Raw genomic sequence first — 144,179 nt, forward strand, 5'->3', positions numbered from 1 at the left:
TCACTCATTTGAATTACCCTTTGTACAAATTCCTTGTATGTGTGTAAACCACGACTTGAACATGTCGTTCACCTTTCGTGGATTCGCTCTTTTGCAGATTTTTTTTTAACAATTTTGCACGGGGTTTTTAACGGCGCATTGTTTTGTGTTGTATGAGAGTTATCTATCGTGCTCTGTTGTGTGTCTTATTGCATTTACTACTGCTACCAGTAGAGGGTGGTATATACTCATGTGAGAGTAGAAGACCTGTCCAGACAAAGATAGAGCTATAACAGTCCAGATTGGCTAAAGGAGAACCCGCCCATTGTGTTCTGCGTTCTGATTGGCTGTAGGCCATTGTCAATCAATCTTCCTGCAGGACTGCCTGTTTCCTCGAGCGCCTGGAATACTGAAAATGAGTCTTCGGATCATGGAGGGCGACGATGAGGAATATGTTTCAACAAGGATACAAAACCGCTACAGCCTAATGGTGCCAGGACAGGCCAAGATCAGAGGAGTGAATACACGTGACTCACTTAATTTCTTGTGTCCAATCTCTAAAGTTGATCATTAAAATTCAAACAATTTGAACTATGAGACGGTTTAAACAAGCGAGATATGTAAGAATGTGTTCATGGCTGTCCGAGAAAAGTGTATAAAGTGTATGGTGAGGGGTTTTACAGCCTTAAAACATATATGATTGTACAAAAATAGTAGTTGGCTGCTTCGCGGATTTCACTTATTGTGGGCTATTTTGGAAACCTATCCCCCGCTATAAACGAGGCAACACTTGTAAACATTGAAAAACAAAGCAGGCTATAATGAACATTGTTAATAATACAGAACATTTTAGCCTTACTGTCTGCCATGACAGACAAGTGCTTCTCAACCATGCTTCCTTTCCTTAACTGGCTCATTTTGTCGACGACCTGACTGACTCACCCCCTCATTTACCGCTCTCCGAAGCACGGGGCCTGATGCTATTAGCATATAAGTGCAGCGCCGCTGCAGGTCTGTTCCTATCGTTCATGTTAAGCGAGCGAGTCGTTCAAAAGATCCGATTCGTTCGTGAACGTCCCACACTAGCATAATACGGAAGTGGATGCCGATCGGCACTCGTTTTAACTCCTTGGTTTACACTCATGCTAGTAAGAGATTTATGCGCTGAATCTCGCTTCAGATTTTAAGTCAAAGTCAACATAGTGACAAAACTTGAACGGAACCGACCAAAGTAATCATGGAAAACTTACCTACCGCTTGCAGTTCATCCAAGACTTGGTTTTATTCACAGCTCCTCCACACGGAAAGTTGTGTGCTGCAGTCAAATGCGTCCCAGCGGAAACGGCGGTTAGGCTGAAGTAATGTTCTGCACCACAGAGCCGCATTAGTCAAAATTGCCCCACAGCGGTGTGGGTGGCTCCGTAGCCCCGCCACTGAACAGCTGTATCAAGATTTGAAAGCAATTTGTTAGCAAAATGGCCATTTGATAAAAAACGTCACCAAGCCCTGTTTTCAGGTTTTTATTGTTTGTTATTCTTATACATTTTGTACATAATATACTCATTTATACAAGAATTCACATATTGACAAGTCCAATGTGCTAATAGAAGAGAGGGTGACTATGCAACATGCTGTGCAGAGGTGGCGAACACTAAAAAAAATCCTTAACTTAATGTTTGACCCAAAAATTGATAGAATCTAACACTGGTTTCCACTTTCTCCAGCAAAAATAATCAAGATTCGATTTAGAACCAAAAAAAAATAGTGATGGAAAACCGGCCAGACTTCAGCAAAAAAAGAAAAACAAACAAACACAAAAGCCTTTCAAAAGATCAAGTATTCACACCTGTAAAAGGAAGTCACAGCAAGCAAAAACCTTAAATAAAACATCAAAGAAGATATCACAGGCGTCCTCTGATGAAGAAAAAGCTCCGATATGACCTTGATATGTTGTGATAAGAAACAAGTAACACCTGAATCTCTGCTACTTGGGTTTGTTCGCATCCTCGATGTGGCAGTTGAAGGCAGGCGTGTCCAAAGGTTCACCACAGCCGCACGTAACACTGAAGAATCTTTGATACATTTTGTACACTAAAGATGATAAAAAGCAACCCAGTGTCGGTCTATACCTGTGCTCACCAACCTTTTTGAGCCCAAGATCCCTGGTCTCGGCCGTGGAACTGCACAAGATCCCCCCCCAAACCAGGATGTATTTATTTTGTAGAATGGTTTACTTTTATTTTGTAGAAAGTAAATGCGTGCCTATTGGTCGCTCTCCAGGAGGGGAGGGCACTGATGTAATAATACTTTTTCCCCCTAACTTTCTCATGATCGACCGGCAAAGTGCTGAAGATCGACAGGTTGTTGACCCCTGGTCTATCCAGTGGAACACGTTTAAGTCGACGCCCCTCGGACTGGCTGGACATGGACGTTACTGGTTGTTGGCGTAACCAAAACCAGCTAGCTTGCCCATTTCCTTGTGATAAAAGGAGATTAGCAAGGTTTTCCTCCATTTGTGCATATTTTTATTTTAACTGGACAGCAGTTAAGTTGCTGTTGTTGTACGCCGCTGCTTACAACACAACACGTCGACGTCGACTTAAGCGGGAGAACATGGTGGACTGGGGCTTGATGGCCTGGTTGACATAGAGGGGTTGTCAACATAAAGGGGTTTCACTGCATAGCAAAGCTAAATGAATAAAGCATAATTAACAATATATGTCATGAATAAAGAACTTATTTTTGCAATACGCCGAGGGCCAATAGAAAACTGGTTTAAGGCCTTCACATATCAGATGCTGTCTTTCGATGACAGCAGAGAGGCTGTGTTTGACTGTACATTCATGTGGAACGCCAAACAGATGTTATGTCATGTCTGTCTTTGATCTGAAAAGACATTTCTTAAAGTCTTCAAAATTCTGGAAAGAAAAAAAAAAGTCCCTGAAAGCTGTCGGCAGGAAGCTGAAAAGCTGGGAGGTTGAAAGTGTTTACTGGTGTCCAATCATGTGGCTTACACTCGCGAGTGGGGGGGGTGGGGTGCGGAGCCAAAAAGGATATCACAAGTGCTGCCAGTCGATGGCGACCAGCGTCTGATTGGCCTCTTGAGCGTGACCGATGACCTCGGCGATGCCGTGCTGACGCCACAGGCGCTCGATCTTCCTGTAGCGCTCCGCACATAGATGCAGGGGATTGCCCCGCCTGCAAACGGCACACAAATACACGACATGAACACGATCCGTGACGACAATCATCACGTGCTTAAACACTGACTTGAGACCCTGATCCGTCTCTCCGTAGTCATCCAGGTATGGAGGAGGGAAAGCAGGGAAAGTAATTATTATGTTAACTTACTTTTTTTTAACTTGTAAAAAAAAATATGTACTGTAAAAGAATTTGGATTTAGTTTGGTAGTGGCGTTAAGAGGTTTCATAACCTGCAATTCTCTACCAAACCGCTAGAGGGCAGTGGTTTCCTGCGAGTGCGTAACAGCATCACTTTTTTATGCGTGGTAATGATGGATACCACTGATTTCCTTACTGAGTAGAATACTGGCCGGTATGATCGTAGACATAAACGCCGGATCGAGTGGGTTTGTCCACTGCTGCGATACGTCAACGTCGCCGCCATATTGGATGAGTCACATCACACATGGAAACAGTTAGGCACCAAACACAGTGTATTTGTTTCCCAAGTATATTACTGCGTGTGTAAATGTACAAACGAGAGGCATTAACTTAAATTTCTTTGTAGAAAGGCGCTTTATGAAAGTAAATACATTTACTTGTATTCATTTCCAGGGCAGCCTTGGCACATCCAATATGGCGGCGGCGTTGACGTACGGCTCAGCGCTCGATGCGGCGTCTATAGGTCTATGGGTATGATACTTTACACAAATACGGTACACTTAATGTGTCTGGTAAATTTATAAACGTAGGGTGCTTCAAATCATAACATAGCTTATAGCACAAAGAATACAATACATCAAGATAATTATAGTATATCAGTAGAGTGAGGTATCTAAATTTTCTCCCAGTGATTATTTACAAGATAAAACGAGTTAAGACCAGGCTGACTTCTGAAAACTTAATAAATATAAAAATGAGTCAAATGAGCCCGTTTTTGAACGGCTTTTTGAAAGGAACGGCTCATCAAGATCCGGGTCCCCGGATGCAGTAGCAGCTGCAGCTGCAGTAGCAGACAGTATAGCCAAGCTAACATACACCAACAGAAAAAAACAAATCATATAAAACATGTTAAAATGCTGTTTTAAACAACAGAAAAAATGACAAAACCATGAAAATAAATTAGGAACTTGTACAAGAATTAAGTATTTTATAATCAATTTTAGTTTTGGCCACACCCACCACCCGCCACCCCGTAGCGCCGCCACCGCTTTCGCGCCGTCTATTAGAGCAATTAATAGCTGGGCAGTGTGCCGAGGACATGTTTTCCATGCACAGTTTCTGGATTTTGCTCACCATCATGGCGGCCGAACCCGTGCTGGTCATCATATAGAGATGGGATTTATGGCCCTTTGAGGGGACCCGGATCTTGATGAGCCGTTCCTTTCAAAAAGTCGTTCAAAAACTGGCTCATTTGACTCATTTTTATATTTATTAAGTTTTCAGAAATCAGCCTGGTCTTAACTCGTTTTATCTTGTAAATAATCACTGGGAGAAAATTTAGATACCTCACCGACATGAATTTTGATTATTCTGAAATATTGATTAAAACCTTATTTGACGTGTGGATTAAATTTTAAAGTCTGATCTGGATTCATTGTAAATATGCCACAAGGTGGCGCCACAGCACTGTGCTTTGACGGTGAGTCACTCATTTGAATTACCCTTTGTACAAATTCCTTGTATGTGTGTAAACCACGACTTGAACATGTCGTTCACCTTTCGTGGATTCGCTCTTTTGCAGATTTTTTTTTAACAATTTTGCACGGGGTTTTTAACGGCGCATTGTTTTGTGTTGTATGAGAGTTATCTATCGTGCTCTGTTGTGTGTCTTATTGCATTTACTACTGCTACCAGTAGAGGGTGGTATATACTCATGTGAGAGTAGAAGACCTGTCCAGACAAAGATAGAGCTATAACAGTCCAGATTGGCTAAAGGAGAACCCGCCCATTGTGTTCTGCGTTCTGATTGGCTGTAGGCCATTGTCAATCAATCTTCCTGCAGGACTGCCTGTTTCCTCGAGCGCCTGGAATACTGAAAATGAGTCTTCGGATCATGGAGGGCGACGATGAGGAATATGTTTCAACAAGGATACAAAACCGCTACAGCCTAATGGTGCCAGGACAGGCCAAGATCAGAGGAGTGAATACACGTGACTCACTTAATTTCTTGTGTCCAATCTCTAAAGTTGATCATTAAAATTCAAACAATTTGAACTATGAGACGGTTTAAACAAGCGAGATATGTAAGAATGTGTTCATGGCTGTCCGAGAAAAGTGTATAAAGTGTATGGTGAGGGGTTTTACAGCCTTAAAACATATATGATTGTACAAAAATAGTAGTTGGCTGCTTCGCGGATTTCACTTATTGTGGGCTATTTTGGAAACCTATCCCCCGCTATAAACGAGGCAACACTTGTAAACATTGAAAAACAAAGCAGGCTATAATGAACATTGTTAATAATACAGAACATTTTAGCCTTACTGTCTGCCATGACAGACAAGTGCTTCTCAACCATGCTTCCTTTCCTTAACTGGCTCATTTTGTCGACGACCTGACTGACTCACCCCCTCATTTACCGCTCTCCGAAGCACGGGGCCTGATGCTATTAGCATATAAGTGCAGCGCCGCTGCAGGTCTGTTCCTATCGTTCATGTTAAGCGAGCGAGTCGTTCAAAAGATCCGATTCGTTCGTGAACGTCCCACACTAGCATAATACGGAAGTGGATGCCGATCGGCACTCGTTTTAACTCCTTGGTTTACACTCATGCTAGTAAGAGATTTATGCGCTGAATCTCGCTTCAGATTTTAAGTCAAAGTCAACATAGTGACAAAACTTGAACGGAACCGACCAAAGTAATCATGGAAAACTTACCTACCGCTTGCAGTTCATCCAAGACTTGGTTTTATTCACAGCTCCTCCACACGGAAAGTTGTGTGCTGCAGTCAAATGCGTCCCAGCGGAAACGGCGGTTAGGCTGAAGTAATGTTCTGCACCACAGAGCCGCATTAGTCAAAATTGCCCCACAGCGGTGTGGGTGGCTCCGTAGCCCCGCCACTGAACAGCTGTATCAAGATTTGAAAGCAATTTGTTAGCAAAATGGCCATTTGATAAAAAACGTCACCAAGCCCTGTTTTCAGGTTTTTATTGTTTGTTATTCTTATACATTTTGTACATAATATACTCATTTATACAAGAATTCACATATTGACAAGTCCAATGTGCTAATAGAAGAGAGGGTGACTATGCAACATGCTGTGCAGAGGTGGCGAACACTAAAAAAAATCCTTAACTTAATGTTTGACCCAAAAATTGATAGAATCTAACACTGGTTTCCACTTTCTCCAGCAAAAATAATCAAGATTCGATTTAGAACCAAAAAAAAATAGTGATGGAAAACCGGCCAGACTTCAGCAAAAAAAGAAAAACAAACAAACACAAAAGCCTTTCAAAAGATCAAGTATTCACACCTGTAAAAGGAAGTCACAGCAAGCAAAAACCTTAAATAAAACATCAAAGAAGATATCACAGGCGTCCTCTGATGAAGAAAAAGCTCCGATATGACCTTGATATGTTGTGATAAGAAACAAGTAACACCTGAATCTCTGCTACTTGGGTTTGTTCGCATCCTCGATGTGGCAGTTGAAGGCAGGCGTGTCCAAAGGTTCACCACAGCCGCACGTAACACTGAAGAATCTTTGATACATTTTGTACACTAAAGATGATAAAAAGCAACCCAGTGTCGGTCTATACCTGTGCTCACCAACCTTTTTGAGCCCAAGATCCCTGGTCTCGGCCGTGGAACTGCACAAGATCCCCCCCCAAACCAGGATGTATTTATTTTGTAGAATGGTTTACTTTTATTTTGTAGAAAGTAAATGCGTGCCTATTGGTCGCTCTCCAGGAGGGGAGGGCACTGATGTAATAATACTTTTTCCCCCTAACTTTCTCATGATCGACCGGCAAAGTGCTGAAGATCGACAGGTTGTTGACCCCTGGTCTATCCAGTGGAACACGTTTAAGTCGACGCCCCTCGGACTGGCTGGACATGGACGTTACTGGTTGTTGGCGTAACCAAAACCAGCTAGCTTGCCCATTTCCTTGTGATAAAAGGAGATTAGCAAGGTTTTCCTCCATTTGTGCATATTTTTATTTTAACTGGACAGCAGTTAAGTTGCTGTTGTTGTACGCCGCTGCTTACAACACAACACGTCGACGTCGACTTAAGCGGGAGAACATGGTGGACTGGGGCTTGATGGCCTGGTTGACATAGAGGGGTTGTCAACATAAAGGGGTTTCACTGCATAGCAAAGCTAAATGAATAAAGCATAATTAACAATATATGTCATGAATAAAGAACTTATTTTTGCAATACGCCGAGGGCCAATAGAAAACTGGTTTAAGGCCTTCACATATCAGATGCTGTCTTTCGATGACAGCAGAGAGGCTGTGTTTGACTGTACATTCATGTGGAACGCCAAACAGATGTTATGTCATGTCTGTCTTTGATCTGAAAAGACATTTCTTAAAGTCTTCAAAATTCTGGAAAGAAAAAAAAAAGTCCCTGAAAGCTGTCGGCAGGAAGCTGAAAAGCTGGGAGGTTGAAAGTGTTTACTGGTGTCCAATCATGTGGCTTACACTCGCGAGTGGGGGGGGTGGGGTGCGGAGCCAAAAAGGATATCACAAGTGCTGCCAGTCGATGGCGACCAGCGTCTGATTGGCCTCTTGAGCGTGACCGATGACCTCGGCGATGCCGTGCTGACGCCACAGGCGCTCGATCTTCCTGTAGCGCTCCGCACATAGATGCAGGGGATTGCCCCGCCTGCAAACGGCACACAAATACACAACATGAACACAATCCGTGACGACAATCATCACGTGCTTAAACACTGACTTGAGACCCTGATCCGTCTCTCCGTAGTCATCCAGGTATGGAGGAGGGTAGAAGCAGCCCTTTGTTTTACCTGCCACAAACAGCACCTGGCTCTCTCTCACTCTGAAAACACACACACACACACACACACACACACACACACACAGTCATTACAAAGGGAAACAGATGCAGTAAATAGACTTGACTTTATAACCAGTGTATTCATTAGTATACTTATGTAACCCATAAGAACCCAGAGCCAAACTAAAATGATGGAAGATGGATTTTTTGTGCTTAATAGCACAAAAGTACTTTGAATTAAACAAAATGACATTTATTCATTCAAAAAAAGTGACTTGTCACATACGCACAGAAACTTGCATATGTGCAGTAAGTTGCACCCGTACGTCAGTGAAACTCGAGTCTTTGTGTCAGTGAAACTTGAGTCTTTGTCGAGCTCAGTGAGTCAGTGAAAATCGAGTCTTCGTGTCAGTGAAACTCGAGTCTTTGTGTCAGTGAAACTCGAGTCTCCGTCGAGCTTCGTGAGTCAGTGAAACTCAAGTCTTCATCGAGCTCAGTGAGTCAGTGAAAATCGAGTCTTCGCGTCAGTAAAACTCGAGCCTTCATCTTCATCAAGAACCGATGAGTCAGTGAAACTCAAGTTTTTGTTGAGCCCCGCAAGTCAGTGAAAATGTAATGCTATTTGTTTTTCATGTGTTGGATATAAAACAAAGACGAGCACAATATAACCAAGAGTCTTCAACTGAGGTTGCAACAACAAGACACCCGAACGAAACCTGATTCATCTTCATCTTATTCGCAACGCACACTAAAATTGGAAAAAAGAAACACTGAATAAAAAAACTAAACCTGGAAAAAAAAAAATCAACAATCCGGAGCAGCCTTCACAATAAAAGTGATATTTTCCTGGCTTGTTTTCTATAAATTCATTGAAGAAATATAATAAGAACAGTCGAGTGTCACCCATATTTGACAACCTATTAAAATGAAAACTAAAATTGTTAAATGGCTTTTAAAAAATCAGCTAGCTCACCTATTTTGAGGAAGCCATATCCTGGGGTGACAACCACTCCATAATGTTACGTCACTTAGGGATTTAAGGTCAAGTCAAGTACAAAGATGTACAGGAAACATTTTAGGACATTCCAAGTGTTGCTGACATGCGTGGGTTCTTAGGGGTTCATGTTCATATCAATAAAAAAGTTGTGTCATCAAAACATCTTGAAGGAACAACAAAAGTCCAAAATAAATGTCAGTACATGGAAGCAACCAGCAGAGGGCGTGTTACTTTTCTGCCAAGTGAATCAAAACAAGGCAAATGTTTGGCTTGAGATGAACCAAAAGTAATAAACTGTATTGTACACATAAAAAATATTACACAATATTACTTGTGTAATATTGCTTTTATGTCGTTGGCCAAAGTCACAAAGTGAAAGTGCGAGCCATGGCTGGTTCCGGTTCAGGGATGTGACGCGAGTAAGCCAGTCTGAGGGGTGTCCACATTGAAGTGTTCCACTGTAATATCATATTTTCACCATTTTAGGTTACTACTGAATTTGCAAGTGGTTCCATGCGGTTATCAAAGTTGAATCACACACCTAAACACGTGAACATTACCAAGTACCAAGTACCAGTAGTGTCATCCGTTATGAGGTGTGTGGTACCTGAGGAAGAGCCCGACGCCAGCGCCACACGTAAAGGTGTGGGCGGTGCAGGCACCGACGTCCTCGCCGTCCACCTCAGTCTGACAGCAGTAACTCTGAGAACACAGCATGGAACCGCAGACTAGACACAGAGTGGGAGCGCGCGACTTGTCTCCACCTGACCGGGGACACCTGCACAGGTAGGACGGCAAAAAATAAAATACACACAACACACAGTAAATGTGTGGATGAATCATTCACCACATGTTACTGACACTTAAATGCCTAAAAAATGTGTGTGTACTGACGTAAAGCTGGATGCCTGGTTAATAAGGACGCTGTAATCTTCGGGCAGGTCAATCAATCGGTTTGATTCTCTGGGAAACCTGACTATGACGCCGCTCCCCTGCAGTGTCTGTCTGACGGCTGGATGAGCACACCAACTGCAATAAACACAGAAAATACATTTTTTTCATTTCATTTGTTAGGCTAGTGCAGTGGTCACCAACCTTTTTGAGACCAATATCCCTGCTTTCAGTCGCGAACCTGCGCAAGATCTCCCCCCCAAACAAGTGGGATATACTGTATGTATATTTTTAAACCCTTCCCTCACCCACCCCCCATCTCCCCTGGTAGGGTGGGCGGCTGTTCATCTCAAGCTCGGGTCCTCTACCAGAGGCCTGGGAGCTTGAGGGTCCTGCGTAGTATCTTAGCTGTTCCTAGGACTGCTCTCTTCTGGACGGAGATGTCTGATGTTTCTCCAGGTATCTGCTGGAGCCACTTCTCCAGTGTGGGGGACACGGCCCCCAGCGCTCCTATGACCACGGCAACCACTGTTGCGTTCACCTTCCAGGCCCCCGGTATTTCTCTAGTTTCTCGTGTTCCTTTGTCCTGATATTGTCATCATTGGGGATGGCTACATCCACCACAATGGCTGTCCTCTGCTGCTTATCCATGACCAAGATGTCCGGTTGGTTGGCCACAACCATCTTATCGGTCTGTATTCGGAAGTCCCACAGGATCTTAGCCCTCTCATTTTCCACCACCTTGGGAGGTGTTTCCCATTGCGATCTCGGGGTCTCCAATACATATTCTGCACAGATGTTTCTGTACTCTATACCGGCTACTTGGTTATGGCGTTCCATGTATTCTTTTCCTGCCAGTATCTTACACCCTGCTATTAGGTGCTGGACTGTTTCAGGGGCCTCTTTGCACAGCCTGCACCTGGCTGGCTGCCTGGTATGGTAGATCTGGGCCTCTATTGCTCTGGTGCTCAAGGCCTACTCCTGTGCTGCCATGATTAGCGCCTCTGTGCTGTCCTTCAGTCCAGCCCTCTCTAGCCATTGGTAGGACTTGTTCATATCCGCCACTTCAGCTATCTGTTGGTGGTACATCCCATGATGGTTCCTCCTACTCCTTCTTTTCCAGTTTTCACTGCCTGAGACATTCACTAAGTGCTTCATCTCTTGGGGCCATCTTCCTGATGTATTCGTGGAGCTTGGATGTTTCTGATGCTCATAGTGGTCCTGATGCTCACTCATCCTCCGCCTCCCTCTTTGCGCTTAGCGTATAGCCTCTGGATACTCGATTTGGGGTGGAACCCCTCCGTGCATGGTGAGCAGCTTCCATGTTTTAACATCTGTGGTCTGAACTTCCTCCTTTGGCCAGCTTATTATTAGCAGGGTATCTGATCACTGGCAGGGCATAGCTGTTAATTGCCCAGATCTTGTTCTTGCCACTGAGCTGACTTCTCAGGACTTGCCTTACATGTTGAAGATACTTGACCATTGCAGCTTTCCTAGTGGCCTCCTCATGGTTACCATTTGCCTGTGGTATTCCAAGGTACTTGTAGCTCTCCTCAACATCTACTATTCTGCCCTGTGGGAGTGCAACGGCCTCTGTATGGACGACCTTCCCCCTCTTTGTTACCATTCGGCCACATTTCTCCAGCCCGAATGACATTCCAATGTCCCCGCTGTAGATCCTGGTGGTGTGGATCAGTGAGTCAATATCTCGCTCGCTCTTAGCATACAGCTTGATGTCATCCATGTAGAGGAGGTGACTGATGGTGGCCCCATTCTTAAGTTGGTATCCATTGCCAGTCTTGTTGATTAATTGGCTGAGGGGGTTCAGGCCTATGCAGAACAGCAGCGGGGACAGAGCATCTCCTTGGTATATGCCACATTTGATGGAGACTTGCGCAATTGGCTCGAAGTTGGCCTCAAGGGTGGTCTGCCACAGCCTCATTGAGTTTGCAACAAAGGCTTTTAGAGTGGTGTTGACCTTGTACAGCTTCAGGCATTCCAGGATCCATGTGTGTGGCAATGAGTCATAGGCTTTCTGGTAATCAATCCAGGCAGTGCACAAGTTTGTCTGTCTGGTTTTACAGGCTCGGGTGACAGTTCTGTCAATCAGTAGTTGGTGTTTGGCTCCACTGGTGTTTCTACCAATGCCGTTTTGGGGACTGAGCTCCTTGCTGGGGCTTGTGGGTTGCTGCCTAGAGGTGTACGGGTGTGTTTAGTGGACAAAATGTGTGCCTGTTGGTCGCTCTCCGGGATTGTGAGGGCACTAATGTGATAATACATTTTTTCAAATGTTCTTGTGATCGACCAACAAAGTTCCAAAGGTCGACTAGTAGCTCACAATCAACGGGTTGGCAACCCCTGAGAGAGTGGATTGGATTATAACCTAGCAGTCTGAATTTGTTGCAATTCACATATTTATGGTATAAAAAGTTTATTATGTTTCTCCAAATATAGGGTGTTTTTTTACACAGAGAACACTTTTCATTCACAATAAGTCGTTAATAATTTATAAATATGTGATAATTGCGGTTAAGATGTACAGCATGCATGCGCCATTGTTAAAAAGGCCACAATTTTACATGTTTATGTCTTTATGTGTCACTTGGCACTTTATTCGGCAGTACTTGAACGTGCCATAGTCGTGTGTTGTGGCTCGGATTCCAGCTGTTCATCGATCATCTTACGGTATCATTCAGTTGTAGTGGATACTTATACATCTTATCATTTTAACTACGTTTAATAAGAGTGTGAGGCTTATTTAGTGCTTTAAACCTGGATTGTGCATTTAGCATTTACATTGTTAGCTTCTGCTGCTAGTGAACCATGGCAATTGAATCATTTTTATTGCAAACGTTGATCTTGAAAAAAAATTGGAGTGGATCTTAAATTGGGTGGAGCAAAACGTGTGTTAAAAAAAAGACAATTTTATGGCTCTATCAATTACTCAGGGATGTTCGCCATTCGCGGGTTAGTTGTTTTAGAGCAGCGATGTCCAGGGGCTATTTGCGGCCTGCAGTATAAAGTACAGGTCGTAGGAGCGGTCGTCTCCCAACCTGAAGGTTGTGGGTTCAATCCTCTGTCCTCCCGTGATCGTGTCGAAGTGTCCTTGGGCAAGATACTGAACCCCCAGTTGCTCCTGATGCTGCGTCATAAGTAGGTAAATGTGCTAACAGTGTCAAAGCGCTTTGAGTGCCTTGAAGGTGGAAGTGAGAGACCATTTACCATAATGCAAATCTAACATGTATGGGTTTTTTTGTTTTATTTTTTTGGTATATCTGGACCTACATTGGACTGGTTGCAGCATGTTTAGTAATATTAAGTAAATGTGAAGACTGTCAAAGCCTTCATATTTTCCGTATGCCCTGGATGGAATGCATGTATAGTGCCCTGTTTGAGAGGAGCATACAGATATTAACTGTTACCTGTGTATGAGCGGCTCCAGCAAGGGTTGTTGGCTCTGATAGAGCTGCAGCAGGTTGGAGGGCAGACTGAGGTAGCTACACAGCGCCTCCCATTGACCAGGTCCTGTACCTGCACAATTACAATTTATCAATTCAAATCCTTTAACAGTCAAACACCAGACTTTTTTTTTTATTTGTTATTCAATAGAGGCATAATGACTAAGAGTGGAAGCAAATATTCTTTGACGCTTTGGCGAGCTTTTGGTAGCTCCCAAGCTACTAGTTGGAGAATCGTGGCTTGCTCATCAATAACTTAGGTGTCTCATGCTAATGCTAATGTTGTTGTGGTTCCTTATTACGTGTGAAGACAGTAAAACAACGTACACCCAGTGATATATGACCTGAGGAGAGTTTAACTTATGAGAGGTGTCTTGATTCCAAATACTGCTGTCGCTTTTTGTACCACAACGTTTCTCCTCAGCTGTTGTTATTTGAAGCGGCATTCTTATTTCCTAATGACTCGTGCACATGCTTGTCGTGCTGGCCATGTGTCGTATTTTCATGAGACGTTTCTTACATGCTGCAAAGTCCTTATGCAGCTTTGTCTCACCTACCCATAGTATGAAAGCCAAAGTGAAACCACACATTTGATTTTACTACTATCTAGCACGACGCACCTCCTGTATGGCATGAAAGACCTTTATGGCGCCTATCTTTTAATAATCATTTTTTTAAAACTATACATGGTGAGAATGTATCAATAATCCATGATAATGTAAAACACCACGATAGTTCATTATAACAGTATTTCATCACACCCCGAAATTCAACGCACATTTGAAGTGTTAAGGCCAGTAAGAACACTGGGACGTAATGAGTTGGTTGATGTAAGTAGGACCGACTTAAGTGGGTCCCACTGTATTATGTTACTACTGTCATTACCCTGTAGGTCAGCTGGTGGTGCTGTAGAGTTCAGGTAATGAAAGAAGAGAGCGGCAGCTCGGAGGAACGGCAAGACGCCAGCTTTAACACAACGCCACAGTTGCCAGGACGCTACGTCAGGTAAAAGGCTAAAAACACACACAGACTAATGGTTAGAGTTGTAGACGTACACTCCTGATCAAAATTTTAAGACCAGTTGAAAATTTGCAAGAATTTACATCTTGCACTGTTGGATATTAATGAGGTTCTAAGTAGAGATTCAAATTGCAAAACGAAGAAATGGAAATGAGACAAAAAGATTTTTGAGTATGCAATTTATTGCAAGCAACCATTAAACTAAAATAGCCTGTTGATCAGCTGATCAAAAGTTTATAAAAGTCAAAGACAGCTAAGACAGTCATTTGAAACTTCTTTAAAAAAAGGGTTACGGAAAAAGTCAAGTGGGAGATGCAAAAAAATGGCACCGGCCCTGAGCTGGAGGATCCGATTGGCTGTTCGCCAAGAAACGGGATGATCCTCGGTCCAAATGACAGTTGCTACTGGTGCCGAGTGCAGTCCAATAACCATCAGACAGCATCTGCGAGAGAAGGCTTTTAAGAAAAAAGGTCTTCAAAGGCCTTGTGCCCTTCAATGCCACAAAATTGCCTGTTTGGAATTTGCACGAGAGCACCAAACATGGTACATTGAAAGATGGAGGAAAGCTTTATTCTCTGATGAGAAAATATGCAACCTTGACAATCCTGGTGGCTTCCAACGTTACTGACATGACATCCCACCTGAGATGTTTTCCACACGGCACAGTGGAGGAGGCGGCATCATGATCTAGGGTACTTTTTCCTTCAATGGAACAATTGAGCTTCTGGTTGTGCAGGGGCGTCAAAACGGCAGCTATGTGGAGATGTTGCAGGGGGCATCCCTCATGCTTTAAGGCCTTCATCTGTGTGGTAATGACTGGCTTTTTCAACAGGACAACACTGCAGCTCACAATGCCTGCCTGACAAAAGACTTCCTCCAAATGAATAGCTGCACTATTCAGACCGTACTGCATTTTTCCCTGATCTAAATCCAATTGAGAACATTTGGGATTTGGATGGCACGGGAAGTTTACAAAAATGGACATCTGTTCCAACGACAGTGAATGCCCCCCGTGAAGCAATGTTCACCACCTGGAGCAACATTCCCGCTCTCCTCCTAGAAACACTGGCATCAAGCATGCCCAAACCAATTTTTGAGGTGATTAATAAGAATGGCTACAGCTACTCATTACTGAGTCCTATTTTGGACATTTCATTTATAGGGCGGGTTCTGGGGTTTTTTGAGCTATGGTCTTTTGATCAGCTGATGAGTAGCCTATTTCACTTTAATGCATGTTTGCAATAAATTGCTTACTCAAAAAATGTTTTGTCTTACTTTCCTGCCTGTCCTGTATTCATGTTTGCTTCGATGTCAGGGGTTATATGGACTGACCCGTCGAGGTGTTTCCTCAGTGTGTTGTAGAGCTGGCAGGTAAGCTCCTCCTCCTCAGATCTCCCACTGTCCTGTTCCATACATACCTCTTCTACCGACACAGCAAGGGAAAAGGTAACAGGTAAAAAGGTTACCTGACAGGTAGGTTTCTAAACACACATAAAGATACTTGTGATTTGAGTGAGGTACCCGTGGTCGAGGTGAGCAGGACCTGAACCAGGTGAGCAACAGTGATGAGGTGAAGTAGGTGGACGTGAGCTGAGTCGATCACATTCCGTCCTGATTGGTCTAGACTGTGTACAGAGGTGTAGGACAACACGGAGTAAACCTGGAAAAAAGTAAAAAGACTCATGAGTGAATTCTGATAGAAAAAAATGGATACAGACTCTTTTTACCGCTGAGCATGTCCACTTTTTGGAACCCACAATTGGTGCCCAGGTTTCTTCATATATTTTATTTCCACTATATAGTTTTCTATATTTGTTTGTAGGACAACATTGAGGAAATGACCACGTCTATACAATATAAAGTAGTCAGTGTACAGTTTGTATAACAGTGTATATTTCTTCTCCTCTCAAAATATCACACCGCACGCACATTAATGTTAAAGCAGCTGGCAACAAAAGTGAGTACACCCCTGGATAGGGTTTAGGTCTAGAGACTTGCATGACCAATCCATCACCTTTACTTCTTGACAAGACAGTAACAGTCTGGGAGATGTGTTGTTATGTTGGAATACGGCACAGAAATCTGTCCTGTTAAATTGCTGTATGGTCTTGGCCACCGTGTAATTCAGCTTCAGTGTGTGAGCAATGTTTATTTATTTTTGTGTTTTACTTATTTTTGAAAAGGGGAAGGGGAGGAGAAAGAGAAAAGAGAAAAAAAGGGGGAAGGGAAAAGAAAAAAGAAAAAAACTCTTTCTTTATTCATATTTAACTTATATATTCATTTTTTTTTCTCTTACTGTCATCTATTATGTATTATTATCCTGATTACCACAGAAAACATGACATGGAATGCAGGAAGTGAATAACAAGTGTTGTAATAGATGTGGAATAGACGGAGGGGTAGGATTAAATAAGCTTTGCTTCTTCCTACTCCTTTTGGACATGGGGAACTGTCAAAGAATGATTCATGAGATGTATTCCATTGTAACCTTCATGTTCAAATAAACTAAACCAAACCAAACCAAAATATTTTAGGACAAACAAAGAGAAAGGAGAATAGAAAAAATATACAATAAGAAATTTTAAAAAATGTAAAAAAAAAAAGTAAACCAAAAGGCGGGCCGCACGGTGGTCGAGTGGTTAGCATGTTGGTGTTGGCCACACAGTCAAGAGATCAGGAAGACCTGGGTTTGAATCTCCACTTGGGCATCTGTGTGTGGAGTTTGCATGTTCTCCCAGTGCGTGCCTGGGTTTTCTCCGGTACTCCAAAAAACATGCATGTTAGGTTAATTGGTGACTCTAAATTGTCCATATGTATGAATGTGAGCGTGAATGGTTGTTTGTCTATATGTGCCCTGAGATTGGCTGGTGACTCGTCCTGGGTGTAACACGCCTCTCACCCAAAGTCAGCTGGGATAGACTCCAGCATACCCCTGTGACCCTAATGAGGATAAGCGGTATAGAAAATGAATGGATGGGGGTAAACCAAAGGGGATATGCACAGAGTCAGGTCACAGATCACAGGTCACATCTTACCTGACATCGTCACTGTCCACAGATTGTATATACCTGTAATTGTCCCATCGTTTGTAATATTTTCCCCTTTGTATTGCTGTAAACAAAGTCATAAGCTCCATTGTTCTTATGTTTAATAACTTGTACCAAAAGAGCTAAAGAGGGGATGTCTATTTTAAGCCAATGTTTAGTGATAGCTTTTTTAGCAGCAACAAGGATGATCCTAGTAAATATATATCACACTGACATATTCCCTCTGGGGGTATACCAAGGAACAAAGTAAAGAAAGACATTTCTAATCGAAAACCTAACACTGAATATATTACCTTTATTCCTACTTGACTTCTTCCAAAAGTCAACAATACCCGGGCATGACCAAAATATATGGACGGATAGATGCACACTCCCTCCAACAGATAATAAGTAGTAGCAAAAACTTTTGATTTCCACACTGGTGTACTAAAGAAACGGACCAGACTTTTCCAACAAAAATCTCTCCATGTACCCAGTTAGTAGTGCAATTTTGAGATTTCCATTCCTCCAGCCAAAGATCTTTATCCCATTTTTCTACATGTAGATACGTTTGTGTATCAGTTGAACCTAAAGTCTGATAAATTTTCCCTACAATATTTTTACTACTGGATCCTTTATAAATATCAACAAAGATCTGAACTAAATTAGAAACATTTTAAGTCAGACCACTTTGTATTTCCTTTGTAAAATAGTGGCGGAGTTGAAGACACCTGAGGAAATCATCTTTACCGAGTCCAAATTTACTCGAGAGCTTTTGAAAACTGTCCAACTGACCTTTGAAAATAATACTAATAAATGCTGTTATACCCATTGTTTAAATGTTGGATCATGTTGGTTGGACGTTTGGATCACATAGAGGCCAGCACAGAACCTTAATTTGTCTTTGAAGCTAGAGTATATTTACAACTTCACGCCATACTCTGATGGAGGTACACAAGCAGAGGTTTCCAAGCTGTAAAATTGATTTGGCACAATGTCTACGGCCACACAATGTGCACAGCCAAGTACTGACTGTAATGGTATGTAAGGGTGTTAGCAATGTTCTTATAGCCTCTGCCTTCTTTATGTAGAGCAACAATTATTTTTTTCACATCCTCAGAGAGGATGAAAAGTATGAGAGAGTGTGAGCGATAATACCAAATTTAACACACCTGCTATCCATTCACACGTGAGACCTTGGAACACCTTGTAATGAATCACATGACACTGGAGAGGGAAAATCGCTAATTGGGCCCAATTTGGACAATTTCACTTAGGAGGGTATCTACTTTTGTTACCAGCGGTTGAGACATAATGGGTGTGCGTTCCGTTATTGAGGGGATAGTAAATTTACATTCTTATACAAGCTGTACACTGACTACTTTACGGTGTATCAAAGTGTCATTTATTCAGTGTTGTCTCATGAAAATAGAATATTTGCAGAAATGTCAGGGATGTACTCACTTGTGTGAGCTAATGTACATACAGGTCCTACATCTTATAGTAAGTGCTGCCGAATGTTACAGGATGGCTTGACAAGGCCAGGACCCATTAAATTCTCATTAGGAATCATGATTGACTCATAGCTGATGGTGTCTCTTGCTGAGGCAGAAACCTCAGGCTCCCTCCCACGCATTGCAAGACGGTCAATGGTAGGCGAGAGGGGGATATATATCTTTTCTAAATATATCATTAAAATGCTAATGGAATATAAAGTGGCTTAATGGCGTATGTAAAGTGGATCTAACTCACCAGAACGTGGAACATGTCAATATCCAGGATGCTTGGAGTGTTTTCTACTTGCGGGCATGGAACCAGAGCTTCAGAAGAGACAGAAACAAATGCATACAAAAAGATTATTCTATTTCGAATCAATTGGTTCTTTAATGTATATTTTACACGCAACAAAATGCTTAACAACTTGATGTTAATTTGCATTGTGTATCCCCTACCATTCTATTAGGGGGCACCCTGCCATTCCCAAGGAAGGTCAAATTTTATTTTATTTTCTATATAACACCAGATTACAACAAAAGTAATAAAAAATATATTTAAAATACCTATAAAACACGTTGGTTCATTAAGTTATTTTATTAAACAACCAACATTGTGCCCCCCACTCCCTAGCACTGTACACCGAGGGGAAACATTGATTTATAATGTGTATTTGCCAAAAAAAACAGGCAGATATGTGCACCTGCGAACAATCTGATGAAGTGTGTGTGGACTGTTTGCGGTGAAGCTGATCTCCAGCAAGCTGAACTGAACCTGGTGATGGAGCTCAAGCAGTCGTCCTGTAACACACAATCACAGCATGGACATATATGACTCATAACATTGACAGATAGTGGTGCCAAGACAACAGACGCCGTACATCGTATCAAATTTTTCAATGTTGTTGTACCAACATGGGGTCTCTAAAAAGGTCCAGTTGTAAAACTTGATTTCAAAGAACAAAAACATTCTAGTAGATGACCATGAGACATTGGTTAATAGTGCATGCATCATAAAAGGCAACTGCACAACAGAACAATCAGGCTCTAACAATACCTATGGGTGTCTTAGAATAGTCTACTATTCAATTCAGAGAAGTCTGATTTGACTATCCATCGTGCCATCCAATCGTATTGTAGCAAGAGGTGTACACAATTGTGTAGTTCTGAGCGGCTGTTCAAGGTTTGGGCTTTAGTTGGCAGTGACGTTCTGCATACTGGGTTAGGATTTATTTAGGAAATAAGTCCATAGAAGGAGAGAACTGGGAAACAACAGCTTTTCATGCAGTGTTTTAGCATCTACCTGCAAGATTATGGCACTAATTTCAAGATTTATTTCAAATAAATGGCTGACTCTTTGACAGCCATCCTGTTGTTGTCGTTCAACCACCCATCATGTGATCAAGACTGTACCATTCTGACAACATGGGGGTAGCCTACGGCTGCTGCTGAGCATGCATTTTTTTTACATAGAATATCCTTTTTTGTTACAAATAGCCCATTTTGATACAAAAACAGTAATTTGTGTAATAAAGAATATAAAGAAAACCATCAACAGTCAACATCAGACTTATTGGCTCATAATGCTACTAAATGTTATCCAAAGTGTGGAAGCATTTTGAAAATGTTAAAGATGACCCCAAGAAAGTGAAGTACAACTTGTGTCAGCAGCTTCTTACATATCACACGACAACAACCAACCTGGTGTATCATTTAAAACAGGTAAGACTGGTTCACCAGCTTCATTTTATATCCCCAATGTGGATTTTTTTCTAATATATCAGACTGATAAAGGCATACTGTAAATTAGAAAAATCATCAGTATGACCGAAAGTTTGTGATGGGAGTAAATTGACTCATCTAATGTGCATATTATGACGTCACCAGGCTCAGAATTTGGCAGATCCCTGTTTCCATGATACCGGCTCATCAACAGGCTCATCAAAATGCCTGATCGACTTGTGATACTCTTCCTCATCTCTCAAACAAACCCAACTATCGTCATCGTCATTTACAGCGGGATCTTGAACACCACTGCTGCCTCAACTGCTATTATTACTGCTATTATTACAAAAATAGATATAAAGTATCTATCAGCCCGCGGATCTTAATGCTCATGCCGCTATTGTCACATTTTTTACATTACTGCAACACCCCCCCTCAGATTTAAGTTACAAATGTCCGCCATCTCCTGGTGTAAGTATTAACTGCATGAGGCACCATATTTGCAGAAATGGCTAAATTCAGCAATGTTGCTTGTCGCAATTTTGTGACTTTGGCGCTAAAAGAGTTAAGGTACTGCTGTTGCATACCTACCATGCTTGTTTAACTGAGTGCTTTAGCCTTTTTCTTTGAGGTGGAAAAAGTCACAATTGAGACCTTTTTATTTATAATTATCCCCTTTAGCTGTGCTCTGTTGACTATGGACAAAATCTAACAAGCCTGATTTGACTATGAAAATACTAGCCCTAATAACGATAGCCGCGCCTATGGTGTAATAACTTTTTTTTTTACCTTCTCCTTTTCTATGAAGTGACTTACCTTAAATTAAAACAACTCTGGTGTTTTGTGAATATGTGAAGGTGACAAATTGATTTCGGGTCTATTCAAATCTACATTAAAAACGCACCAGTTTAAGATTTCCTCCTTTCCTCCTTACTACTACAAACTAACTATGTACACTGTCCTTTATTATACAGTACATTAGCAGTATTGAACAGCCAAGTCAGAGTCAGATGTTAAAAAATAGACTTATGCAGGACTCTACATTAATCTACATGTCCATTCAAGGATGTCAGGTGGTCAGTGGTGGGCCATAAAAAATAAAAACATTGAGAGTGAAATAATTTTAAAGCGATTACTTTACCTGTCTGCAGGGTAAACCTCCAAATAAAGGCTTCTCTTCATCCATTAGGAGGCGCTCTGTAAGTTTACATGTCAATTAGACATTTATGAAAAATGTGTCAATGACCACTGGTCTAGGTGGGTGTGTATGGATACCTATTGCTTGGATGGTGTAGGCACAAGTGGACCAACTCAGCACAGGGACTCTGTGGTCTTGTTCATTAGGATTCACCTTCAGTCCCACCTTGTAGGTTGACATGCTGAATGTGGTTATCATCTCAATGATACTGCTGGAAAATGGGTTTCTAAGCGAGATAATGAGTGACATCAGTGATGACCGTCACATAAACTTTTATGAGTTTTTCCCCAAAAGGTTTATGAATCTTTAGACAAGATTATTGCTGACTCACAGTGGAGTGAAATCAAGTCTGAATCCTTCAGGAATGAGAGGCTCCCCACCTTCTATGCACATGTAAGCACAGACATGAGAAATAACATAACACCCACAACACAAACACAGTCAAGCAGTCTTTATATGACTCTAAATGACTGAGGGGGTTGACTGACCACCTGATGCTTTTCTATGGGAGTGGTGCAGTGCTGCAACCTGCTGATTGGTTGTCTTCAGCCACACGTCCAGACTTGGGTGATCAACACTGAGAGAGAAACAAATGATCATATTGTTCTATCATTTTTGATGACAGCTGATGCTTATTTAATGTGTATTCACTGTTCAACAGTTCACGACTGTTCCCCAGAGCACAAACTGTATTTGTCTTGATTCTCACATTTCTGGAAAAAATGTGCATCACAATTTTCTTGCTAAGAACTGAGACCGAATTGGTCTTTAACTATTTTTCTGCAAACAAATGTGCACCTAGATATTATTATTAGTTGTCATCGACAGTTATGCACATTAAATGATGTCATCCACAAAAATTAACTAAAAAGAACAAAAGTGACACTGTCGTTTCTCAAGGTGGCCACGCGACTACGTATTACTCTGCCTATGTATTCTTCCACCACACACACATAAGTAGTTGTCTTTTTTGGATCAATTTATGGGAGTGGGTTCATAACCACAAAATGTCATAACATGGAATGCCACAAAATGAGGACCACCTATATAATTAACCGGACAACAAAAACAAAATGCAACTGATGTCTGGGGTTGTACCTGTGGTCAGGTGTTTGTGCATGTGGTAGCAGGGGGATGACAGTGTTGCTAAGACACTCGCACAGTGGACACAGGAACTCTCCATTCTCCACATCATAGCTGGTGTGACCTCGCAAACGCTGCTGCCGCCTCTGCTCCTTGAGCTGCACCGCTTCAAAGTACCTGAATGCAAAGATTGGCTGTTGGCGTTCATAAAATGACTGCAATGTTCTGTAGTGATGTGTCAGTCGCGAACGAATCGGCTCTAAGAGCCTTTGAGATGAACGACAGAAGCTGGCTCACGTCATTGGGAGCCAATTGAGAGCAGATTACTTTTTTTTTGTCTTTTTTTCTGTCCATAAAGATGTGTGGCTGCATCTCTGTGTCCACACTGAGGGGTTAAACACACACAGCACACGGAGGTGGAGTTTTTGAATGGCAATTTTTAATCTTTTCTTTTTAATTAATGCTTTGTTGATGTTGTGTTGTTTCATTGTAGTAGTTTTGCATGCCAAAAAATTTGCATGCAGAGATTTGACCTTGTTTATAGAGATAATATATATTTTTTTGTAGCTGTTCGTTGAGGATTAACATAAATCAATTTAAATAAACAACATTTGGTATAATGTATTTTTTACATTAGTAATTCATTTTACACAATACACATAACTTGGTAATAAATTAAATTAAGACAACAACAAAAATCTGAGGAGTCACTTAGGGAACTGAAAGAGATAGCTCTTTAACCTCTCTAAAAAGAGCCGGAATTTCCATGGTTAATGTTCTGCCCCAATTAACAATGTTGAACACACTCCAGAAGCAACATGTGGTGGACAAGAATGCCAAACAGTGTAGAGATTAGTTTTACTAATCATGTGTGACTCACCTCTGCCAGCAGGTGGCATGCATGATGTGTCCACAGCTAGCAGTATGAATACCCATTGACAGGTCAGGATGCATGAACAGAGGGTCATGTTGCTCTGAAACACGATATCCATACATTCACCAATCAGCAATCCTAAAAAATGATGGGATACTCTCCTGCCTGTCTCAGTGAAAGGGTGAATAAAGCGCACCCGTGTTGGACGAAGAGCAGCAGCGTTTTTTGGACAAAACGGTTGATTTCTGGACGAACGCTGCCAACACCATGGCCTTGCCGTGACACTTGACCTCCTGTTCCTCCTGACACAGTATACAGGTCACCAGCTGACGGCGTTCAGCTCCTCTCCCAACCCTTGTGGGACCGACGCAGACCTGAGATGTACAGGACGCCTCCGAACTGGACGAACTGGGAATAAAGGGGATTATATTCAAATTTGGTCAAATGTTACTTTAAGAACTGCCTTATTTAGTCAAACTGTTTGCTATATCTTACGGCCCCCAAAATATGACGACAGACCTGTGCTCCGCATCTGCGGATGTGGACGCCTCGAGCTCCGCTAGAGTTTGCTGGAAAAGTTCTTTGTTCTCGTTGATGAAATGCTTCTGCATCTCAGACATCTGAGCCATTATCTTTTCCCTCCGCAGCCGAGCCATCTCTGCCTTCCTCTTCCTCTCTGCTTTGTCTTTGTCCCGTATCATCTGCAGGCGGAAAATAAATCCACCCAATAATTAATGAGTCATTTCACCTAAGGTCAGCATGAAAATTAGGACGGTGTACAGTATTTGAGATTCACCTCCTCCAGCCCATGTCCATGGCTGATGGTAACGGCGGAGATGGAGGATGTACGTTCTCTAATTGTTTTGATGTTTGATACCATCTGCAAACATTCACATCAACACTTTAAAACACACAACAACCCACAGAAAAGGAAACAACTTTGGCAGACAAAGACACTTCAAGTTTACTGAGAGTCAAATAAAATGGTGTTAAACATATAACTATATATAACTAAAGGTTTCTCATGCAAAATTCATACAAAACTGTATAAACTGTTACCACTGTAAAATCTGTAAGTGTTGAAGCAATGTCTTTAAATTGTATCATTAAATGACATACAAATAGATGCAGAAGACTCTTAGCTTTATGGTGTCTCACTGACTCATGTTTATTTGCTATTCGTGGCTGGTCTCAGGCCCTAAACTCTGCAAATAGCAGGGATCTACTGAAGTAGTAAAGAAATTTCAAGGGGGTCACTTTGACACCTATACCTCAAAACTGATTTCTCTTTAAATGCGTTTAATAGCTTAGCATACTTCGCCAACACACTGAATTGTGTTTGCTTTGTGTTCGATTGTAAACTTCAAGTTATCGCTGCACTTCATGTCACACACAGGATGACCTCATCAGAGTTTCAGAATCATAATATGAAGCAAAGAATAGAAGTGATGGGACAAGCAAACAGGCCATGAAACAAATGCTCAATGTGAGCGCAGGCCAGCAGGGGAAGGAAAGGGAGGGGGAACCGCAGCCAAGTCCAGCACGGTACGAATGGCTCAGTGTGAGTACACACACTGTACCTTTAGAATCCAGGTGATCATGTCTTTGTGGACCTCTAGATGAGGAGCATTCTGAAGACTTTCGAGTAAAGCAAGAACACTTCCTGAAGTACTTGGAGCTTCACCTGGACCTAACAATAAGTACACATACTCTCACATTGTTGTACTGCTATTCGAATAGGGAAATGTCATAATGTTGGAGTTATGGGGTATGATGTACTGACGTGTGATTTTGGAAGTGTAGTTGAAGGTGATGTCATCCTCGCCATTGTTGTTTTCCAGCTCTTGCTGCTCCTCCAGCAGAGCCATGCCTACCAGATGGAGTACCTACATAAAGTCCACGACAAAATTGATTATCTTTGGTTTCACTTGTTCACTTGTATTTATAACTTGAGGTCTCCACATGGGTCAGGATTGGTAGAGCTAAAGTGTGTCTCACCCTCTGCAGCATGGACTCTGTCCAGCCTCCCCCCTTAGGTTCCATCGCCCACTGCAGCACAGCACCCTCCACACCCAAAAGCACATCACACTGCAGCAAGTTCACGAGACTAGCAAACAGGGGACAAAGAGGAGGGGGAACTGGTGGAGGAAGGGCTGAGGAATAAACACACACACCATCTTTAGAAGAAAGAAAAAAAATGAAAACTGTATACACAGTAAAAATGGACAAAATGTTTAATGTCTTTTGAAAGGTTTTATCGTATTGAGGTAGTAAATCAATGTGTCAGCACATTTTTTTTATGTTACTCTTGATCTGATTTGTATTCTATTAGGAGTGTAACAGTACAGGTATTCGTAATAAGATTTTTCAATCCAGAAATTTTGGTACGGTACAATTCTTGTCCCTTGCCGTCAGGTAAACGAATACAGTGCAGCCTAGTCTTTAATGAGCAGGAGTCAACAGTAACCAAAAGAAGCCAGAGCCTGGAAACCCTCTTCCGTTAAAGTTTTCCTGCTTGGCCTTGCTGGTGAAATACGTAAATGGACAAAGATAAATGGATTAGACAAAGCAGTGCACTGCCATTGTTCAGTAGAGATGGGAAACGGGGCTACAAGCTGCTGCACTTCAGCCAAAAAGGATTTTTCATTTACTAAAACCAATATATTCCACTGTTCAAACTCTTACTCTTGCACTTGTCTGCATTGTTGCATTTTCACATTTTGCGGCCCGCGATTTGTCTTCAAAGATTACTGTAATACGGCCAGCGACAAGCTAATGTTACTCGTTGGATGCACACATAAGTCTACACTGAACTAAGAGTGCCTATCCGAGCTGAATGCAGCAAAATATAAACTGTGAAATTATTTATTTATTTGATTCACCCTATTACTGTATCAAGATATTATTGTTATTGTGAGCCATGTATCGCGTGTCGTATCGTGAGGTACCCCGAGATTCCCAGCCCTACTCCCAATACTTGATGCGGCCCAGCCTCACTCAGACTCTACTTCCAGCAGCCCCCAGGTAAATTGTGTTTGAGACCACTGCCATACCCAAAATAAACCAAACTGTGTCTAAAACCGAGGTATGTACAGAACCATAATTGTAGTGTACCGTTACACCCCTACATTCTATTCCTTCCAATCACATACAGCTGATGTTGTGCTCTGTGAGACAAATCAAGGATCTTGTCACTGGCATGTTCACCTGTGTCATCTCCGTTCTGTCTCCTCAGCTTTCTCTGAGCCTCCTCTGCCTGCACATACATCATAGCGTTGTGTCATCAAAGTGTGCGTGCGTGTGTGTTGGTGGTGTATACTTGAGTACCTTAGATTGGTCGGCTCTGCTGTAGTGATAAAAGTACAGGTTGAAGTGCTTGTTCCACTCAGGACGCAGCTCGTAAAGTCCACGACCTGTCACGCCTGGCTTCCTGTAAATTGAGGTGGACTTAAAATACTCATCATCGTCATCATCATCATCATTATCATTGCCTGTTACCCCTCAGGGACTTACAAATTTTACAGGTTCACTATCACGGTTTTTCAAAAATATATGAATAAATCATGCTATATTTAAGCAAATGCTACATATTTTTTGCATTTGCAAGAATTAAAATGGTTAGTTCAACTAAAATACAGTGGTCCCTCGTTCATCGCGGGGGTTAGGTTCTAAAAACAACCTGCATGAGGCAGTATCTGCGAAGTAGTCAGCTTTAGTTTTTACAATTATTATATATGTTTTAACGATGTAAAACCCCCCACCATACACTTTTCTCAGACAGGCATTAACATTTTCTCACAGTTCTCTCTTATTTAAACACTCTCATTTGAAATGGCTTTGTTTGAATTTTAATGATCAACCTACGAGGTTGGACACACAAGAAATTATTAATAGTGACTCATTTCAGTGCCTCTTCGTCCTGCCGCTGCTCCGCTGTAGTGTATTTGCATCCTTGTTAAAACTTATTGCTACTGTCGTCCTTATGCTATTTTCCTCCTCCTTTATGTAACAAACCAAAGATTCATTTATTCATTAATGGCGCCTGACACCCGTGTAACTTCTACCTCCCTTCAGCATGTCCAAAAGTCAAACTTTTCGTGCCATGGTTAGCATCTCCCTCTGCCGTTGTCGATGCAGAACGCTTCGTCGACATTGTGGGTTTTGTCGGGGGAAAACTTGCCAACATACGGCACTTCAGAGGCACACTGCTAGCAAGCGAACCCAACAGGAGACATGGCACTGAGTTTGGTTGACAATAGTCTATAGTCCCTTAGCCAATCAGGATGCAGAACACAATGCACAGGTTCTCCCTTTGCCAATCAGGACGTAGAACACAATGCACGTTCATACACTGTTAAAAAAAAAAAAAAAAAAAAGATGCTAAATTGCACCAAAAAAAAATCAGCGTAACAACGAGAACACGAAAGGTGAACCGCAATGTAGCGAGGGACAACTGTACACAAATATGGCATTCAAAACACGCACTCAAATGTTGACGGAATGCAGTATTCTACATTGGTCGCTAGTTGTCAGTACTGTTACTGTAATGTTCGGTGAGACACATTTATTGCAAGTTTGAATCATCTCACAACAGGCACAATAATCCCTAATAATAACACGGCATACTTTTGCGGCCATTACCCACACAAAGCTGAAACTCAACGACATCACTTCCTGTCCGCCTCTTTTTCAGGTCCTCAAGGGAACATATTTATAGTAACACACCTGAGCACGAGTCTTATTTATTTCTTAAATGGCGTATTTACTTATTTTGTCTGCTGTAGTGGGTATTACGAATGTCAAGGTGACTATAGGAAATTATTTCTTGCCTAGAGGGCTCTATTAATGTTAAAAAATGTATTTAGAAGGTCGTAAAGCAGTTTTCTATGCTCTAATTACAAAAATATTCAATTTTTATCACGGTCAGGTCTGGAACAAATGAACTGGTTTTCTTAGTGTGTGTCCAATCCATCTCCAGTCTCTCTGTATGATGGTTTGATCAGTTGGATGCTGATAGTTTCAAGCCAATGGATCATCAGCAGCTGTCTAAGGCAAAAATTCATGGTTTGAATTTTTTATGTGGCAACACTCATTACACGTTGCTATTGAACCATCAGATTTCGGCTCTTGTAGAGATCCAAATAAATAGCAAAAAATAAGTATGGACATTTATAAAACAAAGTCAAAGAAATTGCAGTAAAACAACAGAAGAGAAGTGATGGGGCAAACAAACAGGTCAGTGGAGGGCCAGGAGAGGGACGGGACCTAGTATGACTTGCCTTTAGTTGTTCTGATCCTATCTTGTTTCTAATGCCTAAGATTTGTGTTGTATATTTACATTTCCTTTGCTACATATGTAGTCTTGTCACTTTTGAACATTGTTCTTGCATTCCATGTTCCTAAGGCAGTCAAAATAATGAGCATTGGCTGAAACGCTTCCTAAATTGTCGCTTTCACAATGCAGCTTCATAAGTTCTTCTGCTGAAAGAGCATCCTCCTCTACCAGGGATGTTCTCAAGTTTTAGTGTTGACTTTTATATATATATATATATATATATATATATATATATATATATATATATATATATTTTTTTTTTTTTTTTTTTTTTTTTTTTACACAGTGTGGGGCAGCTGACCCGATGCCCAAGCCTCCTTAAGTGGCCTCTTACAACATGCATGGTCGGGAACAGAGGTCTGATTCTGTGTTCGCTTAGCAATCGCCCCGGGAACCTCACAGGAACCTTCCTTTGAAACACTGCTATGTATTTAATCTCCACTCACTTGAATGAAGCAACACTGTCGATGACACGCTCTAGACCAGTCTCCTTGTTCCCCTGAGAAGAAAGAGCCAGAAATAAAACAGTCAGACTCTCATAAATATGGTGGTATGTAGTGTGTAGGTTGAACAAAAATATGAATACAGCCTTTGTCAATGTTAACAAACTCAAATTACTTGTACTGCAGCGTTTATTTAAAAGAGAACAACCAGATGTGACGTCACATGCGAGCCACCAATAACAACCAGTCGTTCTTATATACAACTGGAAATCGGTTGTCATCATTCATTTAAAAGAGCCGTTCAAAAGACTTGGCTCGACTCAAACGTCACATCTCTAAGTCACACTCAAACGCAACAATGGTGTGCTGCAGAAGTTAAAGCTGTCATTTTTAGGATGTACGTGCAGGCACTACTACTTCAATGTCAATGATTGATGTAAAAGGAGAGAATGTGAAGTGTACATTAAGTGTTTGTCCACATCTGTTGTGAGTAACTCTAAACTCATCAAACATATCTCAACATCAACACAAAGCATTACAATTGTTCAGCAGATTAGTCGTTTTTCTCCTTCAATAATAATTACTTTTCTTGATAACTAATTACAGTTATAAAAGGAGTAACTGTTATTAATTCAATTGCATTTTGGGGAAGTAAATTAGTAGCTAAAACTAATTTTCTTTTAAAAGTAATTTTCCTAACATTGATTCAGAATTCATTCATTCATTCATTTTATTCTGGGGGTCGGATAGCAAGTTGTGGCTCCCAGGCTGTCACTTGACATTCGCTGACCTATTAGGTTAATGCTGCCTCGTGGAGCCGTGGTGGTCTGGGTGGATGTAACTTATAGGAAAACTTCACTTTTTTTTTGGAATTTTGCCCATCATCCACAATCCTTATGTGAGACATGAAGACACATGTCTTTCTCTTTTCTGTGCATTCTAAATATATAAAAACCGATAAAAAGAGACAGCTCATTACTGCATGTAATGGAACACACCTATACCGCCAACAAAGGCCGCTATTAAAACACCTCCAAAAACCTCTAATAAGGTTTTATGGTTTATATACATACTCTATATATACAGAGCCATGTCAAAAAATTTGAATATTGTTTAAAAGTTCATTTTCTTCCGTAATATAATTCAAATATTACCATCATATATTCTAGGTTCATTGTGCATGCACTGAACTATTCAAAACCTTTTTTGTCTTAATTTAGATTTTTATGGCATACAGCTCAAGAAAACCCCAAAATCCATGTATCATAATATTAGAATATTCTGACAGTGCTCAGTTACTCAATCTCAAAGTACTCCGTTGGCTAATTTAAAAATCAGCTAATCAACTCAAAACACCTGTTAAGGTTCCCTGAGCCTATAAAAACTAGTCAGCCTGGTTCAGATCACAAAACCACAACCATGGGGAAGGCTTCTAACCTGACTGATAAGGAGAAGACCTCTATTCACATGCTCTATCAGGAGGGCAACAAACAAAAATAAATTTCAGAAAGAGTTGGCTGTTCACAAAGTGCTGTTTCAAAGCACATAAGAGGAAAGCATGTTGGAAGATCAAAATGTGGGAGGAAATGCTACACAAGCACGTCCGGAAGCTTAAGAAAATTCTGACGCAGAGCCACTTCAAACATTGGACTGAGCTCACAAAGCAGTGGAATGAGGCTGGAGTGGGGACCTCAAGGAAAACAGACGTATCCTATGGACTACAGAAGCCGGATCCCCAGGGTCAAGCCACTCCTGACCCCAAAACAAAAAAGAAATGTCTGACCTGGGCTTTGCATAAAAAGAATTGGACTGTTGGCCAGTGGTCCAAGGTCCGGTTCTCTGACAAAAGCAAATGTCTCTCATTTGGAAATCAAGGTCCTAGGGTCTGGAGGAAGACTGGAGAGGGACAGGACAGAAGCTGCCTAAAGTCTAGCGTGAAATTTCCTCAGTCTGTGATGGTTTGGGGTGCCATGTCATCTGCCGCTGTTGGTCCACTCTGTTTTATCAAGTGCAGAGTCAGTGCAGCTGTCTACCAGGAGATCCTGCAGCACTGCATGCTTCCATCTGCTGAAAACCTTTTAGAAGATGCTGACTTCATATTTCCAACATGACTTGGAACCTGCCCACAGTGCCAAAAGCACTAGTAACTGGTTTACTGACAACGATATTACTGTGCTGGACTGGCCTGCAAACTCACCTGACCTGAACCCCATAGAGAATCTGTGCGGTATTGTGAAGAGGAAGATGAGTAATATCAGAATCAACAACAGAGATGAGCTGAAGGCCCCTATCGAAGCATGCTGGGCCTCCGTAACACCTCAACAGTGCAACGGGCTGATTGCCTCCATGCCAGACCGAATTAAACCAGTGATTCGTGCAAAAGGAGCCGTAACAAAGTATTGAATACAGGAATTAAACATCATTTTCAGTAGATTGAAATTTCTGTATCATGAATCCCATTTTTTTATTGTTTTGATGAAATATTCAAATTTTTTGACACATAGATTTTTGGTTTTCATGAGCTAAATGCTATAAACATCAAGATTTAAAAAATAAAAGGCTTGAAAAAATTCAGTTCATGTGTAATAAATCTAGGACATATGAAGGTTTTTTTTTTTAATGATATTATGGAAGACAATTAAATTTTACACAATATTCAAATTTTTTGACATGGCTCTGTACATACTACAGGCACATACATGATAGCATGTAAAAATTACAGTATTTTGTCTTATTTTGGTCCTTTTAAGCATTACCGGAAATTCCTTCCTGGTCGTGTTAATTTCACATGGCAAAATGGAAACAAACACCTACACATAGCATTAACTTTTCTAAAACAAAAACATAGCAGCAGTAGCAGCAACTCCAATATGTAGCGTTATAGTAGTGGTCTGAGGCGTTGTGGGCGCAGTGCTGACATGCTGCAGGTGAGTGTGTGGTGCCAGTAACGTAGTTCGATCGGCGTAATAATGTTAATAATAATAATGTCGCTGTAGCTTGGTTAAAATGCATGTCATATTATAAAGCTATGTAAATGGCGCGTTGTTAGTGCTTTGCATAGTTTTTTTCAGAAGGCTTTATTGGTGGAATAAGTGTTTCCCATTACGTGCATTCTTAGCTAAGTCTTTTTAGCTGTTTTTATATCTTTAGAATGCACAGAAAAGAGAAAGACGTGGTGATGTCTCACACAAGGATTGTGGATGAAGGACAAAATGTTTAAAAAAAGTGCAATTTTCCTTAAACTTTCCATGCTGAAGTGACTGTTGTTGACATTCTAAGTTAGACTGCAAGCTAGTTGAGATTGAATTAATTTTATTTATGTTGGTTGCAGCCAAAATGTGCACTCCATTTTTCCTCAACTGCTTCAATCTATAAATTCCAGTGTTTCCCCTGCCATTGTATTCAGGGCTCTGAGATTATGAATAAATGTATCGTTATAACCACTTTTTAGCTTCACTCTACTGGCTGCCCATACATTTTAGGATTCATTTTAAATGATCTTATTTGTTTTTAAATCCCTCAATGGCCTAGCCCCGCCCCACCTCTCTGAGCTGCTACATCCCAATACGCTGCCCTGATCACTCAGGTCAGCTGATCAGTTGGTCCTCCATCCATCTATTTTCTATGCCGCTTATCCTCATTATGATCGCAGGGCATCAGCTGTTCCTGACTGTACCAAATATAAAACGTACATAAGCGGAATGTAAGTTGAATAATTGGAACATGGAATAAACAGGCCTCTTCCCTTTCGGTTTTTAAATCCTTGCTAAAACTTCTTTTCTTTGGCTTTTGACACTATTTGAGTTGATGTTTTTTTTTTATGTATTTTTTTAATCCATTTTTATGATCGTTTATGCTGGCTGTTGAGTTATATATATATATATTTAAATATATATATATATATATATATATATATATTTAAATCTTTTTTATAATCTTATTTTAGATGTTTTTAGATATACTGTACCTTGTCACCATCTGTGCTTTTATGATTTATATTATCCTGGACAGCACTTTGGTCCACTGCAGGTGTTTTTAAAGTGCTTTACAAATTAAGTTGGATCTTATTTCTGTCAAGGAGCGATCATATTACTGTCTTTATATGACTCGACTATGCTGCATGTGTCCGTGTTAGCAAAAAGTGATATGACAAACACCAGTCATGATCAAAAGTGAAAGTGAGTCTTACATTCTCCGGCAGAGCTTTCACCAGCTCACTATGAGCCATCGGCCTGATTGACAACTGGTGGATGATTTCCCTTCTGACCTCGTCAAATGGCTCCACTTGGCCAACGCCGGCCACGTAACGTTCACCTGACCAACAAAAATGCAAACACGCAACACCACAGGTGTAGCATGTGTAACAGCAAAAGGTTAAGCGGTGAACAGAAAACTTTGTTACTATTCTAAGATGAAAGAAAAACAATGAAAAATGCACCAATCAAGATGATGATTAAGTGTAGCATCTCCTCAATCAGGGTATTGTTCTGCTGGACCAGATCCTGAAAAAAACAACGACAAGTGGGAAGGTAATCAGCAGACATAAAGCTATATATTTCACATTAAGGGTCTCCAACCTTTTTTCTTCTGAGAGCTACGTACTTTTACAAAATAAAAATGGCAGAGAGTCCCCAACTTACGAACATCCGACTAGCGAACATTCGGAGATACGAACAAAGCCGACTGGTCTATATTTTATTTTATTTTCCCTTCTAGTCGCTCCATCAGTATTTATACTGCTTCATGCTTGACCAGTAGAGGGCACTGTGACACTGCTAATGGGCCAACAGAGAGGCAGGCGGTGGGGAGAGAGTGTAAAGGAGAAATGGAAAGCTACATTGTAGCTGTACTATACAACCCGGACAGAGCGTGTGATTAAAGTTTATGAAGAATTAATAGGCCTGCTTAATTCTATACCACCCACAGAACACTACCTCTTCTAGAAGAGTCTAACGACGACGACGATTTGTCCTTTTTTTTTTTTCCAATATCTCCGCCTCCATCACTACCAACAACATATGCTCGACCACTCTTCAAAAGTAAATAACATTTTTCATTTCGTATTATTATATCATTTTCATTATTGTTTTTTTCATTTAATATTACTACTGCATCCAAACTCATACTTACATACATACACATATACTGTATATGTATACACGTACATGTAGTACCTATATAATTGGTAATATTACCTTTTCCCCTACTTAAGAACAATTCGACTTAAGAACAGTCGTCTGGAACCAATTGTGTTCGTTAGTTGGTGACTTAGTGTACTCATTTATGCTACATTTATTTTCATAGCTTATTTCAACCAGTTATAAAATCACTAGGTTTTGAAGCAAATATACAGTATGACCCTTTTGATAGCTAATCAAAATCTTGGAGACCCCTGCTACACTCCATGTACTTTGGTGTGAAAAAGTGTTCGTCCTCTTCCTGATTTCTTTTTTTTTTTTTGCATGTTCGTCACACTTAAATGTTTCAGGTCATTAAACAAATTTAAATATTAGTCAAAGACAACACAACTGAACACAAAATGCAGTTTTTAAATTAAACTTTTTATTATTAAGGGAGGGAAAAAATCCAAACCTACATGGCCCTGTGTGCCATGTGATTGCCCCTTAAAGTTAATAACTGGTCAGGCCACCCTTAGCATCAACAACTGCACTCAAGCGTTTGCAACAACTTGCAGTGAGTCTCTTACAGCGCTGTGGAGGAATTTTGTCACACTCATTTTTGCAGAATTGTTGTAATTCAGCCACATTGGAGGGTTTTCAAACATAAACCGCCTTTTTAAGGTCATGCCACAGCATCTCAATATGCTCCGGACTTTGACTGGGCCATTCCAAAGTCTTCATTTAGTTTTTCTTCAGCCATTCAGAGGTGGACTTGCTGGTGTGTTTTGGATCATTGTCTTGCTCTAGAACCCAAGTTCATTTCAACTTGAGGTCACAAACACATGGCCAGACATTTTCCTTCAGAATTTTTTGGGGCACAGCAGAATTCATGGTTCCATTTATCACAGCAAGTCTTCCAGGTCCTGAAGCAGCAAAACAGCTCCTGATCATCACACTACTACCACCATATTTTACTGTTTATATGATGTTCTTTCTCTGAAATGCGGCATTACTTTTACACCAGATGTAATGGGACACACACCTGTCTCGTCAGGCTACAGAGTATTTTACCAAAGGTCTTAGGGCTCATCAAGATGTTTTCTGGCAAAATTGAGACAAACATTAATGTTCTTTTTGTTCGGCAGTTGTTTTCGTCTTCGAACTCTGCCATGCCGGCCGTTTTTGCTTAGTGTCTTTCTTATAGTGGAGTCATAAACACTGACCTTGACTGAGGCAAGTGGGGCCTGCAATCTTTGGATGTTGTTGTGGGGTCTTTTGTGACCTCTCGGATGAGTCCTCACTGCGCTCTTGGGGTAATTTTGGTTGGCCGTCCACTCCTGCAAAGGTTCACCACTGTTCCATGTTTTCGCCATTTGACGATAATGGCTCTCACTGTGGCCATCTTGAGTTGGAAAGCTTTAGAAATGGCTTTATAACCTATTCCAGTTGAATTCAGGTGCGATGTTAAGTTATGTTTTAACAGTTAAGTTGTTTTAACAGGGGGGCAATTACTTTTTCCACAAAGGGCCATGTAGGTTTGGATTTTTTTTCTCCCTTAACAATAAAAACTTTCATTTAAAAACTGCATTTTGTGTTGTCATTGGCTAATATTTACATTTGTTTTATGATCTGAAACATTAAAGTGTGACAAACATGCAAAAAAACAAATCAATCAAACACTTTTTCACACCACTGTACAATATAAACGACATTAGAGTCTCAACCAACCTTATTGGTCTCTCTGTATCTTTTTCTGCAGTCTGCAGAGCTGAAAATGTGGAAAAGTTCAAAACGACTGAGCACAATCATCAGGAAGTGGTTTGGATCCATCATGGAAGCTCCAGCCTGTGAAAACAAGACAGCAACAAAGACACAAGGAAGCCAAACGACAGAATTCTGTGTCAGTGGAGTCAGTATACTGCAAAAAAATCTAAGCAAGATTAAATATCTAATATCAAAGTCACAAGAGCTTCTTTTGACAAAAAAAAAAAAAAATCTTACCAGGCACTTTTATCTTCAATTACTTTGCTTGTCTTAGGCTGGCCAATTATTTTGCTTATTTTAAGAATATAGTTGTCCCTCACGCTCACACTCTATCGCAGTTTCCTATACTTCATTACGTAATGAATGATCACTGTTTCATGGTTGACTATGCCCTATTATTAGTCAATAAATATGCATATTTAAGCAAATGTTACGTGTATTGGCCTTAAGTATTTTCAAATATAGAAATGAAATGAACTGAAATACAAATATACTCGTCCCTCGCTACATCACAGTTCGAACATCACTCCCTCACTCTATCGCGTTTTTTTTTAAATGTATTAATTAAAAAATGATCGCTGTTTCATGGTTGACTACGGACTATTATCACTCCAAACAATGCATATTTAATCAAATGTTATGTATTCTTGGCCTAAATTAAGCATTTTTAAGCATCTAAATGAACTAAAATACAAATACGGTTCAAGGCAATACGAGATGTTAATGAACTGTAGTCTACACTGGCCACTAGGTGTCACTACTAACACACACCAGACTTGATCGCCAGTGACAGGCTTTTATTGTTTTATAATAATTTATCTCACAAACGGCACAATAACAACACATAATAATAATAACAGTTATCATCCTCATAATAACACAGGCAACTGTTGTGGCTGTATTCCAGCTAAAACTCAACTCTATATCCCTGATGTCACTTCCCGTCCACATCCAGAAGACATTTATTGAAAAACACGCCAGCACGAGTCTTATTTATGTTTTAAATGGATTATTTTCTTTGATTATATGTACTATCGTGGGTAACATGAGTGTTAAGGGTGACTATAAGGGTGTTATTTCATGTCTAGTGGGCTCCAATACTGGTACATATCGTATTTAGAAAGTCATAAACAAGTTTTCTATGCTCACTACAAAATCCTATGTTGTGTATAAATTCACTTATCACGGTCAGGTCTGGAACCAATTAGCAGCGATAAACAAGGGATTATTGTACAGTGTAAGACATTAAAAGACATGGATTAGAATGCAGTAATCTACACTGTTCACTAGGTGTCACTTGTAACACAAGCACCAGACTTAATCGCTGGAACGACAGGCTTTTATCGCAGGTATGAATTATCTCACAACAGGCACAACAACAATAATAATAATAATCATCATAATAACAACACAGGCTACTGTTGTGGCTGTAATCAAGCTAAAATGTAACTCTGAACCCCCGACCTCACTTCCTGTCCACACATCATTTATTGCCACACACACGAACGTGAGTTAAATTTATGTCTTAAACGGCTTACTTTCTCTGATTATACCTACTATATTGGGTAATACAAATGTAAAGGTGACTATAAGGCTCTAACAGTGTTAAAAACCATATGGACAAGATTGTGAAATCGTATACAGGTTTTCCATGCTCTAACTACAAAAATATTTGATTTATAAATCACGACTCCTACTTATAATGGTCAGGTCTGGAACCAATTAGCTGCTTTGTAGTCATATGACATCAGTCAGCTGACATTAAGTTCCCCTCCTGAATCGCCGTTGCTCCCCGTGGTATTTTGCATAATAATTAAAATTTCTTGTATATCTGTAATGATTGATAGCAAATATTAACTTGTACATAAACTCTGTGTCTAATGAGCGCTGTGTAGCTTTTGTGACTGACATATTACTCAGGTTATTTACACAACTATTAATTATGTGTAATTATAAGCCCATGTATTCATATTACTCCAGAAATAGGCATCAAATTAAATTCAGGTTTGTGTCAAATGTTTACAACCTATAAATTATTTCAAACAAATAAAAGGCAAAAAAACGAAAGACTACCCACCCAAATGTTTATTTTCTAATAATTACCTATCTGCCAGGGGCCCTTGGAATTGTCTAACGGTGCCCTTGACCAATACCACTAAACATAAATACGGTATCCGCCGATCTCACTCATGGATGGTCGGTATCTGAGTCAGCAGCATCTCTAGAATTATTGAATGATATCAACTACTTTGATTACCTGTAAACTTTGAAACTGTGAATGTGAACTACTAATCACTGTTTCACACAGGGCCATGTGGGTTTGAATTTGTTTTCTCCCTTAATAATAAAAAGTTTTATTTAAAAAATGCATTTTGTGTTCAGTTGTGTTGTCATTGACTAATATTTAAATGAGTTTGATGGTCTGAAACATCTGAGTGTCATAAACATACACAAAGATAAGAAACCAGGAAGGAGGCAAACATTTTTTCACACCACTATATAAGGGTGTACTGACGAAAGTATCCTATTTGGAACAGCTCTCAATTTTAGATTGTACATCTTGCTTAGATTTACATTTTTTGCAGTGTATACTTTCATTTGTACCTGCAGCATGATGATGTCTTTGTCGAACATCTCCACTCTGCACTTGACATTGTGGTAATAATAAATCTGAAACATAAACAGACGTATGGGTTCCAGTTTTAGGCCAGTGATGGACTCACTACAGCTTCCCCTCTGACTGTGCTCAAGACTGAATATCAGCTCACTTGGTTTATTAAGGAGAAACCATTCCTTCTCCACATCCCAGCAAGCACCTGGGCACAGAGCACCAAGCATCGCAAGGGGAGTTCAATCAGGAGGGGTGGGCTGAGTTCCCCCTGAAGGCAGACACAGACCAACACGGATTAAGACTGGAAGTGGTCAAGATGATCATTAAAAAAAATGCATCAATTGTGTGGGTGGTTAAAAGGTGTAATTGGAGTTCGCCCAAACATCTAGCACATTTGCCATTATCTAAAATTGTCGTTTTTTTGTTTTTTTTTAAGTTTTACAAAATATGCATTTTCCTCTCACAGACCAATCTATGACAAACAAGCCCTAAAGATATGTGACACAGTAACAGGGCTGCACAAAAAACTGAAAAAATAAATCTCAATCTCGATTCACACTCACATGTGATCTAATTTCTAAAGGACAACATTTTTTAATTTTATTTAACAAGGTGTATCACAAACACACACTGCCAATGTACTCAAGCAAATTTTGGACCGCCACAAATAGATGAGGCGTTACCTATTCACCCTCGCTCATCACAATATAGTGGGACTCTGAGAATGTAGCTTGTCGTTCCAACTCCGTACATTAGATGGCATCATAATTCTACGTCTTAACACATTTTATACGCACCTGGTGTGCCACAGAATAAGAAGACATACTTGTAGCAGGGGGGATTTGTGTTGCCAACTAGCGAGTACTATATTCAGACCTCTCTAGAGTCTGCTTTACAAAAAAGCAACTAGCAACAAATCTACAAATTTGTTGTCTTAGGTCTTATTCTATTGAGAAATTGAATTTTAAGCAACAGAATCGTGATTCACGTTTTTTTCCATAATCATGTGATCCTACCCACCAATGGAAGCTGTTCAGGGAGGCGAGAGGCAACTTCTGTCCTGCTAAGGAGAACATGAAGACCTAGGGGAGGACATCAGATTGACATGTGTCGAATCAATGACATGAAACCAAGCCATGCATGGAACACCATGCTCTGTCCCAAAAACTCTGACTCCATACTGGCTGCAGTGTTCGTATAATTTTCAATTAAAACAAGTATGCATGCAGAAAAATAATACTCACTATTTAATAAGGCTAGTTCTAAAAGAATCACTATGAAGTAGTGCTTTTTTCCATTAATTCCTAAGTTACCTATGTGACTTGTGTGTGTTTACCTGCAAGCAGTCTGCAGACAGGGAGGTGGATGGACACTTTGTCCTGAGACACTTGGTACCGGAAAGTCTCCACACAGTGCCCAGCCAGATTCAAGCTGATTGGCTGTTCACCATCTGGAAGGCCACTGTGACACTGGCTGACGGCACCCAAACACTTCCTGTAGGCCTCAATCAGCACACGCTCCTAAAACGATGATGAAAGAAATTAAACATTAACTCTGTTACTGTAAAACAGCACTGGCCAAAAGCTTTTGGGGACCACAAGCTGAATGTGAGACACCTTCATTGTCAGAGCTTCCGTTAGCCGACAAATACCAGATTTTGTCCATTTAAGTATCGTGATAACATGATTAATGAGGCACACTTAAATAAAAAACGATAAGCATCAGATATTATATATTATGAATGAAATATTTAGTTGTCAATCTGTTTATATTATCTTCTCAGAAAGTGGTAATAAGTACATACTCCTGAAAATTACTCTGCACTCAGCCATTACTCGGCAGGGGTCACCAACGTGGTGTCCGCAGGCACCAGGTAGCCCCCCACGACCACATGATATGCCCGCAAGCCTGCTTTTCTTTCAGGTTTTCAGTTAATAATGACAGAACATAGAAAGAAATGCATTCTGAAATACAAAATGTGAGTTGTGGACACCAGCATTTTGTTAATGGTCTGGTAAAACAAGCATATTCACTTTGTTTGAGCTTTGTTTGAGCTCTGAAAATAAATGTTACAAAAATGAGTAGCTCTTGGCCATTTTCATTTTGTAAAAGTAGCTCTCACAAGGAAAAACGTTGGTGACCCCTGCTGTAAGGTAACTGTTTTGCCTACAGCCAAGCATGGTGGTCTGGGGATGCATGACTGGGGAGCTGCAGTTCATTGGGCAAAACATGAATTCCAACACATACTGTGACATTCTGAAGCACGGCATGATTCCTTCCCTTGGGAAAGTGGGATTTTATCATTTTGCTATCACGTATTTATAAATGATTACATCTTAGAGAACAAGAGGTGTTTTCTGTGGAAAAAAATGCCTATTTTCTGAAGGGAACAAAAAAAATATAATATATACATAAATGCTAAATGGCCAATTTGCGGGGACCCACAGTACTCACTTATGTTGCCAACTTGACACGTAATGACTGTGTGTGGAGTTATTTTTAGAGGACAGTAAATCTATTCTGCCTTCTAAGATGTAAACTGATAGGCGATCTCCACTTTTGTGCGAGACTGTACAAGTCAGAGATGTGCGGTCAAGGGAGGCATGATGAAAAATACAAAAACGAATAACGAATAATAAAAAATATTAATATTTGTCCGTCAAACTGTATTATAAATGTATTTTCTGTGATTCCAACCGTTAGGATTTTCTTAAATAAAAATTGCTAAATTTGCTGATTTTCGAAATAGCGAAGAAACCTAAAGTGAGTCCACCGTGAGCGTGGCTACTCGGCTCAGTGCGCAAGCCCCACTAGCTTGTGGTTGTCACCATGTTGCCAGTAACATTTATAATACACCATGACTTTCTACAGCATGTGTAATATCTGTAATATAAGTGTGACATCATTATTCTTGCTAATCAGACAATAAAATATACAGAAATGTCATACAAGATGCACTTGCAGGTGGTTGTCACTGACGTCCTTCCACAGAAGAAAAGCCAGTGTTTTTGTTTGTTTTTTAGCTAGTGCAGAAAATAAAATGCATTCAATATATTTTTTATGCTCTGCTGAATGAATGAATGCATTTGACTGCCAAGATGGAGGATTATATACCCAAACTCACAAGGAGGTGACCAAGTACTGATAAAAATAAAAAGGTAACAACACAACTGTTTCCAGTTTATTTTTTTTTTAAATTGTCAAAGAAGTATCTGAAAACATTTTGAAAAGGTTTTTAACCGATGTGGTTATCCTCTTAATGTACTAATGTAAAAAAAAAAACTCCAAAGGAATCAGTGCCTCACCAGCCATGAACCTCATCTCACGTCACTAGTACACGGCTGTCATTGAACAGTGACAATATGTAATGTGTGTGTCTCACATCAGTGGAGCACCACTCCTGGATCATTGAAATGATGTGAGTCAGTTTCATCTGCAGGGTGAATGCTGCCTCCCACTCAGGTTCCATCTCTATGTGCTGCCCCACTTGTCGAACTACAGGGTCCATGCCCTGAAAGACAATAGGGCTTAGTACAGTCTTAATAAGGTCAAGTGTCATGTTGGGTCTGCAAAAGCATAGCACCTTATTACCTGCATACACTTAAGGAGCTCCAGAAAAGCATCCAGACCATCCAGAAACTTCTCTCTGAGCTCATCACTCCATTCGGAGGGTCGACTGATTAAGACATACCTGGACACACAAAACAGTTTAACTGGTACCAATCAATCAATCAATCAATCTTGGAGGTGGCTAGTGTTTGTCTCATGTTTGAGCACTGGAACCAGTTTAAGTCGACAGCCCCTCCCAGCCACCCTTCTTCATTTGTTTTTATTAGGGCTGTCAAATATGACAATTTTTAATTAATCCGTTTTCAAATTAATTCATCACGATTAATCACCATTCGCAGCTATGCCTGAAATAATTTTTAATGAACAGAAAGATCAACGACAGGAGATGAAATGTACATATTAACAGGTCCAAACAAACTGAAAATGCAAATCAAGCTAAAAGATAGCACAAATTTGCAAATCGATTGGCCACTCATCTCTTTAATAGGAACATAACATTTGAATCAAACTTTAACCATGTTATTCAGAGCAACTGCCGTTAACGCAGTATTTTTGACAGCCCTAGTTTTTATTGATTATGACATAACCACAAATCTGCTTTTGCAAAAACACACCAACGATAATGATGAAGTTAACAATACTACATGTCAAAATGTATGTTTGTACAAATTGTATGACAATTCTAAACGCTTTATGGCTTTACAGCAAAGCGGCTTACACTTTTTAGTAATAAGAACAACATGGTGGACCAGGACTTGATGAGTTAGTCAACTTAGATGCGGTTGACTTAAAACAGGTTCCATTGTAGCATCATTTTTTAGTAGTCAAGAAGCAGACAAACAGTGATGAAATATTAGCATACAGTTAATGACAAAGCAGTTACTTGAGGTCTCCAATGAGGCTCTGGACTCGTCCAAATTTGAAGGCCTGCTGGGCAGTGTAGCGGTCAAACTGAAAGCGTCCCTGCAGATCTCTGTGACGGAGGTGATCTACAAATGTCCTGATGATGGTAGTTATCAGGTTCTCTTTCACCATTAGCATTCGCGCCTGGAACACACCACATACTCTGCAAGATCAACATGTGCAACCACTGCTCTGTTGCACTTTTGCAACTCTATATTTTTTCCAGTTTGACGAGTAGATTAGCTTTTTAGTTTAATTTCTTGTTTACTGTGAAAGGGAATCACTGGTGCATCAGGTGGTTGACACCTGAGAGCACATAGTCTCCACATTAACACAACACAACATTAACATAACACAAAGTGTTCTCAAATTTGGCCGGGGGGGCGGGTCAGAAGCAGATGGATGGATACCGTAAGTGTTGCACCAGGTTGTAATGACAGACCAACAAAACAACTGAACAAAAAGGCGGAAAGCGGAAGTGCTATCCGGACAGTTGTGGTGCACCTAAGTGTAAGACACTACCAAAATGGCTGAGCGTAAACTCGTCAGGGAGCACTTTGGCTTTCACGTAGTTGAAGGTAAAAATTTGCTGGACAAGAGCCAGAAAATATGCAAGCTTTGTCATACAAGCTTAAATATTTTGGGAACACAACAAATATGAGAAACCAGGAGGAAACCAGGAGATTTTTTTTTGTCGGTTACTCGGAATATGCTGAAGTTTGTTAATTTTATACTGTACATGTTGCTACTGGTGCACTTTACTTTTCCTGCTGGTTCTGTGCAATGAGAAATATGTTGGTAGATCTAACCTTCCAATTATTAAAAGATAATGGAAGTAAATTCATCTGTTTCAGTCTATTTTAATTGTGGATCGTTACAAATATGCTTGTTTTGGTGAGTAAAAAGAAATTATATATAGAAAAAAATTATGCATGAAAAAACTGACTTGATCACAAAAAAAGATGCACTGAGATGAATTGATAATCGTTTCATCATCGCATCGCAGGCCTCTGATTCGTAATCGCATCGAATAGAGATTCCCACCCCTAATTTGAACTATGAACTATAAAACATAGAACATCAAATGTATGTGAACTTTGGCCCAGTGTTCCATTTTTAATTTTTTTTTGCTTTTTTTTTTTTTTAAAGGTTAAAGGTAAAAGGTGTTACTTAACGAGGTTGAGAAGATGTCCTCCCTCCTTGAACCAGCTGTGTATCAACCCACTCAACAATGTTTGCAGTCAAATACAAAAACATGGCAAAACACGAAATCCAACGGTAAGACGAAGACGTGGGGACTTCTCCAGCCACCAGGATAAAGCAGGTGGGACATAAAGTGAAGATGACCAAAATAATGTGTGAAGATTAACCAGAAAACTCACCATGGTTGGAACAGTGAAAAGCTGCACAGACAATGAGGTCACTGACACCACTCTCTCATGGTCATCCTCCATAAAATCAGTCTGGAGGCGTCTGTAGTTCTAAAAAGAGACAACTGATTTTAAAACAGCGACACAGCAAACACGGAACAAACTGTAGAATATAGTTTTCCAACGACTAAAGTCAAAGAAATCCTTTTCACATTGACATACTATATTACTATATTACCTTGGCAAACTGGATAGCAAAGATCTTTTTGTATTTAAGGTCCATTAGGAGGCTGTTCATTAGCAGCTGGTGGTAGATGTTCCTTGCTCCTTTATAGGGGGTGAAAAAACAACATATATCAAAACTGTTCTTGGGAAAGACAAAGCAATCAACCGTGGGACCCCAGCAGGTGACTCCCAGTTGATTTGTGTCTAAATGCAATCTGAGAAATAGAGTTAACTGTCAAAAATAAACCTTTCCACATCTTGGAGTCGTTGAGCATCAAACGGTCAACAAGTGATGAATTTTCTCCTTCTGGACCTTCCTCAAGTCCCACCTGACAGAGGATCCTTCTCAACCCATCTGAAACACACACACTCATACTTTGTTTTTCTAATACAATGGTACATTGGTTTTTGGTAGTAATCCGTTCCAAAAGGTCTGACGAAAAACAAATCGTATGAAAACTGAAATCATTTTCCCCAGGATAAATATGTAAATCCACTTCTGACAACCAAAAATATAAAACACAAAACACATTTTTATAGAGAATAATTATAGTTTTACACGCAGAAACATTTAACATCATTTTTACCTTATTGAAGACTCTTGTTGGCGAACACTGCAATGAGTAGGGGGAGAAGGGGAGAGGACAGAAGAGCCATGCCGACGCTGTTTGATTCTAGTCCGTTACAAACGTAACAGTTAGAGCTGTATAGTTGCTTACTTGAACTTTCTGGTAAACTTCAGTAGCAGGTACAATCATCATTATACACACCGGCCCGGCTGACTTACTGTACTGTATGTGTCCGTCTGCAAAATGTGTTAACTAGGAACCTTCATATTACTATCCTATCATAGCAGTTGTACCATCGTACTTTGCTACGAGTATTTTTTTTTATTCAATAATGTTTCTCACCATCTTCATCACTGTTCTGGCACTTGCAACTTTCTTTGGCCCGTTGGTGGGTTATTTTGCAAAAGTAACTCGATAAAAGCACAAACTGTCTGAAAGCCTATTCGCCTATCACTCAAAAATAGGAACCTCATCAGCACAGGGCACAAAGGAGACAGATACAATGTTGTTCATCATTCTGTGTGCGCTTGATGAACAAATAAACCACCCCCACACAAACATACCGTAATAATGATGATTAAAGGATTTCCTGGCTGTAATCTGTCTGTAGTGTCCCAACTCTAAAAGAACCACTATAGTCTTCACAGAGACCAGCATTACCAACACACTGATGCTTTGTTTGGGTACTCGATTATGCAAATGAAAATTATACGCAGGAAAACGGACTACTTTGTTCGGCACACTGTAACAAAGAGTGTACAAAAACAGAGACATATTTTGGCAATAACTTTTGTCAAAAACCAAATCCTGCTAAAACCAAATCCTGCTAAAACCAGGGCGTACAAAAACCAAGGTACCACGGTTACGTAAAAGCACAGGCATCGGTCAAATCGATACATACCTGAGTACTGGATGATTTGTCCCAACCAGCTGAGAGCTTTCAGTGCGAAACACTGGTGAGCGACAACAGATGAGTGCATCACCTGAACTCTGAGAGGCTTTGACTGGCGGCTGGTGTTCCTCTGTGGAGTTGGCAAATATGCAAAACTTAAACATCAATGGGTCCGTTGTCAAGTTAAGTGTTTAGATGAAAAATGTTTAAACTTACTACTATAACAGTCTTTGCTTGTTCACAAAAAAGAAAATCTCCATATCGAACTGACTTTCTGCCCTGTAAATCAAAATAAAGTACATTTTGGCATTAATTGTGCAATCTCAGTGGACATTGCCATTACTGTACTAATGGCACTAGTACACTCCACATAAATCACAGATACTGTCTTTTTAACTACATATAAAACAGGACAGCACGCAAAAAGTCTGAATTGTGAGCATGCTATAAAGAGCCCCAACATTTTAGTATACGATCTGCATGAAAGATCAAAATTAAAAGATAGAAAACACCAATTTACTTTGACACAATTCCATTTCTTCACCAATGTACAACCTTTCAAGTCTTTCTTGTATTAGCACATTTTATACATTTCTTTTTGCATTTTGTTGATCTACTTTCATTCTGGTTAAAATCCACCAAGGCAAAATCTGAATATAGTCCCAGCATCCCAGCGAGACCAACCGTGAATGGCGAAAAAACACAAGTAATTGAGAAGCCCATAAAAATCTACACTAACACAAACCAACAGGAGCTTGTCAGACCAAATTCCTTCCTCACTCACGGTGCGACCAAAACAATATTATTGTAAACTAACATATCCCACAAGGCAAGACTGGTATTTTCCTGTTGGGCAAGTGTACGTGTGGCCTTTTCTGCATGCTTTACGGGTTATAAATTTGTATGTAAATTAGTGTGTAAGCGTCTATTTCGATACCTGCATAGTCTGCGTAGCACAGTTACATTGTGTGTTCCACGCTACTTGTGTTAGTTTTGGTTGCACCATGAGTGAGGTAGACATTTGGATTTATATACTTGTTGGTTTGTGAAGTGTGAGTAAGAATGTTGATATCAAGCTGACTCACTGCATATAAAGAACACCTCCTCAAGTTTGCCTCTAATTTCTGAGCAACTCAAACTTTCCCCATTTACACCATTTACACCAATAAATGACCTAATTATGGAGATTATAAGCACAAATTTGCAGGTTTATGCAAGAAATATCCATTAATATATACACTTGTGATAATTTTATCAGTGGTTATTTTTATTGCTACATTTTACTAAAAAAAACATTGCAATTCAGCATTCCGACCTGCAAACTCAAAATTTTTGGTAAGAAGAAAAAAATTTAAAAGCGTGTGTAAGCATACTTGGCCGATTCTCATTCATGTACCACTGTCAAAATGTATGTTCATGTCTTTATGCTTCACTAATGTTTTTTGTCAAGCACTGAGATTTCACACTTTGCTCGGCCATCCTTGAACGCACCATAGTTGCTGTGAGACGCAAAGCTTATATGTAACTTCCACATTGTGACTTTGATTCCATATGTTCTATCAATCATCTCACATTATCATTTATTAGTGGTGAGTACCTATACTGTACATCTCCTAGTATGCGCCTATTAAGTGTGTGGGGCATATTCAAAAGAAAAGGAGTGGGTTCTGGAGTTGAATCTAATCTGATATCCAAACACGCAGGACAACAACGTCAAGCTAGTAGGAGGAGGCAAGCGGTGTGTCAAACATAGTAAATGTTTTGGTTGCATCAATTACTCGCTCTTTTTCACCATTCGCTGGTGGTCCTGGAAAGTAGCCTCCGTGAAAAGTGGGGATCATTGATAAAAACACAATTGAGAAAGTGCCATACTGTCATTAAAGTTGTCAAAATATAGTGAATAGTGTACTGTGAGTTGATATTTTCGCCACTACTTGGAAGTAGCAGTTCTCCACTGTAATTAAAAGTGGGTTTAAAGCAATCCTCAGGTGTGTGTGCGTGTCATCAGCCAACAAGCTCTGAGGTTAACGAAAGGAATACTGACATCTCTGTCCACAGTGGTGGCAAAACTGACGGCTTCTTTCTGGCTGCAGTTGACAGCCTTCTGCAGGGTGTAGATCACCTGTTCATAGGTGTGGACTTCGTCATTGAATAGCATGCAGTAGTAATTGTCTCCTCTTTCACTGGACACAGACAAAGACAGACAATACAAAAGGTAGAGGATAAAGTAAAACACAAAGTAAAACACTGAACACATACACATTAACAACATATCCTGGAGTGCCCCACACACACACACACCCACACACACACACACACACACACACACACACACACACACACACACACACACACACTGAAACCGATTTCAGGCTAAACAATCATGTTTGTATAAGATGTGTCCTCCTTTGAGATAAATATGATTCTTGATGATTAGGGTTAGGTAAGTAGTAATTATGGTAAAAGTAAATAACACAGTTAACGTGCACATTTACGTATGTGTGTACATACGGTGGCTCCAGGCCTTCAGGTAGTTGATCCTCTTGAGTCCACGTCAGCATATCCACAGCATACTTCAAGATGATTGAAAAAATGCTACAGCTGCGAGCAACCAAGTCAACCGGTAGCTGGGCTACAGGGTCCTGAATGGAACAAACATTTGTTAAATACTGCAAAACTATAGATCAAGGCCTGAAAAATGTGTCACAATGATACACAGTGGGAGGAGTAATAACATCAATTACATTGCATCATCAATTACAATACATCATTGGACAATTTTAACCCAGTATTTCAGAAACGGGTGTAGCTTGGCTAACTTGTCTAACACACTGCTACAAATCCTCAATGAAGTGTAATCCCGAGCTTGTGTTTAAGAAAGATGTAATCGCGATGCAATTCATAGTGCTTTATTAACAAGCAGCAAACACAACATGTTATAAACACACTCATACAGCCTGAGTCGCACTAGCATGCTCTGCTAACACCAGCCCATGGGGAAATATTTCCCTACGCAAACATTCTTTTTCCTCACAATGACAGCATTTGTGAAGAGAAGCTGCTTCCCAGTTTTGATTCCCTCGTTTATCACGAGGGATGGGTTCCCAAAATAGCCAACAATAAGTACAGTCAGCGAAGTAGCCTTACTTTTTTACAATTATTATAAATGTTTTAAGGCTGTAAAACCCCTCACCATACACTTTTCTCATATAAGCATTAACATTTTCTCACAATTCTCTCTTGTTTAAACACTTGCAAAGTTCAAATTTTGTTTGAATTTTAATCATCCACCTACTAGGTTGGACACAAGAAATTATTAAGTGACTCGTGTATTTCACTCCTCTGACCGTGCCTTATCCTGGCGCTGTTTGGCTGTAGTGTTTTAGTATGCTTGTTAAAACATATTGCTCCTGTCATATTATTTTACTCCTCCATGAACCGAAGATTCATTTACAGTATTGCATAATGGAGTCACACTGCTGTTGTAAAATCACTTGTAAACAACAGAAAACACAGCAGTGCTGCACGAAGGAGATTGATTGACAATGGTCTACAGCCAATCAGAAGGCAGAACACAATAGGCGGATTCTCCCTAAGCCAATCAGGACTGTGTGGCTCTATATTCAGCCGGCTACACATACTGAGACGACATGGAGGGACGACATCTTTTTTCCAGCTGCACACATCTTCAACTTTCACATGAGTATACACCCTCTCGTGGTAGCAGTAGTAAATACAATAACAGATACAAACAACAGAGCACAGATAGATCACTCTAATACACCACAAGGACGTAGACCACAATGCAAGTTCATACGCTGTTTGAAAAAAAAAACATGCAAAATTGCACTTTAAAAAATTTGCCAACAGCGAGTCTGTGAGATGTGAACCGTGATATAGCGAGGGAACACTGTATACTAATTAGCAATTTAGTCCAATGTGTGTAAAAGCTATGTTTCCATGTGTTTTGTAAATATGAAAAACTACAGAACTATATCACGTCTGCCTCACAGTCAGTCAGTCAATGTTTACATTATTATTTACATGGTAACTTCTTTCTGATTCGGTTTCATGTTGGAACACTGTGCTGCCACATTTTATTCTGGCCACCGGAATAAAGTTTTTACTTTTACAGCTAAAACTAAAAAAATACACTAACTTTCTCACCTCTTCTGAGTCTTTGTTGGTGGTTGGTGTATGTTTTTGGCAGTAAGGACCCTTCTTCCAGGCTTCAGTGTCTCCGCAGTCACAGAAACCCCCACCTCCGGACGTGGTCATCTGCAGGTGCATACAGACAGACACACACACACACACACACACACACACACACACACACAGTCAGGTGTGCCACCTGCAGAAGACAAGCAGCTGTCGGCTATCGGGTGTCACTCTGCATTGCATTTTGACCTCTGAGTTGTGGCACATCTTCGATAGGAAAGGCTGAAATTGTTTTGCCTAGCAATACGGAGTCCGACTGACAGACTGTCAAGATGTGATGTTGGCAGCAGAGCATCAGGAGCAACTAGCAAGTGTCTTCCTGAGGGTAACTTGTCAAGTTAAGGAGAACAGGAAGCCAAACAAAGAAATCATCCAATTGCCAAGCAGCCACTTTAGCCCTCAGCTGTGCCACTCCATGTTTCGTTGCAAGAGACAACAGCCTACAGAGTGTTTAATGGGATGGCACACTGCGGTGCTCAGTCCAAGTTAACAGTGCAACATCACAAAGTGGAACATACCTGCCCCACCTATAGGCTGTGACATCATCAGAACAGCAGGTGCCACAGAGAAAGTCAGCCTGTAGCAGCATAATGGTCTTTACCACTTGTCACATCAAGCAGCTGCTAGGACTGACACACCTGTCCAATTTGTAAAAGCCATCAGGCAGCTTTCCTTCCATACAAAATAAACATGGACTTTTCCCTTTTGTTACTTCCTGAGTGTTTGTGTGTGTGTTTGTGTGCGTGCGTGCGTACTCACTCTGTATCGATGATCTTTATGAACACTTCCCAAGAAACACTGCATGCACAAAACACAGGTGGGGTCAGCTGCACAATCCCTAAACACACATAAAAAACACATACAGTTGCAGTCAGAAGTTCACATACTGTAATTTGTAAGAATTTTTAATAATTCACACAGGATCAAAATTATACATACCGAGTCAAATATATGCATGCCCCGACACCTCGAATATTTGCTTAACTGTCCCTTAGTTGGCCATGCCAAAAACTGGCTTCATTGTGGACAGTGACTATGATTACATGCACACTTTTATTTGAAAGTCCTGGTTTACACGCACTAGCTCTAATTCGATCGTTGGCCAAATGCTCTGAAACATTAGGGGGTGATTTTCATTTAGCTGTGTGGGTTACTCAACAAGGACGATGCTTCATGCTAGTAGCTAAGTGTTACTGCTAGAAGCTTCATGCTAGTAGCTACTGTAAGTGTTACTACTGGAAAAACATACAGTAGCTGTACGTGCAGTGTGTAATGTTTTAATGTGTGTTCAAAGGACACCTGCCAGTCAAGAGCCTGGAGACCATCTTTCATCAATAAAGTTTTCTGTTTGGGAACACTTAGCCTTCCCGGTGTAACACAAAAACGGACAAAGACACGTGGCTAGACCAAAGCAGTGTGCCACCATTGTTCAGTCGAGATGGGGAACAGGGCTCCATCCTGGAACTATTAATGCTGCACCTCAGCCAATGAGAAACTTTAATTAAATAAAAAATAAATTAATCATTCACACTGTTCAAAATGATTACAAATGAAATCACTATTATTGAGGTATATTACTCAATATTACACTAATTTGCTTTGTCACCTTTAACATGTTGATGTTTTGTTCAGATAGCTTAGCATATATTGACCTATATTGGATTAGTTTTAGCATCAATTATGTACAAAATATATAAAAGTGACCGCCCACATCCTTCATTTTTTCTGTATGCTACATCAATGTTTTTATTTTTTGAGGATTGTATGTATCGCTTGCATTTTGAAGTTTTTTATGTTTGTGATCGCTTCTCATCAGTTACCGAAATCAAATGGAAATCAGTACAATAAAATGATCCACACAGTTGAAATGCACAATTAAAAAAATTAATGAATATGATCCCTTTGCCATGCCCAGTACAAGGCAGTACTGGAACCGCACATTAGGTGCTCTGTGCACAATAAACCTTGCAATCCAAGCTGCACTCGGTGTTCCAACGTCACTTGTTTGCTCACAACGTGTCTGCTTCTTTTCAAAGTTGCCAAGGTGTTAATTAGCAGAAGCTGTTCTACATTTGATCAACTTTACTTAAGATTTGCCAACCAAAATATGATGGCTGCATAAGACTTCTATTTCAGAACTTCACTACTTCCTGGTTCTGCACTATAGGCATCATAGTAACTGTAGTTCTTTTAGCGTAAACATAAACCTAATCTACTACAATCTGTTTTACATGTGTATTTACATAACTTCACGTCAACATAAATGATCAGAAGTAGCAGCTCCAACTGTCGTCATTCTTTGAACTTTTACAATTTTGTTAATTTAGTTGTTTTTTTTCCAATTTGTGGAGAGAAGTTCAACAGTTAAAAGCATTATGCTTAGGTCATGCATGCAAAGTTACAAAACATTTCAAAATGCAGCTGAATCGTTTTGTTAGTCAGTAAAATAAAAAAAAAAGTCTTTGTTGTTTTCTTAAAAGTAATGTTAAAATATTGTCTCGTTCTCGTGTGTATCATGACACCCCTAGTCAACACAGAACGTCATGCCCTTATGACAACAAAAATGGAACTAAATCACATCAAACCATAATTGTGGCATGTCATGCATATATTAATAAAAAACAGCTAAATAAACAAGTTAGTAAAAAAAGTCTAAGAGTTGAAAAAAAACTTTGACGCATTATTTCCTATGAGAACGTACGGACTAAAAAGAGCTCTGCACCCCTTCGAAAGTTTCGGACGCATTTGGCATTTGTCCTGATCACAGCTCTCAACACTAATTAGAGCAAAGAACACATAACAGATAACACAACGTCCAAGCTTCACTTCGCCCCCAGTATTGTCATTGAACAACACATAATGGATGACTGGACACACTGTTAGACTGTGAAAACCCCTGAGCTTTTGCACATTAGTCACACATTTCTTTTAAATATGCTGAACAGCATTTGTCTGAATGTTATTCATGTTGGCGTTTCTCAATTCTGGAGATCATCTTAGGCATGTCTTGGTGTAGCAATGACAATCATGTGTCCAGTGGAAAACAAGGATGTGTGCACTGCTTGGTGCACATTCATAGCACACTGCTTAGCAAATCTGTGAGTTGTGCTGTGGAGACTTGCATGCTATTGTTAGCGTAGGTTCAGGCTTACAGTAATCTGTACGATTTATCAATAAATCCAATAAACCTTCTAAAAAGACATGTCTGTTGGGATGCTAGCATATGAACACATAGCATGCACTTCACCATTTTAAAAAGGTGCTGTCTGCCTTGGTTAGGTATTGTATGGGGGCGGTGAACCTCACAAAATTTATATTTCGTCCACGTCCAGCTCTGATGCTGCAAGCCACACCCCACATAACACACACACACACACGCACTTTAGATGTGTAATACCAATTTGGCAAAGTTTATCTACTAATGATAACTATTATTGAATATGTAAGCCTATCACAACCACTACTGGACTGCTGTTCTTTATGTGCATGGACATTTACGTGCAACGTATATTAAAGAGCAGTGAGAGAAAGCCACGCACGCAAATCTTTTTATTCGGGTCAAAAGAGATTTTTACAATTTAACTTCAGACTGTGACAAAACAATATGCGTTCAAAAGAGTATACATTTGCATCACAAAACCGTTGCTAACAAAAAAGTCAGACCTCTCAGTCGCTAGACATTATTTCCTCTCCGTTCGTATCACTACACATTGTCGCCTGTCCATTGCTGTGTATGTGTTCCACAGCGGTGGAAGACTATCCGCGCATGCAAACTCTGTGGAACACACACAGAGCAATGGACTGGCGTGTGATACGAACGCAGAGGAAATAACACAGAGCGACTGAGAGGTCAGATTTTTTTGGTAGCAACTGCAAATGTATTACTCTTTTGAACGCATATTTTTTGAGAAGCAAAATGCTTAACTTAAGAGACCCCAGCAACTAACCAAAACGACATTCCTCCTCACAGAAATCCGACCAGAACTCCGCTCACAGAAGAAAGTGGGGGGTAAGTCACTGTTGATATACTACACTGCTGATGGAGATGTCATACAACTTCATGTAAAAAAAAATCCTAACTATCCCTTTAAACCACTACTGGTAACATCTGATAGCCCGTGGTGGTGTTCTTATATTTTTGGTTCAAAAAAAGCATAGTTTGTAAAAGGGATAGCAACTTTAAGCTTTGCCACAACTTTCTCTTTGCACTTTCCGTACGGTTCCAGCATGACATTCTGACTAAAGATAGATTACGATATTAAGATATGTACCTTTTGTTTTATGTTTCCCTTTAGTGTAAAAGGTATAACTTGTTGGAGTAAGTGTGTGCGTTACCTGCAGGAGTAGGTGGGCTCTCCCACCTTGAACACGTGTCCGCACAGTGGTGACGGCTGATTGTTCTCCTGCAGCTGAGCAAGGCCTGTAGCTGGATCCTCACCCAGCAGCAGCCACTCCAGGGGAGCCAGGAGGAGCAGCTGACAGGCCAACTCTTCCCTCTGCTCATCTCTCTGCTCCTCCCTGCTGCTGCATCCACTGGGCCCCAAGCAAAGGATTTTGGGTACATACTCTGCCAAGTGACGATAGAGTTCCACCTGAAGATCCGCTGCTGCCAACCACCGCTGAAATGATGCAAGAATGATGAGATGAGTTTTTCTATAAATAGAAGAATAAAGGTTATCATATGATACATATTAGTTACAACGGCAAAGTTCGGTCAATGCAGTTTTTAGGACGACTGCAATGGATACAAGGCAATGTTCCCTCTAAGATGCATGCGCAAATCGCATACTGCTCCCATGCAAATCCATGCAGCACACAAAATAAAATGCAACCTGAATTGTAAAAGAAATAAACACATTACAATTTACAAGTCCTCAAGCAAGCTCCCCCTGTAAGTACAGCTGTTAAACTGTAGAATGAAGAAACTGATCAAGTACTTCAGGACTGCGTTGGCTGCACAAACTGGGATGTGTTTAAAACTGCAGCGGGGAGGCAAGATTGTACTGTTGATTTAGATGAATATGCATCTGCTGTTACTGGCTACATTAACACATTCATAGAGACTGTTACCACCACCAAGTATTACAGAAAATACCCTAATCAAAAACAGCGGATGAACTGTGATGTAAGGTCTAAGCTACGTGCTCGTTCGTCTGCATTTGTCATGGGCACCGCTGAGGACTACAAAAAGGCTAGATATGACCTGAGGAGATCCATAAGAGAGGCCAAAAGTCAGTACAGACAGAAGCTGGAGGGCTACTATTCTACTTCAGACCCTCGGCACATGTGGGCGGGGCTCCAGCACATCACAGAGTATCGACAGCGGAGTAGCATAGCCACATCCAGCCAAACCACACTTCCAGACGAGCTGAACAAGTTCTACGCCGGCTTTGACACCCAAACTCCTGATGAGCAGAGAGGTTGGCTGGACTTGGGGAGCACACAGGACTCACCTCTCATGGTGACATCAGCTGATGTGCGCAGGGTTCTGAACAAAACAAACCCACGAAAAGCAGCAGGCCCAGACAAGATCTCAAGCCGTGCACTTCGGGTTTGCTCATCAGAGCTAGATGATGTGCTTGCTGACATATTTAACCTGTCGCTTGCACAAGCATCTGTACCGACCTGCTTTAAGTCCACCACCATAGTGCCCGTACCCAAGAAGAGCAACGTGACCTGCTTGAATGACTATCGCCCTATAGCACTCACTCCTACTGTAATGAAGTGCTTTGAAAGGATAGTCATGACCCACATCAATAGCATCCGTGCCACTGTGGACCCTCTACAGTTTGTATACCGTCAGAACCGGTCCGCTGATGATGCAGTCAACGCTGCCATCCACACAGCCCTTTCTCACCTACAGGGCCAGAACACATATGTCAAAATGCTATTTATAGACTATATCTCTGCATTCAACACAGTCAGCCCCCACAAACTCACAAACAAGCTCCTCACACTTAGCCTGTCACCCCCCCCTTTGTAACTGGGTGTTCAACTTTCTAACAGACAGGCCCCAGTCAGTCACAGTCCACAATCGCACATCCAGCTCAAGAATTGTGAGCACTGGGACCCCACAGGGGTGTGTGCTGAGTCCGCTCCTCTACACGCTCTTCACCCATGATTGCGTGGCCTCCCAGAACAACACCAGCATCATTAAATTTGCGGATGACACTACAGTCATCGGCCTGATCACTGGAGGTGTTGAAACATCATACAGAAGAGAGGTGGCGGACCTCATAGCTTGGTGTCGTGATAACAATCTCCTTCTCAATACAGATAAGACTAAAGAGATGATCATTGACCCAAGAACAAGGGAAAAGGAACCGCATAAACCCCCGTTTATTGATGAGACTGAGGTGGAGAGGGTGAAAACCTTCAAGTTCCTTGGCACACACATCAGCGAGGACCTCACCTGGTCTCACAACACCCAACAAATCATCAAGAAGTCCCAAAGAAGACTGTACTTCCTGAGAAGACTGAGGAAATTTGGCATGTCCACCAAAATCCTGAGTTGCTTCGAAAGCATCCTTACAGCCTCCATCACTGTTTGGTACGGTAACTGTACAACATGCGATAGGAAGGCACTCCAGCGGGTGATCAAGACCTCACAGAACATTGTTGGGGCAGCCCTCCCCTCACTGCAAGACATTTATAAATCTAGAGTCCTACAAAGAACACACAACCTCATCAAGGACAGCACACATCCACAACACTCATTATTCACACTCCTACCGTCAGGCAGACGCTACAGGAGTTTGAAGTCCAGGACCACAAGGCTGGCAAACAGCTTTTACCCACAGGCCATCAGGCTTCCCAACGAAGCACTCACACACGCACACACTCATAACACTATATATTTATTTATTTATTTGTATTAATGTCTCTTCTGTTGTTGCTTAATTTATTGTTATTAATGTTTCTTCTGTTCTTATTCATTTTCTTGTGTTTTCTTTCTTTTTTGGGAGAATGAACAGAATAGAATTTCATTGCGTAGTATAACTACCCGTCTTACTGTGCATATGACAATAAAACTCTTGAATCTTATTCTGTACCATTTTGTAACGCATCAATATACAGGTATAACACAATGTCCAGCCAATGATAAGATCCTGTACGCTTTACTTATGCAATTCATTAACCGCGCATTACATAGCACATGCCGCTTTCGCAGGTTAGCGTGTAGATAATGGGGCAGCAGAGTTAAGAGAGCTAAATGCTGCTTGCTAACCCCGTATTATGGCAAAACAAACAGGCAGTCCCACATCCACTGACCAAGCCAAAGAAAAAAAAAAGTGGTTATTTTAGGTGGAATGGCTGTCGGAGTATGTGCAAACAGAGGACACAAGAGTTGAAAGTGGGTAACAATTTTTTCTTTTCTAATGAACGGAATGAATGTGTGGTGTAACCGTGCGTCTTTTACTGCCGTGCTTTTATTTTGATGGCCGGACATCCCAGATACAGGAAGTGTTGCTGAAGGGATTGGAAGGTCCGTTTAGATTTTTTTTTAATTTTTTTAATCTTTTTTATTCAGACAAAAGTAAACATATACAAAGTCCTCAAATTATGTGAGGAATCGTTGCACCTCTCGTTAATGTACTGTAATAGTCAGTGCTTCCCCTCGGTTTCTACCTTTGGGGGACAGGGACACAAACATGCGTATGCACAAACGTGTCCATGAGCGTAGTTTGTTTACGTTTGTATCGTTGTATGCGTGTGTGGAGTTGGGGGAGATTGAGCGGACGATGCAAACGTGCACAATCGTGCACAGACGTCTGGGAAGATCCAGGAGGAAGCATCAGCTGTCATGTTAACGACAGTGTAGCGCGAGACCTTGGCTTAAATGCAGCTTTTGTTTATGATGCAGCTCGTTAAGTAGAAAAAAAAAACGATGTCATCAATTTCAAGTGAAAATCAAATCAGCAAATTAAAGTATCCATAATTAACTAAATGGTAAACAAAAAAAGAAATGGAAAATGAAAATATAAACTAGGTGTTTTCAACAAGATTGAGATTCTCGCTTCAAACTAACATCAACTTTTCTTGTACTTAACAAGCTGCATCATAAACAAAAGCTGCATTTTAGTCAGGGACTCACTCTGCACTGTCATTAGCATGACAGCCGATACTTCCTCCTCGATCTTCCCAGACGGCTGTGCAAGTTTATATTGTCCGCCCAGTCTCCCCCACCTCCACACACACACACACACACACACACACACGACAACACAAACATAAACAAACTACGCTTACGCACACGTTTGTGCATACGCATATTTGTGTCCCTTTTCCCCCCCGAGCGGAAGCACTGAATATTACAGTACATTAACATTACTGTAGTATTGAGTGTACTGCAATAATTAATATCAAATGAACAGAAGTCCTATATAATTTATCCTGTAGTTAGTGTATTACAGTGTGTTGCATATATTGTTAAAGAATGCAATACTGTACTGGGCTGGACTGCAGGTACAGTAATTCTGATAGCAGATTGAGCTGACAGAGCAGAGACTAATCAGCTCTGTCAGTCTTTGTTTGTGCCATCCGTTGAAACTCCAACACAAACACTGAAAGGGAAAACGGCATTCATGCGTTTCAGTTAGCTTGACACAAATTTTTTTCAACGACAGGCTATTTTTTTTCCATAATGGAATTGATCAAATTTTAATCCCAGTGACAAATGTGCCAAGTGTTCTAAATTACTAAATTCAGTCCGAAAAAATACTGTAAGAACATATTAACAATCAGACCATCAAGGCTTGCACAATATTGCAAAAAACAATCCCCGCAAATTATGTGCAAAGTCGCAGTTTTGCCCATTCTATTCCAATACGACAGATACACTTTATAAATAAATAATATATTGACAATGACCTATATACAGTATTTTAGAATTAGACGTATTAGAAATTTGAAATATTTAGAAATATTTTAGTATTTTAGAATACTAGAAACGAAGCTTGGATACTTTAGAGCAGTCAGTGTACAGCTGGTATAGAAAGTGTCATTTGTATAGTAATGTCCCAAGAGTATTTGTATTGTTTAGTAGTCTTCAGCATAAATTATTTTTAACTGTGAAAGTTTTTATTGTATTTTTTTCCCTCAGGCTGAGATGTCAAACAAACACGTCAAACCAAAAGCTGATGCAATGTTATCGGGGAAAAAAACACGCCTCAAAGCATTGCAAGCTTTTGCTGCAACTTTGTGAAAAAGACGCAGCGAAATCAGGCATTTTAGGCCGCATTGACCACAAAAAAAGACTACGAAACCCTGGAGGGACTTAATAATATAACATTTACACTACAATGCAGTGGGTATGTTAACATACGGCTTGTAAGCTATTACACAGCTACTTATTATTAATGAATGGCAGGTGGAGAACAGCAATGCAGGTGCTCTGATTGTCACCCACAATTAGAGATACTGTTTTGCATACATTAACTGAATTTACACCAACACCGTCTTAGATACCTGGAAAAATAAAACCTTGATGTAGCGCTAATAATGTTGCAATTATTCAAAGACCCAATGTTGGTATCTTTTTATGACACCTTGTAAGAACAGTTAATACGGTAAAACCGACTTGTGAGCACATAAAGCAACATATTAATGTGGTGTACATGACAGTACATTATGATAAACAAGCCGCTAAGGTGTTTGTAGAGGGGCAAAAAAACGTTCATTTTCACGTTTTAAACGGTATAAGCGTGTTGGTTCAATCGACAGTTGGTGTAAAAATTACAAGTTTAGGTTGACACGCTGATTAGATGTTTCTGACATCCAGATGTTGTTTATACATCACTGCCAGTATAGCCTGGCTACTGTTAGCATTAGCTTGAGGTAGCCAAGCGATAGGCAGATTTAATCCCACAAACACCATGTTTAGCAGGTCAAAAAGCTCAGACTGACGCATTGGTGGACGGCATGACCATCACAGGGACTGACAGCTTGTAAAGACGCTTACCGACGCGGTGTCTTTGGCGGAGAAATGTACGAATTCCGAACATAAATCGGACGGTAGGTCTCTTCTATCAGGCTCAGCTTCAGCCATCTTTACTGCCACAGTGTAGTTGAGCGAAGAGAAAGAACCCGGAATCGGAAGTCATTCCTTGTGAGGGGCGGGGCCTCCCAGTGAAATGGGCGGAGTCTTGAGGTCTACATTTACTGTATGTACAGTGTTTATTTTCCAATCATTTGTTGTACAAAACATTACATATAAAACAGACATTGGTTAACAAAAATGCAATCATACAGACCAGTAGCAACGTTATCATGAAAAAACAAAGTTAGTAACTGTAAAATGTACATATTAGAAGTGTAAGATATTATAATATAAAAAGAAAACATGGGCGAGATATAACTATTGAAGTGAGAGACAGAAAAAAAAAGAAAACGCCATACTTCACATTTTTTGGATGTTTTTTTCTTTTGATTAATTTTATCCAGAATGTCGGAGCTTTTTGGCATCTTATCATCAAAAAATGTTCAGTTCAGATTAAAACAAGTCTCAAGTGAATATATGGATTACATTACATCATTCCAGATTTGTCAGTATGAAATTTGCTGACTTAATACATTTTTTAATACCAGGCAATTTAACACAGGCAATTTTCTAGGGCCCCAAGATCTCCAGGGGCCCCCAAATGTCTCATAAACACTGATATTTTTTTTTCTTTTGATTTAAAGTACATATTACTGTTTCAGTCTCAATTCACGTGTTTAAAACTAAAATCAATATGCGGAATCTATCATGATTCCCCCTGCACTCCTTTTCATGCAATGGACTATTCCGTGTTACTGCGCATGTGCACATTTATTTTCGGAAAACGGGTGCAAAACAAAAAAAAAGAAGCAGAGTTACCCCATTGGAGTGGAGTGGAGAAGAGAAGGCGAGAGGAAAACAAAACTACCAAAGGCGTCAACCTCTTTCACAGTCACAACAAACAGCCAGACGCTCTTGACAGCAGCAAAGCCGAGGGGAATGCAGTACTGTAGTTTTAGAGGTGAAGCCGAGACTGATGCTTTTCATCACAAAGATGTACTTTGAACTACTTAAATGTAAATGAAATTATAAATTACAGTAGTACCTCGCATAACGTAAACCTCCTTTTACATAAATTCCACTGAACATAAAGAATTTATGAGAAAAATGTTTTACATAAATTCCACTGAACATAAAGAATTTATGTAAAGTTTTTGCTTCGTATTACAGAAGAAATTCCATATAACATAAAGCGTCAAATCAGTGCAAGTGTTTTTTTTTTCAATCAACTTTATTAATGCCTCAAGTCGGTGCAAGTTCAGACTAACACTTGGTGACGCCTTCTGACGCATCACGCTCTCATTGGCTGATTTTCGGGGCACCGCCGACACTCTCATCTCATTGGCTGAGTTATACAGCACGTACGTGAGTTTGTGGGAGAGACAGGCTTCTCCCTTCAACCTCCTTCCTCTTCGTAGTCACCCTGAAAGTAACTTAAACAATTAAGTTAAGTTACAAATTAAAATTTTGCACGCAGCATTATCGTGTAGTGCGTGTGCGTTTGTCTGTGAGACCAGCTGACTCTTAGACTCTTTAAGGCTAGTCCTCCTCCTCTTTCCTGCCTCCACTTGCGCTCCTGATCAAGACATCTTGTGAACGGTAGGATTGTTTTTGTTTTTCAGTTTTATTCATTTACAGTAACCTTATTTATTACCTTATTTTATATTGGAATGTTACTCTACTATGTTTATGCTAACATTTTCTTATATTTTCCCACCATATTTGGTGGACTTTGAATATTTTGAAGTGCCAAAGGGGTGAGTTTGGGAAGATCTTGGAACGGATTAGGCTATTTACATGTATTTTACGCTTTGTATAACATAAAATCCCTATAACATAAAGGTTCTCGGAACAGATTATTTACGCTGTAGGGGCGTCTACTGTATAATTATAAATTATAGTAAAAGTGTTGAGATTCACTTGTTGGTAATAAGGATTTGAAGGACTTTAACTAGCTCAGGAAATAGGAATTTAAGATGACAGATAACTGTAACAGATTTCAAAAGCAGGAAAAAAATGGCCTAAATTATATCACTCACCTTAAAACACCTGTAAAAAATACCATTAAAAATAATTATTAAAAAAACAGTACAAGGCTGTGGAGGGCCCGAGTGACTAAGTTTACCTTAGCCACCAAATGACTAAATGCACTCCTGTCCCATAATACATGGCTGAATTCCAATAGCAGTTTAAGCCACCCTAGCTAACTTGACCTTGGCACTTGGTATTACGCAATTACCGAGGTCATGCAGAGGCCACTGGCAGAGCCACGGGAAAGTGGATGTTGAAGGAGTGGGAATGATAAATGGAACGCACCTTCATGATTTGACCATGAGTTGTAGGCGTAGCACTAGCTACAAATAACTACCTGCGGATTATCATAATTATTAGTAGAAGTAGTACTTTTATTTTTACGTACGTTTACAGACGTTTATTTTTCACAGTAAATGCTACTTTAGTTATAGATGTGAACCATGTGAGAAAACCGTCGCTAATGTACAGGGTCAGGCAAAATGATCTGACACATTTGTAGGTTAAATAAAAGGCAAATAAAGTAAAGAAACAAGAAAGTGTTTTTATTTTCAAAAAGTACATATAATGCCATTCTGTTTCATTATGTTTTAAAAATTAAATCACTCAAATGGGATCCATTATTGTCCACACACTCAGTAGCTCTTAAGTTGGTAACCCGTAACGAGATCGTGTTTGGAGCTGGTACGGGATCATGTCTGCCAAGATTGAAGGGCAAACGGAACGCTCGTTGTGTTGCAGTTACAGATTCGTTTGTTTTGATAAACGTTTCCACAATGAAAGCGCGATGCTCACCAGTCCAATTCATGGCAGCAACCGAAAAAGAAACGAAACACAGCATTATAACGAAACAAAGCAAAATGGCATTATATGAAAAAAATGGCATTATATGTACTTTCTGAAAATAAAAACACTTTTTTGTTTCTTTACTTTATTTGCCTTTTATTTAACCTACAAATGTGTCAGATCATTTTGCCTGACCCTTGTATTTCTTTTAAAAATCTTTGTAATATTAATGTGTTTACTTAGGTAGTAAATTGTACAGTGTTCCCTCGTTTATCGCGGTGGATCGGTTCCCAAAATATCCCGCAGAGTGAAATCCGTGAAGTAGACAACTTTATTTGTTTACAGTTATAAATGTTTCAAGGCTGTAAAACCCCTCACAATACACTTTATACACTTTTGGCATGAACATTTTCTCACATTTTAAACACTTGCAAAGTTCAAGTTTTTGTTTGAATTTTAATGATCAATCTACTACTGTAGGTTGGACACAACAAATTAAGTAGCTGTAGCGTTTTTGTATCCTTGTTCAAACATATTGCTCCTGCCGTCGTCCTCCTCCTCGTCCTACTCCTTGAACCAAAGATTAATTTAGCCGGTTAGCTGCTTTTTCTTCTCTTCTATTGTTTATTGGCGTTTAGCAAGCAGCTCACACAGTTAGCTAGTTTGCTAGTGACGGAAAAAAAGGAGACTGATTGACAATGGTCTACAGCCTTAGCTAATAAAGACTGTTGTGGCGTGTGAGCTGCACACGTCTTCAACATGAGTATACAACACCCTCTACTGGTAGCAGTAGTAAATACAATAACAGACACATACAATGGAGCACGGCTAGGTCGCTCTAATACACCACAAGGATGCAGAACACAAAGCGGGTTCATATGCTGTTAAAAAAAAGCTAAATTGCACTTAAAAAATCCTCGAAACAGCTAATCCGCAAAAGATTAACTGCAATATAGTGAGGGAAAACTGTATGTTGTTTTAGTAATGTACATTTGAATAATGATACTTTAGTAACATTTACTTAAGTAGGATCAGTGGCAGCACATTTTGAGAATACCAAGTAAAATCTCCTAAAAAAAGTTCATATGGTGACATCAGCGGCACTCGTGAGCGCCCTCTGGTGGCCCGTCAGGCATGGCTGCTGGGCACTCATGGCTGCCATTGGCCAATGACCTGCTCTGCTGGGACTCATGCATTGTGGGTAAAAGTTAAACTAGCTGTTGTTTGTTATTTTAAACCCGTATTTGGTACTTGTCTTGTAACCTATATTATTATTACTATTTGAGTGTTAATTTGCTGTGTGATGATTTTAGCGTTCTTTGTAAGATGGCACCATGTTATATTGAGTAATGACCTCCTGCGATTTCCGATAGTGTGACAACTTCCTTGAGAGCTCCCTTATGATTGGTTACTGCTACAGAATGAGCTACTGACTTGGGAGCGGCACAGTATTTAAATGATTAGTGGTATTTCTGAAGCATAGGAGACGTTGCGAGATTAGACATGGTCATAAATTAGCTGCAATGCTCGGTTGAAAGTTTCTGGATATTACGGTTTATGTTAAATAAGACATTTCTGTCGGATGTGTTTAATAGGCAGGAGGGGTTACTTGAAAAAAGTAATAATAATTTAAAAGTTTTAAAAAAAGTTAATTTGCAAGCACAGCCTAAGTAAAAATAACAACACATTTTTAAGTGAAGTTTTATGAGGTAAAGCAATATGCTAGTAAATGTTACTTACGATGTTTCTTTTAAATCATTCTTAAAAAAGCAAGTAGAGCTTACTCGAGAATGATGTCTAGTTTACATGAGAATGACCCTTGTAATATTTACTTAAATTATCAACGTGGAAAAAGTTACTGAGCTTTTATTTAAGTAAATTGTTTGCTTGACATGTTGCAGCTGCAAAAGTAGTCAAATTGAATAATTATCTCGCTCATTTTATCTTCTTTTCTTCTTCATAGGTGGTTTGTTTACTGCCCCCCCACGGAACTCTATAAAATGGAACGGATTAATTGGATTGAAATGATTTCTTATGGAAGTAATTGCCTCAGTTTCCATACGTTTCGGTTTTCGTCCGATTTTGTTCACAGATTGGTGACGACAACTGAGCAGTTCGCAGTCTGTTTCATTTTTAAAACTATAAAAGCTGTTTACGCAAAACTTCATAACTCAGAATGAACCCAACCACGACCTTAAAACCAAGGTCCGTGTCAAACCGTGATGATGTACCATTTCAGCCCCAGTTTTTTGGTTCAACACATTTCCATCAGTCTCTTTTCTACCTTCCAGTGCAGTTCATCCTATAGAAACTTCCAAAAGGGGGCACCATTTCCTGAGGATCCACTCTTATTGAATTGAGTGGATGATTCATTCTTGCCATGGTTTGGTGTAACATTGTGTAATAATGATTCAATCATGAATTTGATGCACCACAAAAAGAATGAAATACAAGTGTGTGGCATCAGACGAGAGATCAATGAAGATGGAAGCTTAAGAAGGAAAGGAAGTGGATGAGGAGGTGTAGGAGGACAAGTGTCTCACTCCCAGAGTCGCTTTGATGGCAATTCATCTGCTCAGAGCGACTCATCAGACACTCTTCCTCTTCAGACTGAAGCAGTGAGAGGAGGATGAGGAGCTAGAAGAAGATGCGCTACTTGCTGGTTTTCAGTCTGATCGGTTGAACACATTAAGTTTCATAATGCAGGCCTGGCTTGAGAGTGCTTTAGGAGGACACCTTTCTTTTCATGAGGAGGATGTCCCTGCTGCACTTTTGTGAAGACCGACTTCCCAAATGCTGTTATTAGGTAAGTTTGAGAATAATCCTGCTCCGATTAAAGATGGGCATCTTCGACATGAAGTCAACTGATTCCGTTTTATTTGGTTATTGCTGAAATATTGTGTTTGGGACACTAATACATGTTACATGGGTCTATGTTTTTTTAATGAGGTTGTGATTTTATCCTCAAAGATGTAAAGTTTTTATTTGGGCTGACTGTATTATTACTATGGTTGGGTATTGTTTACATATTATCCGATACCAGTGACAAATCGGTATTTTTAAACGCTGTTAAAACAACGGTGGAGCAAGTTTTACATCACAGCTGACTGAGAGTGCTAAGAATCTATCTATCCATCTATCTATCTATAGTCTATCACAAAAATATCTATCACAAAATAAACAAGGCAAGACATGAGAGACAATAAAAAAAGCAAATAGAATAAGAATAAATAAATAAGTAAATACAGACCAGATTACGTCAAATTTTGCAGTGCAATAATACATAATAAGGTGATATCTCCAGTCCTGTGTGTGTTTTCATCGCTCCCCCTCTGTTGTGTTGAAAAGCCGCATGGCGTGAAGGAAAAATGTGCTTAATGTGACAGTAATCTGCCACTGAAACTGCTGCTGTGCATTGGATAATGCTGCTCGTCCATGATGGAAAGGAGCCTCCTCAGTGAATGAAGGATCAACCAAAATGACACCTTTGAGCTAAACTAAAATTCGCAGCAGACAACATGGACGAGCCAGATGTCTTTTGGAGAAATGTTTGATGGCAGATGAGACAAAGATTGAGCTTTTTTTTCCTACAGTGACAAGCAGTATGTTTGGAGGAGTCAAGGTGAGGAAATCACACCTAAGAACAATGATCTGCCAATCATGGTGGTGCTGGTGCACTACACAAACATGATGGGACTATGAAGAAGGGGGACTACCTCCAAATTCTTCCAGTTCACCTCAAATCAACTGCTAAACAAGCAACAGGACAATGATCGCAAATAAACATCCAAACTGTTTCGGAATGGATAAAGCAGGCTAACATTAAGCTTCAGGACTGGCCTTCCCAAAGCCCTAACGTCAACCCAAAAAAACATTTGTGGACAATGCTGCAAAGCCAGGTCCATTCCAGGAAATTAATAATACTCTAGTCTCCATAAACTCTACCAATTTTGCAAATAAGAGTGTTCAAATAGCCAAGCAGAATTATGCCTGGAGCTTGTTGATGGCTACAAAAAGGGTCCGGTCCAGGTGAAACTGTTTCAGCAAATATTTGGGGGTATTTAAACATGTAAATTATAACAAAATAGTAATAATAATTTTACCCTGGAAAAATCATGATTCAAATGTAATTATTTGTGCTCAAATTCATATTTCTGCTCAGTTCAACAGTTCATCATAGGGTTGGGTATCGTTTACATATTATCAGATACTGGTGCCGAATCAGTACTTGGCAAATGGTGCCACTGCTTAAACCATGCCCGAAACAGTACGTTTAAAATTGAAAACCTTTCTCAAGTTGAAACAGTTAAAACCAAGTTTCCAGAATGAACTGGAGGAGGCTGGCGTTTTGTACATTTATTCAATATAAAAACGAGGGCTGTCGAAAATAACGTGTTAACGGCGGTAACTAATTTATTTCATTAAATGTGTTACTTTTTTTTAGTGTAATTATCACTGCACGAGAGCAAACAGGCCTCACTGTTATGACGGCAGACTGATCCACAGTGGAGGGTCCCCACACAGTCACACAGAGTCTGATGCTCTTTTCTAACTTCATTCTGACCTGAACACATCAACAGCAGTACAATTCCAACAATACTGTATGTATGCCAACTCACACACGCCTCTCGTCCCTTCATCCTGGGAACCACACTTTCTCATTGTCGTTACAAGAATGCGAGATGCATTCAGGGACACTCCGAACATCACAATAACGGCTTTATAATGCGTGAGTGCGTGTGTGCGTGTGTGCGTGTGTAAATAAACAGGAAGATAAAGAAACACATGAAGTGGATATCCTTATCACTCACTTTGTAGCTGTTTATTCGGATGTAAAATTTGTGACATTTAAGTATGCTGGAAAATACACTGATAAAAAGTATATTTACCTTAAAGTACGTGATGTCTTTGAACGCAACCCCTCATAGCTCAGAGTAACACAGTTTAAAGTGTGATTCAAATGTTCTACTACTGTTAGACAAATAGATTTGTAGACTTGTGTGGTATCTTTTAGCTTGATTGGCATATTCAATTGATGAGGAGCTTGTTAGTACATACAAATATATATAATCCTGTCCTGTCATTTATTTTTCTCTTCATTAAATACAGTAAAAATGGTCATATTTCAGACAGAGTCGCTAATAGTGATTAACCATTATTAATTCATTTAAAAACTGTGATGAATCTGATTAAAATTTGTAATCATTTGAGAGCCCTAATAAAAACACAAAGCATTTAATGACAATAAATTTGCCAATCGATTTGCCAAATAAAATGTAATTTAACCAGCTCACTATTTAAAGCAATTAAATCTGAGGCTATTGTTCTCAGTCAGAAAAGTGTGGAAGTGGAGGAGTATAAGTATCTCTGGTATGGAGTTAAAATTGTGCCAAAACCTCACAAACACACGTTTTACTCACGCCCAACGATTCACAATCAAACTCAGTGTGGTTTGCAAGGTTGGAGCGTCAGAACAGGCTGATCAGCTCAGCAACTGCATTCTGTACCATCGCTGTGAAGAGAGAGCTGAGTCGGAAGGCAAAGCTCTCAATTTACCAGTCGATGAGTTTTGGGTCGTGACCGAAAGATCGAGATTGCTGCTACAAGCGGCTGAAAGGGTGGCTGGACTCATCCTAAGAGATATAGGGTGAGGCCTGCCCAGCTGGGTTTAGGCCCGGGGCAGACCTTGGACACACTTGAGGGAATGTCTCACATCTGGCCTTGGTGTCCTCCTGTTGGAACAGGAAGAGGTGGCTGGCGACCGGGAAGAAAATGATAAGCGTAAGAAAATAGATGGATGGATGGACACATTAAACCAACACTATTATTTTAAATAAACATAAATGTTCCCACACAAACACACACACGCGCGGCTGTGATTTTATCGGCCCGCAGCACAGTCTAAAAATGGAATTTAACAAGGAAACTCGAGAAAAAAAACCAAGAGCAGCAAAAATGGGGAAATCAATCAAAAGTCAAAATATTTAGAAAAGAGTTGTAATATACCAAGGAAAAAAAAGTCATAATAAGTCATAAGAATAAAGTAACAGTATGAGGAAAAATGCCATTTTAGTAGCATGAAGTTGAAATATTAAAGAAAAAAGTTTTTTTTAAATTAAGTCAAAAACAATGAATAAAGTTGTAATTTTTGGAAACTTAGGTTGGGGGGGAAATTTATAACATGGGGATAAAGTCAAAATATTAGGAGAAAAAAATGTAAATATTTAGAAAATGATCCCCAAAAACTCAACAGCAGAAATTTGACCAGAGTAACGTGAAAATATTAAGAGGAAAAAATAGTTTTCTAATGAGCGAAAAGTTGCCATTTTTTGAGAATAAACTTCTAAAATGAGGAAAAATATCATTTTAGCAACAATGTTGAAATTAAGAAAAAATACATTCTTGTTAAAAGATATAAGGAGAAAATTTACAAGAGGAAAGCTGAAATGAAATAGTTGAAAAATAAAAAAAAAATTGAAAAAACAGCTGTAATTTTATGGGAATAAAGTCAAAATATTAAGAAAAAATGTCATAATCGAATGAAAAACAAAAGTTGCATTTTTAAAAGAATAAACTCGTATTATTATGGAAAAAACTTCATTTTTAGTGACATTTCACCGATACTACAAAGATGAAATGCATTTTTTTAGCCATTTATAGCTTCTTAGCAAATCTCTGTGTTGCTTTACAAAATATCAAAATGGCCCTTGCATGCTTTCATTTTTCAGTACATGGCCCTCGCTGGAAAAAGTTTGGACACACATATGATGGTAAACATCACTCCCTGAACTTTAAGAACCACACTTGTTGTCGATTTGACAGTCTACTCTCATTCCGAAGGACCCTGGTTCGAGCCTTGGCCAAACCAGGTTGATTATGCAATTGCAAACTCACGTTTCTTTTTTAAAGTGCAACTTCTACCATTCATCTCATGGAGTTTTGTGCTCTGTCTGGCGAACGTGATGGCGTTTTGGCGTTCCGTGTGCTGCAATCAAGCGTGCTTCGATGTCTGACAGCTGACATGTGCCTCGCTGTGTGCATTCAAACCATGTTTTAAACGGCAGTATAAGAAGTTGCGTCACCACGTATTACGCTCAACGATGAGGCTACCTTGGAACTTCGACCGGCAGGATCTTAAAGGCCATAAATAATGAGATAATAAGGAAGTGTTGTGTTTTCGGTGTGGGTAGCAACAGAGAAATGTTTTTAAGAATATGGCGCAGGAAATGAGCACTGCTGTTGGCGTGTTAAGGTCGTTTTTTGGTACGGTTACGACCGTTTACGTCAGCACTGGTGGCATTATGATACTGAGTTTTGGTACACTTCACTTGAGAGGAACTGGTGTCAAATTACTGTCCCTACTTCAAAGGTGTGTATTTGCTTTTGTTGTTCATTGGTAACTTGGTCACTTTTTTCTTCTCTTATTTCTTCTAAAGCAAGCAAGAAGACGACAAAACGGAGCAATGAGGAACAGTTCCAACCGAAGACATAGGAATAATTAACAATCTTTAACTATCATCAACAGACAAGATGGAGTTTAGAGTTATTTAAACACAGGAGGACACTGTTTGGACACAACCTTTAACAGAAGATGAAGTTTGGAAGCAGTCTGTGCACCCTCAACGTTGGCGGTCGCAGGTTTTCCTTCTCGGTGGAGCTGATGAAGCATCTCCCGCTGAGCAGGCTGAGCCGTCTGTATCGCTGCGTGTCAGAGAGCGAGTTGCTGGAGCTCTGCGATGACTACGACCGTGACAGAAACGAGTTTTTCTTTGACCGCCACTCTGAGGCTTTCAGCTTCATTATGCTGTACCTGCAGCATGGCAAATTACGCTTTGTCCCGCACATGTGTGAACTGTCCTTCTATAATGAGATGCTCTACTGGGGCCTTGAGAGTGCAGATTTGCAACTGTGCTGCCAGCGGCGGCTGGACGAACGTCTGTCAGACTGCTTTGTTCACTTTTTCCCCGAAGAGGAGCCACAGGACCCCGAAGAGCCTCAGGATCGCTGGCTGGAGAGGATGAGGAGGACTTTTGAGGAACCCACATCCTCAGTGGCGGCACAAATCCTGGCCTTTGTGTCTGTGCTTTTTGTCCTCATTTCCATGGTGATGCTGTGTGCAAGCACCTTACCAGAGTGGAAGGCTGCTGAGACACTGGATGAACACAGGTACTGTAGGCTGTGTCTAACAACACATCAGTGATGTTGATATTTGATATACAGTTCAGCTGCGTGACAAACTGTCAGCCTCAGCACAGCAGGAAATCTCAATAAAAAGTAAGCCAAAAATGTTCTTGTTTCCATGTGTTAGCAGGCTAGTAGTCTGCTAACAAGGACGTTTTGTGATGAAAATACATTAACAGGAGATTTGGATTCACACAGTGTATTAATAACACGACAAGACGGGCGCCATATTATACACCAGGGGTCACCAACGTGGTGCCCGCGGGCACCAGGCGGCCCCCCACGACCACATGAGGTGCCCGCAAGCCTGCTTTTCTCAGGTTTTCAGTTAATAATGTGAGAACACTAGAAAGAAATGTATTCTGAAACGTAAAATGTGAGTTGTGGATACCAGCATTTTGTGAATGTTTTGGTAAAACAAGCATATTTGATCTGTTTGGGTTGAAATAAGGTATGAAAATCATTTCTACAAAAATGAGTAGCTTCGTGGCCGTTTTCATTTTCTAAAAGTAGTTCTCACAAGAAAAAACGTTGGTGACCGCTGTTATACACTAACCGGAAAACGTTTGCAAACCGAGGCAACATTTTGGATGTTAACCAAAAAAACGGGCGTACGCTAACCAAGGTTCCACTGTACACATTTTTTTGTTTTTTTCTCTCACATGAATGCACTGAAAACCCCACCAATGGTGCAAATTGAGGAGTGCAAATAATAGCGACGGTTGTTTCAGCAAGATGAGTTCCAGCTCCAACAACAGTCTGGATTAGTCACCAATGTTCATTATTAATACTGAGCAAGTTAAATAGTAGATTAGAGTTGTCGTTGCTCACTCTCAGGAAAACACTGCCCCTACTGTTTTGGCAGAGAATTGCAAGTCACCTGCTCAGCATCCACTGAAAAGCTATGGCAAAAATAAGCTATAACAAGTTCTACCTCTACTGACGCTGGTCAGTAGGCGTCATGACTGCGATGTAGCGTACTTAAGCCTTTGCTGTTTTGCCCCGGAGGTAGTACAATTAGTGTATTCATTAAAATTATATCCAAAGTTGCATAACACTTGGAGTTGAATGAAATTTTGTCATACAGTGGAACCCGTCTATGTCGACAACCAGGCTTTGTCAATCAACTCATCAAATCCCAGCCCACCGTGTTCTTTTGTTCATCAAAAAGTCGGTGTTGACTTTCATGGGCTTTTCTTTGTATAGGAAGTCCATGCACCCCATCCACGAAACCCTCCAGGAAAAGTTCTGATACTTTGGTGTAAAAGTCTGATAACCTTCTGGTGAGCTTGCATACAGTATATAACCCTCCATCTTGGCATTCATATTCATTCATTCATTCAGCAGAGCATAAAACTATCTTTAATTCATTTGACTTTGACTTACCCTATGGAAGGTCGGCAGTGGCAAGCACCTTTCGGCTCATGCACGCCCCCACTCCTCCAGATTGAGGATGTACAAGTATTTCATTGTTTAACTGGCATGCACCTTGATCCAACTCAGTGGGTGCACTCAGACGATAGGCATGGCTTGTGCACAAAGCCAAGAACAGAAACCAGGGGCAGCCTCATCTTCGGTGTCTGCCCTGTATTTGATTAGGGAATGTGCAAATTCATAATCACATTGAGTTGGCCCCCCTCACAGACCTTATCAACCAAAGTGCTTACAGCCATCTGTGTGATTAAGCAATTCCTCCGGTATAAACTACTCCTCTGGCAGAATTTTAAAAGTGGAAACAATATTGTATATAGCACAAAATTCACATCCATGCTTAATAAGGGTGCCAGATTCAGACCAAAAGTCTAAATAATTCAACTGTACATGACTAAACACAACAACACTTTAACTATTACACCCTGTCTGTACAAAACAACACCTTAAAGAGGTCAAAAATGATCATTTTAACCACAGCAAAGCATGCTGGGAAATGTGTAATCTGCTCATTCCACAGCTGCAAACTCTTCTGGGTTTCACATCTCATGGATTGAATCCTGTAGCTTTTGCTCAGACATTGAGAGAATGACAAAGAGGTGGTCGGTCAGCAGCCACTTTATTGGAACAAACAACCACGCCAAAACAACCACAGTCATGTATCCACAGACTATCAGAAATTTTACATTTCAAGCACAAAAAAATGCACGTTTCCCCCACTCCCATGTAAAAAAAATGTCCATCCACACTAATGAAGTTTAAAAAAAATGTCCACATGAAAACACATTCACAAGCTGTCATGCGCATTTTGTCCCAATCTGTAAATCAGGGGTCTCAAACTGGCGGCCCGTGGGCCATTTGCGGCCCACCAAATTGTATTTTGCGGCCCACGACTGGACATCAAAGAGCAGCGTAACTGCAGCCCGCAACATCCGGGCAAGCTCAGTGTTACTTACATACTTACAGGGGCAAGTAAACACCAACACCGAACTAACAGTGGTGTTATCACATGGATGTATTGTGAATTGTATTGTATCGTGAGGTACCCTGAGATTCCCAGCCCTGCTCCTAATACTTGATGCGGCCCAGCCTCACCCAGACTCTACCTTCACTGGCCCCCAGTGAAATTGAGTTTGAGACCCCTGCTGTAAATGCAACCATGGGGATTGCGGGTGGTGTGTAGGCTGCTTACTCATCTAATCGTCGGTGCTAATGAAACATTTTCTCAAAATCGGACCATACTAACTAGCATTTTTACAGGCTGGATTATTGGGGCACGTCCTGTCATGTTTGCAACTTCAAATGAGCATCTGCGTGTGCACTGATGATGCATATGTGCTTCATTCGCCAATGATGTTGGTTAAAAGGACAAGAAGGTTTTAATACTTTCAATGTGCAGAAACATACAAGTGTTGACTATTTCAGGGTAAATAAAAATAAAAATACGGAGTTTGGGGGTGGGTTGGGAGGGGTAATGTCCAGTTCGGCCCACAACCGAAAGTAGTCTTTGAGTCTTAGCCGATTGAGTTTGACACCCGTGTTTTAGTGTGTGCCATGCCAATCTCCATCTGAACACAAGGGGCAGTGTTCTCCACTAAGTCAACTAGTGAGCAACCATGACACGTGTTGACTATTTAGCTTGTTAGCGTCCCTCCGTCGTTAGTGAACAATGGTGACTAAAGAGTGACGGAGAGTGCGACTGGAGCTGAAACTCATATGTAGCAACAGTTAATTGAATTGTAAATGTTGACCTGAAATTGGAGGAGAAGGTTTGTAAAGGTGGGCTGATGCCGTCGGAACGATATGTGTATTCATAGTAAATAATATACTAAAACCTAACCAATCACAGACTTTATGTCCGCATTACTGCAAAGTCTTGACACAAATGCATAAACCAGGCTGAAGTCTATCTGATTGATCAGTCTCCCCATATTTTCTCTGTCTAATTTGAATTTTTCTCTCTCTTCTCTCTGTGATTGAATGTTTGCAGGATCATCGAGGCAGTGTGTATAGGTTGGTTCACCGCCGAATGTATTGTGCGTTTCATCGTGTCTCGGGACAAATGCGAGTTTGTGCGGCGTCCACTGAACATCATTGACCTGCTGGCCATCACTCCTTATTACATCTCCGTTACTGTGACACTCCTGACCGGAGAGAATTCCCAGCTCCAGCGGGCCGGCGTGACACTGCGTGTGCTGCGCATCATGAGAATCTTCTGGGTGATCAAGCTGGCGCGTCACTTCCTCGGCCTGCAAACGCTCGGTCTGACGCTGCGGCGTTGCTATCGCGAGATGGTAATGCTTTTGGTGTTCATCTTTGTCGCCATGGCCATATTCAGTGCCTTGGCCCAACTTTTAGAGGGAGGCAACCAAGACTACACCAGCATTCCCGCTGCCAGCTGGTGGGTAATCATCTCCATGACTACAGTGGGCTATGGAGACATGTACCCAGTAACTGTGGCCGGTCGCGTGCTGGGTGGGTTGTGTGTGGTTAGTGGAATCGTGCTTCTAGCTCTACCAATCACTTTCATCTACCACAGCTTTGTGCAGTGCTACCACGAGCTAAAGGTGCGCTCAGTCCGATGCATTCGCAGTTTGTCAACTGATTTCATTGACTAAAGGACACATTATCAACCACTACCGCAGCAGGAAGTACTAGCCAAAGGATTTGGACTCAGAGCAAATGGTCATGTGATTATAGTGATAATTGGGTATCTTTTCTTTGGGTATACTTTTTAAAGAAAGTCAGATCTGTTAAAATTTGTATTCCCTTTAGTGGAAACAATCCAGAAGGACGACATTAAGTTCTACAACACAGTTGTTCAATACAAATTGAAATTCAAACTTTTGTTTGAATGACACATAACATAATCCGTCCAGCGTGTCTTAGGCCTACCCTGGGGCCTCCTCCCGGTTGGGCCCTGTGCCCTGGAGGTGTCTGAATTACCCCGTGCAAAGTCAATCATAGACCTGCGGCCTAAGGTGTCCTGGTTGGAACGTGGTGTTTGCTATGGACAAAGTGTGGTTAGCGCACCCCACATAGGTTGAGATCGGTCAGGCCGTTCGTCCCAATCGCACATATCCAGGTTACACAGTCAACAAGTTTCCCAGGAGAACCGTCAATTTCCTGCCTACCTGAGGAATCCCAAGAAGACTGGGTATTCTGAACTGCCATTTGGTGCATGCACATAAATGACAGTGAGGACCCTTTCCCCAGCCCCAAGTAACACTCCCATCCACCGGGGATGACTCCATAACGTAGGAAACGAGCCGCAGAGCTATTAATAAGCTTGCCGCATCTCCCCTGTAGCAACTCCAGAGTAGGACAAGGTCCAGACCCTCTCAAGGTCATTGATTGCAAACCCCGATCTGTGGATTGAGGGGAGTCCAACTTTGTCTGGTCGAAACTCCTCAGCTTCTCGTACAAGTTTAGAGTCCATGTCCCAAGAACCAGAAACACCCGCCCTCGATATCCACCCAAAGCACAACAGTATTTTTTCCATGTAGTACTCAAAATTCTGTTTTTTCTGTCATGTTTTTTATTTTCTTTCTACTGGTTTTCCTTTTGCATTACCTTCTATGGTTACTTCCTACTTTTGGGCGGAGTAACGAATCACACCTGCAATTAGTGAGGTTCTTAAGCACACTGGGTCCTGCAGGAAGACACCAGCTTATTCCTCTATGTTGTGTTCTATATAACCACATTCAAATGCTGCTTTCATTCATCAATCACCTTATTTAGCAGCTATAATGCTCCAGTATCGCTTACCCCTGGTTTTGTAGTTATTGTCTGATGCGTAGTGTCCCTTTTTAGCGTCACTCCGCTTGTGCCTTCTCTTTTCTGTCTTATCAAATCTCTTTCGTGATAGCAGGTTTTTACCAGCAATGCATTTTTGGATTTTTAATTTTAACTGCTCATTCCCGTGTTGCATTTTCGCTCCTGAACTTTTGCGCTCTTTGTGAGCATGAGTAATAAAGACATTATTTTTGGCCAATCTTGCCTCTGTCTCTGCGTCTGACCCATGACTGAAATGTTGCAAAAATGACCATGATGAAAACATAAGACATATGCATGCGTGATAAGCAGTGTTGGGCAAATTACTTGGAAAAAGTCATTTTTTCCCATAAAATAGTTACAAGGGAAATTAGTTATTGCGTTACTTTTTGGAAAAAATTAATTCATAATTAAGAATAGTTTTGTATAATATGTTGCAGGATAGATGCAGTTCACTTTTGTGGTTCACATTTTCAAACGCCATTTTGACTTTATTGATGTGATCAGTTTTTTGTAGCTGGTCAAAAGACTTGCACACATCTCAAGAGGGATTTGGATCAGAGAAACATCCCCAAAGCAGAATGTTTCCACCTCCATGTTTGACAGTAAGGACGGAATTGTTGCTTTTTGGCCTCGTGTGCACATCACATTCTCAAATTCTCACTTTCTTCAAAAAACAGTTTCTCCTCTGCATTCAGACCCGGAAATCCTGCAAGCCACGTAAGCAGACTGTAACTGAATATGTTGGACAGTTTGGACAGTAGCGATAGTTTCCATGGAGACTGCAGGAAGATGAAGTGGTAGAAATGTCAGTCTCCTCGAGCTGCTGGAGTGTGATGTTGATTATCTCACGCTTGTCCTTCTTGAAAAGTGCTGCATGGTTGAAATCATCGTTCAGATTTTCCTTCAAACGTCAGACCTTAAATTCAACTAAAATATTTACATTCGATGGCTGACTTCTGTATGTACTCGGGTGGCCGTTACTGATGATTTTGTGATTTTGCTTTTAATTTGCTGATCGTGATTCCAATCTGAATAAAACACAAGACCAAGATTTTAGGCAAGAAACCTATTTGTGAACAAATTAACAATACAGTAGATCTCGCAGGGGTTACTCTCCGGGACCACCAGAAAGTGGCCAAAAACCGCAAATAACTGATACACCCATAAAAATGTCAATTTTTGTGGACATGACTCACTCGATCCCACTCTAAATCCTCCTGCTGGCTTGATGTTGACGTTCTCCTTGACTTTATTGACATTATTAAATTAGAGTCAGCTCCAGAACCCTCCCCTTCTCTCTTCATTGACCATTCTTCACTTGCAACACAATGCAGCCTTAAATGACTCACACACTTGTTAAACACATTTAAAGTCTAAAATGTATAGGTACACAAAACTAATGAAATATAATGTAAGATGAATGAACAGATGTAACCGGAGGTACTGTGTAGCCTTTAGCCTGGTCTTCAGGCTAGTGCATCTATGATGCACACTGCTTGCCTGCTGTAATTCCAGTAACGACTTATGATCATATACTACCTTGTGTTCACTTGACTGCAAGTTATGAGGCCTCGACCTTGAAGCTCGTGCGTTCATAGCCAAACAACGTTTTGCATCTCAAAGCACACAGCTATGGTGCTCTCAAGGATATCAAAACAAAGAGCGAAATCTCAACGCTTGATGAAAAAACATTATCAGTAAAGCATAAAGACATAAACATTTAAAAAGATATCACGTTTTTATCAATTATCACCGACTTATAGACTTGCGTGAGATGTGTTTTTCTGCAGAAAAACCAACCAATTTAAAACAAAAATAAAGAAAATGTTAAAAGAATTTTGTACCAAAATTTTCAAATTTGTGGGGCCACAAATGATTGCTGAATCGCACATCTTATATTGTTGCGAATATATATACTGTATATATATATATATATATATATATATATATATTGACTGTATATACAGACCTGATCAAACTCTTAAAACCAGTTGAAAAATTGCTAGAATTTGCATGTTTCACATTTTGATCTTAATGAGGTTTTAAGCAGAGCTACAATATGCAAAAACAAGAAGGGGGAGTGAGACAAAAAGCACTTTGAAAAAGTTATTTATTGAAAACAACAATTAAACTGAAATAGGCTGTTTATCAGCTGATCAAAAGTTGGAGACCATCGCTCAAAAAATAACAAAAAACTCTTCAAACCAGAACAAAAATTGTTCTTAGTCGGACTCAGTAATGAGTACCTCCACCGTTCTTGCTAATCACTTCAAAAATTGGTTTGGTGCTTGATGCGAGTGTTTCCAGGAGGCTAGTGGGAACATTGCTCCAAGTGGTGAAGATGGCTTCATGAAGGGCATCAACTGTCTGGAACTGATGGGCATTTTTATAAACTTCCCTTGCCATCCATCCCCAAATGTCCTCTATGGGATTTAAATGAGGGGAACATGCAGGATGGTCCAAAAGAGTGATGTTCTTCTCCCTGAAGAAGTCCTTGGTCAAGCGAGCATTGTGAACTGCAGCGTTGTCCTGTTGAAAAACCCAGCTGTTACCACACAGACGAGGGCCCTCAGTCATGAGGGATGCCTGCTGCAAAATCTGCACGTAAGCAGCCGCCGTTTGACAACTCTGCACCACCTGAAACTCCACTGTTCCACTGAATGAAAAAGCACCCCAGATCATGATGGACCCCCCTCCACTGTGCCGGGTAGAAAACATCACAAAACTTTTTTCCACCTTTCAATGTCCCATGTTTGATGCTCACTGGCAAAGTCTTTTTTGTGGCGGCAGTTTTGTGGCGTTGGAGACGAGGTCTTTGAATTTTTTATTTGTTTTTTAAACCCTTTTCCCGCAGATGCCGTCTGATGGTTATTGCGCTGCAGTCGGCACCAGTAAGGGCCTTAATTTGGGTGGAAGACCGCCCTGTGTCTTTATGGACAGCCAATCGGATCCAGATTCAGCGCAGGTGTGATTTTTTGGGATGGCGGGGATGAGAGGGGGACAAAAAAAAGAGAGACAAGAGACAAGGACAATAGCAGCAACAACAACAATTGTGACAACAAGAACAGAACAACAGAAACATACACAACAACATCAGCAAATAAATGTCTGTGACAACTATAAAGACGAACAAGGACATAAGGACAAAACAATATCAACAACCACAATGACAATCCTGTCAATGACAATCACATATAATAGCAGTCATGAAATGATGAACTATGATAGTGATCACAATGATAATACTGCATTGAAACAGTCACACATAATAGTAGTCATGAAATGATGAACTATGTCAGTGATCACAATGACAATACTGCATTGAAACACTCACACATAATTGTAGTAATGAAATGATTATCCATGATAGTGAACAGAATGATAATTACTGTAATGCACAGCATTGTAAAAAAAACTATAGTCATACTGCTGATATCACCGTCGCTGTAATAAAACCAACAACATAATAACACCCTGGTTAGCTCAGTGAGTAATGTGGGGAAGTACGTATGTACTGTGAGTGTGCATATGTACAGGGGGGTACAGGGGAAGACTTCATATATATAAAGGTGCAAGAATGTGTGGGCGTGTAATTGTCACTGAGAATGCATGAAAGGAAAGGGGCCGCCTTCCACTTCCCAGAGAGCCCCGCCCCAAATAGCCAGGCCGAGCCCCCGCCGCCAGAAGGCCACCAGGCCCACAGGGGCAGGCAGCACAAAGATCAGTGCCCCAAGAGCCAGCCCAGAGAGCCCTCCCCCCTGGGAAGACCAGCAAGGGGCCAAAGAGAGGTAATCCCAGCCAAGGACAGGGCGCCGGCGGGCCGGAGGACTGCCAACCCCTGAGACCAGCGAGAGATCACACCCCACAAAGGCAGACTAGTACCGGGGGCCACAAACCGGCAGGCCCAGAGACGCCCCCACAACCGGAAAGAAGCCCGCCCGCGCCGGAAGTGCCAATCCCCGCCCACCGCCACCCCCACCCCCAGGGAGCGGAGCCCGGCCCGCCCCCGGCCAACCCCCGCCCAACCCCCGACACAGGGCCGTCCCGCCCAGGGATGCAGGAGGCACACCCTCCACCCACCTGGCGGAGGCACGGGCGGCAGAGATGTATGACCCAGCACCCGACCCCACGGAGCAAACCCCTGTATGCCCCCCCCCCAAAAAATAAATAACTAAAATAAGTAAACAAATAAAAGTACACACACGCATGCATATACACACTCCTACGCACCCACACGCACGCACATACACACTCCTACGCACCCACACGCACGCACATACACACCCCTACGCCCCCACGCGTACGCACATACACACGCCTACGCAGCCAAGCGCGCACACACACGCACGCACACACTCAGTGGTCGACTGCCCGACACACGGAAGCCTCACCCTATCCCCCGTTGGTAACCCAAGGGGCAGCGGAGCCGTGGACCCCGGGGTCCCAGACATACAATCCAGAACCCAGGCGCGGAGAGCGCGGACCGCCGGAGAGCAAGAAGACAGCAGGCCACACCCTCCCAACGATAGGACGCCGCCAACAAGGCAGACAGGAGAGCCAGCGAGGAGGAAAGCGGGAAAACGGGCGAGCAGCCAGGCGAACCACCACACAGCGCCAACCGACACCCGCAGGCCAGCAAACCCCAAAGAGGGAGCAGGAGCACCGCACCCCAAGCCACAGGGAGGCCAAGCACCAGAGCCGAGAAGGCGAGACCAGCAGCAGACCAGCCAACGGACCCCACAAACCACCAGAAGCCAGACCAGCCACATGCCACCAGAGCCGACAGCGCACCACCCGCGCACCGGAGCCTCACCCCCGACAAGCCCGCAAACAGACCGGGGAAGGCGAGGACACAGACAGCGGCCCAGCAGAGCACAAAGCGCAACGGCGACAAACGCCCAAGCTCCCGGGAGTGCACAACTCCCCCCAGCAGGCCCGGCCCCAGGGCACCCGCCTCCCCACCCCCACCCCGCCACCCAGGCCCACAGTACCCGCAAGCATGACCAAGCCCCAACCCACCAGCCGGCCCGGCGCCCCAACAGCCGCCACAGCGCAGCAACCACCAGCCCCTGCGGGGGCACACGGGCCACCCACAGCACCGGCACCACCCCCCGGAGACTGCCGAACCCGCCCCAAGAGCGCAGAGGCGCTCGCAGCACGTGTCAGTCCAGGGGAAGCACCGCAAGCCGCCACCCCCGGCACAAGCCCCAGCATCAACAGGCCCCAGAGGGCCGCCCCAGGGAAGGGCAGGTGAACCAGCAAAGGCATTCCACAGGCTAGGCCACCCCGGGCGAGCCACCGCCACGGCCAGGCCCCCGGCCACACCGCCGACCCTGGCGGGCAGGTGCCGCGGAACAGGCACGAGGCACCCCAATCCAGCCCGCCCCACTCATGTATGTGATAAGGTGTGATTGTGTCTATAATGCAATTAAAAAAATAATAAATAAATAAATTGCTCCCCTCCCCAACCATGCCCGACCGTAGGCCACCCCCCAAAGTCCTATATGTATGTGAGGTGGTGCAGTGGCACAGGAAGGACGGGGGCCCCACACCCCAACGCCGCCCAAACCGAGCAGGGGGGGGATCAAGGACACATGACCGACCAGCCACCCACCACAGCCCAGGCTCGGGCGAGCCACAGGCCGCAGGACACACCACAGGCCCTACCCGGCCCGCCAGGATGACCAGTCCGGCCCACCCAACCCCCCAGAGGCGATACCCCCAGCACCCCCCAACACCGGAGCCCCACCGGAGGTAGCGTCCACAGCGCCATCCCCAAACCGCCAAACACCACGGACCACCCCACACGCCTCAAGGCAGATCCGACCGCCACCAGGACAGCGGGAACCGCGCCCACGCGCCTCCCGCATACCACCACGGCCGGCAAGGAAGCAACACCACGACAACCACAAGAGCTCCGGACCCCACATAGAGCGGAGCACGGCCACACCCACGAAGCACGCAAGCCAGAGGCGCCAGGGAGGGACAGAGAAGCAAGCACCGCACGACAGGGCCCACGAGAGGAGCGGCCCCCCGCCCGGCGCCCAAGCAGATGCCCCCGCCTGCCCAGCCCCCCGCCACGCCGCAGACCGGCCACCACTCCACCCCCCGCCCATCCACCAACACGCCAAGGGAGAAACCCCGGAGGGAGGGAGACGACCGCCGGCCAGGAAGCAGAGACAATCCAGACACCAGCAGGTAGCAGGGACTGCCCACCTGCCCCCCGCCAGCCCCACCCCCAAGCCCCCGGCCAAAGCCCCCCCCCCGACCGCCCCACCCCGGAGCAAGCATCCCCCCGCCAATCCCAGCCAGCGCCACGCAGAAGAACACCACGCCGCCCGCCCCTATGCGCACCCACCCGCTCACCCGCCCATGGCCCCCACACCCCCCGCCCACCAAGCCACAGCGGCCGTGTCCCTGAAGGGAGAAAGCAAGGGATCCCCCCCACCCCAGCACCACGCACCCCCCACCCCGAGCCCAAACCGCACATTCGCGACCCCCACCTCCGTGCCCCCAGTCACCCGGGGGACAGCCACAGGCGCCGGAGGACAACAAGCAGCTCCCACCTGTCACACATACACCACACACATAAATCGGTAAAATAAAATAAAATAAAAAAATTAAATTAAATTTAAAAAAATAAAAAAATAAAATAAAATAAATAAAAAGCGGCAACCCAAACCACCCTCCCACCCAGGGGAGATAGCTCTGTTGTTAATACTTTGGTGTTGATGAGAATCTTGAAGTTGGAGTGTCAATCTTACACTATTTGGAGTTGATCTAACACTGCATTTTCTTAAAAATGTTAAATTTCTGGATCATGAAAGTGTTGGAGTTAAAATGGAGAGTTGAAAATGTTCAAATCTTCTTAGTGTCACAATAAAGACATTCAACACTTCCATACACTTAACAGTGTTCAAGTGTCCTTAAAGCTCCACCCACGGACATTTCATTTAGACTCCACCCCTCACTTCACGTTGCTGAAATGAAAGATGGAAGAAGTTGACAATGAGGAATCATTTTGCATCAGTAGGTAAGTAAGCGTTTAAATAGATGAACTAATGAATTGTGTTGTACCTTGTTTACACATAAAAAACGTTAGCCTTTGGTGTGATATTTAAGACTAATAAGCTGAGGCAGATGCTTTCACCCAAAGCCTTTACTAACTTTAGCTCGTGTTTTTGCTAAGTTATATTTTCTATTTAGTGTTGCTGTGAGCTGAATTGGCACAGACTGTGCAACATCTGGCAATGTAAGTGTAACGCTAATGTAAGTTAACGCTACATTATATCTTCATTATACTGTCTTCATTTGTAATGAGCTAATGGCTAACTAGCTAATTGGCACGAGGAGCCCCCACACGTAGGCCTGCTGGCCCACAGCAAAGGACTTGATATGCTGTCCAGATACAAGATATCAAGGTTGGGCAACTGTAATTGTTACTTTAACTTAAAAATAATTGTCAGGCATGTGTTGGAAGTGAACTAAATACACGTTTGTTTTTTTTTAGAATGATGCATCTTTATTTTTCTTCTTGATTCACAGAAAACCTTTGCTTGAGTCTTACATGAATGTGGTAAGTAATATCGTTTTTTTTATCAAGACATAAGCCCTGCAACTGTGGCTTTTCCATATTTATTTTATTATTTTAGTAGGATTTTTAATATTTTATTTATTCTTATTCTCAGAGGTGGATGGAGACGTCTTTGATGATCTTGTCAAGTCAGGTGTTTTGACTTTCAAGGTCCTTTTATCAGTGACAGGTAAGGATGTGAAAATATTTGAAAATGCATGAGGTGGTTTAGATATCACAGTGTGGACCCATCAGGTACCTTGGTTTTGTCCAAATGAGATATTGTCATGATCTGTGAGACCTAAAAATGTATTTTTGTTCTCACTTTACAATAAGGTACACAAAAATACAGTAGTTACTGATGAACTTATGAGGAACTAATTACTAAGGCACAAATTTACAGTAGTAGGGGATCTAACGAAGAACTAAAAAGGATCCAATGAGCAGAGTAGTTACTAAGGAACTGAAACACATACATTTAGAGTAGTTACTAAGAAACTAATGAAGAACTAATGAGTAGTGGTTAGGGTTAGATAGGTTTGTTCCTCATCCTGCACTACTGTAATTTTGGGTACCTTATTGTAAAGTGAGACCGTATTTTGATTTGATATTCAAATTTTAGCCCCTTTTCCATAGGTTGAAATTCCCCCAAATTATTTTTTTTGTTTTAGTTGTAGTTAGTGTTTTGTACTGTTTTGTAGAGTAAGATATTGGTTGGAGATGAAGCATCCTCCTCTGTGCAGACTTCACTATCCCCAGCTTCACCCCAGTTATCGCCAGTTGGTGGCGAGTCTCCACTCTTGCCTGCTACATCCCATTCATCAGGTTCGACAATTTATCCTTCAGCCCACAAGGAAGAGGAACTCAACAGAACCAATGGATCAGGATGAAGCAAGACAGGTAAGCTTTGAGTAAATGAATTTAAAGTTAATATTATCAATGTTACCTAAAGTGTTTTTATGCATGACATTGTTTTATTTAAAAATCCTCTTGAATTCCCATGAGCACACTATATCATTTTTTATATTTTTGGCAGAAAGTCAATGGTGTTTTGAGGGCCAATCCAGAAGGTGAGGAAATCTTCAAGGAGTGCAACAAGACTAAAACACTAACTGATGCAACATGTAAACAGATGGTGAACATCCTGGTTGCAGATATGATGGAGCTGCATGGGTCACTTCCTCCTTTCCATTAGAACAGTCATTCCAGACGGGCAGCAACTGCAGTAAGACCATGTAGTGTGGGAATGGTTCTATCTGTGATCATTAACTATGATTTGTTTTGAAAGGAGGGTTCCGCCATCATGTGTGACGACAAATTACGCCACGAGAATTGTGACTTGTTTTCCATACCTCAAAGATGCATTCTCCAAACCTGGATATGTAAGTGTGTTTTCAATGTAAAACCCAAAGTACTGTTTTTGTTTTTCCTTTAAGTGTGTAGTTTGTAGTCAAATCTTGGTTCAAATATGTTCATGGGATGCTTAGCTTAGCAGCTGTGGCTCAGGAGGTAGATTTTCATCCGAGAGACACTACATTTGCTCGCTTTCTGAGCCGTGCACCAGGAATAAAATGCAGTATGAAATATTAACTCGGCCAATGTTTGCAGACGTATATATCACATCAGTTCTTGCATGAGTACTCAGCCTGTTAGTCTTCTTATATTACAACATTTGCTGGAGGAATAAGCACTCTGAGGCAACAATCAACTGGACGATTTTTATTATAACAAAAAGGCCGCTACCTGGTGAGGACAAGCGGCATAGAAAATGGCTGGATGGATGAAAAGGTTAGCACAAAACCGTCAACACTGTCACCTAGTGGTCACATTCAAGATACAGCATTTAGCAGTAAAATATGACAATAACGACATATTTCAAGGATGATCAAAGACAGTTGTTGCTACAATTTAGAATTTTTTTTTAATGGATAAGTGTTAACATGTTAAAGTTGTGCAATGCTGAGCGCTGATACATTAAAAGACTAGTAGGCTATAGTTAGTATACTGTAATCAATCAATCAATCAATCAATCAAAGTTTATTTATTTAGCGCTTTACAATAGCCCACGGGCCCCAAAGTGCTTTACAATAAGCCGATAAAAGTAAACACAGAATAAAAACTCTATAAGAAAATGCATCAGTGCTGCAGAGTGCTAAAAGCCTTTAAAAGTACATAAAATGGGAGTCAACAAGAACTAAATATGCATAAAATGAACATGAATACAAGACCTCCCTAGTCGGTGTTGAACGCCTGTCTAAATAAATGAGTTTTCAATTTCGATTTAAAAAGGCCGACTTCAGTAGTGGTGCGAATATCAGTTAGTATCAGTTTGTTCCACAGTCTGGGAGCAGCGACGGAGAAACAGCGTTCGCCCCACTGTTTGTATTTTGCCCGTGGGACTTCCAACAGAGGCTGTCCCGAGGAACGCAGGGCCCTGCCGTGATTGCGGATAGTTAAAAGCTCCGACAGGTACGACAGAGCAAAGCCGTTAATGGCATTAAAAACAAATACTAAAATTTTAAAATCGATTCTAAAGCGAACTGGAAGCCAGTGGAGTGATGACAGCACCGGGGTGATGTGCTGACGTCTGGGCGTGTTTGTTAAAAACCGGGCAGCAGCGTTCTGGACCAGCTGCAGACGCGAAATTGAGGTCTGGCTCAGGCCAACGTAAAGTGCGTTGCAGTAGTCCAGTCTTGTGCGGATGAAAGCATGGATCGCTTTCTCAAGATCCTGCTGACCTAAAAAAGGCTTCACTTTGGCCAGAAGACGGAGCTGAAAGAAGCTCGTCCTAATGACAGCTAATCTGTTTGTCGAATTTGAGTCCACTATCGAATATGACCCCAAGATTTTTGACATCAGGTTTAAAAAAGGGGGCCAGAGAGCCGAAGTTCGGTGCAACAGTGTGCAATGTTGGTGACATACCAAATAAAATACACTCTGTTTTGCTGTCATTTAAATGTAAAAAGTTCCGATCCAGCCACTGCTTTACATTGGTAATACAATCGAGCAGTCTAGTGGGAGCAGTATTGTCAGTGGGTCTAATAGGCAGATATATCTGCAGGTCATCAGCATAGAGATGACAAATTGTGTCTTTCCAAAATTGAACCCAGGGGTAATAAATACAGAGAAAAAAAGAACAGGGCCAAAGATGGATCCCTGTGGCACCCCGCACGAGAGGGACGCATGGGAGGAGCAGAGGTCACCGATCATAACGGAGAAGCTCCTAATCAGTGTTAACGTGCGCATTTACACGCTCAGCATTATTTGGCCAGCGGTCCTCCCTCCTTCTGTTGGTGACGACAGTGTTGGTTTTGGCAGTAATTATCTTTTTTAACTCATAATGCGGCATAATAATTACTTGCTCATCTTGTGTAAAATAGACCGGATGGAATCACTTCATTTTTGCACTGAAGTAGAATAATATGACGTCAAACGCCTTTTATGTGAGAACGCGTACTGAGCACAAAGCCGAGATACAGACTTGACAAGGTAAGGTGATAACCACCTTTGCAGTACTGTTGAACTTTGTTTGGGGAACTTGGGTTCTGCTGAGCTGAATCTTGAGGGCAAAGTCTGAGTTGGTTGAGACACTTTCACAGAATACCCATTAGTGGAGGGGTACTTGGAAATGTCCTTTGTGCCAGTAGGTGGTAATCACATGAGGCGTGGATGTTGAGAGTGGCGTGGGAACTTTACCTCAGCCATGGGAGGGATGTAAATTTTAGGACACATCATCAGTAGTGTACCCTTGAATCAGTGGGTGTTTCGGCCTTTCAACACTAGACACCCTCATCAATCATCATCAATAAAATCGCCCAACACAAACACTGAAAATGTCAAGAGTTTTCAAGTCATCACACTAAAGTCAGAGTCACTGATGTCAAAGCCCAAGTCGAGCAAGTCTACATGATGATATTGTCCAAAGTCATCAAAACTGTGACTCGAGCCCAAGTCGTGTGACTCAAGTCCACGCCTCTGCTCAGTAGGCCATCCAAAGGTCATGTACCATCATCGGGGAGTCTCATAAAAACATTTTTTTTATGTTTCTCAAGATAAGACAATCCAAATTTATGTTGTATTTTGCAAACTCCAGAAATATCTACAAAGTCACAGTAGTTTTTTAGCTAAAATTGCTTTTACTCATTAAACAATAACATTTTTTATTTTCTACATAAACATATTTTGACCCAAAGATCACTGAAATTGGATAATCCAATCAGATTATTGTGTGGTCAGCCTTTGCGTGGTGGTCATCTTTGATTGATGTTTCACATGGAGAACAGGCTTTTGTGAAAAAGACGGTCCTGATGCATTTTGTGCCAAATTTGGTGCTTGTATCACAAAACCGAGATTTTATCACTGATATGCTCCACTTTATCATCCATCATCTGTCAACCGAGCACTCAAAAAATGAATCTGCCAGTAAAGAAAATAAAACTCATTGACAGATAATTAATGACAGCAACTGAGCTCATCACATTATAAACGCATTCGCGAGTGTGAAGTTATCATATCATCAACACTGTCACACGTTACAAAATATTCTTGAGACACAACAACAGACAGAAAAGGTGTGATAATGACAGGCTTATTTTCACATATGAGTCACAAATGATTTGTCTTCTCTGACACAAGTTTTATATCTGGTTTTACATCATTTAACCATCGATACCACTGTTCTATTCAAAGTTTGGTGCTGTGTTTGATGGAGGATTGTGGACGTATTGAGGTGAAAACGGATGTGGCTTCGGTTTTTCAATTTCAGCTCTTTGCAGGTTTTATTTAGTTTTTGGCCTTGAGAGCCCACTCACATTCTTCACAGCTTCATCGTGTCACTCCTCCTCCTCCTCCTCTCGTGTCTGCGTGTTGGTCTGCAGGCTGTTAATGTGTTGCAACAGGAAGAAGCTGAAAGAAATTCATCAGTAAAATACAACAAAAATGTGGGCAGGTTAAACTTGTTCATTTTTATCAAACTGTATTTTACTTTAAAGTTTAATTAGTACACAATGTGTTTGTGTACTAGTTGTAAATGCAAATATGTGCCTTTCAAATTGAGTGCATCATGAAATCGGTTTGTTATATAGCCATGGGAGTAGCATTGTCTGAGATTCAGGGGCTGGGCTAAAGAGGGCAGTAATGCTTACCGGCCAGTTGCAGCCAGCCCCAGAGAGAAGAAGAGTTGTGAAGCACTGTACAGTACAGTGCGTTTGCGCCACCCGATACCAAGTAAACACAGGGCCAGTATTGCCGAAGCAGATACTGCTCCTTTTAAACTTGAAATAGTTGGAGATCCTTGGATGATTTTGTGACTTTGCCTTTAATTTGTCGATCGAATTGGGCGTGAAACACCTCCCGGTGCGCTTTCCTGCCAAATAGTACCTGGCAGTCCCCATTGTAGGCCGAATGCTCCCATGCAACACAACCTGAGATGCAGCAGTGAGAGGGTCTCTCTCTATGGTGCCTTCTTCTCCCGCTGATATCTGCAGCTGTGTGTCGGACATAAGGCGCATAAAGTCCCCACTCAATGTCCTCCGCACCTTGTGGCGGCATAGCAAGGGAATAGCACAGACAAGAACACAAGGTGCATTCACAGACATCGGCATTTATTTTTTTCGTAAACCCATTGAAACTGGCTCACCAGTTGAGAATCATTGGGCTAAAGGATAAACAAATGAAACCAAATAGCTAACAGAGAAGACAAATCTGTGTACACGAATACATGGAAGTAACCAAGTCATGACAGGAAACAGGAGGGAATTTAACTGTTAATTAACAAAAACCCAAAACAGGAAACAGCGAAACAAAGTAAAAGCACAAAACAGGAAATAATAGTAAGCACCGGAATAAACAACACAAAAAGGTCCCTCTGTCATGCAATGTGTGATATTTTTCTGTGAAAAAACAGCCTATTTTCTGCGTGTAAAAGCACGAATGGGCATGTTTTGCCAGAAATAATTCTCAGCATTTACAATGGGGGAAATAAATATTTGATCCCTTTACAAAGACATAACAGTTGATGAATTCTGTGATTGGATTTATTTTAACAGCAACAGAATGTCAACAAAAACAATTCAGGATGTAAAAATGAAATTAAAGTTATGAATTAATTTGTGTTTGATTAAGTGAAATAAGTATTTGATCCTCTTCCTACCAGCGAGTATTCTGACCCCCGCAGTTCGTTATACAGTAGTACCTCGCATAACGTAAACCTCCTTTTACGTAAATTCCACTGAACGTAAAGAATTTATGTAAAGTTTTTGCATCGTATTACGGAAGAAATTCCACATAATGTAAAGCGTCAAGTCGTCTAGACGCTTCACGCTCTCATTGGCTGATTATCGGGGCACCGCCTATGCTCTCATCTCATTGGCTGACTCCCTTCAACCTCCCTCCCTCTTCGTAGTCGCCCTTAAACTAGTTCGCACGCATTGAAATCTCTTCTTAATTTTTTTACTTTACTTTGTGTTAACTTAACGTAAAATTACCGTAATCATGGGCAATTCGACTCAGGCTAGTCCTCCTCCTACTCCTGCCTCCACTTGCGTGCTCCTGATCAAGACATCTCATGAACAGTAAGATTGTTTTTGTTTTTCAGTTTTATTCATTTACAGTAATCTTATTTATTACCTTATTTTATATTGGAATGCTACTCTACTATGTTAATGTTTTCTTATATTTTCCCACCATATTTGGTGGACTTTGAATATTTTGAAGGGCCAAAGGGGTGACTTTGGGAAGATCTTGGAACGGATTAGGCTATTTACATGTATTTTACGCTTCGTATAACGTAAAAACCCTATAACGTAAACGTTCTCGGAACGGATTATTTATTTTGTAGGGGTGTCTACTGTATGTCCATGAAACGCACAGATTAGTTTTGTCTCTTTAGGAAAGTACTCCTAATCTCACTTTATTATGTGGATATAAGACACCTGTCACACTATCAAGAAGAAGCTTGGTGAGACCACTGTTTGTGTGATAATGAAAGAAATCCTAGATAATGATCATCTTTGCTCTGGAGCCTCATGCAAGATTTCACCTGCTGGGGTGAGGATGATTGTGATAAAGGTGAGGGAGCTGATTAATGATGCCAAGGGAGTTAGGAGCACAATCAGCAAAAATAACCTAGTAAGACACTTTGCTGTAATGTAATGTGCAGTCCCTTATGAAGTTTGGTTATCAACACTTGAATGACACACAAGGATTGGGAGAATGTGATGTGGTCACATGAGACCAAAATGAAGCTCTTTGGTATGGACTGGATGCGTTTGGAGGCTAACAAATGAGGCTAACAACACAATCCCTACTGTCAAACATGGAGGTGAGAACATTCTGCTTTGGGGATGTTTTCTTGAACAAAAATCCCTCCACGAAACGTCAAGGCTTTCTCCATTAACTACTTAGTTATGTTTTTCTTTGGACTCAAATACTTATTGTCATCAATGAAATGCAAATTTAATTTTTTTCTGTTTTTTTATTAATATTCTGTCTCTCTCTGTTACAATAAACCCACCAAAAATGAATAAAATGATGGACTGTCGTGAATACAATTACTAAAAATACTGATTTTTTACTTTTATTTGTTATTTAACTTTCTTACCGAGTTTTACAGTTCAGTCGCCAGTTGCATTCATTCAAACAAAACCTTGTAGGAGACCATGTTGCCTTCAGAGTAGACATATAACATGCGGTCTATCGGGCTGTAATTCAGGAAATAAATGTTAGGTGCCATCTTGGTCATGAAAATGCCAATGTCGAACTTCTCCACTCCCGTGGAGGTGTCATATGAGTAGAAGATCTCTTCCGTGTCCTTGTCTACATAACGTGTCCCGTACAGAATGCCACAGGCCATGAAGGTGTTGGTTACCGCCTGCTTGAAGAGCGAGGTGTGCCAAGTTTGGCCGAGAGTGGGTGGTTCTCCTTCCTCCACCTTGGACAACACCAGGTTGCCAAAGTTCTCGGCGGTGCTGTAGATCACCCAAACGCCTGACTCATCTGTTGCCAGGTCAATGTCAGTGTATGGGTAGCATTCTTCCAAGTGGCAGAAATTTCCCTTGGAGTTATATCTGTAGAGGAAAGGATATTTTAGATCTTCTGCTTATCTTAGACATACGTGATGAATATTATATATATGTATGGTAACAAGACAAAGGGAAGCGTTGGACCTGGTGCCTTTGGGTAACTCCAGGGTGGAGACGGTTTTGGATGTAAGGTTGAACCGACAAACATCGTCTTTGTTATAACAATTGTAGTACAAGGCCTTTTCATACAGAACAACGTTTGGTCCTTGAACGGTGTTGGTGGTTGGATTGGCGACATGGATCTGGACGTTATCTGGAAGGAAACAAGGGTTGTTTTAGTGTAAATTGGAACTTGTACCTAAATGATACCTAAATTAATTCCCAAGTCATATATATAGAACACATGAAAGCAATGTCTAATACGGTAATAAAAAGATTAGAGACAAGAATTAAACAAAAGTTTAATAAAAAAAAAAAAACTCCTTTTATGAATGTGGTCTTGCAGGCCTTTCTACCTTCTTAAAATATTGTCCTAGGCTAGCCTGAAAGGATAACCTTGTAACAGCGCACAGAATCCATGACCCCTCTAGCATTCATTCGCATTCAATACAGTAGTCCCTCGGCAGTTCACGCTTTGAATGTTCAAAACTATTTTCAAACTATCACGATTTTTAAAAAATATATTAATTACTAAATCATCTGTGTTTCATGTTGAATACAGCCTATTATTAGTCAAATGCCTATGCCTATTTAAGCAATTTTACGCCTAAATTAAGCACTTTCAAGTATAAAAATGGCTAAATAAACTAAAATCCAAATATAAGACATTCAGAAGACGCATTCAAAGACTTGAAAATATGTACTGTAGTATTGTACTGATGTAGTACTGGTGACGAGGTGTCAGTAAGATTACTGTAATGTTGGTGAGACACACAAGCACCGGACTTCATCACCGGAACATGCTTTTATTGCAGGTTTGAATTATCTCACAACAGGCCATAACCCACGCCAAGAGGAAACTCAACTCTGAACCACCCACATTATTTCCTCTCTGCCTACCACTCAGTTCCCCGAACACTGGAACACATTTCCAGCAACACACACGAGCACTAGTCTTATTGATGTCTTAAATGGCTTATTTTCTGTTATTATGTCTACTATAATATAATGGGTAATATTGGGTAAGGTAACTACTGTATAGGGGTGTTATTTCATGCCCAGGGGGCTCTAATAATGTTAAAAAGCGTATTTAGAAGGTCATAAACAGGTTTTCTATGCTATAACTACAAAACTATTCCATTTATAAATCCTACTTCATGAAAATTCACTTATTAGAGTCATGTTTGGAGCTAATTAACTGAGATAAACGAGGGATTACTGTAATCTTTATCTTTACTGATGGTCACCACAGTCGCGCCACCAAAAGAGTGGCGATGGCATTGTTCCTCAGTGTAGCTGCGAAGGCACATACTGCATTCTTGGTGGAAGAATACGCGCTGCGGTAACTACGGTAGTTGTAAGTTGCTGTAATTACTTCTCCAGAGAGCCTCATGTTTATGAACCAAAATTACGTTTTTAATTCATTTATGGGAGGGTGTTTGTAACCACGAAATGTTGTAAACGGAGGACAACCTGTACGCGACCCATACGAAGCCATGGTGTCAACACTTTTAATATTTGACACCCTATTAAAGAGTTAGTATGGAAGCCCATTTCCGGCACTATTATGAGATAAAAAGTCAAAATTATGAGATAAAGAGTCATAATTATGACATAAAAAGTTGAAATTATGAGGTAAAAAGTCAAAATTATGAGATAAAGTCATAATTATCTTCACTTCTTCACTGGAGCCTTCATCACATGGCACTCGGCACATGCGCAGTTTGTATGTCATAATTTGGACATTTTATCTCATAATTCTGACTTCAAATTGTGATTGTGATTCAACTTTTGATGTCACAATTAACAATAGACTTCAGCCAAAAGATGAGCAAACGACAGGCCTGGTGTGAGTACATCCCAAGTATTTTTTAAATGCCAGAATGTGGCATTTAAGGACCATTTTGAGTTACTTTTTTCTTATAGTACCATAGAACGTCAAGTGGTTAGCGCACATTTTGCCATTCACATCAGCTAGGATAGGCTGCAACGTCCTTGAGAAAGATACGGTATTTGTTTCCCAAAGAGTTCTTTGTGCAAGGATTGCCACCGTACCTGGCATGCCCACTCCTACAACCAGAGTGCTCAGGCTGGAGTAAAAACGGACATAGTTGGCGTATCTGTTGTTGCTGGTCAGCATCACCCGCCAGTACCATCTCTCTTTCCCCGCCTCTGGTTTTGGGTCACGACCCCAGGCTCCATACTTGAAGGAGCCAGGATACTCTCCTGCTGAAAAGACCTCAGGCCCGGTAATGTTCATAAACCTGCCATGGGGACACAAACCTAAAGAAAAAAACAATATTTACACTTTTTCCATACAGTCTGTGCATCTCTGCATTATTTTTCTGTCCTAATGCAAATATGGACCAATAGTTATGGTGTTACTTGGTTTGATAATTAATTGTACCTTAGTCATTGCTTTTAGGCATGCAGTTATCATGTTCCTCTTCATTTCCTTAAACATGTGCATTGCACTTTGCACATGTAATCGTCATGCTTTTATTATATATAATGGTGTGACAATAAAACAGTCTGACTCACGACTTTACAAGCAACACTAAATTCATCACACAGCAACGTAATACTGAAAAGGTGTACCTGGCAAATATACAAACATGCCCCAGTATGATTTAAAAAACAAACCACATTTTTAAGTTTTCCCATAAGGCATTGTGTCTGAGCAACACATTCATTGGGGCGCTGCAATGACGTCAGCTTCCCTCTGTGCTTTGGGCTCCGGGTCCTCTGGCTCCTTCTGGTGGACAGAGGCAGCGTTGTAGCGCCAGCCACCATTTTCTATGCGTTCTATGCTCCTGCAATGGAATTATTTTCTCAAACAAAATGCATAATGGGAAAATTTTACAATGTTGGACATTTTTTCATATTCATTATATTCATATACTATTTGTATTGGTACATGCTTGTATATTTCAGATGTATAACGTTTGAGTGTTAAGTTGCTGTGTGGTGAGTTTAATGTTGTTTGTAGCATGAAACCGTGAGTCAGACTGTTATTGAGTAAGGACCTCCTGACCTGCAATGTCCAATGGATTGACAAGCTTGCCGTGAGTTTTTTCATATTAAAGAGCTGCCTAGTCGACATGAACGCGTGCATACTACAATGTCATTTTATGACGTGGACGTGTGTTTTTTTCCTCTAAATTTGTGGGTGTGGCTTGTACACCAGAATGTACGTTAGTCAGATTCATAAGCCTTGCGTTCACACCAGATTATTCCTCATGATTATCCTTTGTTGACTTGCTACTTCGCTTCCACACGACGTCTTGTCTAGTTTTTGTAAATTCAGCCATTTTTTATCCTTTGTTACTGGTACGTTTTGGTTGTTACTTTTTTATTACAGTTTCTCTGGTGTCTTCTTCTTCTTCTTTGACTGCCTTGTTGCTTCATTCCAAGTTGTGTTCTTTTCTTGGCCTTAAACTCTTTTGGACAGTGAGTGGTTTATTATTATGTAGTTTCTAGAGTTTATCCTCAGCTCTGTTTGTTGTTTTTTGTGTGAACTTTGTTTTCTTACAATTATCAGTAATTGCTGAAAAACCCAAATTCTCGCACCTTTTGTGGATATGCTCTGGAGTGACGGAAATATTATGATTTGAAGTGTTCGCGTGGTGAGTGTACCGTGTGGAGGCGGTGTGGGCTGCGTGTCGAGTTCATGTTCTCCCTTGCACTCGTTCAAGGCTCTCTTCAGGCGCTGGTTATCTTGTCGTTTCTTCTCCACCTGAAAGGTGTCATACATCTCCAAGTCCTGCAGCTCCGCTCTCAGGTTCGTCAACTGATACAGCAGAGCAAAAATATATAACTGATTACACTTGGGGGCTTGAGAATTTAGAACTGTTTTTAGTTCTATTTTTATTCTAAATATGCCTTAAGTTTATCCCCATCAACTCAAAGAAAAATGAGTCCGGCAAATGAGTCCATTCAGAATTAAACTCTCTATTTTCTTCCAATACTTTTCTTTTAAAGGACATACTCATGGTTCTAGATAGGTAGCACACTCTCAAGATGTCTTTTTCTGTCTCACTGACTGATCACTGCCCCCTTTCCCTTGCTCAGATGTAGGCTTGCGGTGAGTCGGATATTTCAAACTATTTTTGAAAATGCGCATTTCCTTTGCTTCGGTGTTAAAAAATTACAGAGCTCGGTGTGGGAGCCGCAACTAGGAGCCTAGGAGGCACGAGTTTCTGAACACTGGTATAGATTATGTGAAAACAAAAGAATCAAAAATAAACACATGCACAAATGGAGGAAAACCATGTCTGACATAGGTTCTAAAGCCCATTCTCCAGATGTCTCTGGCAAAAAAATAAATGTATCAGCAAAAGACTAGTTTGGGTTTTGATTTTGCAGTGTCAACAGCCGCTATGTCAATGTCAACCAGCCATTCAGCGGGAGGATATCCGAACTTTTTCCACTGAGGGCCTCAAATAGAGAAATTGAAGGCTTTGATAGTCTTTACATTTGAATTCACCAAAAATTTGGGCCATTTCCTTTTTTTTTTGTTTTTGTTGTAACATTCTATTGCAGGCCGTGACTGTTTAATATGTAAAGATATAAGCTGCGGGCACCCCTGCCTTACACGGAAACACCTGTACTGACATGTTCATGAGAGGTCAATTTATTGATTCGGGTGCTATCTTAAAAAGTAGAGCAGCTAAGTTGGTTGGAGGAGTGGAACATTTGACAGTTGGAGGGTAGATTATACATAGATATGGATTCTGGATTGCCATAGATTATACTGTACATTAGACCAAATTTAGACAAAAATTTCCAAGTTGCTTTAGAAAGCTGCAAGGTCGGTAAGATACTGTTAGCTCAAACTCATGCATTCCAAGTAAATAATGGACATAAAGGCTCTTTGTTTTCTCAAAGAGCCTTCTAAAATTTCGATATCATCCATAGGATATGCTATCTGACTTGCAATCATGGTTGCAACCCACCATTAAACCAAAGAAAAGAACGCACCTGTTTGGTAGAGTCGGTGGAAAGGTGCTGGTGTCCTTGGGTGGTTCTCTTCAGCCTGTCAACATGGTCCTTGATCTCCTTCAGCTCGTTCTCGATCACCTGCAGGCTGACAACTCCATAAAGATCACCATCGTCCTCCTTCTCCAAGATGGACACGTCTTCTAGCAGTTGCGGCAAACGATGTTCCAAACCAAGCAGCAGGCGCTCAATTTCCAGAGACTGCAAAAACCAAAGACCAAGAGAACGTCACACAGGCAGGTTGTCGCCACAGGCGGGACCAACTCAAGCGTGTTCCACTGTATTATATTATATATTATGGGATGCTTGGTTTTACAATATGAAGCAAATGACTCACCTTCTGTGGTGTTACATCCTGATTGCATTTTGACGCATCGTCGTTCACTGAGTTGAGGGTGTCATGAGGGAATGCCTTGTCTTTGTTAGTCAGAGCGCATGCACAGTGATCTTGTGGACTCAGCTAACAAAACATGCATGCAAGTTTCGAAAACATGAAATATGTCAGTTAGTATTAACGCAAACGAGTATGCATAATAATGTATCCCACCTGTTGTGTGAAGTTGAACAGGAAACAAAGCAGAAGGACAGTGTAGAACTTCATGATGGCTTGGAGTTGAATGAAGAATGCGTGGGGACTCTGCATGACCGTCTTTGCTGCACTTTTTTGTGTTGCATCAGGCTTCAATCTGAACATGGTCACTTCCGCCGTCTGGTTTCGATTCTGGAAAAAACGGAATTGCTTTTTACATAAAAAAGGGAACTGTGAATCCACATGACATTTACAAAAAACAGGAAGATTCTAAGAGCCCACATTTCAGGACATTCCCTCATTTCAAGAAGCGGTGACATTTTTTGTTTTTTTTGTCATTTTCTTCACCCAAAAGAATCCAGACCAATTTGTGCTCCAAGTAAAATGATGGGCTATATAAGTGGAACACATAAAATACTAATGTAAATTATTTTAAATTAATTGTAAATACTACAAATACTATTACAGTCTAAGCAATGTGGACAGGGCCCGTGTGTCCAAAAAATGGGCCCTAACTGTAGGTTAGACCGACTATGCCAAGTTGGAACTTTTCAACCTCCTTCCCCACCAACGAGGTAACATTCCATGTCCCAAGAACCAGATTTGGCTGACCAAGACCAGGTCACCAGGCGCCCGCTTTCAACTGCCACCCAACATACACACTTATATTGTTGTACAGACGTCCCTTGTTCATTGCTGTTAATCGGCTCCAGGCCCGACTGCAATAAGGGAATTTCAACAAAGTTGGTTTCAATATGAGTAAACAAAAGATTTTCATAGTTAGAGCAGATAAAACCTGTTTATGACTTTCTAAATGCAATTTGTACCAATATTAGAGCTCTGTAGGCATGAAATAACACCGCTACAGTCACCTTTACACTCCTATTATTCTTTGTTTACTCCACCAACTGTCATGTGCAGGCTATGGGATCACTGCAGGGACACAAGAGACCGCTGTCACTTTAAACATAGCATGCTACCAAGCCCCTGCGATTGACTGGCGACCAGTCCAGAGTGTAACCTGCTTCTTGCCTGAAGTCAGCTGGGATAGGCTCCAGCATACCCCCGCAACCTTAGTGAGGATAAGCAGCATAGAAGATGAATGGATGGATGCTACCGATTCAAATAGTTTACCTCCAATTTATTAATTCTAAACTTATGTGTTTCAAACAGAGTGGGGAAAAAGGACAAAGTAAGAAGCCAAAAACTGCTTACCACTTCCACACGGAATGGGAGGAGAACGTTGTTGTCACTATGTGAACATAGGACATGCCATGGCTGACTATGATATGTCTCTTTAATGTAACATTACGGATTCCTACTGACCAGAATACTACTTGTCTTTCAATATTTGAGTATTTTTTAATATTAAATAATGTTTTTAAATATTATTTATTTAAATATTATTGACTACAGTCAACCTTGAAACAGAAATCATTTATTAATAAATTAATTTTTAAAAACCGTGTTAAGTGAGGGAGTGATGTTCAAACCAAGGTGTAATTAGGGATGACCGTGTTCATACGTATACTGTTGAATTGTTCACAGATCATTTTGCTGATAAAAATATTTCTTTTGTTTGAATGTGTGTGTTTGTTTGTGTCTTGTGTTTTATAGTCAAACAATTAAACAACAATTAGTACCTCTATTTTTCTGAACTGCAACTTCACTGAAGAAAGGTCATGAACATCAGGAAAGATTTGAAAAAGGTCTATGGTGAGCGTAGACGTGAGGAACCCAACCAGTCAAACCATCAAAAAGGGTTGTGTGAGTATTAGTTCATGTCATAATTTGACTGCTGTGTAGTTTAGCGTCTCTGCTGACATACAATGTCTCAGAAAAAACCCTCACATTTGCAACTTTCTTTGTAGAGAATACTATTTTCATAAGTGTAATTTCTATAGCACATCCCTAAAGGGAACTTGAGTTGACAGTCCATTGCTTTAACATTGTATGCTTGTTGCTTGAACTTTGAACCAGGATGTATGCATGTTCTACAACTATCCACCAGGGGGGAGGCCCAGACATTTGTGATGTGGTGCTCACTATACTGATATACTTTTCCAATTTGATACTGAGTAAAATTAAAAACTAAAATGCAAATTAAAACTGCGTATAGGACTTTAACGACAAGGAATTTTGCTGGAAGATAATTGCGTTACAAATAATTTCAGATAAACGATATTATTGTCAATTATTATTTTGAGACCAATTTGACATTCATGTAATTATAATATATGGCATAATAATGTACACCATATCAAAAGCAATAAAAGAGTATTAAACATTGCAATTGGAATGTCAAGAGCTTTTAAATAAAGTGAATTAAACACAAAAAAACATAATAAATAATAAAAAAAACAATGAAAATAAAATGGTCTCTTTTAGCAAAAATTGTACTTTTACATAAAAATCATAACCCAAACCAATAAAAAAACAGACCATGTCTCTGTTAAGAAAAAAACCCTCCAATAAAAAGCACACACAATAATAAAAACAATAAATAAAATGGACGATCAAGTCTCTGTAAATAAATAATAATGAACATTGGGTATTATTCCTAAACAGGAAGGCTTAACATGTAGCTTGTCACGTTCCGCAGGACATGACCGAGCACTTCCTGTCTTGGGCTCTTATTTTGGCGGGCTGCACTTCCGGTGGGGAGGACTCTGCAGCCGCTTTACCCCAGGTGGTTGCTACGCGGCTGTAGGCAATTGTCATTAGTGGGGTTTAAAAGCGCGGCACCGCCTCGAGTACGGCGCTGGCTCATTGTCTCAAGTTATCTCGCATGCGCTGTCAGCTGAGAGAATACTTCCCTGCTGCTATTAAGAGTATTGTGTCGCTTTTTGTTAATCCTTGCACAACTGTGAGTACCTGCACCTGCATTATTAAAGATTTTTATTTGAACGCCACCGCCTGGTCTCTGCGTACTGGGGATCAAGCCTCCGACAGGAACCATTCCGTAGCCAACGAGCGACACTGTCACGTTTATATTGACTTTGCCGACCAAACGCCTCAGTAAGCGTTGACTTAAGCGGTACGGTTTTTTTCTAGTTGGGAAAACTGGACACGATTGTTGTGTTCAAACTGCGCGTGCAAGTTGGTCGCATTCCCCGTCTTCATCGTCACTACTTTCCAACAAATGCCGCACATCGGCTTGTGTTTGACCAATGAAACATTCTACTCGCTTCTTACAATGAATTCGAAAGACACTGACATGCTTAATTAGCATAAATTTCAATGGCTTATTACAAAATGCACCAAAATGTTACATTTTCATCGAAAAAACGTTCAGCATACGCATAAATTTTGCAATATGTAACAAGTTACAATTACAAAACGTGTTCAAGAACAAAATACGTCAATTATTGCAAAATGTGGCGTTATTACATAATAAGGTGAAAATGTACATTATTACATAATGCTGAATTACATAATGTGGTGCTACAAGGTAGACTTTAAACATTGAAATTATAAAGCATCTGAGTAATCTTTGAGTATAATTTGAGTATTTCATTGCTGGGCTGGGTGAAAATATGCTCATCCTATAAATGCAATTGTGTTTGGTGCAAACTATGGCAACAAATAACACACAAGTAAAATGAAACAAGGAAATTACCTTATTTCTCAAAATATGAAATTTAGGAAGTTATGGGTTGCCCAACTAATATGAACTTGCATTCTCTTCCCTTTCCAGGTTTCACGTCCATGTTTTAAATTTTTTCATGCTGACTCGGCAGGTTCAGGAAAAAAGAGTTTGACAAAATATGTAAGAGATGTGGGAGGAGGATGTGGAGCGGCGTTATTGTCGCAGCTTTACTTTTTGTCGGCTCAGTCTTCATTCCTTCAGCTTTCAGGATGCTGCTTATAGTGCTGCTACTCGCGTCCACAGTGAGTAACATTTGCTACTGACTATAGCATCTGCATTTATTAAAAATGTACTACTTTTGTAATCTTTTCTTTTGTACTGTATATTGCATTTTATTTTTCCATCTTCTTTTTGTCTTTTTCTCTTTTTACTCTTATTACATTTATTATTTCAAACGCCTCCTGTGCGTAGTAATTGTGTATATCCAAATGGATCATAAAATAAAAAAATAAAATCCATTTTCATGTAAAAAGTCAAACATTGTGTGAATGCCACTACAAATGCAATGAGGATTTTTATTGTATGAATTTGCATCTTACTTGCAGTATCGTTTGATTCATAATGCGTATCGAACCGAGACCAGTGTCCAATACAAACACATTTATTTTTGTACCCCTAACAATTACACGACTGTGGTCGAGTCATTGTAATTAAGTCATTTTTCAAAAGAATTCAACCAAACTCCAACTGGTTCTTGATTTTATAGTAGAGACTCTTTGTAGAACATATTTTTTTCATGACAGGTCGATGGCCAGGTCCAGCATGTGTCAGGCCACATGAACAATGGCTCATGCACATGCGAAGTCAACACCAACATGTGGCTCTTCCCTGCTGTGAAATATGAGAGCACACTGCAGAAAGTGGAGTCTTGTGAGGATTCCCTAAAACTACTACAAGACCAGGTAATGTTAAACCACCGTTATCATATCAGACAGATGACCTTTAGGCCATGTCCACATCTGTGCATAAGAGGCCATCAGTCATCAGTAGTTTTTGTGTCTTTTAGGTGGACCGATCCCACCAGCGCCTCCCTGAGATTCATGCAGTGCTTAACAACATAACAGCTCGGCTGGAGCCTTACCAGTACCTGAATTATAGGGGCCTGTACTCGACTCTGCATCTGCGTCCGCTGGCCGAGGACCTCAGCAAGCTGGAGGATGACATCAACACCATGTCCACTCAGCTGAACAACGATGAAACCGAGAGACTTTCCAAAGAGGTACATCATCTTATATAATAATATATGCAGTATGCACATAATAAAAGGAAATAAAAACAATGTTTGATGACATGAATCAAAAGTGTGGAACACGAGCATAAATACTGTATGTGCACTGGCGGACTGACCTTGACGTAGGTGGTTGTTGACATAAGCTGAATACAAACCAAAAATAGCCATTGTTTGCACAATTACTTGTGAATTTCGCCACAGACATAAGAAGAATGGGAAATAATAAAGAATGTTGGAACCTTCTGCAGTTTATTTACAAAGCTGCCCTCCATTTGTGCATATTTTTATTTCGATTCTTGTATTTTCATGTGATATTTTATACTCGTATTTAACAGCTGCTGTGGTAATTTTGTTGTGTCTTGACTACAATGACAATAATATTGAGCCCCTAAGGCAGGGGTGTCAAACTGCAGGTTTTCTTTCCAGCCAGTCACTAAAGCAGGTGATTTTAATGATCAACACCTTCAGTTTGAGGGAAGGAGCTCATCAATTAAATCACCTGCTGAAGAAACTGGTTGGAGAGAAAACCTGCAGCGTCTCGGCCCTCCAGGGCAAGAGTTTGACACGTGTGCCCGAAGGGGACATGATGAAAAAAAAAAAGACGACAGAAAAACAATAACCCTGAGAAAGTACTGCGAGATCCTGAGAAACTTTTGAGAAATCCTGAAAAACTTTTGACAGATCCTGAGTTTTTCGAGCCTTTTTTTTTTTTTTTTTACTTCCGGTGCCTCCGTGTCAGCTGCTGCACTCGTTGATTGCTAATCATTAGACGAGCAGCAATCATGGATAAAAGGGCCTTTTGGCTTTAAAAACTTTCTCAGGATCTCGCAAAAGTTTCTCATAACTTAGTTTTTTTTTCTTATCTTTTTTTGTGCGCTGTGTAGGGACGTCTGATTTGATGACATGATCGGAAATCGGGCTCCATCACGTGGTTTCAGACTTGATCGGAATCGGACGTTATCTCCTGATTAGGACTATATTTATTCTCATATCAGATCAATAGCTATGCAGTGGTACAGAGTGAGACCTCTTCGCTCCATACCGCACTGTCGCAAGTCCAAGGAATGTATTTTATTTATGACTTGATTGTTCAAGCTACCTCACAATGCTCCGTTAAAGTGTTAAATGTTATTATAAGGAATCAAATCAAAAATAAGGCACATCCTGGATCTGTTTTTTCGCTCTTCTTTATTTTTTTTATGTATTATGGAAGTATCACATCGGGACTCGGTATCGGTTGATATTCAGAATCAAATGACTCGGACTCGGGGGGGCAAAAAAACCTGATCGGCACATCCCAAGCACTGTTCACTTTTCGCTGTGTCATGTTTTGATGCTCTGTTAACTAGACACTAGTTATGTCTCGTCGTTTCTCGCTCCTTAGCGATAATGATGAAGTTAACAACACTACAACACATGTCGACATAAACTGACCCGTTTTCCATAGAAATGACCCCTTTGGATGTCAAATGTTATGCAAATACAGTCAAACTTGTCTATAGCGGCCACTAGAGGGAGTCTGCAAAAGTGGCCGCTATAGACAGGTGGCCTCTATAGACAGGTTGGCGTCCAGTTTGAATGTTGACCAATAGAGGAAAAAAAAGGGAAAAAAAAAATAATAATAATGTTGACCAGTAGAGGGCACTGCGGACTGCTGATAAAAGTTGTACAGCACTACTAGGCTTGTTATTATCATGGTTCATGGTTTTAATCCTGAACATGCATGAGTCAAACAGTAGCACATCACATAGTACAATTCACAATTTTGCATGTCCAAAAAGGAGTAGGAAGAAGCAAAGCTTATTTAATCCTACCCCTCATCAGTTTCACATCAGTTGCAATACATTTATTCACCTCTTGTTCTTCCAAGTGTACTTTGTAGGTCTACATGACAATGTAGTGCAATCATAGCCAAGGTTTTTACTTACTAAAAGGAAGCTAAAGGCTTAATAATAACTGATAACTGATAAAATACTTCAGTTAAGTACAACCAAACTCAGTTTTGTTCCCGCTGCCGCATGCATGCTAACATATGTTTTTTTTTTTTTATTGTAGCGTTGCTGGGAGCACGTCCTGTTCCCAGCCTACTTTGCAGTAATGTTTTGGTGCAAATGCTTTTAAAGTTACATGTTTGACCAGGAAATAGCAAGCTCAAAAGAAGACGGCTTTTTTATGTGGAACAACTGACAGTTTGTGTGGATCTTGTGAATGATTGTGACTGAGCTAGGACTCAGTAATTACAGTCTACACACGACGGCTTCATTGATTGAAAAACAAAACTTTTTCGTGCATGAAGCTTCTACTTGAGTTGGTAATTTGGCTGCTATATGCAGTCAGATATTGACCAAGGGAGACAAAATGGGTGGCTGCTGGCTGCGTTGGACAGGTGACTGCTATACACAGGGTCTATAACATGTAAATTTGCTGGGGGGGATTTTTCAGTGGCTGCTATAGGCAGGTGGCCCTTCTATAAAAGGTGGCCGCTAAGACAGGTTTGACTGTAAAAGCTGTCGACCATGTCGACATCGACTTAAGCGGGCAAGAAGGCTTCCACCGTACATTATTGTTGAACTCTTCATGACAGGTCAGTAAACTGCGAAGAGACGTCGACAAGATGGATATGGCAAACTCAATCAACATGAAGACTATGAAAGAGAAACTTCGCAAATTGAAGAACAGTGCTGTCTCTTGCTTGTCAATCCCCAAAGATTTCAAAGGTACGTTTTTTCTGGTGTGTGTGTGTGTGTCTGTGTGTGTGTGTCTGTGTGTTATACCAACCAAGGATCTGTTTGTTCAGAATATTAAAAATCTTAAGGAATACCTCTTAGAAAGTATTGGTAACATTTTAGATTCTTTTGAACATGCTTAAAAACGTTGCATTAAAATGCATCATATGTTTAACACTTGAACAATTACATTCATAAATACATAAATAAAGTTGACAGAAACATTGTGCAGTAATAAGATCAGCAAACGTAAATGATATAAAGAAAAGAATGAAAAATAAGTACAACTGAAATAAACATTGTATAATGACTGTGTTGGATATTATTACAATTTGCATTTCAGTCTCATAGCTTCTCATCTTGTAAATATTGGACCAAATTTGGAAGAAAAGATCCCAAATGACCTGCCAGTGGAGGAAGGGAATGAAAGCATAGACAGGAATCCCAGCTCTGGTGTGGAGAAAGAGGAAATCATTGATATTCTCAATAAATGTAAAGCAAAAACATCGACTGATTGTATTGGAATTTAAATGGAAATGATGAAAAATTGTCATGAATGACATTGCAGACCCATTGATGTACAGCAGTAACAAACTAAATGAATGTAGATAAAGTAGTACCGACTTTTAAAACTGGAGACAAACATCAATTTACTACCAACCAGTTTCTTCATTGCCACAATTTTCCAAATTCATTGAAAAGCTATTCAACAACAGGTTAGACAAATTTATGAATAAGAATGGATGACTCACGGACAGGCAATGTGGGTACAGAGCTAACATTTCAACTTCGATGGCACGAGTCGAAATAACCGAGGAAATTACCAACACTCAAGGCCGCAGAGAGTGTGTAGCCGTAGTATTTATGGATCTAACAAAAGCATTTCATACAATTTAATCACAATATCTTAATGAACAAACTAGAATGGTATGGTATCAAAGGGTTCGTTTTGAAGTGGGTAAAAAGCTACTTAGCAAACATGAAGAAATAAGTGAATCGACAAGAATTTACATCTGCAAGCTTAAATATACCCCAGGGCTCAATACTGGGACCAAAACTGTTTACCCTATACAGTATATATAAATGACATCTGTAAAGTCATGAAAGACCTAAAGTTAGTTATTTTCAGACAATACTACTGCATTTTGTTCTGGAAAACAGAACACAAGAACCAATAAAACAAAAGTCATAGATGAAATGACTATACTATAAAGATGGTTTGATAAAAAACAGTTTATCCTTGAACATAAGCAAAACTAAAATAATGTTATTTGGTAAAAGCAGAGAGGACATTCAGCGCAAATACAAGCATGCAGCGTTTCTAGACATTAGATGACAAAATGAGCTACAAATCCACATTAAAAATATACAACATAAAGTGGCAAGAAATACTTAAATACAAAATACAATACAAAATTTGTTGTGGACCAAAATTCACTCCATGTCCTCTCGTGTTACCAAGTTATTGTGTGGAGACGTGGGGAAATGACTACAAAAGTTCACTTCACTCACTAATTGTGCGACAGAAAAGGTCAGTTAGGATAATCCAATAACGCCGGTTATAGAAAACGCATAAAGCCTTTATTCCTAAAATCACATTTAGTCAAATTGGCTGAACTGGTAAACTTTCAAACAGCCATTTTGCGCTTCATGCACACCCCCTCATCATGGAAAACACACAAACAAATGCATACGATGCAGCTTTCAAGTCAATCTAGCAACTTTTGCTTAACTTAAGTTAAGCGTTGAGCAGTCTCAAAATCCACTATCACTAACGGGTTCGAAAGGCTGGACTACGGGGCGATGAAGAGGACAGACAGCATAATCTCAAGGGCTAATTTGCCTCGAGACCCAAGCAACACTGAGAACAACAATGAATGAAAGAGAGACGACAACACAACAAAGTGTGTGACGAAGGATTTGTGAGGCTGTTCAATTCTGATAAGGAAGATGAAGACAGCAATGAATGACTTTTCTGGTCGGCTGCTGTTTAGCCAGCCGTGTTACACGCACTGTTTGGAAAAAAGCATTTATTTAATGAAAAGTAAAAAAAAAGTGTTCTAAATATCCCATGTTACAACGTGGACACCTGCGGCTTATAGACAGGTGCGGCCTATATATCTATACAAATCATTTTTTTCCCTGTAAATTTAGTGGGTGTGACTTATATTCAGGTACGTCAATAGTCCGGAATTTATGGTACTTATTCATCATTTCATAGGACTACTTGAAGTGTTACATTGTCTGTACTCACTGATCATCGAGCAATGTTCCTGTCAACTATTAACTTCTTAAGCAGTTTAATATCATATTATTTATTATCAGTTATTATGATATATTTATTTATTATGAATGTTATAGAATTTATTTATATTGATTTACAAACCGTACCTCTTACTGTGCACTGTTATACTACCTTGTCATTTTCTTATGTTATTTCAGAATTGGTAAACGGTACATGTTGAATACAGGAAGTGAACAAATGTATTAGCAACCGATGTGAAACGGAGACGGGGTTGGTTAAATAAGGTTTGCTTCTTCCTGCTCCTTTGTAGACATGCCTGTGAATATTCTCATTCATCCTCATTCATTGCGTTCTAAGGGCATTCAATTGATAGCAACCGGACTGTTCAAGTTGTATACGACTACGACAACTTGAACAATCCAGCTGATTGAATGCCCTGAGAATCCTTTTTGGACATGTATTCCAATGTAACCTGTTTGCATGTTCAAAATAAATGAAACTATTACTATAGAAGGCCTTCTTGACACACACTCACATAGCACAATCAGGGTTGTGCAACACTTAGATATGACTCATGGAAAAAGCATACAACAGGTACATTGTTCTCTTTCTTACACAAGCTGTAACGAAATATATTGCTCTTATTTTTTAATACAATTTGAGAAATTGTGTGATCATTGACTACTCCTCCGATAGCAATCCGGTCCCCAGAACTGTGAAGAAAGCCTAAAGAAAATACATAGCTTTTGCAGATATATACAGATGGCATTATAGACAAAACTATCAGAAGCATCATAATGACAACATAAATACATAAAAGATGCATACTAACACACTTTTCTGAATGATAAAATGATAAATTAAGGACAGTGATATCACACACTGTGGTTCTCTTCCTCCTTATACCTTCACTTTATGTCCTGTTCATATTGGTTCATTGATTGAGTTTGTTACTAAATTAATTCTGTAATTGCTGATATGCTAAAGGTTTTTAGTGTCGTGTGTGTTGCCTCTTGTTCATCCAGGTCATTCTCAGAGCATCAATCAACTGCACTAACTGGACAGCCAGTTCTAAGACAACCTGAGCAGTTCAGTGGCAATCGGTTGTGTGTGTTTTGAGTTAAAATTCAGTGTTGCGTGTGTTTTAAATCAAATTTTTCCCAAAGGGCATATTTCTCCTCTCTTGGAAAATGAAACATTATTGGCTAGCAGGTTGTTGTTTGCATTTTGCATAATTGTATCTGTTTGAAAATGAATCAGAACAGTGAATTTCAGCATTTCAGCATAGCCTCAAACAAACAAACAAGGCCCAGCCACTTTGGTATCATGAAATGCTAACGACGGTGATACCGCCCAATGACCATCGTTAGCGGACAGAGGCCCCACTCCATTATATCCTAACGACCGTTATTTGACACAGCAAAAGAACAAAACCCATTCCTGTCTGGATATGCCATAATTACACTGGATCTTGCACCACATTTTCAAACTAGAGATGTCTGATTTAGTCTGACTAGAGTTTATCCCACCTAGTCTTTGAGCATGAACTGATTATTTCCACACATCTCCACATAATAAATCCAATGCTAACACCAGTGAACAGCAGAGAGTATGGAGTGATTTGTGGTCCAGATCATGTTTTGCTTTATTCAGTATTGAAGTGTTTCTTGCCACTTCATGTTGTGTATTTTTAACGTGAGATTTCCAGCTCTTTTTGTCATCTACTAGCAAACAGAGACATTTATCAAATGCAAAGAGTACAACATGTACTTTGATTCATCACACTCACCTCCTTGTTTCCAGGTAAGCAACGGTATTGCCTCAAGGGTCTAATTACCAACATCAGCCAGCCAGTCACAACTAAAGTCAGCCCATACGGGAAGAACATCATTTCTGGCTCATGGGGCCGACAGACTCAAAGGGACAGCGAAGCCCTGAATACCGCCTTCTGGATTCAGCCTTTGGTCCACAGCCATTATTCTGGCAACACCCTGAGAGTATATCAATCATACGAAGACTTCATGGCCTCCGCTAACCACCAAGATTTCATCCTGGCTCCATCCAGCACCCATCCTAACGCCATTGAAGGTCCTAGTGCAGTCCTGTACGGAGAGGCTCTGTACTATCATTGCTATGGCTCTGCAGATGTCTGCCGCTATGACCTGAATAGCAAGGCAGTAGCAAGGGTCACACTTCCCGGCATCACTCAGGCATTCATCAACAAATTCCCTTACTGTTATATTGACTGTCGTGCCAGAAGTGACGTGGATGTGGAAGTAGACGAGACAGGCCTGTGGGCCCTCTATGCCACGGCTGGTAGCCATGGCAATATAGTGGTAAGCAGACTATCTTGGGACAATGAAGCTGAGACGCTCAATGTCACTCAAACGTGGGAGACGAGGCTGTTCAAGAGGGCAGCAACCAATGCTTTCATGGTGTGTGGAGTGCTATATGCTACTCGCTTCTTGGATGATCACCGTGAAGAGGTGTTCTATGCATTTGACACAGCAACAGGCAAAGAGGACAACACGCTGGCATTGCCGCTTGACAAGATCACTGATGGAGTTGCCAGTCTGAGCTTCAACCCCATCGACAGGCGGCTCTACATGTTCAACAATGGATATCTTCTAGCCTATCAAACCCACTTCTTTTGAAATGAATGAAAATCTGAAGCAGTTCTCGAACATTATGTTGATAAATCAGTTGTTTAGGATTGTCATTAGAGGGATGGTCGTAAACTATCCAAATGTATCTTTTCCTAATTTTTTCTAATTGTTTTTGTTCAACTCTAAAAAATAGCTATTAAAAAAATCTATTTTATATGTTATATATATATATACATATATATATATATATTCAATTATTTTATCCCCAAAATGTTTTGTTCCTAAAATTGCTTGAGCATCAGTGTGTAGTTTGTAGGTTTTTAATGGACACAGACTCATATTTCTTTGGTAGTGTAAAATAAATAGCTTAAAATAGATTGCCGAGATCGCATGTGACAAATGGCAGCAGATGACCACTGTGGCATCGACAAAAACAAAAGCTAAAAGCCTAGTAAAATATTCCTGTAAGGTTGCCGTCTGACCTTTAGTTCTTACTTATTCTCTTATTCTCTCTACGTTAGCAAAAGCAATTTTTGGTTTCAAAGTGTCTTTGTAGATAGATTTACACAAGAAAAACTAAATTGTATGTAGCACCGATGTGAGCAAAAAACATTTTGTTGGGGTTTTTTACTGAATAGGACACCCAGATTTTGGATTACAATTACAATTACAATTTGAATAGCAAGGTAGAGTCCAAATATGAAAAAAAACATCTGTTTTTTCTTTTCTGTTGACTAGTGCTTTTATTTTTTGGTTATATGAAATAAAATATGCAATAAAAATCAAACTGTTTATTTATCCATCCATCCATCCATTTTCTATACCGCTTCATCCTCATTAGGGTCGCGGGGGCAGGCTGGAGCCTATCCCAGCTGACTTCGGGCGACAGGCGGGGTACACCCTGGACTGGTCGCTAGCCAATCGCAGGGCACATGTAGACAAACAACCATTCACACTCACATTCATACCTATGGACAATTTAGAGTCTCCAATTAACCTAACATGCATGTTTTTGGAATGTGAGAGGAAGCCGGAGTACCCGGAGAAAACATGCAAACTCCACACAGAAATGCCCCAGGGAGAATCAAACGCAGGTCTTCCTGATCTCCAGATTGTTCCTGTGTTGGCCAACATGCTAACTACTTTAACTACTACTAACTACTTTAGTGGGTGCAGCTTATATTCAGGTGGCGTCAATAGCCTGGAATTTATGGCAACCCCGATAAACAATGGATATTTACTGGCATTGAGATGATATCCTTCATCCTTGAATCAGATACCGTACATAAAGACCCCCTCGACATTTTTGCAATAAAATAAAAAACACAGCAAAAATGCAACAAAACCCAACAGCAAGAAACACACAAATGCCTGATAAAATATCACTTTACTGCAGAACGTTGTCATATAATGTTTGCTTTTTCATCCTTCTTCATCACACAGGCTCATGCTGCTTTGTAAACATCGGCCCACTCTGCTTTTTATCTCAGTCGCTTGGATTACCGTAATCACATGTATACCACTAGAAAGCGCATCAGAAATCGTAGGAATTATATTATTTTGAAAGTGCAAGTGGATTTATGGTAGTTTCAAAACAATAACGGGCCATGTCTTGGCCATAGCTGTTCTAGACATAGATTCTTAAATTTGAACTTGAGAAATTAATAAGTAAAAATGTGTTGACAATGCTCTATTGTTAATTGTTAATAATGGCTCCTATTACTGAAAACTCATTAACTAAAAACAATTCATCTTGTATAATGGAGGGTTAATCACCCTTAATTAAAGGCCACTGTGCAATCAAGGCGTATACTCTCAAGGAAAAAAAGTGACTGGAGGGCCGTAGAAGAGAATATACTGTACCTTTGTTTCTGACCAACAAAACCACAAGCACAAATTTATGAACTAAATGTCCATTCTGCCCCACTGATTATGTATGTGTAAAAATACCATAGGTAACAGCAGTTAACAGTAGTGGTTAATTAATAAGTGAATTTCCGTGAAGTAGGATTCCTGATTTACAAATGGAAGAACGTGGAAATCATTTTTACGACCTATTATTAGAGCTCTACAGGCATGAAATAATACCCCTAACATCGCCTTTAAACTCATATTAGCCAATAGAGTAGATATAATAACAGGAAATAAGACATAGCTATTCCACATATTAGCCAATCGAGTAGATATAATAACAGGAAATAAGACATAGGTATTCCACATATTAGCCAATAGAGTAGATATAATAACAGGAAATAAGACATAGCTATTCCACATATTAGCCAATAGAGTAGATATAATAACAGGAAATAAGACATAGCTATTCCACATATTAGCCAATAGAGTAGATATAATAACAGGAAATAAGACATAGCTATTCCACATATTAGCCAATAGAGTAGATATAATAACAGGAAATAAGACATAGCTATTCCACATATTAGCCAATAGAGTAGATATAATAACAGGAAATAAGACATGGCTATTCCATATATTAGCCAATAGAGTAGATATAATAACAGGAAATAAGACATGGCTATTCCACATATTAGCCAATAGAGTAGATATAATAACAGGAAATAAGACATAGCTATTCCACATATTAGCCAATAGAGTAGATATAATAACAGGAAATAAGACATAGCTATTCCACATATTAGCCAATAGAGTAAATATAATAACAGGAAATAAGACATGGCTATTCCATATATTAGCCAATACAGTAGATATAATAACAGGAAATAAGACATAGCTATTCCACATATTAGCCAATAGAGTAGATATAATAACAGGAAATAAGACATGGCTATTCCATATATTAGCCAATACAGTAGATACTTGTATAATAACAGGAAATAAGACATAGCTATTCCACATTAGGCATCAGACATACAAAAGACATAACAGACTCACATGTTAGCATTGGAAGACTTTTCTGGACAGCGTACTTCCTGCGGAGGCTGTTGTCTTATCACTGTAAAATTCCTGGCACCCAGTGACCAGTGTGGAATACTCCATATTACATCTTTGAATGCATCTTCTGAATGCCATATATTGTCATCCCTTGCTACGTAAAAAAAAATAATTAATTAATAAATGGCCGCTGATTTCTGGTTGAATACAGGCTATTATTATTTAAAAAATATGCACATATCAGCAAATTGCAAGTCTAAATTAAGCATTGTGGAGCATAAGAATGGCTAAATGAACGAAAATACAACTATGCAGTATTCAGAAGACATAATGGAGTGTAATATCTGTGACTTCTGTGCGCTTTTAAGGAGCGGGACCTGAGAAGTGACGTGTGTGACGTCAGCTAGCTGGAGTTGGCTGTTTTAGCTGATCTTTAGCAGCAGCGTCTTTGGTTAAAATTGTGGCTCCGAGACTGGCGTGATTTGTGGCCGACAGCAGCTCCTGTGTGAATGTTGATCGCATGTGTACTCTGCTTGTTAATAAAGCAATTGAAGTGCATCGTGAGTCACAAACGGTATATTACACTGGTCACAAGGTGTCAGTGACGTTACGTTGATGAGACAATAGCCATCGTGGAAAGTACGCCATCAGTGCTAATGTGTGAGTCTACATTACAGTACATCTTATTTATGTCTAAGATGTCATATTTTCTATTATGTCTACTATTGGGTAATGTAAATGTAAAAGTGACCATAGGGGTTCCATTTGATGTCTAGAGGGCTCTAATAATGCAAAAAAAAAGTATTTAGAAGGTTTTGCATGCTATAACTACAAAAATATTCCATTTCTAAATAAGGAATCCTACTTCATGGAAATTCACCAATCACGGTCGGGTCTGGAACCAATTAACCGTGATAAAGGAGGGTATACTGTGTTTATACTTCCGTTCAGTTAGCCATATGCTTGAAAATGCTTAGTGTGGGCCAAAGAGATGTCGTATTTGCTTGAATATGCATATTTTTGACAAATATTAGACCAAAGTCAACCTTTAAACAGCGGTAATTTATTTATTTATTTTGAAAAAGTCGTAAACAGGTTTTCTATGCTGTAACTACAAAAATATTCCATTCATAAATGTAAGTTCTCTTCTATTTTATTGTGATAAATATCAACATTTTTTGATTGCTGCGTTGTTCATATAGATGATCGATATTTCTATATGTAGATTTTTTATATTGTACATAGATAAGACTGTCAAAGATAACTGAAAGTCATAAAAAAAGAATAAAACAATTAACAGTCATAAAAGAAAGTCATGAACTTGCCCATATTTGGTGTTCCCTGATTGCACTCACATGCTGCAACAGCAGAAAGGTTGCCAGAACCGCTTTTCGTTGTCAATGAAGCTTTTGCTAATTCGGTTTTAGCTTTTAGGATTCGTTTTTTTTTGTGCTCGACCTTTTTCTTCATGTTTTTGTAAGTGCTTTCCACTTTCCTAGAGCACTGTGTACACCGAGAATTTTGTTTATTCCTTCACACGGCGAACGCCGTCGCTTTTCGGTCTTGCTTTTCTTGTTTTTTACCAACAGTATTTTGTGCTTTTTGTTATTAAATATTCTACCCTTACTCGGCGTCTGTTTCAGCTTGGAGTCCAATAATTGGGCAACACCGCCACATAACAAAAATCATTCAGAGATCTTGGAACATCAGTATCCGCAAAATCGGTCCTGTACTTACTTGGTATTGGATCAATACCAAAATGTGTAGTATCACCCACAACCAATGTAAATGTCTCTGTTGCATGATATAAAATGTGTAATTATGACATTTCAAGCGTGAGGGTCTAACACCAAAAAGCTTGCCGTGTTTACCAAATACAAACCCTAAGTGCACCTGCTCTCTACTGAGCCCAGTTGATCCTCTCTTTATGAATCCTGATCCTCATTATTACTGTCTCCCAACAATGTCATCTCGCTGGATTATTTAGGATTTCCTGTTCTCTCTTGTAAAATAAACAAACCTCACTTCTTCGTCACTGATGGGTTTCAGCTGTGTAGTTTGATGGCTTTGGTCCACATGATCAGTTATTTTTTTGTTATTTTTTTCCCACCACAATCAGAAATCCAAGTGAAAAAACATAAAAAGTGAGCAAATGGAGTCGGGTTGTTACAAAGGCTCAGGCCACAAAAAAATATGTTAAATGCTGACTAAATACTGCAGTTCACAGTCAGTCTGTCAAAAAAGCATGATAGCCTTAAATACCTCAGTAAATGTTCGGGGTAGTAGAGCTCAGTATTAGTTTTCTTCTGTTGTACTTCACCCTTTGCTTTTACTTTAGTATCTTCAAAGCAGAAATATGTTGTAATAAGCAATGTTGGGAGTAACAGCGTTAAAAATAACAGTGTTACTAACATTGTTATTGTTTTCAGATAACGGGTAATCAAATAAAATATTATTTCAAATATTACAATGTTACCAACAGTGAAATGTGGCACTTTATTATGCACAGATACTGTATCTATGTCAATGATCTGGTTGTCACTTCAGTCGCCGTTGTCCACTACTACTACTACACAGGAAGCTACCATCACTGTTCTAGTGAAAGCCTACTTTGAAGACCTGCACTGTGCTTCACAACAGCCGACAACATCATGGCTGGGTCTGGAAGTAGGCATCGTGGCAGGCTGCACAGTCTCACCCCTGGCATTCACAATGGCTATGGAAGTCATCATCAGGGCCTCTAGATGGGTGGTGGGAGGGGAGCGACCTAAGGACGGAACCCGCCTTCTACCTGTCCGAGCATTCATGGGTGACATGACCAGGCTGACCACTACTGCACCAGGCGGCTCCTTGGAAAGCTGCAGGAAAACATGAGGTGGGCCCGGATGAAAATCATGCCGAATAAGTCGCGAAGCATGTCAATAGTCAAGGGACAGCTTAAGAATTTGAGGTTCTGCATTGGTGATGACCCAATATCGATGGTGTCAGAGCAACCTGTCAAAAGCCTGGGCAGATGGTACAGGGCAAGCCTCGAGGACAAAGACCAGGTACTAAGGCAGGACATCACCAACAGTCTGGAGACCATCAACAAGACAATGCTGCCAGGGAAGCTGAATCTCTGGTGCCTGCAATTTGGACTTCTCCCTTGGGCGATGTGGCCAGGAGCCTCACCGATCAGTACAAATGTTCTAAAGTGAAACAACAAATTACATTGAAGGACTCCAGAGACCAGACCATCAGCAATTCTGCAACGGAGATGGACATCATCTGGCGCAGTACAGAACGCTACGTCAGCCCTGAAGCACAACGACATTGTGGGACATGTCCAGCTGGGCGTAAAGCTTCAGCTTCACAAAAGAGGAAAATGGTGGTTGAGGAGATGCGCCGTCAGGAGGAGGCTGAAAGAAGCGCAAAGGCTGCGGGATGAGGTGGGAAGGCATGGAGAGGAGAAAGCTCACCTGGAGGCAGCTCTGGGAAATGGAAGCAAGCAACATTAGCTTCATCATAAGAGCTTCATATGATGTGCTCCCGTCCCAAAAAAAACTTCACCGGTAGCATGGCGAGAACTCAACCTACACCCTCTGCCCAAACCCAGCGACTCCCAAACACATCTCGACCAGTTATAGGACCAGCCTCACACCGCCGCTGCACCTGGAGGCACAATCAGGTCCTCATGAGTCTAGCAGCAGCCCAGAGGAACACCAACTCCTTGCCCCTACCAATTACATCTCTGTACCAACCTTTATTTGAAGGGGACAGAAACAGCCTAACCACCCCTCTACCAAACCACAAGCTGGACAGCTAGCCATGGCCCGGGATTCAAAAATACTAGCTGATATTGGCAAGCAACTAATATTTCCCATAAAGATTGCAACCACCACCCTCTCAGGCCAGACTTGGTGCTATGGTCCCCTTCACTAAAGGTGGTCAACATCATAAAGCTCACGGTCCCATGGAAGGATTCCACCGAAGAGGCCTACGAACGAAAAAAGCTGCGCTACACAGACCTGGCAGCAGATGCACAACAACGAGGATGGAAGGTCACGTTCTATCCAGCTGAAGTAGGATGCAGAGGTTCTGTGACTTCCTCTACCCTCAGGCTTATGAAAGACCTTGACAGACAATAAGATCAGTCTCTGAAACAGCCGAAAGAAGCAACCAGGGGCTATGGATCAAGCGCAAGGACCCTTGCTGGGCTCAAAGCAGAGGGGGGCACACCTGTAACGCCAGGTGTTGCTGATGAGATGAGCTCTCTGGAGGTGTCGTGGGCCTATCAGGGGGTTGTGCAAGCGGCGGGGCAGTGTGTGCTCCCAGGTTGGGATCTCACTGCCTAGCGCACTGCTCATAGATCTCTCTCTTCTATGTATGAGGTGTGTTATGAAGTGGAGTTATATGTAACCCAGTCCCTGCTGTAGCTTATCTTCCAATACATTGTCACCTTTTGCCTGACTTTTGAATTCTGCTACCAACTTCGAGCATGAATAACGAACATCCACCACTCGTAAAGTTGGCACTCAGCCAAATTTAATGAGCGTAAATACACCAGCTTGGTGATAAAGAGTTAAGACAACTCCAAACCTCTACATTGCAATTCAGAATCAATATTTGTCTAATAACATCACAAAAAACCTAAAACCTTTCAATAAAATTAATTTACTCACCAGAGGTGTAAATTTATCCGCCTTAGTCAGCCATTGTGGGCGTAACAGTTTTGCTCTGATCATCCAATCGGAGGACAAAAATGTGTGCGCTGAGGGGCAAATCAGAAGCCTGATTGGCTAAAAAAAAACAAAAAACAGCCAATATTGCTAATTGTGTGTATGTGACAGGGACCACACAAAAATGTAACATATACATAGGGATGAGCAAGTACACCATTATGTATCTGTATCTGTATCTGTTCAACCATCTAAAAAACCACCACCAAGTATTACAGAAAATACCCTCATCAAAAACAGTGGATGAACTGTGATGTAAGGTCTAAGCTACGTGCTCGTTCGTCTGCATTTGTCATGGGCACCGCTGAGGACTACAAAAAGGCCAGATATGACCTGAGGAGGTCCATACGAGAGGCCAAAAGAAAGTACAGACAGAAGCTGGAGGGCTACTATTCCACCTCAGACCCTCGGTGCATGTGGGCGGGGCTCCAGCACATCACAGACTATCGACAGAGGAGTAGCATAGCCACATCCAGCCAAACCACACTTCCTGACGAGCTGAACGAGTTCTATGCCCGCTTTGAGACCCAAACTCCTGATGAGCAGAGAGGTTGGCTGGACTTGGGGAGCACACAGGACTCACCTCTCATGGTGACATCAGCTGATGTGCGCAGGGTTCTGAACAAAACAAACCCACGAAAAGCAGCAGGCCCAGACAACATCTCAGGACGTGCACTTCGGGTTTGCTCATCAGAGCTAGCTGATGTGCTTGCTGACATATTTAACCTGTCGCTTGCACAAGCATCTGTACCGACCTGCTTTAAGTCCACCACCATAGTGCCCGTACCCAAGAAGAGCAACGTGACCTGCTTGAATGACTATCGCCCTATAGCACTCACTCTTACTGTAATGAAGTGCTTTGAAAGGATAGTCATGACCCACATCAATAGCATCCGTGCCACTGTGGACCCTCTACAGTTTGTATACCGCCAGAACCGGTCCACTGATGATGCAGTCAACACTGCCATCCACACAGCCCTTTCTCACCTGCAGGGCCAGGACACATATGTCATATATGTCATATGTATTTATAGACTATATCTCTGCATTCAACACAGTCAGCCCCCACAAACTCACAAACAAGCTCCTCACACTTAGCCTGTCACCCCCCCGGGTGTTTAACTTTCTAACAGGCAGGCCCCAGTCAGTCAGAGTCCACAATCGCACATCCAGCTCAAGAATTGTGAGCACTGGGACCCCACAGGGGTGTGTGCTGAGTCCGCTCCTCTACACGCTCTTCACCCATGATTGCGTGGCCTCCCAGAACAACACCAGCATCATTAAATTTGCGGATGACACTACAGTCATCAGACTGATCACTGGAGGTGTTGAAACATCATACAGAAGAGAGGTGGCGGACCTCATAGCTTGGTGTCGTGATAACAATCTCCTTCTCAATACAGATAAGACTAAAGAGATGATCATTGACCCGAGAACAAGGGAAAAGGAGCCGCATAGACCCCTGTTTACTGATGAGACTGAGGTGGAGAGGGTGAAAACCTTCAAGTTCCTTGGCACACACATCAGCGAGGACCTCACCTGGTCTCACAACACCCAACAAATCATCAAGAAGTCCCAAAGGAGACTGTACTTCCTGAGAAGACTGAGGAAATTTGGCATGTCCACCACAATCCTTAGTTGCTTCTACAGATGCACGATCGAAAGAGTCATTACAGCCTCCATCACTGTTTGGTACGGTAACTGTACAACATGCGATAGGAAGGCACTCCAGCGGGTGATCAAGACCTCACAGAACATTGTTGGGACAGCCCTCCCCTCACTGCAAGACATTTATAAAACTAGAGTCCTACAAAGAACACACAACCTCATCAAGGACAGCACACATCCACAACACTCATTATTCACACTCCTACCGTCAGGCAGACGCTACAGGAGTTTGAAGTCCAGGACCACAAGGCTGGCAAACAGCTTTTACCCACAGGCCATCAGGCTTCTCAACAAAGCACTCACACACGCACACACTCATCGCACTTTATTTATTTATTTGTATTATTTATCTGTATTAATGTCTCTTCTGTTGTTGTTGCTTAATTTATTGGTATATATGTTTATGTTTCTTATGTTCTTATTCTTTTCTTGTGTTTTCTTTCTTTTCTTGGGAGAATGAACAGAATAAGAATTAACTGCCTGTTTTACTACGCATATGACAATAAAACTCTTGAATCTTGAAATTATCCCTATCTGTAATCAGAGTGTGCGGGGTATAAACTGGAAGTGGGCGTGGTTTGACCGAAAATGGGTTAGGGTTTGTTACATTATTTTAAGTCTGAAATTGACATGGATTGATCAGAAGTTGCTATATTTATTGTTTATTATTCAGCTATATGTGTACTGTGTATGTGTGTAAGTGATGTGTAATACTTTATTATTTAATTATTTTTTTTAATGATCTGTGTGAAGTTGGTGCAGACATCTATTGATGGCAAACCGCGTTCAGTACTACAAGCAAAGCTTTCCAACAGGCAGAATGTTTGATGCAGCTCTTGTACTACTGTGCAGGTGTACCTGATGTTGCGGCCAGTCAATGCATGTTACTGTAACCACTGTCTGCCAAATGAAAATGAACAAAATTCTTATATTGTAGGTGGCACGCCTGTTTGATGATGACTTCATGGAATAAGACAAAAATACATGTCAAGTAAAAAAGCGGTCATGCTACCCCAATTGAGTTGCATAAGCGACGGATGCAACACAAGCCTGCACAGCAAGTTTACCAAGTAACTTTAGATACAAACCGAAATAGAGGCGAGCTGAAGAAACCTAATAAAGTGGAGGTAGTGGGCAACGGCACACGAGCCGTTTTCACCGTGTACGTGAATGAGGCACCAATCAACTCCTCTGTGGCTGCCTTCTTGCAATCTGCAGAGTCTGTCTCGTGAGGGGCGGTGGCTGTGTGTGACTGACCAATCACAGAGCGTGAAGAGTGAATACATAACGAGGACTTTCTTTCATCACTACCACAGATAATGACGAGATGTACTCGTTTCACGCTCGTATTCGGCAAAAATGCATTATCCGTAACGAGTATCCGGCTCATCCCTGCCATGAAACACACTACTAAATGAAGATAATAGACTGTTGGGAATAAATGAATATAAATTCATAGAAGAAATTAGTTGTAAATGTGCTTCTGCTAGTGGTTAAGCCAACAGAGAAGGCTTTGCTGACCCTGACTGCACACCACGTTATTATGATGGTGATCATTTCACAAATCGTCCTCGAAGTTTTGATCTGAGCCTCAGCAGCTGACCTGCTTTACCGGAGTCTACTGTTCAATAGCGACCTCCTGTGGCAACTTGGCATTAACACAGCCAGAACTAAAAGTAAAGTAATTGTATTTAAACATGGCATGAACAATTAGTTGAGACTCAAAATACACCAGAACAATATATTTTGTTTATGTTCGTGTTTATGCAATAATATTGCTGCTTATGGTGTATAAAAATACCCAAAAACCATACTGGAGTAAATACTGTAGAAAGTACAGTATATAGTATATACAGTATGTATATGTTTGTCAGTCGATTAAAGTATTAAATCTCCATTAATTGCATTTTGTCCATAGTTAACTCATAATTAATTGCAATTAGTCGCAGACAGAAAGAAGTTTTTATCTACAATAAGTAGGGATGTAAATGTCTTTGTGGTTATCGATTCAATACGTAATAATGCTGATACTATGTGGGAATGCATAAAGGTAAGATTTGATTACCTTATTTTAGAACTAATGTGCATATTCGTGTTGGGCACTTCTCTGAAAAACAAACTTGAGGCTCATACTGGTGTTTGTTGGGTCTGTATTCATTTAGTTCCTTTAATTTGATGTTGTTCTTGTCATAATTGTACAGAATACATAACAAATACGATAAATTAGATCGCTATAAAGTACGTGTGTTTTGCTGATGTGTTGAAAATCTTTCCCCGGTGCTAACTAGCGTGCTGCTAATTACTATTTCCATCCATTCTCGTCTTCAGTCATGGTTATGTTGACACAAGCCGCCAAACAGCTGTCCTTGGCTATGCCTGCCCGTAACTAGCAACTCGTAACCCAAATTTTAGCTTGCAATTCAAAGTAAAAAAAATCAGCCGAAAGATGGCTGGCATGAAAAAAGACACTTGTTAGCTGGGACACTCATGCCAAGGTACTACTGTATCAATGACAATTTTAAAAATACCTGCAGTGCTTCAGTACCTTCTCACTTGTAACTGTAACAACTCAACTCACAGCAACAGTAGATACAAACAACTTTGGTCTTGTTGCAAGAGCCACTTACCAGAGCTTTGACTCTAAACTTACCATTCAAAATACCCTTTTCTTTGTTCACTTCTGACCAGTATTTGTTCTCGCTTGTCACTCCACATCCACCACTGCGTTTCCTCAAACTACAGCGTGGGCGGAGGGTCAAACAGGACATGAGCACGTTAGTTGCACGTCAAAAAAAAAGTTCCATTAAAGGAAATTTCCGTTAACCTGTTAACTCTGACAGCCCTAATATACAGTACGTATACACATGTGTGTGTGTGTGTGTGTGTATATATATATATATATATATATATATATATATATATATATATAATTAGGGCTGTCAATCGATTAAAATATTTAATCACCATTAATCACATTTTATCAATAGTTAACTCATAATTTATTGCAATTAATCACAGACAGAAATTTGTACAACACAAAATGGACCTCAATGCATAAAACTGTCCATCACTCATATCTCAGATCATTCTCTTCAAGCAAACAATCCCACAAAATATAATTGTGACTGATATTAAAGACCAACTAACTGAAATGAAAACGAATGAAATGAGTATTATGAAAAAGAAATATTGACAAGTTACAAAAAAAAAGTGCTCAAGAAGAGTCAGTAGTTTACAGAATTCGTCCTGTGCTCATATACTTTGGCGATGTCATGCTATAGCTTATACATCACTTCCAGACACTCTGTGGACAAACGTACACACAATGTTTTACACACAGTTCATCACACTTTTCTTGGTCTGGCGACTTTGAAATTACGATTAAATTATGTCCCAAAATGTGAGATTCTTTTTGTACCAGCAATAAGCAAATTCCCAGGAAGGACGACATAATAATTTATTATATCCAACAAGGTCAAATTTCAAGTCAAAAATGTATTTTAAATCATAGAAGTTCACCACCGTTTGCAATTATGGCAGCAGCAATACACCAAGTCCAGCAAAGACCCACTCCTCTGTTTTTTCTGTGGGGGGGAAACACCTGAGCCAAAAGAACCCCTGGATCACCCCCACCCCCACACACACTTGGCTGCACTCTCACGCACTGCTTCTTTCTCCAGGTCGTCCTGCCACGGGCCCTAATATCTCCCCTCTTCTTCCTTGGCGTTCTTCTGCCCTGCCCCATTCTTTCGCTTTTCTCCTCTCGTCTTGTTCCCTGCGCACCTGTCTGCAATCTCTTTATTTAGCAACACTCCAAATCTTCTGCTTCACTCGCGCAATGGGGTTTAGTCACCTGGAGGCCCTGCTGTAGCTCATCAGCTCATTTGACAGTCCATGGAAACAAAACATACACACGCCATTCATAATAAAACACCAAAAATCACACTCAGATAACTGACTGACTTTGCACTATGACACGTAGACAGGTAAAACAAAGCTTTTTGGTTCGTGTCATAAAAAATGTGCAACATTAGCTAATGTTTTTAAACCTTATTTAACAACAGAACATGAAAACATTATTCATCTTACAGGGGTTGGTTTTATGGTGTAGCAGTGTTATTTTAGTGGCATGTTTTTATTTTGAAGGCGTAACTCTCGGGCGACCAGTCCAGGGTGCACCCTGTGTCAGGCGTGGTGGGAGCCACGACAGGAATCAGGATCCCAATGCAGACAACCAGAGTCAAAAATAGTAACAAAAATACTTTAATACGAAACAGAAAGAGTCCACAAGGTAAAAGTACAACTAAGGAAAATCCACTAACGGTTAACCAACGAAAAACACTGACAGCAAAAGGCTGTCAGGAACAAAAACCAAAGTACAAACAAAAAACACTGTAGGCAAACCTGACAGGAGATATCTTGGATACAAGGCTGAATGAACAAGCAGGTAAGGGAGCCAGAATGCAGGGTAAGGAACAAGAAGCCGGGCTAAGCGGGAGCAAGGAACAGGAGGTCAGGGAGTCAAGGAGTACAATCTGGCACTGGTAGATTGTTTGGCTGCAGCTTAAGAAGGGAGGAGGTAATGAGCTGCAGGTGTGTGTGATTAGGTCTGGGTCATGTTCAGGGATGTGCTGCAACACAAAAACAGCAGAGGGCAGCAGAGCAGAATGCAGAACATGACAGTATGTCCCCCCCTCATAAGACGCCTCCTGGCGGCTTACCTGGCTTGTTAGGGTGGAGATGGTGGAAGTCGCTTATGAGTGACGGGTCCAAGATAAGGGAGCGGGAGACCCAAGAACGCTCCTCAGGGCCGTAACCCTCCCAGTCGACCAGGTACTGGAATCCTCTGCCCCTCCTTCGGGAGTCCAAGATAGCCTTCACCGTGTATGCTGGATGGCCATCGATCAGGCGCGGCGGAGGAGGCGACTCGGCCGGGGGGCACAGGTGACTGGAGGACACAGGTTTGAGGCAGGAGACGTGGAATACCGGGTGTACTTTGAGTGCTGGAGGTAGTTTAAGTCTGACGGCGGAGGGACTGATGATGGAGTCAATTAGGTATGGTCCCACAAATCTGGGTGCAAGCTTCCGGCTGGTTCCGGCCAGTGGTAAGTCCCTGGATGACAACCAGACTTCCTGACCGACCTGGTAGACGGGTGCCGGAATTCTGTGGCGGTCGGCCAGGCGTCGATTGCGCTCCGCCGTGCGGTTCAGTGCAGCTACCGTCTCTCGCCAAACTCTTCGGGCGCGGCGAAGGTGGATCTGGACCGATGGTACTGACACTTCCGCCTCCTGAGACGGAAAAAGAGGAGGCTGGTATCCATTGGCGACTTTAAAGGGTGACATACCTGTGGCCGAGCTGACAAGGGTGTTATGCGCGTACTCCACCCAGGGGAGGTGGATGGACCAGGATGACGGGTGTCGGTGGCAGACGCATCGTAAGGCAGCCTCGAGGTCCTGGTTGGCCCGCTCTGTCTGGCCGTTTGTCTGTGGATGGTGACCAGATGATAAGCTCACTGATGCCCCGAGCATCTTGCAGAAGGACTTCCAGACCTTGGAAGTGAATTGGGGCCCTCTGTCGGAAACAATGTTGATTGGGATTCCGTGGATGCGGAAGACATGTCTCACCAAGAGTCGCGCTGTGTCCAGTGAAGTAGGTAGTCCAGGTAACGCTATGAAATGTGCCATCTTGGAAAACCGGTCAACAATGTTCAGAATTGTGGTATTTCCTCTGGAAGCAGGTAGTCCAGTAACGAAGTCCAAAGCTATATGTGACCAGGGACGGGTCGGGATGGGCAGCGGTTGTAACAGACCCGCCGGAGGTCGATTCGATGACTTATTTCTGGCGCAGACAGAGCAGGCCGCGACGAACTCCTTCACATCCGCCGCCATGGAAGGCCACCAAAACCTCTGCGCCAATGCCAGTTGAGTTCGTCTGGTTCCTGGGTGACAGGTAACTCTGGAAGCGTGACCCCACTGCAATACGTCCGACCTCAGCGTCTCAGGAACAAACAATTTACCAGCAGGACAACCCTCTGGAGACTCCTCCCCTTTAGTTGCCTCCGACACCTTCTTCTCCACCTCCCACCGAAGAGCGCCCAACACTCGGGCCACAGGTATGATGGTTTCCGGCGCTGTTCCCTCCTCCGTGGGACTGAAGACTCTGGACAGGGCGTCAGGTTTAATATTGCGTGAACCGGGTCTGTAGGTGATGGAGAAATTGAAGCGTGTTAGGAACAGTGACCAACGGGCTTGTCTGGCATTGAGTCTCTGGGCGGTTCTGATATAGGACAAGTTCTTGTGGTCGGTGATAACTATAAAAGGATGAACTGCGCCCTCCAGCCAATGCCGCCACTCCCGCAGCGCGAGAACGATGGCCAACAGCTCCCTGTTGCCCACATCGTAGTTCCCTTCAGCCTGTGTGAGGCGACGCGAGAAGAAGGCGCAGGGATGCAGTTTCTGGTCGACCGGGGACCGCTGGGACAGCACGGCTCCCACTCCCGTATCAGAAGCGTCAACCTCAACAGAAAATTGTAAATTAGGATCAGGATGTACCAGAACCGGAGCGGAAGTAAACAAGGTCTTGAGTGTGTTAAACGCAGAATTAGCCTCTGGGGTCCATACAAACGGAATTTTAGGTGATGTAAGCCTAGTCAGAGGTCCTGCTTTGCTGCTGAAATTACGTATGAATCGCCTGTAGAAGTTGGCGAACCCGAGAAACCTCTGCAAGTGCTTCCTTGATTTGGGAGTAGGCCACTCGACCACCGCCTGGATCTTGGCGGGATCGGCACGCAGTTGACCTTTCTCCACAATGTACCCCAGAAATGGCACCGAAGTGGCGTGAAAGTCGCACTTCTCTGCCTTAACGTAGAGCCTATTCTCCATTAAACGCTGGAGAACTAGTCGGACATGAGTGGTGTGGTCTTGAAGATTCCTGGAAAAGATAAGTATGTCATCCAAATATACGAAACAGAATTGATTTATCATGTCGCTGAGAACATCGTTAATGAGGTTTTGGAACACCGCCGGGGCGTTCGTGAGACCGAAAGGCATCACCAGATATTCGAAATGCCCCAGCGGTGTGTTAAACGCGGTCTTCCACTCATCTCCATCCTTTATGCGTACCAGATGATAGGCGTTGCGGAGATCCAATTTTGAAAAAATGCGTGCAGAGTGTAAAGCGGAAAAGGCAGAATCCATAAGTGGCAAGGAGTAACTATTGCGGACCGTGATGCTATTGAGCCCCCGGTAATCGATACAGGGCCGTAGAGATTTGTCTTTCTTGGCAACAAAGAAAAAACCCGCCCCCAGTGGCGAGGAAGAGGGTCGAATAAGACCGGCTGCTAGGGAAGAGGAAATGTACTCTTTGAGGGCTTTTTGTTCTGGAGCGGAGATGTTATACAATTTGGCGCTAGGAAATGTGGCGTTAGGGAGTAATTCTATGGCGCAGTCGTACGGTCGATGAGGGGGAAGTGTTTGCGCACGGTCCTTACTGAACACTTGCTTTAAGTCGTGGTATTCGCTAGGAATTCCTGTAAGATCTATAACTTCCTCTGGGGATATGGAAGAGGGAACATTGGATCGAGCCGAACGGAGACAGTTAGCGTGACAAAACGGGCTCCAACTGGAGACGTGCAATTTGTTCCAATCTAAGAGTGGGTTGTGAAGCTTAAGCCAGGTTAACCCCAGCACTAGTGGTGCGGACTGGGAGGGCATGACATAAAAACGGATGGTCTCGGAGTGGTTACCAGAGAGATGAAGGATAAGCGGTTCGGTTTGGTGTGTAATGGCCGCCAGGAAGCGCCTATCCAAAGACCAGACCTCCTTCTTAGCAGGTAACTTAATCATGCTGATATTATGTTTGAGAACAAACGTAGTGTCCAAGAAACAGTCATCGGCGCCCGAGTCAATAAGTGCGGTTATGTCAATACTTCTCTCTTTCTTTATAATTACTCCCTTAATTTGAAGTCTCTTGAAGGAAACCTCCTCCGCTGTAGTGGCTGAATCATGGAGGTACTCACAGCTCCCCATGGCTGGATGGTCCTCCGTAGCCGGTTGGTTGCTCCTGGATCTTGGCTTTAACTCCGCTGCTGATCCAGAAGTCGATCCTTGGCGACGATGTGGTCGAATGGGGCATTGGAGGAGTCGATGCCCCGGATCTCCACAGTAGAGGCAGAGGTCCAGCTTGCGACGACGTGCTCTTTCCTCGGCGGCGAGGCGTCGTCCCCCAAGTTGCATGGGAACCTCTGGTAGTACGGCCACGGCGTCTCCGATCCCTGGTTCGAGCCTCTGTCCCTCAGGAGATGGTAATGATATCCTGGTAGGAATTGACAACCTGCCGCCGTATCCCTCCTTGGTGTACTCTCTCACCCTCTCCCTTATGCGGTTCTCTAACTCTATGGCTAAATTGATAAGGCCGTTGAGGGAAGTAGTGTTGTCCTTAGCCACCAGCTCATCTTTAATGTGTACATGGAGTGCTTTGCGAAAAATACTTCGGAGAACGGTATCGGGATACCCACTCTCTACAGCAAGCACTCGGAAATCAATAGAAAAATCTGCCACCGAGCGTCCTTTCTGTTTCATGTCTAGTAGTCGGCTAGCTGCTTCCATTCCCCGAATGGGATGGTGAAAAACCCGTCTGATTTCTTCCAGGAACATAGGTAAGGAGGTGCGTATGGCAGGCATAGATGTGCTCGCAACCATAGCCCACGTAGCGGCTCTACCCGAGAGTAAGCTCATTATGAATGCTACCTTGGATTGGTCCGATGTGTACGTGGTGGGCTGCTGGTCAAAAACGAGGGAACACTGGTGTAGAAACTGGTTGCAGGAGTCCGAATCTCCAGAGAAGCGAGCAGGGTGAGGGATATTAGGCTCTCGCAGCTGATGAGATACAGGTGCGTGTGCAGCTGCGCCATGTGGTGCGTCTAAGGCGTGTGGGGACGTACCGACCTCTGGTGGCGGGTGAGAGGAGGTGCTGGCGAGTCGTAGGTTTAGAGCGTCCATGCCGGCAGATAGGACCGATATGGCCTCCATGATGCCTTGGAGGGTCTTCTCGTGGCCACCGACTAATTGGCCTTGATGTGCCAGGGCCGAGCGGAAGTGCTCCATGTCTGCGGGATCCATTTTGGCCAGATTGTTCTGTCAGGCGTGGTGGGAGCCACGACAGGAATCAGGATCCCAATGCAGACAACCAGAGTCAAAAATAGTAACAAAAATACTTTAATACGAAACAGAAAGAGTCCACAAGGTAAAAGTACAACTAAGGAAAATCCACTAACGGTTAACCAACGAAAAACACTGACAGCAAAAGGCTGTCAGGAACAAAAACCAAAGTACAAACAAAAAACACTGTAGGCAAACCTGACAGGAGATATCTTGGATACAAGGCTGAATGAACAAGCAGGTAAGGGAGCCAGAATGCAGGGTAAGGAACAAGAAGCCGGGCTAAGCGGGAGCAAGGAACAGGAGGTCAGGGAGTCAAGGAGTACAATCTGGCACTGGTAGATTGTTTGGCTGCAGCTTAAGAAGGGAGGAGGTAATGAGCTGCAGGTGTGTGTGATTAGGTCTGGGTCATGTTCAGGGATGTGCTGCAACACAAAAACAGCAGAGGGCAGCAGAGCAGAATGCAGAACATGACACCCTGCGTCTCGCCCGATGACAGCTGGAATAGGCTCCAACATACCAGCGGCCCTAGTGAGGACAAGCGGTCCAGAAAATGGATGGATGGATGGGCGTAACTACAGGAAGCGGTGCGCTGAGGTCGCCCGAGTGTTGTTGAGCGGACGGAAAGGTTGCAGTTGTTTTAGGTTGTGGACTAAGCTTTGCCGTCTGATTGAACACACACAAAAAAACTGAAGTACAAAAATAAGTTTGTGCAGTGGTATGTACAAGTGCCTTATAACACGCTCGAGTGATTAAAACTTTATGTTGTTACCCGCCATATTGATGAAAATATGCGTTTATAATTCACGACCAAGTCAGCGCGACGACAGTGTATGATGCCTTAAAAGCTGTGGGGCTTTTAACCTCCGTGGTTCACGCTAGTAGACTTAACTTTCAATCAGTAGAGAATTGGGGGCAGAGTGGGGGCTGGTCTGCATTACATGTCCATATGCCAAGGTAAGAAGCAGAGTTACAATGCCATCTACTGTGCGGAGTTGTAATAACAAGCTACATTCACAGACAATGTGTTTATGTTCAGGATGAGCGAGTACATCTGTATCTATATGTGTTCCTTCACCATCTAAATGATCTGTATCCGTATCTGTGTACTCGGAATGGGCGAGGTATAAACCGGAAGTGGGCGCGGTGTAACCGGAAATGGGTGTTTCTTAAATCAGTACATTATTTTAAATCTGAAATTGACACGGATTGATCTGAAGTTGCTATTATTCTTTATTATTATGTGTACTGTGTATGTGTGTAAGTGATCTGTAAGACTTTTTAGTGGGGCTGACAAAAATAGCGCGTTAGTGGCAGTAACTAATTTATTTCATTAATTATAACTTTTTTTTAGCGTGTTTAAAACATAGCATCATGGCAAGCCACAGCTCTCTGTTCTGACGACAGACAGCAGCAGTGTAGCTCCCTGCAGAGTATGTCACGCCTTTCTAACTTTATTCTGACCTGAACACATCAACAACAGTGCAATTCAAACACCATATATGTATTTCCAGCTCTATGTAAATAAACGTCTCGAGTCCTTTCGTCATTACAACAACTCTTCCTCGTTGTCACTAGACAGACCGCGAGATGCATTCATGGACACTCTGAACATCAGTGAACGTCTTTATTATGCGTGTATGTGTCGTCTAAATTGGGTCACCAGCACGGTGCCCGCGGGTACCAGGTGGCCCCTAAGGACCACATGAAATGCTCGCCAGTCTGTTCTAATGATTCAGTTCAAATAGTACCACTTACCTGCAAGCTGCATCAAAAAATTTTGTTTGCTATTCTTGTTTAAATCACACATGTGGAAACTGGAAAAGACAATATATTTAAAAAAAAACACTTTAAAATGAAAAGAAGAAAAAAAGGACTGGTTTAGTAGTGTCCATTCTCTTTTGTTCCTTTAAGCACATGTGTCAAACTGACGCTGCAGGTTTTCTCTCCAACCAGTTTCTTCAGCAGGTGATTCAATTGATGAGCTCCTTCCCTCAAACTGAAGGTGTCGATCATTAAAATCACCTGCTTTAGTGACTAGCTGGAAAGAAAACCTGCAGCGTCACGGCCCTCCATGGCACGAGTTTGACACCCGGTAACATGTGATTAAAGGTAGCTCTCAATTACGACGCGAGATGGGTACTTGAATGCATCAGGGCAGCCGCGGAGCTTTGAGAGTTGTTGTCGTAACACAGACCTTGTTTTTGATGTTCAACAAACAGGGTGCGTCTACAAACGTGAGTAACCTGGCTATTTGTCATTCATTCAATGCTAGACGCTGTTTGCACCGTGATATTGTATGTGTTGTGTACCTTAAGCATCCAGCCGCGGAGTTGGTCACTAACTGCTGAGCTAAGTTAGCCTCGTCAGCATTGCCACCAATTCATGATATTGTTAGCATGCTATTTCAATGTGTTGAGTGCACTGATCATAGCTGGGAAGTTATGCTGCTGTGCATTCGTGGTTATGTTTAGGGAGGGGCGGTCGTTCTGTGTGACTGGCCAATCACAGAGTGTGAAGAGTGAATACATAATGAGGAATTTCCGTCATCAAGATTACGGATCATGACGAGCTATACTCATGCTCTTTCGGCAAAAATGCATTATCAGTAACGAATACCCGTCTACAACGAGTATCCGGCTTATCCCCAGTTTATGTGTGAGCAAACAACCCAGTTTCAACAAATGTGCCTGACTTGGCTTTTTGATCTGTTAGTCCTCCTGTAAAGTGAATCTTTTTTTTCTAGCTGACGTCCACACGTTTTGTAAGCACCATTCCAAGCTCTTCCACTCATTGTTGCCATGGCGAAAAACAATGTTGGATCGACTTACTATACGTCTTGTTTACTTGACCACAAACGTGTGCAAAAATAATAAAAATGCTTTATGAACCTTCACGTCAATGAACATTTTTATTTAGGGGACACATTTAACCACTCCATGTTCGTGACAAACTGTAAAATCTCTCAAGCTTTTAAAATGTATAAGCAAACCTATAAACTCAATTTCTATCAAGTCTATTTACTGATCGGCCTTCATCTTCACACTACACTGTTGTCATGGAAACAGGTGTCATTCAAAGGACAGTCAGGTACCATCACCTTGATATGCGACTTGAGTTCTACTAAGGACACATGACAATGAAGCTGTCGCCATAACAACAGAGCCTCCACTTAATGATGTAAAGGAAGCGGTCTTGGAAGTGGAATTGTAAGGTTGAGTTGTGATTGATGTTCTTACTGAAGTTGTTTAAGGACATTTGGAAAGGAAAAAAAAAACACAGTTGTTCCTGAAAACTAAGTGACAAATGTAATAATACATTTTACCCATAAGAACGCAATTTTAAGTGAACGGTTGTTGTATTGTTGTCATGTTGTCAAAAATAGCGTCTTAACGGCGGTAACTGATTTATTTCATTAATTGCCGTGAGTTATTTAGCTAATCAACTCAAATGCGTCATGGCAAGCCACACCTCTCTGTTATGACCACAGGCGGAGGCATAGTGTAGTGTCCAGCAGAGTCACACCGAGTCTGACGCTCTTTTCTAACTTTTTTCTGACCTGAACACATCAACAGCAGTGCAAATCCAGCACCATACTGTATGTTTCTCCAACTCACAAACACTCTCTAGTCCCTTCATCATTGGAAAGACACTTCCTCATTGTCACTCGACACCGCAAGATGCATTCATGGACACTCCGAACATCACAATAACGTCTTTATTATGCGATAAGTATGTGAGGTCTAAATAAAAAGAAATACAAAGAAAAACAATAGGTGGATTTTCTTATCACTCACTCGTAAGTGCTCATGACACCAAAACACATGTTAATGTTGTTATTTCCAGCGTGAAAAATAACACTGAAAGGCATATTTCCCATGTTGTGTACTAAGATATGTACTAACTCGAGTATTGAAATATTTCAAATTAAAAAAAGGAAATTGTCAGTTCGTCAGTAAGCTTGTTCACATTTCCTAAAAACACCATTGCCACCGTCAGATGGGCAGACTTCACGGGACAAATGTTACTGCCCCGCAGATGGACATAAAAAGTCCAAAATCCACAAGATGTCGGACCGTGGAAAAGCGTGTCAAGGTGGCAGTAAGTCAATTCACATTTCTCGTGGTCCATAGCAGCCAGCCTAGTGCTGACGGCTAATGCAGTGCTAATTGCTAACTGACGCGCAAGCTAGGCGGCCTCGCTGTTGTAGCTATCACTGCCAGTAAAACATATCATACGCCTATATGTTATTATTGTTGTGACTATGTCACTTTGTTCGCGTGCGTTCATGGCTCTTGTTTGCATTTGTTGGTGTCAGTTTCAGTAGGTAAATACCCATTTTTTTACTACGTTGATGTATTCTAGGAATCTTAGAATAATGCAGTGGGGTTTCATTCCAGGGCTTCATTTTGCAGTGTCTGTGTCATATACTGACAGTCAAAAAAAACATACCGGTACTTGTGGCCATGTTTTGTGTGTTTTATATCATAGTTATCACAACACAATATCAGTGAATGTTATTACAGTAGTACCTCGCATAACGTAAACCTCCTTTTACGTAAATTCCACTGAACGTAAACAATTTATCTAAAGTTTTTGCATCGTATTACGGAAGAAATTCCATATAACGTAAAGCGTCAAGTCGGTGCAAGTTTTTTTTTTTTTTTCAATCAACTTCATTAATGCCTCAAGTCGGTGCAAGGTCAGCCTGACACTTGGTGACGCCTTCTGACGCTTCACGCTCTCATTGGCTGAATTTTCGCCATGTAAAGCCGTTATGATGACTCGGGTATGGTATGATATCGACAGAATCTTTAAAAATGATCATACCCGAGTCCTTATGACTAAGCTCAAGCACACCTGCATTTAGTGTGAGTGGGTAACAAACTAACAACAGACTTAACAACTCACAAGTTCTCACATAAGTCATTGTCCGAGAAGTGTTTCTTGTGAGTGGTAATATGGCGGCCGCGTGGCTTCACAAGTCAATGACCAATGGTGTATCCAGATATATAATACAGATCGGTGGTAGTCGCCCTTAAACTAACTTAAACAATTAAGTTAAGTTACAAATTAAAATTTTGCACACAGCATTACCGTGTAGTGCGTGTGCGTTTGTCTGTGAGACCAGCTGACTCTTAGACTCTTTGAGTCGCGTTTCGACTCAGGCGAGTCCTCCTCCTCCTTCCTGCCTCCACTTGCGTGCTCCTGATCAAGACATCTCGTGAACGGTAAGATTCTTTTTGTTTTTCAGTTTTATTCATTTACAGTAATCTTATTTATTACCTTATTTTATATTGGAATGTTACTCTACTATGTTTATGCTAACGTTTTCTTATATTTTCCCACCATATTTGGTGGACTTTGAATATTTTGAAGTGCCAAAGGGGTGAGTTTGGGAAGATCTTGGAACGGATTAGGCTATTTACATGTATTTTACGCTTCGTATAACATAAAAACCCTATAACATAAAGCATCTCTAAACGGATTATTTACGTTGTAGGGGCGTCTACTGTATTGTGTTATCGCTGTGAATATGTATGGCTGCATGAGTTTGAATCTGGTTCCCGGAACAAAGTCCGTCACTGATGTCACAACCAAGATGCCGTTGGTTCAGCAAACTAATGGGGGAATGTCAGAATCGTGTCAAAATCCCGACTTTATTTCACTCCTATTTCATAGTTGTTTATTTATCTATGACAGCAGTATGACAAAAATGTTTCATTAAGTGAGTACTTTCATTTTGTTCTAGTTTTTTTCAAGCTTTTTTTTGGTGCCATGAGCACTTTAATGTGAAAGTACAATTTGCTGCATTTAAGTATGCTCGGTAATCCCAGAAAATACACTGAAAAAATGTGCATTCAACTTAAATGACCTGGTGTTTGAACGCAACCCGTCATTGGTCATAACAAGGTTAAAGTATGTTGTGCTACTATTAAATAAACTAGTGTTAGGTAAATAGATTTTTAAACATGTGTGATATCCTTTTGCGTGATATAAATATTTTCTGTCCAGTAGGCCAAATTTTGCTGGTCGATAGTGGTGCTACAAATTATCGTCGATATTCAATATTATCGCAATATTTTTTAGACTATTTCTTCCAGTCCTCGTAGTCATGAGAGGTGTCATTCACATTTTAACCACTAGATGGAACTCAAGTATGGTGTACGCCGGTGTACCTGTGTGAGCCACATTAGCTTGACCCAAAAGTTGCCTCTATGTATGTTTTTGCAGTGTAGCCAGCGACACTGTCTACTCTGTGGGTACCATTTTGAACTGTTTTGTTTATATTTGCCGACCAACGTCTCAGTAAGCGTTGACTGTCGGGAAGAAGGCTTCGCTGCCCGAGCACTTCCATCAGTGTTTTTTATTTCCCAGTTGGGAAAACTATCCCTGTTGGTCGTCAGTGTTCAAGTGGTCACCGTGTTCATTCTGTTTAAAACCGAAATATTCCCACACTGTGGCTGTGGCATTCACTTTTGTGCTGCCATTCATGTTAGCGTATGCTGGCGCACGGAGCTAACTGCAGCTAGGGTAGTAGCCATAGGCATATGGCATAGGTAGTAACAAGCATAGAGTAGCTAGTGGCCCGATGAATCGATTTATCAATTATTGTGACAGGCCTACTGTCCTGTCATTAATCTTTCTGTCAATAGTATACAGTCAAAATGGGCATATTTCAGACATAGTTGCAAATGGTGATTAATCATCATTAATTAATTTCAAAACTGTGATTAATCTGATTAAAATTTCTAATCATTTGACAGCCCCAGTTATTAAATAAATATTGTGAACTGCTGCAGGTGATGTTGTATGACCCCTTAATCACGGAGCCATTCTACTTTTAGCTCTTTACATCTGGCTGAGTGGCAACTTTGCAAGCGCCGGTGTACTGCTAGTCAATTAGTTACTAACTCAAAGTTACAAGCAGTGATGTATGTCAGGCATATCTTTCTTATATTATTAGCGATCCAGTATTCGTGTCGCGGTGATTTGGAGTTGCCCCACATTGTATCCACTAGCATGGCACAATGGTAATGCTGTATCGCCGGCGCATAACCGGGCGACCGTGGGTCGAGAGCCTGGCACGGCACCTTTTTATTATCTTTTTTTTGTGTCTTCCGAAAAAAAAAATCAGTTTGGTCCCACTGAAGGCCCAAGTAGCAAATGCACCGTCCCCCACTGGTATATTTATATATGATGGCTAGGAATGTCTAATGTGTGCATGTAGTATGAAATATGTGGACATGGTCACGGTTCAAACTTGTAAGAAAAACTAGACATAAAATATCAGACAAATATGGAGTCACCAATGGGACATGGAAGAAAAACAATAGATGGGTAAAAAAACAAAATAAATTATAGATTTTTGCGTTGTCCCCCAAAACTATGTGAAGCTACGGGGCACACTTTCGGCCATAGCTTGCCTCCAAATAGCGGAAATCGAGTGGAAATAATTTAATATCCATTTTCAAAATCCCTTACCACACAAATAAATGTAGAGGTATAAAGTCATACTGTAACTTTCAGAACAGGTTTTCAGTTCCGTGATGGTAATTCGGATCGTCTTTTGCAAATAATATGCTAACATCCGGTCTGTGCTATGTTGCTGGAAACACATCTCTTTGAGTACTGGCACTTGAAAACAAATAAATTGATTAGCCTTACATCGGATTCTTTCATTTGTGTGCACTGCTTGTCCTATAAGTTGTTACGATGGTGTTTGTCGCTCTGCTGCCGCCTTGTGTCTGTTTGCTCTCTGTGCAGCTTCAGCCGGTGTGGGTGGAGTTCCCAGCACACACCTGCTGACAATCTCATCAAGCACCCTTTATATACCCAGCGGCAACAAGAAGCCAGTGCCAGATTGTACTCCTTGCTACCTGTTCCGCTTCGTCCGGCTCCTTACCTGTTCCCCGCTTTCTGGCTCACCCTTGTCCCTCTGCTTAGTACTATTTCTTGTTACACTAGTTATTGTTCCAGCTCAGGTTTGCCTGCAGTATTTCTTAGTTGTATTCTAGTTATTCCTGTCAGCCTTCTGCTGGCAGCGTTTTGTGTTTTTCTACTTTTGGTTTGTGACTTTCCCTTGTGTTGTACTTTTCCCGCTCGGGACACTTTATGTTATTAAATACCTTTTGTTTCTATTTTTGGTCTGACTCCTTGCGTTGGGTTCCGCCCCTTTTTACAAGTGGCGACTCCCACTCGTGACATAAGTACTGTAAACAGTCATATCAGAAACTAAAGAATGTGCTGCTCTTAATTTGAAGTTTCAACTCAAACATCTGCTCTGAACACGGAAGTACAACGCAGTTAATGTAAATAGTTTAGCGTTCTCTCTCGCAAACATTTCTCCTTTTTTTTAACCCATCTTTTTTTTTCTCCATGTCCCTTGGGGGCTTCGTAGACATACATAAGCCTGTCATCAACATTATATTGCAATATCAAGTTGATGTTAACAAGTGACAAAATACCAAGTAAAATACTATTTTCATCAGTATGTCCATTCTGCATAACAGAGGACATGTCCTGGGTAACAGAAGAGCTTCATTATTCAGGGAGGACAAAAAACACGATTTCCCCACCAAAACTCGGCCAAACAATGGCCTTGCCAGCTAAAACACAACTCTGCCTTCATCACAAAGGTAAATTTCAAATGGAAAAGATATTTTTTCAAAATCAAACCGCCCGATATGTTTTATCAGCATTATCCAAAAGAACACATGATTTTAGGACACCACACGGTGACATCACAACCAGTAGGTCACTTCCTGTTAGGCAAGAGTGCTCATTACAGCGATCGCGAGCGACAGGTAGATCGCCAAGGTAATTTGGGTCGTTCATGTCACTTTATAGATCATATGACATCCGTAAGCGTTTCAAGCTCCACATGGAGATGCAACTGTCATCTTTATTATTCTGATTAGAGATAAACTAACTCAGCGGTAAGATGCCTATATCTAAACAAAAGTTAGCGGCCAGTTAAGTAGAAAAAAAAGGGACTTGTTTCATGGCTTTGCTTCGCGTCATGAACTACAGAAATGAGTGTTCCTACACTTCCATTTCTTAAACTATTATTTCATGATGAATTGGAAAATGTGCCCATTGCTGAAACCTTTTTAATGTTGTGGCACGAACGAGCCAGTGAGGAAGAGGTAGTGCTTTATTTTCGTAAGCAGAGTAAGAACAGAGCTCACGTTCAACTTGTCAAACCCATTGGAAATCGTGGAAGGTCATCACTCAACACAACAGTCTTAGTCACAGTGACACAAAAGAAAAAGCTAAAAAAAAAAACATGACACAGCAACGCCCTGGCCAGTAGAACTGGGAGCGGAGGCGCTTCAGGGTCTTGGTGACGCCAGGCACCCTTGGACACGACCGAGGCTGTTGTCCTCCTTCTGTGCATATTGTTGTTGTGCCAGGTCAGCTACGACCATGTCTGGAACTGCTGATGATGCTCTGGGGGTGGTTGCACCTCGGGCGAGAGCATTCTCTCCTCTTGGAGAGCTGCTGTCACTGGAGCCACAGGTGGATGAGCAGCCCTGCTGTTAGGCATTCCACAGTCAGCCCATGGAAAGTGTGGCAGACAAATACTGTACATTTGTTGCCGTCCAAGGTAAAGCATCAAAGAGGCAATGCTGTAAGTTGGTTCTAAGTTAATTTCATGTTGGAGATGTTTAAAAACATAAATAGTGTTGATGTGTTAAAAACTGTGTTGTGTTTGTCTATAACATAGACAACCATATAGACTGCATATACAGTAGACTCTATATACTGTACACTTTGTATAAGTAAATAAGGGGAGGCGGAAGTCGACCTCTGCTGGGCATATCGTGGCCCTGCAGCGTGTTAAAAGTCATTGCAGCAATCGTTTGAACGGTTTTATTTACAATGCATAATAAAATGTGAATTATTTGACCAGATCTTTACATGAATACTAAGTGTTTTTTCACCCACACTCCTGTAATGAAATGTTGAAGTGCGTATGGACTTTTTGTCTTCACTGGCTCCGGTTTAGTTTGGTGTTAGCCTGTGTTCCAACACGATGCACTAGAACACGATAGATGTGTGTGCGTGCATGTGTGTATACAAAGCATATGGGGATAATAAAACATTAAGGTTGTAGTTATGATTGTGAGAGTGCACATAGTATACTTTATCACTTAGTTATTACACATTTTCTTTATTGTTTACAAAAGGGATTCTTTTCCAAAACGTTAACATGATAAAAGAATGAACATGATGGCGTAACTGTAGACAGACTGTGCTCTCTGCTGAGGCATCAATGCAGCACTGGAGCAGCAGCCTTCATCGCTCACGCTGTAGTGATTAATCTATCCTTTAAGATGCCAGCAGTTGCAGGGAAGCATTTTATTTAATTAAAGTTATCACGTAAGCTAGAGGCAGTCTGCATCACCTCTGGTGTTCTGATAGGGGTCAAACATTGAAAATGACCACTCGGTATCTTTGTACAATGTTTGGCAGATTAAAGCGTCGTTGAGGTTATTTGCTCCAATTGTGAGCGTGCATGGTGTGTCGCAAGGAGGACATGAAATAGTTCCGTGTCAGACATAACGAATGTAAATGAAGATGAAAATAATGCTTCTAACATGTCTATCTGCGTTCTTACACCAGCTCAGTCTGCATGTAGACATTCTTGTATGTGTCCATCATATCGCTGTGCTGTTAGTCCATGGGGGACTAGCTATGAACATGAATTTGATGGAAACAACGCCATCGCGACCTTGTTAATGCTTCACAGTAGCCTGCAGGTGACATGGGCGGTCTATATTTACTACCCGATTGTATCGCTCTGCAGGAAGACTGGTTTATTTCTAAACATATTTGTTTTTACCTGGTGAAGGTGTGTGTTCTCTTATTAATATTAGGGGTGTAACTTTGTTACTTTGCGTAATGGTTACGGCTAGTGCAGGCTCTTTTTTTCCCCCTCTTATGTGTTACTTGTCCATTTTATTTTCTTGCAACAGAGCAGGCTTTGTAATCTTTTATTTAATTTATCGTGTTTATTGAGTAATTGGGCGCTTACACGGTTGGAGTGATATGAGGAAATGGCAAATCTATTGTTTTCTGTTATGAGGCAATTCTTTCCGCATTTCCCATTTTCATAAGCATTTTTGAGTTCCAACAATAGAAACAGTAGAATTGTGCTTGTTGCTGGTCACTGTAAACTGGGGCATGTTAGAGATTGGGTCTATGAGAACTTTTAAGAAAAAAATCTAAGACAATATATTCGAGTTTACTAATGTAATTTCTACTATGTTACACTCTATGTGTATGCTGTCGGACCTGCCTCCACCCACAGAGACAAAGAGACTGCATGACTGACAAAAGGGCTCACTCGTTCTTGCCATTGTTGTATGGAACAAACACACCAAGGTGCCAACCAATGCACAGAGTGAAACCTCTTCCTGCCTGTTTGGAGGAAAACAGACGAGCATGCACATGGCAATGTACTAAGGCCAGCAAAATTATCGAGTTCATTTTCATTTGTTGTGTGATTTATTTATTATCGTCCCAGGCCGAGTGCCAACGAGACGTTTTTTTCTGAACGAGGACTCTTGTCACGTTTTAATCTTGCAAGATCTTGTGACACTCCTAGTTTTTAGCGTCAGTGTTTGTTTTGTCCATGCACCATCCTTTTTAGTTCCATTTCACAAGTCATTACCTGATTTGTGTATTTAATGTGAACTACGTGTACATAAAAGACTGTAATCTGCTTCTTTTCTGCATCCCTCGATCCAACAACATAATAAGGCAGCTGTTCCTCGTGCCCGTTGATGCAAACGGCCCAGTGACGTGCGATCAGGGGAGGCAGGTGAGGCTCATCATGAAAAATAAAAAAAATATAACACAAAGTTAATATTCCTATTTGTCCACTGATCTAGTCAGAGATGACGTAGCGGCGAGCTTCGATTGCTGCCAATCTGTTTGCTGAAGTCAGCAATTTGCGTTCCAGAGGTTTGTTCTCAACTAGTGACAATGTCTGGACCAACACGGGGTGTCGTGACAAATTTACCAAGCAGCCTCATCAACCATGAGTCTGAGAGACGTTCAAAGCTAAAAGAAAACAAGGATGACTTTTAAAGCAAAGTAACAGGAGACCTGGTGATCTGTTTTTTAAAGTCTCATGGTATTCTTCATAAACCAGAAATTTGCATGCAAACTGAAAAATTGTTAGTTTTTAGATCTGCAATCAGAGCGGAATTTCTGTGTGGTAGTTCAGTTTATAGTTTTGCGAGTAGAGAATGAATGAAAATCATCATTACTTGTTTCTTTTTATAGCTACAGTCAAACCTCATATGCGCCAGTTTTGATTTGGTTTTCGACAGGAATTTTCGCCAAAATTTTGCACCAGTTTTAAAACACTAGCTTACTTGTCGTACAATACAGTCATCCATATTGCAGTTCAAATTTAGCAGCTTCACTCAATCACAATTTTTCAATTTTTAAAAAGTTATTTTTCAACATATTAAGTGGTTGAATACTGCCTATTATTTGTCAAAAATATAAATACAGTCAAACTTAGCTCTTAAAGTTACATGTTTGACCAGGAAATAAACGGTGTCACTTTAGTAGCAAACTCCAAAGAAGACTGCTTTTTTATGTGGAACAACTGACAGTTTGTGTGGATCTTGTGAATGATTGTGACTGAGCTAGGACTCAGTAATTAAAGTCTACTCACGACGGCTTCATTGATTAAAAAACTAAACTTTTTCGTGCATGAAGCTTCTACTTGATTCGGTAATTTGGCCGCTATATGCAGTCAGATATTGACCAAGGGAGACAAAATGGGTGGCCGCTGGCCGCGTTAGCAAGGTGACTGCTATACACAGGGTCTATAACATGGTGCGGGGGATTTGTCAGTGGCCGGTATAGGCAGGTGGCCGTTCTATAAAGGTGGCCGCTAAGACAGGTTTGACTGTATTTAAGCATATTTACCTGTTTAATGTTATGTAAGTTGTCATTCCGTGTCGTATTGGTAGTTCTCCTATGTGCGTTTGCTTATATGTTGGTGTTGAGTCTCTTGTGTAGTGTTCTTTGTAGTTACCCTCCTTCACGGCCATTATCTATAAAGAGCAACTTCCTTCCAAGCAGCTGAAGCACCCTTGAACGTCTCTTCGCTGACGCGAGATCACCACAATATTGAAGACGATTCAAATTGTGAATGTAGTATGCTACATTGGTCTCTAGGTGTCCGTAATTGTTGGGTGAGACTAGCACCAGACTTTATCGTCGGAACAACAGGCTTTTATTGCAGGTTTAAATTATCTCACAACGGGCACAATAATAATAATAGTAATCGTAATAATAACACAGGCTACTGTTGCAGCCATAACCCCCAACAAGCTAAAACTTGTGAAATTGAACCCCTGACGTCACTTCCTGTCCGCCATCCATCAACACATTTACTGCGACACCAAGCAAGCATGAGTTCTATATATGTCTTAAATGGCTTGTTTTCTGTGATTATATCTTTATTGGGTATTATGAATGTAAAGGTGACTATATGGGTGTTATTTCATGTCTAGATAGCGCTCATAAAGTTAAAAACATATTTAGAAGATCGTTAAAAGGCTTTCTATGCCATAACTACAAAACTATTTCATGTATAAGAAAGGAATCCTACTTTTTGGAAATTCATGCATCACAGTTGGGTAACTAGTCTGTTTGCTCTGTAGTCTTTCATTCTATGGAAGCACCCTGTGTGTTGCTGACTCACTGTCTATGCATTATTTATTGTGTATGACTGCTAAAATGTTGCAAGTGCCAGCAATTTGATAAAGAAGGTGAGAAACTATTGAATTCAAGACAGAATTCATCCCAGAGTATTTCCTCCCTTAACGCTCCTTGCTGTTTTTTGCCAAAAAGAGTCTAAATGAAGTTCATTCATTCATGTCATTCGCCATTGTTTTCTGCATGTGCAACTTGAATTATTCTCTGTAAAAATTATTTTTTGTTCATATTTTTGAGTGTTTGGCACAGATCCATCCATCCATTTTCTATACCACTTCATCCTCATTAGGGTCGCGGGGGCATGCTGGAGCCTATCCCAGCTGACTTCGGGCGACAGGCGGGGTACACCCTGGACTGGTCGCCAGCCAATCGCAGGGCACATATAGACAAACAACCATTCACACTCACATTCATACCTATGGACAATTTAGAGTCGCCAATTAACCTCACCTGCATGTTTTTGGGATGTGGGAGGAAGCCAGAGTGCCCGGAGAACCCACGCGCACACGGGGAAAACATGCAAACTCCACACAGAAATGCCCAGGGGAGAATCCTGATCTCCAGGCTGTTCCTGTATTGGCCCACGTGCTAACCACAAGACCACCGTGCGGCGCTGGCACAGATCCATTAAGATTAATTAGATTTACATTATTTCCTATGGGAAAAATTACTTGGGTTTTTGTCTGACCTTTTGGAACAGATTAATAATGTTGTACGAGGTCCCACTGTATTTCTGCTTAGAACAGGAGAGCAAGATGGGAAGAGATTTCATCATACTGAGACCTGCTCCAAGGCAGAAGAAATGATGACACACAGAATCACGTCTTGCCTCCTTTGTGTGGAACCGTGTACCATTTCTGGAATTATGTTGCAATCAAGTCTTCGCCAAACACAGGCATGTTTTGTACTGGGGGAGGCAGCTGCAAAATCTGGAGAAAGATTCACCAAATGCACCAAACTTAGGCCCCACTTATACAAATGAGGTTAATATTTCTATGTTGACCCAGTAAGAACCGATGGCACGCATGTCACCAACACTTTAAATGTACTAAAATGTGTCCTACAATTTTGTGCTTGACTTGAACTTGAAC

At 41.2% G+C, this 144,179-nt stretch overlaps 4 protein-coding genes and 1 long non-coding RNA gene across 17 annotated transcripts; 2 read left to right on the forward strand and 3 right to left on the reverse strand.

Moving 5' to 3' along the window:
• Positions 1-1,488: 1,488 nt before the first annotated feature.
• On the reverse strand, positions 1,489-3,296 carry LOC129174219 (uncharacterized). Its single transcript, XR_008567387.1, has 2 exons — positions 3,250-3,296; positions 1,489-3,177 (listed from the first exon to the last, which is right to left on the reverse strand). It is a non-coding gene; the product is annotated as an uncharacterized LOC129174219 (long non-coding RNA).
• Positions 3,297-6,296: 3,000 nt separating this feature from the next.
• Positions 6,297-68,432, reverse strand: ubr2 (ubiquitin protein ligase E3 component n-recognin 2). Of its 6 annotated transcripts, none has more exons than XM_054765953.1 (46): positions 68,378-68,432; positions 55,238-55,521; positions 51,662-51,740; positions 50,852-50,962; positions 49,196-49,326; positions 48,729-48,867; positions 46,901-46,963; positions 46,694-46,814; positions 45,471-45,578; positions 45,237-45,325; positions 45,011-45,109; positions 43,609-43,772; positions 42,747-42,846; positions 42,538-42,666; positions 40,492-40,675; positions 40,176-40,237; positions 39,313-39,423; positions 39,149-39,214; positions 36,509-36,625; positions 34,099-34,162; positions 33,850-33,974; positions 29,664-29,716; positions 27,210-27,312; positions 27,090-27,138; positions 25,881-26,035; positions 25,666-25,768; positions 25,463-25,572; positions 24,679-24,762; positions 24,402-24,583; positions 24,079-24,290; positions 23,889-23,982; positions 23,024-23,185; positions 22,414-22,502; positions 22,257-22,308; positions 22,003-22,151; positions 21,869-21,924; positions 19,707-19,803; positions 19,262-19,329; positions 16,005-16,143; positions 15,816-15,906; positions 14,349-14,476; positions 13,428-13,536; positions 10,009-10,143; positions 9,722-9,892; positions 8,058-8,159; positions 6,297-7,985 (listed from the first exon to the last, which is right to left on the reverse strand). In XM_054765953.1, the coding sequence occupies exons 1-46, from the start codon at positions 68,396-68,398 to the stop codon at positions 7,844-7,846; spliced, it is 5,202 nt and encodes a 1,733-aa protein (XP_054621928.1). In that variant the 5' UTR covers positions 68,399-68,432; the 3' UTR covers positions 6,297-7,843. The 6 variants fall into 6 exon arrangements, with proteins under 6 accessions (XP_054621928.1, XP_054621927.1, XP_054621924.1 ...); XM_054765952.1 differs by lacking the exon at positions 68,378-68,432 and adding an exon at positions 60,864-60,994 and having other exon boundaries at positions 22,257-22,305; positions 22,417-22,502; XM_054765949.1 differs by lacking the exon at positions 68,378-68,432 and adding an exon at positions 60,864-60,994 and having other exon boundaries at positions 22,417-22,502.
• LOC129174217 (potassium voltage-gated channel subfamily G member 3-like) lies at positions 66,325-77,355 on the forward strand. Of its 2 annotated transcripts, none has more exons than XM_054765959.1 (3): positions 66,325-66,564; positions 71,195-71,924; positions 75,361-77,355. In XM_054765959.1, the coding sequence occupies exons 2-3, from the start codon at positions 71,350-71,352 to the stop codon at positions 75,986-75,988; spliced, it is 1,203 nt and encodes a 400-aa protein (XP_054621934.1). In that variant the 5' UTR covers positions 66,325-66,564; positions 71,195-71,349; the 3' UTR covers positions 75,989-77,355. The 2 variants fall into 2 exon arrangements, with proteins under 2 accessions (XP_054621934.1, XP_054621935.1); XM_054765960.1 differs by having other exon boundaries at positions 71,199-71,924.
• Positions 77,356-84,014: 6,659 nt separating this feature from the next.
• On the forward strand, positions 84,015-111,703 carry LOC129174189 (olfactomedin-like). 7 transcript variants are annotated; one of them, XM_054765904.1, is made up of 13 exons: positions 84,015-84,180; positions 84,354-84,568; positions 84,658-84,723; positions 84,836-84,910; positions 85,422-85,620; positions 85,757-85,790; positions 85,853-85,945; positions 86,009-86,102; positions 102,168-102,318; positions 102,820-102,978; positions 103,083-103,295; positions 105,892-106,024; positions 110,082-111,703. In XM_054765904.1, exons 8-13 carry the CDS (start codon positions 86,080-86,082, stop codon positions 110,930-110,932), a joined length of 1,530 nt encoding a protein of 509 aa, XP_054621879.1. In that variant the 5' UTR covers positions 84,015-84,180; positions 84,354-84,568; positions 84,658-84,723; positions 84,836-84,910; positions 85,422-85,620; positions 85,757-85,790; positions 85,853-85,945; positions 86,009-86,079; the 3' UTR covers positions 110,933-111,703. The 7 variants fall into 7 exon arrangements, with proteins under 7 accessions (XP_054621879.1, XP_054621877.1, XP_054621880.1 ...); XM_054765902.1 differs by having other exon boundaries at positions 84,693-84,723; XM_054765905.1 differs by having other exon boundaries at positions 84,693-84,723; positions 85,464-85,620.
• LOC129174190 (olfactomedin-4-like) lies at positions 92,271-98,561 on the reverse strand. Its single transcript, XM_054765909.1, has 7 exons — positions 98,446-98,561; positions 98,236-98,358; positions 97,881-98,099; positions 96,537-96,690; positions 94,956-95,183; positions 92,886-93,054; positions 92,271-92,786 (listed from the first exon to the last, which is right to left on the reverse strand). Exons 1-7 carry the CDS (start codon positions 98,539-98,541, stop codon positions 92,351-92,353), a joined length of 1,425 nt encoding a protein of 474 aa, XP_054621884.1. The 5' UTR covers positions 98,542-98,561; the 3' UTR covers positions 92,271-92,350.
• Positions 111,704-144,179: the final 32,476 nt, after the last annotated feature.

The sequence above is a fragment of the Dunckerocampus dactyliophorus genome, chromosome 21, assembly GCF_027744805.1.
Source record: "Dunckerocampus dactyliophorus isolate RoL2022-P2 chromosome 21, RoL_Ddac_1.1, whole genome shotgun sequence".
NCBI classification, from domain to species: Eukaryota; Metazoa; Chordata; class Actinopteri; order Syngnathiformes; family Syngnathidae; genus Dunckerocampus; species Dunckerocampus dactyliophorus.

Excerpts from the sequence above, each read along its gene's own strand:
- ubr2 (XM_054765948.1), bottom strand. The coding sequence starts at position 60,950 with ATGGCTGAAGCTGAGCCTGATAGAAGAGACCTACCGTCCGATTTATGT. Across the intron at positions 27,139-27,209 it reads GCAGAGCCGACCAATCTAAG|GCAGAGGAGGCTCAGAGAAA; the intron begins GTACTCAAGTAT and ends ATGTATGTGCAG. Across the intron at positions 24,291-24,401 it reads TCCGCAGATGCGGAGCACAG|TTCGTCCAGTTCGGAGGCGT; the intron begins GTCTGTCGTCAT and ends CTTTATTCCCAG.
- LOC129174217 (XM_054765959.1), top strand. The coding sequence starts at position 71,350 with ATGAAGTTTGGAAGCAGTCTGTGCACCCTCAACGTTGGCGGTCGCAGG. Across the intron at positions 71,925-75,360 it reads GAGACACTGGATGAACACAG|GATCATCGAGGCAGTGTGTA; the intron begins GTACTGTAGGCT and ends GAATGTTTGCAG.
- LOC129174189 (XM_054765901.1), top strand. The coding sequence starts at position 86,080 with ATGCATTCTCCAAACCTGGATAT. Across the intron at positions 102,979-103,082 it reads TAAAACTACTACAAGACCAG|GTGGACCGATCCCACCAGCG; the intron begins GTAATGTTAAAC and ends TGTGTCTTTTAG. Across the intron at positions 106,025-110,081 it reads AATCCCCAAAGATTTCAAAG|GTAAGCAACGGTATTGCCTC; the intron begins GTACGTTTTTTC and ends CCTTGTTTCCAG.
- LOC129174190 (XM_054765909.1), bottom strand. The coding sequence starts at position 98,541 with ATGCAGAGTCCCCACGCATTCTTCATTCAACTCCAAGCCATCATGAAG. Across the intron at positions 98,100-98,235 it reads AGGATGTAACACCACAGAAG|TCTCTGGAAATTGAGCGCCT; the intron begins GTGAGTCATTTG and ends TGGTTTTTGCAG. Across the intron at positions 93,055-94,955 it reads TGTAGGAGTGGGCATGCCAG|ATAACGTCCAGATCCATGTC; the intron begins GTACGGTGGCAA and ends GTTTCCTTCCAG.